Source organism: Panicum hallii, chromosome 5 (assembly GCF_002211085.1).
Source record: "Panicum hallii strain FIL2 chromosome 5, PHallii_v3.1, whole genome shotgun sequence".
Taxonomy (NCBI): Eukaryota; Viridiplantae; Streptophyta; class Magnoliopsida; order Poales; family Poaceae; genus Panicum; species Panicum hallii.
The window spans coordinates 57,531,646-57,669,943 of record NC_038046.1 but is presented as its reverse complement, the minus strand read 5'-3'; the positions used below and the strand labels follow the sequence as shown (position 1 = coordinate 57,669,943).

The 138,298-nt window shown below is 47.8% G+C and overlaps 13 protein-coding genes and 1 pseudogene across 23 annotated transcripts; 8 read left to right on the top strand and 6 right to left on the bottom strand.

The window, feature by feature from the left end:
- The first annotated feature begins 3,845 nt into the window (after nt 1–3,845).
- LOC112894432 (protein BZR1 homolog 2) lies at nt 3,846–6,552 on the top strand. Its single transcript, XM_025962147.1, has 2 exons — nt 3,846–4,299; nt 5,450–6,552. Exons 1-2 carry the CDS (start codon nt 4,036–4,038, stop codon nt 6,227–6,229), a joined length of 1,044 nt encoding a protein of 347 aa, XP_025817932.1. The 5' UTR covers nt 3,846–4,035; the 3' UTR covers nt 6,230–6,552.
- Nucleotides 6,553–7,557: 1,005 nt separating this feature from the next.
- LOC112894072 (aquaporin NIP1-2-like) lies at nt 7,558–9,941 on the top strand. 6 transcript variants are annotated; one of them, XM_025961659.1, is made up of 6 exons: nt 7,558–7,681; nt 7,896–8,062; nt 8,532–8,756; nt 8,941–9,144; nt 9,225–9,286; nt 9,392–9,941. In XM_025961659.1, exons 2-6 carry the CDS (start codon nt 7,904–7,906, stop codon nt 9,603–9,605), a joined length of 864 nt encoding a protein of 287 aa, XP_025817444.1. In that variant the 5' UTR covers nt 7,558–7,681; nt 7,896–7,903; the 3' UTR covers nt 9,606–9,941. The 6 variants fall into 6 exon arrangements, with proteins under 6 accessions (XP_025817444.1, XP_025817442.1, XP_025817447.1 ...); XM_025961660.1 differs by lacking the exon at nt 7,558–7,681 and adding an exon at nt 7,699–7,805; XM_025961661.1 differs by lacking the exon at nt 7,558–7,681 and adding an exon at nt 7,754–7,809.
- On the bottom strand, nt 9,172–13,535 carry LOC112894073 (protein FLOWERING LOCUS T-like). 2 transcript variants are annotated; one of them, XM_025961665.1, is made up of 5 exons: nt 13,189–13,535; nt 13,002–13,063; nt 12,828–12,868; nt 10,281–10,577; nt 9,172–9,309 (listed from the first exon to the last, which is right to left on the bottom strand). In XM_025961665.1, the coding sequence occupies exons 1-4, from the start codon at nt 13,387–13,389 to the stop codon at nt 10,318–10,320; spliced, it is 564 nt and encodes a 187-aa protein (XP_025817450.1). In that variant the 5' UTR covers nt 13,390–13,535; the 3' UTR covers nt 9,172–9,309; nt 10,281–10,317. The 2 variants fall into 2 exon arrangements, with proteins under 2 accessions (XP_025817450.1, XP_025817449.1); XM_025961664.1 differs by lacking the exon at nt 9,172–9,309 and having other exon boundaries at nt 10,104–10,577; nt 13,189–13,533.
- A 10,548-nt stretch (nt 13,536–24,083) lies between these two features.
- Nucleotides 24,084–26,245, bottom strand: LOC112895306 (B-box zinc finger protein 22-like). The gene is made up of 3 exons (XM_025963253.1): nt 25,733–26,245; nt 25,063–25,590; nt 24,084–24,726 (listed from the first exon to the last, which is right to left on the bottom strand). The coding sequence occupies exons 1-3, from the start codon at nt 25,916–25,918 to the stop codon at nt 24,430–24,432; spliced, it is 1,011 nt and encodes a 336-aa protein (XP_025819038.1). The 5' UTR covers nt 25,919–26,245; the 3' UTR covers nt 24,084–24,429.
- Nucleotides 26,246–52,603: 26,358 nt separating this feature from the next.
- On the top strand, nt 52,604–62,701 carry LOC112894439. 2 transcript variants are annotated; one of them, XR_003228986.1, is made up of 4 exons: nt 52,604–52,759; nt 52,855–53,275; nt 58,811–60,837; nt 62,237–62,701. XR_003228986.1 is itself a non-coding variant. In XM_025962159.1 (3 exons), the coding sequence occupies exons 1-3, from the start codon at nt 52,737–52,739 to the stop codon at nt 60,779–60,781; spliced, it is 2,415 nt and encodes an 804-aa protein (XP_025817944.1). In that variant the 5' UTR covers nt 52,604–52,736; the 3' UTR covers nt 60,782–60,959. The 2 variants fall into 2 exon arrangements, 1 of the variants encoding a protein (XP_025817944.1); XM_025962159.1 differs by lacking the exon at nt 62,237–62,701 and having other exon boundaries at nt 58,811–60,959.
- Nucleotides 62,702–68,943: 6,242 nt separating this feature from the next.
- Nucleotides 68,944–77,169, top strand: LOC112893489 (MADS-box transcription factor 3). Of its 3 annotated transcripts, XM_025960855.1 has the most exons (10): nt 68,944–69,094; nt 69,501–69,748; nt 74,140–74,221; nt 75,391–75,452; nt 75,580–75,682; nt 75,963–76,004; nt 76,100–76,141; nt 76,261–76,433; nt 76,659–76,703; nt 76,847–77,169. In XM_025960855.1, the coding sequence occupies exons 1-9, from the start codon at nt 69,080–69,082 to the stop codon at nt 76,675–76,677; spliced, it is 786 nt and encodes a 261-aa protein (XP_025816640.1). In that variant the 5' UTR covers nt 68,944–69,079; the 3' UTR covers nt 76,678–76,703; nt 76,847–77,169. The 3 variants fall into 3 exon arrangements, with proteins under 3 accessions (XP_025816640.1, XP_025816639.1, XP_025816638.1); XM_025960854.1 differs by lacking the exon at nt 76,659–76,703 and having other exon boundaries at nt 75,583–75,682; XM_025960853.1 differs by lacking the exon at nt 76,659–76,703.
- A 3,221-nt stretch (nt 77,170–80,390) lies between these two features.
- LOC112895049 (protodermal factor 1-like) lies at nt 80,391–81,881 on the bottom strand. Its single transcript, XM_025962915.1, has 3 exons — nt 81,723–81,881; nt 81,062–81,602; nt 80,391–80,956 (listed from the first exon to the last, which is right to left on the bottom strand). The coding sequence occupies exons 1-3, from the start codon at nt 81,841–81,843 to the stop codon at nt 80,629–80,631; spliced, it is 990 nt and encodes a 329-aa protein (XP_025818700.1). The 5' UTR covers nt 81,844–81,881; the 3' UTR covers nt 80,391–80,628.
- A 4,210-nt stretch (nt 81,882–86,091) lies between these two features.
- On the top strand, nt 86,092–86,930 carry LOC112892863 (early nodulin-like protein 1). Its single transcript, XM_025959968.1, has 2 exons — nt 86,092–86,272; nt 86,345–86,930. The coding sequence occupies exons 1-2, from the start codon at nt 86,092–86,094 to the stop codon at nt 86,839–86,841; spliced, it is 678 nt and encodes a 225-aa protein (XP_025815753.1). The 3' UTR covers nt 86,842–86,930.
- Nucleotides 86,931–88,420: 1,490 nt separating this feature from the next.
- On the top strand, nt 88,421–88,954 carry LOC112895864 (protein RALF-like 22). The gene has a single exon (XM_025963862.1). It carries the CDS (start codon nt 88,421–88,423, stop codon nt 88,817–88,819), a length of 399 nt encoding a protein of 132 aa, XP_025819647.1. The 3' UTR covers nt 88,820–88,954.
- A 9,318-nt stretch (nt 88,955–98,272) lies between these two features.
- Nucleotides 98,273–99,359, top strand: LOC112894657 (VQ motif-containing protein 4-like). The gene has a single exon (XM_025962431.1). The coding sequence runs from the start codon at nt 98,378–98,380 to the stop codon at nt 99,035–99,037; it is 660 nt and encodes a 219-aa protein (XP_025818216.1). The 5' UTR covers nt 98,273–98,377; the 3' UTR covers nt 99,038–99,359.
- Nucleotides 99,360–105,674: 6,315 nt separating this feature from the next.
- On the top strand, nt 105,675–110,122 carry LOC112893410 (serine/threonine-protein kinase HT1-like). Of its 2 annotated transcripts, none has more exons than XM_025960718.1 (4): nt 105,675–106,173; nt 107,182–108,527; nt 108,945–109,400; nt 109,517–110,122. In XM_025960718.1, the coding sequence occupies exons 2-4, from the start codon at nt 107,505–107,507 to the stop codon at nt 109,757–109,759; spliced, it is 1,722 nt and encodes a 573-aa protein (XP_025816503.1). In that variant the 5' UTR covers nt 105,675–106,173; nt 107,182–107,504; the 3' UTR covers nt 109,760–110,122. The 2 variants fall into 2 exon arrangements, with proteins under 2 accessions (XP_025816503.1, XP_025816505.1); XM_025960720.1 differs by lacking the exon at nt 105,675–106,173 and adding an exon at nt 106,385–106,523.
- Nucleotides 110,123–111,341: 1,219 nt separating this feature from the next.
- On the bottom strand, nt 111,342–113,935 carry LOC112894121 (beta-glucuronosyltransferase GlcAT14B-like). The gene is made up of 3 exons (XM_025961734.1): nt 112,461–113,935; nt 112,207–112,282; nt 111,342–112,112 (listed from the first exon to the last, which is right to left on the bottom strand). The coding sequence occupies exons 1-3, from the start codon at nt 113,215–113,217 to the stop codon at nt 111,440–111,442; spliced, it is 1,506 nt and encodes a 501-aa protein (XP_025817519.1). The 5' UTR covers nt 113,218–113,935; the 3' UTR covers nt 111,342–111,439.
- A 3,629-nt stretch (nt 113,936–117,564) lies between these two features.
- Nucleotides 117,565–123,050, bottom strand: LOC112892169 (annotated as a pseudogene).
- A 6,030-nt stretch (nt 123,051–129,080) lies between these two features.
- Nucleotides 129,081–130,043, bottom strand: LOC112892170 (metallothionein-like protein 3A). The gene is made up of 3 exons (XM_025959282.1): nt 129,883–130,043; nt 129,664–129,705; nt 129,081–129,539 (listed from the first exon to the last, which is right to left on the bottom strand). Exons 1-3 carry the CDS (start codon nt 129,930–129,932, stop codon nt 129,434–129,436), a joined length of 198 nt encoding a protein of 65 aa, XP_025815067.1. The 5' UTR covers nt 129,933–130,043; the 3' UTR covers nt 129,081–129,433.
- Between the last annotated feature and the right edge of the window lie 8,255 nt (nt 130,044–138,298).

The following is a 138,298-nucleotide window of genomic DNA, read 5'->3' as shown; positions in this document are numbered from 1 at the left end:
CGTGCTGCTACTGATTATATTATGTATATTATCTCACTGAACTTCCGACATGGATGTGATTTTTCCTCATGTGTAACTCTTTCCTTGTCAGAAATCGAACTAACTGATTGATTGATCCGCGCAGGGCAGAAGCATATTCCCCTGAGCCTGAGGTATAGCGTTTCACCTCAGCAGTGCAGAAGTATAGTGTTTAACCGTGTGGTTTTACCTCTTTTTTTTTTCGAAGATGTGACGTGGTTTACCTACCTGCAGGCTGGACAAAAGCACGATTTCACCGTCACACTACCGAGGTCATATTTCAACCTCAATCTTCAACGATCTGTTGCCTTACCGTGTGTTTTTTTTATGTTCTTAGCCGGCACTGCGTTCGGCTCAGCATTTTATACTGGAAGCAGTGCCGTCGGCGTGCTCCGGCAGCTCCAATTGGCAACGGATCCCCCCGTGTCCGATCCCCGGGCCCCCTGGGGCGTGGTGGTAGCAACTCGTCGATAGGAAACACACCGGAAAGCTGGACGCCCTTTTCTGTAGGCTAATGCACCGTCACTTTCTCTCCTACCTTCCCTCCCCCCCCGCGGTCACGAGTGGGTGGATGCTTTTCACACCCGTATCTTGCTATGATCGTGTCGTGCAACGCTGGATCCTGCAATCTGTGACAGTGCGGCGTGATGCTTGGCTGCTCAAATCACTGATCGGATTGGAGCAGGCCCTATTTTTTAACAGCAGCGAGTCAGTGTTTGGCGCGGCAGGACGAGCAGCTCGGTTTCAGACCGGCCTGTGCTCTGGAATCTGGACCGACCGGCATGCCGGCGTCTTCAGGGTTCGACAATCAGATCCGTTTCAGACCGGTCAGTTTCTTTCCTGGATCCGTCACCGGGAGGCGTCGGAGCCCAACCTGCCTGCCTCGTCAGTCGCCGCGCGCTCCTGTTCGTTTCCGCGTGAGGGGAAACGTAGGGGAGCTTGGTTGCACGGCACGCGACGCCTTTGCATTGCTTTCTTCCCCCGATTTCCCGGGGGACCGTTCGTGCTCAGCTGCTTCCGTCTGGGACTCGCCCGTGGCGCCGAGCCCCGTGCCCGCGCCGCCGCCGGGCTTCCACGATTGCTTGCGTGCGTTGAAGCTTGCAGCCATCCCGCTGTGCTCCCGCTTCCATTCCAGGTGAGGTGACTTTTTTTTTGATAAACGGAGGTGGACCCTTTTTCTTCGGGTTCACTCATGGTCATGGAGCACCGGAGGAGAAATGGGCAGGCACGTGCCTCCCTCCCGTGTTCCATCTCGCACAGTACGCAGTAGTGGAGTGGAGGCCTGGAGGGAGATGTTGGGTGGGCATCAAGGGCCTGTTTAGTTCCACCAAAACGCAAAAACGCAAAATGCAAAATTTTACTGTAGCAAAGGAATCTTGCTAATTTGAAGTATTAAATGAAGTCTACTTGCAAAACTTTTTGCATGGATGGGTTGTAAATCACGAGACGAATCTAATGATGCTAATTAATCCATAATTAAGCAATAATTAGCGGATGGTTACTGTAGCATCACTGTTGCAAAACATGGATTAAGTAGGCTCATTAGATTCGTCTCGCGATTTACAACCCATCCATGCAAAAAGTTTTGCAAATAGATTTCATTTAGTACTTCAAATTAGCAAGATTCCTTTGCTACAGTAAAAGTTTGCATTTTGCGTTTTTGCGTTTTGGTGGAACTAAACAGGCCCCAAATCAGCAGAGCTGTTACCAAAAAAAAAAAGAACAGCGGAGCTGCGTGTTCCTGTAGGCTGTAGCGCAGATCCGTTTCCTCTGCCACGGTTCAGGCCAGGTGCCCTCCGCCATCAGAGCTCTGGCGTGCCTTGGTACCCGTGGCCCCACCCGGGCCCGCCCGTCAGTGTGCGCCGCGCTCGATCCCCACGTACTCGTACGCCGGGACGCTGGCGTCGCGCGGCTCGAGGGCATCTCGGAGCCCCCGCTCCCGCTGCGCCTGCGCAGTTGCTGGGCAGGGCGGCCCGACTCCGAGGGAAGGCAGCGACGCGACGGGCGGGCGTGACACAAATGCGGCGTCACATGATTCCACAACTACGCATGCCGCGCAGCGCAGGTGCCAGCCTCCGGGTACGGACCAGCGGTCATCCTCTGGTCAAGCAGTGCCAGACTGCTTGGCGTGCCACTCCACTCCAGTAGCCGTGGTCCGTGTCCGACCGGCCATGGCAGGCCAGTAGGCCACAGGGAGCGGGCCGCAGCGGATCAGGGAGCCCGCAGGCAGGGCCCCACCGAGAGGGAGCGCGGGGCCGCCGGGTTCCGTGATCACGTGGTGGCATGGTGGCAGCGCTGCCGCGGCCTCCGTGCGCCGCTGCGCCGGATGGGGACGGGCCCGCCGCTCACGTGCATGCTGCCGCTGCGAGCCGGCGAGCCCGCCCCGCCCGGCGGCCCCCTTCGCCGCAACGCACGCCGTCTCGGCGTCTGTCCCCACATGGCGTCACCACGCGCGGAGGCGCGGTGGGGGAGCGGGACCCGCCCACGCTGACGAGATGCCACCAGCACAGTCACCAGCAGCAGCGCCGCGCTGTTCCGCGACAGTGTACGTGCGCTCGCCCCACCGTACCAGCGCTACGCGTACCCCATGGCCTGTCCCCCCCGTCCAGTTGCACGAGCCAAGGACGCCACCTTTTTTAAGGAAAAAGAAAAAAATCATGATCCTAATTCGTGACTACCGTTTCAATTTTCTGCAGGATCTTTTTCTAAGAGCTTAATCTTCCTCAGGAGTAAACTTTAGTTCTGTCATATCAAATGTTTGAATACCGATTAGAAATATTAAATATAAGCTAACTATAGAATCCATTGTACTTATGTAATTGATTTTACAGTTAATTTGCCTCTAATTGGTATCCAAATATGATAACAATTATCCGATGTGATCCGAATTAAAAATTAATTTATGGATCCAAACACATCTAAGCTATTTGTACGTGCTGAGAACCCAGTCATCCTTTGTTTTTCTTTGTATTTGTTACGATAGAAAAATTGGAACCTTTACGACGTTGCACGGCGGGTGCGCGTAGAAAAAAAATCAGCCCACGCCTGACCGGCCCCGCGCCGCACACGACGTCCCGACCCGAGACCCTGCCCGCCCCCGTTCCCACAAGCCCCGCCTCCGCCGCGCGCGGCCCCTACTAGGCGGGGCCCGCAGCGCCCCCACGTGTCGAGCGCCGGAGGGGGCTTCGGTTTCCCGCGCGTCTGCTGTTCGCGTGCTCGGAGCGCGGGCGTGCGGCCGCTGCTGCGATCCCCCCGCACGCCGAGACGGGACTTTAAAATAAGACGCTGGAGAGGTAGAAAAACATAAAAGATAATTTATAAATTAACGGGAGAAAGGAAAGAAAATAAAGGCGTGATCCCGAAAGCAAGCGGTGGGCCCGCTCACGTGTTCCTCCCGGCTGTGGGGCCCGTCATCCGCCCCCGCGGGCCGGGTCCGCTCGCTCTCGTACTCCACCCCGGCCCCGAAAACTCCTGCCGCCAGGTGGGGCCCGGAGCCCACTGGCGCCCCACGTGCAGCGCCGCTCAACGTGGACCGAGCCGCGCCGGGCGGGGGTGGTCCCAGCGCGCGGCGGAGACACGCTTCGTGGGCTGCCGCTCTCTGGTCTACTACTGCAGCTAGTGTGGGTGGTGGTGGCGCTGCCGTTTCCCCGTTCTGCCCCCGGACTCCGCGGGCGGGGGATCGCTTCACCCGCACGCCAGCCAGCCACTCCGTCCGCGGGCAGCGCGGTGGCAGGCGCGTGGATACCCGGAAATCGAGGGGCCTTGTCGTCCGCCACCGCGCGCCGGCAGCCTTTCAAGGCTCACGCCACTGCTCCCCTCACCCCACCCACCCCTCGCTCCCAGCGTGCGCTTGCCTTTCCGTGTGATCTCTTCTCGCATCGCCTCACGCTCCCCCCCCCCCCCCAACCTCGCTCGCTCTCGCTCCTCCCACCCAAGCGAGGCGGCGACCCGGCCGGCCGGTCTCGTCCCCTTCCCCTTCCCTTCCTCATCGAGCTCCGCTCGGTCGCTCGGCTCGGCATGGCGAGTGGCGGGGGAGGAGGAGGCGGCGCAGGAGGGGCGCTGGGGGTGGCGGGGGCGGGGCGGATGCCCACGTGGAGGGAGCGGGAGAACAACAAGCGCCGGGAGCGGCGGCGCCGCGCGATCGCCGCCAAGATCTTCGCGGGCCTCCGCGCCCACGGCGGCTACAAGCTGCCCAAGCACTGCGACAACAACGAGGTGCTCAAGGCGCTCTGCAACGAGGCGGGATGGGTCGTCGAGCCCGACGGCACCACCTACCGCAAGGTACGCCCGCCGCGCCGCCAGATCTCGGACCCCCCTCCAACCGCAGCTCCGGCCGATTCGCTCCCTTCCCTCTCGATCTCCCCTCCATCCATCGATTCGCAGCGCCGCAGCTTTGCTTGCTAGGCTAGCGCTAGCTCGTCTGCGCATCGTAGGCAGGCGCGAGCCGTGGATTGCGGGGGTGCTCGCTGTACGGTGTGAACTGTGCAGCTAGCTAGCTTGCTGGTTTTTTCCTCTCTTTTTTTTTTCTGTGTCCATTTTTTTGGTGGGTGGGTGGGTGTTGCACGTGGCGAGGGGGCAAAAGGCGCGGGATGCCAGTCTGGACCGCGCACGGGTGGTGTGGTGCGTGCAGTGTTGACGCGTTCGTGGAATCCCCGTTTGTGTCGCTAGAAATTGTGCCGGAGATGGTGCTGGATTCTCCTTCTCCACGGCTCGGTAGTGGACTGGTCATGGCAAGGCTTGACTTGGATTGGGCATCGAGTTCCGCTACTGCTCCTCCAGCAGTTCGGTGATGCTATTCCAACATTTCGGTGCTGGTCCTGCAGTCTGCAGTCCTGTTCAGCGCTTCGGATCAGTACCCACCAATAGCCAATACGCTGAATCTATTTCAATACCGAATTGCCTGATTGGTTTGGTTGGTGGAGTTCCACTAGTATGTTAGAGAAAGTTGACACCGTGCCATTGCTTTAAACTAGCTCACAAGTCATCTGGCGCTAGGTTGTGTATGGACTCTACTGAGGCAAAATGTTGATCATTGCTTACTTGCTTGGCTCTTGTGTATTGTTGCTCTTTCTATAAGGAGATATGACCGTAGAATTTTAGCAAGTGATTATCTGTGTATGTGTGTTTCAATCAAAACTGAAGAATTGTTCTATCAGTGCTCCAGTATAAGGATTCGCTATTTTTTTAGATCTCCTTAGGATTTGCACTGTGAGCCTTGCACAAGCTGCTGCATGAGTGATCGTTCACTGAACTGTTCTGGCTACTACTTGCTAGATAGTATTTGATTCATAGCATTTCCAACTATGCTAGTCTGGCAGCAGATTGAGATCGGTTCTGTTAGTTTGTTCGTCATGTTCTGCACTAGAACAAAGTTGAATGGTTCTAGCGTGTTACATAAGAACTAATCATGCCTTTGTTTTTCCCCCTGCAGGGAAGCAAGCCTCAAGAACGCATGGATGCAATTGGGTGTTCCGTATCACCAAGCCCATGTTCGTCCTACCAACTAAGTCCACGGGCATCATACAATGCGAGCCCTACTTCATCTTCATTCCCCAGCGGTGCATCTTCGCCCTTCCTCCCTCCTAATGAAATGGCTAATGGTATCGATGGCAACCCTATCCTACCATGGCTCAAGACATTCTCCAACGGTACTCCATCAAAGAAACACCCACTTCTACCACCTCTGTTGATCCATGGTGGCTCCATCAGTGCTCCAGTTACTCCTCCACTAAGCTCACCATCTGCCCGAACACCTCGGATGAAGACAGACTGGGATGAATCAGCCGTCCAGCCTCCATGGCACGGTGCCAACAGCCCCTCTATAGTCAACTCCACCCCACCCAGCCCTGGGAGATCGATGGCGCCTGATCCAGCATGGCTTGCCGGTATCCAAATCTCATCGACCAGTCCGAATTCCCCTACATTTAGCCTCGTGTCCACTAATCCATTCAGCGTCTTTAAAGAATCTATCCCAGTTGGCAACTCATCAAGGATGTGCACGCCGGGGCAAAGCGGCACATGCTCCCCTGCGATCCCGGGCATGCCACGTTCCTCGGATGTTCACATGATGGATGTCGTCTCAGATGAGTTTGCTTTCGGAAGCAGCACGAACGGCCCGCAGCAGGCTGCTGGACTGGTGAGGGCGTGGGAAGGCGAGCGGATCCATGAGGACTCTGGATCGGATGACCTGGAGCTTACCCTGAAGCTCTAGGGCGGGAGCTGATGCTTAACATCGCTAACTTTGAGGAATTGTTGCTGTTGTTGTTAGTGTATTTCTTATTGTTGATTAGTTCCTAATGGAGACCAATTGTGTGGTTCCATTGAGATAGCTTCACTTGTTGTGGTGATAATTATGGCAAGGGGAGAAAGCGTAGAGGTGAAGGGCTTGCCTGGTTCGGGCAAAATCAGCTCAGATGTATTAGCCCGGAGCCATGGACAGATGTCGGCTGTTGCATAAGCTTCCTTGTGCTGTTGTTGTGACAATTGTAAATTAATGTCAGAAGTCATTCAGAAATCTGTGAAGCATTTAGCTCATCAACACATCGTGTTCTTTTTGTTTTTTTTTAATCTTAACACATCGTGCTCTTGCCGCACTATGTCAACAACAATACCTTCACCTCATGACAAAACGAGCGCTGTCAATCCGTCGCGCCTGGACGCCCGAGTCGGCACCGCGGGCGCACGAGCGCCACGCATCGTGTTGACCTCTCCCCCGGAGCCAGGACGTCGCTCGCCGCTTGCCGTTGTCAGCGGGGTGACGGTGCTCCCCCTTGCCGCGGCGACGGTGACGGGCGGCGGCCCCGCGGTGTCCCAACAGGGTCGCCGGGGGCTGTCGCCTGTCGGCCGCGGCGGTGACCGGTCACTGGCGTCTGGCGGGGGTCGGGGTCTCCTCTCTCCGTCCAGCCTTGACCATTCCACCATGTACCACCATCTGGTGCCGCACGCACGCGCCGCGCTTCGCCGTCGCTTTCTGAATTAACTGACCGGATCGTACCGAGTCAGAGCCAGCCGGTGTGCGATCCCAAAACTTCCCGCGGCGATCGTCCGCCCGGAAAACCCCGGCCCTCGTGCGGCCGGACGACGCGTTCATGGCCGGCCGCTCACGCTTGCTCATCGGGGACCAAGCGGGGTGTCTCCGAGCAGGGCGAGCTGATAGCTACGTGCTGGTAAAACTTTGACCCGATCAAATTTGGGGAGCGAGGAGAGCTAGGTGCCCCGGTCACCAAAGCCGGCCTCGGTGCGAGCAGGTTTGGAGGGGGGCACAGAGTTGTTGGCCAAACTTGCGCAGGAATTTCAGCCGGCCGTGTCCGGGTGAGCCTCGGCTGAGAGCGACGCGCGCGAGTGGTGATGCTGGTCTAGACGTGCGGTGCACTGCGAGCATCTCAGGATTCGTGAAAATCCGTTGCACGTCAGGTTTGGCCCAAGCACTGAACGTTGAGTGACGAGGTTGCTTCAGAAAGGATCTATCTTGACGATGCGGCTGTCTGTGCTTCGTTGATCAAGAGAAGCTGCAAAGTCTATCAGCCATTTCTAGGATCGATACATGCATGAGATTTTTTGTATTCCCCCCCATGGATGCTCTGTTTCAGTTACTGAAAACCTGACAGCAAAACCTGAAAAGACGGAAACTCCCCGATTTTTGACTTGAGATGAGCTCGGTTAGGTGAGAAAAAGTTGCCACAACGACCTTACCCGAATAATCGTAAAAACAATTCAGGTTTAGCTGTTGTTAGTTCGGTTCGGTTGTTGCTTGGTTTCGCTGTGGCACACGACACACATGTAGAGTAGTAGGTGGTCAATCCGAGAAGATTTTGCAAGCTATGCACCGCCATATGCTTCTAGAGTGCTGGTATTAAATGCTACGGTGTTCCTTGTAGGAAGGGAGATGGCCGGGAGAGAGGACGGCGGCGGAGGCACCGGCGCCATGGAAGAAGGGCGCGACGCGGGGCGGCAGGCAGGGGACGAGAGCTCAGAGGATGGAGGCGGTGGCAGCGACAGATGCAGCAGCGGCAGCGACATGATCTCCGTCCAGTTCATGCAGAAGGTGTGGTCACGAACTCTATTGTAAAGTGCCCTTACCAAAAGCTCTGTTCTTGATGTTGGTGATTCTCCTGGGTTACCAATGTTGCATAAACAGCACGGACTACAGTCGTGGCATCCATGCGACAGTGCGGATAAAAGATTGCTCTGTTCAGTATTCAGTACCAAAATTTTTGCTGCTTATTGTTAACTGCGAGTATAAATCTAATCGTGGAGATAGTAATTCAGGTAACAGTTGAACAGTACTGATAGCAATGCAATGTATCGATCAGCAGTCACAACACATCACAAGGTGGTCAGCCTCACGTGTCCAACTTAATTGTACTCCTGGAGAAGTTTTCTGAAAGATTTTCAGTACAACCAACACAGATCTGAAAACTCAGAGCTGTAAATGCGAATTCACAATGTGTATATATGAAGCCAAGCTCGACTGAAAATGACGTGTTTTTTGGATTGATGGATGGAAAAACCAGATTATCGCGGAGATCCTGGGGACCTACTTCATGATCTTCGCCGGCTGCGGCTCAGTGGTGGTGAACCTGAGCACGGCGGGCACGGTGACGTTCCCGGGCATCTGCGCCGTGTGGGGGCTGGTGGTGATGGTCCTCGTCTACTCCGTCGGCCACATCTCCGGCGCGCACTTCAACCCCGCCGTCACCGTCGCCTTCGCCACGTGTGGGCGCTTCCCCTGGAAGCAGGTATCCTAGGTTACGTAGCAACATCTTCTTCTTCCCCACGCACCGGTGCCATTCTTCACTATCTTATCTGTGATCTGAACATGACGTCCCAACCGCAACATCAGCTTCAGGTTTCAGCATCTCGATCTCCCACCAAAAATCAAAATAAATTCATCAGCAGGAATGCATCTTTGTGGGTGTGCAGGTGCCGTCGTATGCTGTGGCCCAGGTGCTGGGATCGACGCTGGCCAGCCTGACGCTGCGCGTGGTGTTCGGCGGCGCCACGGCGCGCGAGCACTTCTTCGGGACGGCGCCGTCGGGGTCGGACGCGCAGGCGGTGGCGCTCGAGTTCGTCATCTCCTTCTACCTCATGTTCGTCGTCTCCGGCGTCGCCACCGACAACAGAGCGGTAACCACCGACATCACCGTCGATCCGTCCGTCTCAGTTCGTTCGACGGAGCTGATGCTTTGGCGATCGTGCTCGCGCAGATCGGGGAACTAGCTGGGCTCGCCGTTGGCGCCACCGTCCTGCTCAACGTGCTCTTCGCCGGGTACAGCCACCGCCAATTTTCGCCTAAAAAATCATCATCATCAATCATTCAGAAAATTGAACTGGGCTGATGTTCTTAGTTGGGGTTTCTCGGCTTGGCCCACAGGCCCATTACGGGCGCGTCCATGAACCCGGCGCGGACCTTGGGCCCAGCAATCGTGGCAGGCCGGTACAGGAGCATCTGGGTGTACGTGGTTGGGCCGGTGTGCGGGACGGTGGCGGGCGCGTGGGCCTACAACCTGGTCCGCTTCACCGACAAGCCGCTGCGCGAGATCACCAAGAGCGGCTCATTCCTCAGGAGCGCGCGCATCACCGGCTAAACTAACAGCTAGCGCGCCTGGCTGGCAATGCTTCCAACGGATTTGCTGCTACAAGTACCCAACAAAGAAAAAAATTGTTCTACTACTAATATGTTCGACCCGATTTTTAAAATTGTTTTTGGGTGAAAAAAGTATCCAGAATTCATTTGTTTGCCAGCTTAAATTGCACCGTGAGGATTTTGCATTATAAATATATAATGCGTCATCGCAAAGAGCAAACATTTTCCTTTTCTTTTCGGTATGTAGAAATATAAGCTAGTACAAAGACTGGGTACATTACTCCTAGCACTAGCAGCAAAGGAATATATGGGATCCCACTTGGCCACTTTCAGGGAACTGTTTGAGAGCAATTGCCATCCTTTATCCTATAGCTTCATAAATTCCTAGAACCAGAATTCTTGGCAGATTGAGCATACGTAATTGAATCATTTTGTTTTTATTTTTGATCTTTGAGTTTACGAGCTCTCTGCCAGATAGGCCGGTTTAATTTAGAACGGGTTGGTGACAAATTAGGGCATTATCCTCTTTTACTTTATTTCTTAGTGATCACATGTTAATTACGCACACAAGCACACGCGCTATCTACTATACAAAATAAAGCTAGCATGCATACATACATGCGCCGTATGTGTATACGTATCATCGTGCTGATTAACTGATGAGTAGGTCGTATACCAGTCTGTCCTGAGGACCATTCTGCAGAATGGTGCATTTAGGGCGCCGGTGTCGTCCGCGGCGGCCGGACCACGAGGCGACGGCCGCCGGTGCCGCCCTCGGGCTGGCAGGTGAAGAAGGCGGCGGCGACGGGGGCGCCCAGGCCGTAGTCCTCGGCGAAGTTGCGGGTGCAGAAGTTGTGGCGGAGGAGCGGCGCCACTTCCACGGAGCCGCGCGTCATCTGCCGGAAGAGCACGAACACCACGCGGTGGATCCCCGCCGGCGGCCGAGGGCTCTCGTAGCAGATCACCTCGCGACCTGCGTGCACGCATGCAATTGGAACGAACCTTTACAATGATCTATGCATCCACCCGTGATGTATGCTATGAGCTTAATGATGTGGAAACCTTATCTATCTTCAATCACTTATATCATTTCATTGTACATTCCCTCAGTTTGTCTTATTTTTTATTACAGAAATTTAGCTTGTCTTTCTCTGGTTCTAGCTAGTATTTTGTTCATGGAATATATTCTAGTACATTTGAAAACTCAATGATTTAGATATACTATTAGTTTGTCACCGCAACTAAAAGAATGTTATCCAAACAATTCACATGTAAATGTTCAAAATGTCTTTACAATGCGTTTGTCATATTTGAGGAGTTCTGCAACAGTATTCATCAGGTTTTAAAAAATGTCCAGGGTGACTGACCAGGTTTCTTTTTTTTTTAAAAAAAAGAGAGATATTCCTATAAGAATACGTCTGATGCATGTTGGTTACACACTAGCTATTTATGGTGTGCACATGTTCATTTTCATTAACCTCTATACTAAAGGGCTGTTTGCGTGCCCGCCGACGGCGCCACACCGCGCCTAAGGTGCGTCGGTCGCCACACCTGTGGCGTGGCGGCAGCCCTCCAAACAGCCCTTAACTCAGCTATGAATTTCAGAGAATACTTTTACATTTAATGTAAACCAGGTATATGGAATGCACTAAAAAATAAAAAGGAAATTAATGTATTGCACAGATCCGATTGTAATGCAAAACGGTTGTATCTATATGCATGTAATGATCAAGATATATAAGCACGAACACATACATGCGCATTGAGTCAAAATAGTGCAGGACCACCTTATACGTGTATCTGGTATTTAAGAGCATCTCCAAGAGCCTTTCTAAAATCGACTCTCTAAATCATCATTTAGAGAGTCATTTGAGTAAAAATTATTTTCTATATCTACTTACTCTTCAACAGCTTTTCTATATCTTGTGCGTTGTCTAGAGAGCAATTCTCGCTCTCCATCTTTGTTGGCTAGCAAGAAATCCGGAATGGAAGAGATCTATATTCAGATATCCAATTGAAAAGTCTGTTGGAGGGTAATTTTTAACCAAATCTCTATTTCTAAAGATACAAAGAGTCTCTTGGAGATGCTCTAAAGATCTCATATATCTGGAACTAGGGGGCATTTCTACTTTTAGAATTATCTCATATATTTTAAGTTTCAATTGTCTAATTAACCTTCAAACGTGTGTGTTAGTAAATTATGGAAAATAACTTCGTATCAATAAAAAGTTAAGACAAAACTGTGAAGTTTACAGAGTTCAAGGATCAGGAATAATGGTCGATGAAGCATCCTATAGATCATTGAAATGATTTTGTACGTAGGATACTTATAATATTATACCAGTCTCTAACCTTTTAGAAAAACATTCATATATCAAGTGAAGTGTCAAGTTTTTTGAACTCTTGTACTCAATTCATCTATCCATAACACATGGGGCAAACATATAGCATATATATGGTTTTTTTTGGAGCAAGCAAACATAACATATCTTGGTTTTCTAGAAGAGGCCATGCTCTAATCCTGAAGAGCGCCTTTCCCAATACCAAAATAGATGTGCGGCCCAGCATGATTCGTGGCACACATTTTTTTATGTTTTCCCTTTGAATTCACACGCAGAATATTATCAAATTATAGTGTAATAAGTAGTATATTAGTAGATAGTAATTTATCTAATTTAACTCAAGTTATCTTTACTCTCTGTCGAATTGAAAATGGATAACAACTGATATGATATCGCCCTGCTAATGCAACACATTTCTACCAGAGTTTACTTCATGATTTCCTCATCTCCGCAGCAGGGTCCAGGAAACAGCTATATCGCTATTTATGTTGAAACTATCTTTGTCTGTCTATCTTTTTTGCGAGGAGTGGAAACTATATCTCTATCGTATTTTAGTATTGAAATGTAAAAAAGTACATAATATAATTCATGTTTGGAGAAATTACAAAACTATGATAGTTTACAGTACGCTAAGTACTTACAATACACTAAGTACTATATCTAAGATAATAAGTCACAGTATTCTACTCGAAAGTATTCTATCATAACAAGCATATATGAATGTTTTATAGTACATAATAAGAAAAAGGGAAATATGGTGGCATGCTATATTTCTTCATAAAAAAAATGCACCTGTTCCTTTTAATAAAGTTTGAATTTCAAAATTACCATGTTATTATGTTGGCCCATTTGCATATGTGGATAGTGGAACTATTACTCACCGTAGCCAACATCAGTTGTCCCAGGAATATCAGTGACAAACCTGCAAATGAATGGTGAGATCCGACTATAAACCATGCATAGCTTTATTTTGAAATATTCGCCGTGCATATAGTATGTGTGTATACACATGTAGTAAGTAAATAAAACGAAAGGCCTAAACGATGATCGATCACCAGTGCAAATACTCCCTCAACGTCGGATTGCTCGGGTTGGGGGCGTCAGGATCCACCATAACCTTACATCCAAATTAAAATCCATGGAATAATAATAATCAAGAAATTGTATAACAAGCAGTAAAAAAAACTAATTACAAGAGAGATCGATCAATCGAGGAGCAAATTAATGTTTTGGGCACTTTACAAGCGTGTAGCACTGCCTGAGATCGGTGCCCCCGACCTCGACGCGAGGCCTCGCCGCCACCGCCGACGGCCGGAAGTCGGCGCCGTTCAAGAGGCGGCGGCCGTTGTAGGAGACCTGGAGCGCCACCGTCGGCGAGAACTGGTCCACCACGTCGCCGATCACCCGCCCCAGCACCAGGCCGTCCCTTGACGACGTCGGCATCTCTGTATGCTCCTTGATCGATCGACACGAGCAACGAAGATCCGTGATGGTCTAGCTGCCTACGGCCCAACCTAGCAGCTTGTCGCGCTTTATATATAGCCTGCTGATGCACGCACGCTTCATCAGAATGCTAGTGTCCTCCTGCTGCTGAATGCAAAATTGACAGCGAAAAAAAATTAAAGGTTCTCTTTATTTTTTAAAAAAGAAATAAACTAAATTAGCGTTCAGAAAATGTAATGGCAGTCTGTCTCTCTCTAGCCCTAACTAACCCAGCTTCTATATATAAACAAGAATAGTAAGTGGAGAACGACAAAATAACTCAAAAAGGCTAGATGCGTGCCTCTATGTCTTCAGGATCGGTGACCCCACGCACTGCCCAAGCTGTGCATATTTCATTCTGAAATCCAATAATTAAGGTACTTTGTTAAAAAGGCTAGATGCATGCCTTCGTACTTTATCACGCCGTATGCTAAATGCAGCAAAACATTAGGCGATTAAGCAGTTATATGCCTAGGAAAGTTGATTAAGTAAGATATGCCAAGGGTATGTTCCGATTCCCCCCTGCTCCCTCTGGATCATCTGGAAAAGCCGAAACCGCATGGTGTTCGGCGGCGTCGACCAAGGGGCAGCAACCATGCGCGCGGGATGGTGAGCGAGCACGCTCGCCTCTGGATCGCCCGAGCGCCTCGACACCGAGCCACTTGAAACCTGGTGCACCTTGCTTTTGGAAGTAGCATAACTTTAGTTAATCATCTTCCTCCCCCGGCTGTTTTTCCGACGCGCTGTGCTGGCGATCTCCGCCCCCGTTGCTGCCTCAAAAAAAGATTCAGAAGGCACCATTTAAAAAAGAAGAATAGGGAGTAAAATGGAGAAAAAAACCCATAAGCGCACCATAAGAAAATTACCTAGAGGAAAGAGTTCAGAAGCCGAGCCACCATGTTCATCCTTCCATTAGAAGCTGATGACTGGTTTCATGTTGCTGTTTCGTTGCAAAATAAAGTCGATCTGCATGCAACCTTGCAGAGCCCACTATGGGAAACAAGTAAAGTCCTTCTACTTTGATTGTGCATCAAATTAAATAACTAATAGGAAAATCTGGTGTTTTGTGCTATGATGTTATTCTGGAAAAAGAATTCAGCTAGATACTTTTTCCGTACTTTGACTAATAGTGAGAGCAAATATATCTAGACCGAGTGAAGGAACACTTGTATGTTAATATAAATGCTTTGTTTTTTGTTACCAGTGCTTGGACTTAGAATAAACCCAAATAAACTTTATACATCGAGATGGAGACATGTTCATTGCATCTATCTCCATTGACATTTCGTGCTAGGGTGAGTCCAAAGTTGCTTCGATCGTCACAGGCATCTAGATGCCGAGCAAGCGAACACTTGTACGGGCGATGTCACAAAAGAATTTCAGCTCCTTGCAGAAAAGGCACACATGCTACAGCGAACACAAGTACAAAGGTGTCTGCCTTTCTGGCGTCTCCGCTACCTCCGAATCCATCAACTTTCTTCTTTGAAACTTTCTCCGAATCAACCTTTTGCGTTGTGCTCTAGGTTCCATGGTGATAATGGTGCTGGGGCGGGGACAGGATGCATCTGCCAATTGGCGCCGGCAGATAACAAAGGAATGGGCGTCGCCCTGCCCCGGGAAAGAGCACGGGATCATATTTCATCCCTTATTCCAGCCGAAATAGCCTTTAGCTGGCCACAGAACCTCGGCAAGGATTTCATCCCTTATTCCAGCCGAAATGGCCTTTTGCTGGCCACAGAACCTCGGCAAGGATGGATGCCAAGGCAAGCGACCTCAAAAGGCCACGGCTATCACTTGTCCTCCACAAAGGAATGGGCGTCGCCCTGCCCCGAGAAAGACCACGGGATCATATTTCATCCCTTATTCCAGCCGAAATGGCCTTTTGCTGGCCACAGAACCTCGGCAAGGATGGATGCCAAGGCAAGCGACCTCAAAAGGCCACGGCTATCACTTGTCCTCCACATGTACAAGCCGAACAAATGCCTTGAAGCAAAAAGTTTCGATAACTTTACATTTGACTTGAAGAGCTTGGTGCACGGGTCACTGTGGTCTTTTTTATTTTTATGAATGGAGTATTCGGCATGCAAAACCCACTCTTCTCGTCCACAAATATAAGGACTTCTCGTTGACCAGTTCTTGATTGCTGGACACTCAAAAACCTTATATTCATGAACAGTTAATTAGCAACCAAGCCAGGCTATGCAACTATCCAAGGATACAACATTATTGGACAGACATGGAATAATCATTCACGTGGCTAGGAAAATAGGAATATACGCTGGTCAAGTGACGCGCGGACTGAAAAAGGCAAATAATGGTCTATTGCCAAAAAAAACCTAGTTAGAACTGCATGCCACAAGAAAAAAAATAGAGATGGCATAATATAGTTGTTGAGTAATAAGGAAGAACTTACTTCACAACTCTGTAATCTGTATGAGATGACTGTGCGAAGATGAAATTGAGTATAACAAAATTATCAGCAGATCTGTTGTGATATCTGCCGCTACTTAGAAAAGCCCAAAGAAATTGTTTCCATATGACACTGGCTTCACATTAATTAGGGTGTGGCCGCCATTATTTTTTTTTTGAAGAAACTGGAGGGCTGGATATATATTAGATTAAAAGAAACGAAATTACAAAGAGTTCTATTGTACATGAGTTTCTAGCCAAACTTTCATGGCTTGGACATGCTTTGGTTTTGATCTATGTAAAACTGAAGAGAAATGAAATTTGAAGCTGTCTTCAGCATTTTGAACAGTTTGGTCTTCTTCCTAAAAAATAATGGCATTACGGGAACCCCATATACTCCAGCATCAGAATTATAATCTCCATGAAAAAAGGAACTTGCAATCTTGTTCTGAAATGCTCCAGTAACTGGAAAGGCTCTAAGTTTAAAACATTGAACGACAAAGGAGCACTTCAAGAAAAGATGTTCCACTGATTCTTCTATTCCTGTTCCCCATACAGCACATCCATAGTCTTCCAAGGTCATGTTTCTTCTTCTTAAAACTCCTCTAGTGCTCAGCTTGTCATGTAACAATAACCAAAAGAATATCTTATGTATTAACTGACATGAGGATTTCCAGAGCCAACTGAAGGCATGATGCAAAACCACATGACCTTTCAGGTGTTCATATATATATATATATATATATATATATCCCTTGTAGATCCATAAATTGTACAAATGCTTCCTCAGATGGTGGAATGTGGAAAATTCTATGGAGTTGAGACCCCAAAGACACAGCTTTTTGCAAAGTGATATTTTTATTCCTGGTAAATGAGTATAGCTCAGGAAATGAGTGTCTAGGAAGCATTTCAGGCTAGAAAAAGAATCGGAGAAAGATTGGTGATTTGGAAAAGAATCTGTTCTTGGTTTGAAAAAGAATATGTTGTCCATCCCTCAATTAGCGATAGAAGGAAAATATGTGCTCTTCAGGCTATAAGGTTTGGTGATTTTTAGAAGATTGAAGGTGATTAGCTCACCTATCATAGAAGGAAGGAGGAGACATGTAACATCCCGAAGTTTTCCGGAATGTTATGTTAGTGCAAAATCGTGAATTTCAAAAACTTTTGCGAATTATCTTGGTTTGAAAGTGTTGTTGGATTTTATTTGATTGGTTTTCAAATTGCTTGATTCAATTGAGTGGGATTTGAATTTGAATGGGCTATTCAAATTCAAATCCAAACATTAATCTCATAAACCCCTTGGGACCCATAGCCAGGAGCTAGCCCAACTCGTGCAGCCCAAACCAACCCATGTGCGCAGCCCAAACCAACCCAACCCGCGAGCACATGGCCCAGCCCAACTGACCTCTTTTCCCTTTCCCCCTTCTTTCCCGCAGGCCTCGGTCCAGCCTAAACCAGCCAGCACCATCTCCCTTTCTTCTACCGTGAGCACGGCCCAGCACAGCCCACGAGCAGCACCAGCCTAGTCCAACGCCCTCTCCCTCTCTCCCGTGAGCCAGCCTGCGCGACACGGCCCACAGACCACTGCTGGCCCAGCCCACCGTCACCGCGCCGCGCGCCCCTTCACCTTACCCCGGGGCGGCTAACGCGCGGGCCCCGCCCATCAGTTTTCCCCTTCCTCCTTCCCCCGACGCGACCCGAAGCTTCCGCTCCCCTCCGCCCGCCGCTTCGCCCCGCAGCGCTCCGCTCCGCCCCCGCAGCGCTCCCACTCCCAGCTCGCTCCGCCGCGTCGCCACTCGCCCCGCCTCGCGACAAGGCGCCGTAACCATCGCCCCCCCTTCCGCCCGCGCCTTTTCCCTTTTTCCCCCTCCGCTGTGGCCCCGCTCGCTTGCGTCACCCGCTAGCCCGCGCGCCGTACTGCTTCGCGACACGAGAGCGCAACCGCCTGCGCCCCCCTTTCCACCTCGCCTTGACCGCCGCGCGCGCCCGTGAAGCCCTAGCCGCCGCGATGCCGCCACGCGTCCCGGCCCGACCGTCGAGAACCCCCGGCCGCAGCCGCTCCCAAACCCTAGCATCAGGTATAAGAGCCCTAGCCGCTCCCCCAAACCCTAGCCGCCCTGCTTTTCCCTTTCCGCCGCCGCCACACCAGGAGAGGAGAAGGAGGAGGAGAAGAGCTCGAGGAGGAGGACGCCAACGCCGCCGCCGGAGCATCTTCACCGAGCCTGCACCGAACGACGACACCGACGCCGCCGCGCACCCTGCACGACTTCGACCCGCCGGCCTCACCTCTCCGCTGCCCCGAGCACCTCCTTCTTCAGCCCCGTCGGTGAGCTTCACCACCGCCGCTCCTTCTCTTCCCCCACTGCTGCCGGTGATGCCGATGAACCATCCATAGCCCAACCGTAGGACTCCCTCTCCCTTCCGGCCTCCGTGCCGCCTCTTGTGTAGGAGCCTCATCGCGCCGCCGTCTTCCCCGCAGCCGCCGTCACCTTCCGCCGCCGCGTCGTGCCGCGGGCTCGGGATGCCGGTGCCCCGCGCACGGCACGGCCACACCGCGGCCCTGGGACGCCAGGACCCGCGCGCGTGCGTGCGCACCTGTGCCGCGTGACCCGGCCACGCCCCAGCCTCGCCATGCCCGCGCCACGGCCTCACCGTGCGCGACGACCCCGCGACGTGGCCGCGACATCGCGTTCGCGTCGCGGCCGAGCCTTTGAGACTTTTTCCCGAACACCCTCCGGGCACGCCACACACACACGCCCACGGCGCCCACACGCACACCCACCTGCCGCACCGGATCCGTGCCCCGCCACACCGGATCCCGCCAAGACTGACGCGTGGGGCCGGCCTATCAGCGAGAAGGAAGGGAGCAGAAGCAGCCAACCAGCGTGGAGGAGGAGCCGAAGGGGGAGGAGGCCGCCAGCCCAACTTTGGCCCATGAAGGGATGGGGCCGAGATCACGTCAGCCCGCGAAGGACCTGAAGCCCAAGCCTGCCTACACAGCTGGACAGCCGCCTGCCCGAGCCGGCCTGCTGAGCCGCAGGCCGAGCTGACCCCACGAGCCGAGCCAAGACTTGTTGGGCCGACTGAGCCGGTCCAACTGACCTTGAGCCCATAACCAATTGGACCCTTTTCTTTTTCCCTTTTTCCGGCCTGACCCGAGGGACCCACCTGTCGGCCTCGGGCTGAGGCTGACCAGTGGGACCCGTTGACCCCTTGACCGTTGACCGTTGATCGGTCAACGCTGACGTCAGCAGGGCCTGACCCCCTAGTGACGTCATGCTGACATCAGCATGCCACGTGGCACGCTCTGGTGCTGCCACGTGTCACTACTGACTATTTACTTTTCCGAAATTCTTTTATTAATTTTATAAATAGGTTTTTCCTTAGAAAATTCATAATAAATCGACCAGACCTCCGAAAATTATGAAACCAGTTCCATAATTCCTCTAAAATCATAAACCACCCGTTAAAGTAGGTTTTGTGGTGATTTGGATCTTATTTGAAGAGTTTTGTGCATTTTTGCACTTTGGTCCCTACTCTTACTCGTATTTACGAATAGGATCTGACCACGAGGAGTTGACCGACGGCTAGGACTACCCGGAAGCCCAGGAGGACTTCAAAGAGAGGCCAGGTTCATGCCCATCTACAATCTGAATACCTATTAGGCATTGCTTGCTAGATATGCTATCGCTACTTAATGTGTTATTATGAGATGAACCTGCATAGCCTATTTTATTTGCATGTACTCCTTGCAATCCTATCTCACTTGTTTATTATATGAAATGCCTTGCTATGCGTTGCATGTGTATGTGTGGGAATGGATGAATAGTCTTGGTGTGAGTGGAGATACACTTTCTAGGAGTTGGTGAATAGGGCTTTTAGCCGGAAGCGGGCTAACCTAACTCGATCGTGGATCAAGGGCTTGGGGTGTGTATCTTGGCACACCATACGGAGTACCTGTGGCGGGTACAGTTTTTGGTTACGAGGATGTGGTGTTGGAGGCACCCATTATGGGTGCAGTTGCGGACCACCGTGGTGGGGACGCTTTTGACGAAGATGCCCGCTTCGGCAGTTAAGGACCGGGTAAGAGTAACTATGACTTGTGGGAATCTATTAAGCGTGCACACCACTTACCCATTATGAGGGTGGGCCCGATCCGGGATTAGCAAGCGCGGTACCAAGCCGGTGGGAGGATCGAGTATTAGTGCAGGGGAAGGAGGTGCTAACCTCACGTTCCCCGAGACGCATGGGAGGCTTCACAGTCCCGGGGCGACCTCCTGTGGGAGGATGCGCCCAAGATCCGGGAAAGCCGGATGGTGATGTGGCTCCTAGTTCCGTTTCTTTAGACCGGTGTTTCGTATATTAGTCGGCTGATCTCCGGCTAGTGTCGATTCGAGTGGGTCCAGGTGTACAACCCCTGCAGGGTGTAAACTATACGTATAGCCGCGTCCTCGGTTATGGACATCCCTACTCCTCTGTTGCTCTTATTAGTTAGTGTTACTTATGAATTCTACCTCCCTCTAGAGTGACTTTCTTGCTAGGGGGCAGCTGAGGTGCGAGGAGAGGGAGTTCTCGCATCGACTTGGTGATGTTGGAAGGTGTGTGTTGGACCGGGAGTCCGGGATGCCGGAAGAGCCCGAGCCGGAGCTGGATAAGCGTTTGTGTACTTATATATATGATGTTGCATGCCTAGGAAACCCCAGCCTTTCCTTGAAATTGTATTTCCATTAGACTAGTCCACTTTAAAGCTTGCATTCGGATGGTGACGTGAACCTATCCCACTCCTTGGGGATAGCCTGGTACGATGCAGGATCCGATCCGGAGTTCGATCCCAACGATGACGGTTGGTACGACTGAAGCCCGTGCTACGCTCAAGTCGCCTGTGGGGAAGGTTCCTGAAGATGAAGGACGGCCAAAGACCTAGTTACCGCTTTGCGCTTTCTGCTTGTTCATTCTAGCCGAGAGGTTTGTAATAAAACTACAGATCCTTTGGATTTATGTAATAATTAAACCTGTGTTTGACCTTATGCGAAGTATGACTATGATATTATGCCTGAAATAAGTTCTGTATGTGATAGCGCTTGATCCAGGAACTATCACAATGATACAGGGAGTCGGATTCCTCGATTTTGGAATCTGGTTCGTTTCAGTTGGTATCAGAGCCATACTTGATCGTAGCACGAGCCGTAGATATGGACGATAGACCTAGGAAAGTCTATACGCTTCTATCCATTTACTATATTACCTTGATCTATATTTCATCACTCCTTTGACTCAGTCTCTTCCCTCCACTCTTGATTTATTCTCTCACCTATTCTAACACCGCTCTTGCGTATTTTGCACATAGTGAACGCTGCTATGGAAGTTGCCATGATGGGTGTGACCCACGAGCCAGAGATGTATGCCCGCCATCGCCAGGGGCTAGTTGTCTAGTTGGAGCACGTCCTGTGGATCACCGGATTCAGCAAGAACTGTGTCAAGCTTTCCACGTGGGTGACAGGGTCTTCCCCACACTACTGTTGCAGCACGGTCAAGCTAGTTGTCACGCCTGATCCAGCAGTACCTGATTTCCCAGGAGAGATGGTCTTCAGCTCAGGCATTCTACTCACCACAGCCATCCAGTCAGCGGCCAGAAAGATGGTCAAGAGGATCATCACTAGGTACTGGGACACCGTGTTCAAGGAAACCCACTTCAGACTGATCCCTAGAGCTATATTGGCAGCCAAAGACAGAATGGCCGCTCACCTGGCAATGGCCATGGCTCCGCACCAAGGACGCGAGGGAGATCACCTACTCCACACCACCGGGGCCTACTTGCTTAGCATTGATAGCTTGCTGAGGGATAGAGAAAAGGAGTGCCACCTCATGCATACGAGCATTGCATCAAGTACACAGCGTGTGCAGATATTGGAGAATGAAGTCCAGAGGTGGACCTTGTCCTACGCCAGAGTAACCGCTATCGTGCATCGCATGAGCGAAGCCAAGGACGCGTTGGAGCTGAAACTCCAGGAGGAGACCGCCCTGAGGGTAGCCGCTGAAAACAAGCTTATCCAGGCAGAAGTAAGGATTGCCGAGCTCGAGGCACGTCAAGCCGAGGAGGGGGAAGCCCTGCCGCTCTGAGGACTAGTAGCACGCGATGGGAACCCACAAGTATAATAGGTTGTAAACTAGTAAGCCGATGACTCATCCCGGCTAAGTTATCCTGAGTCAAGCCTGGTTGCCGATGTCGCATGCCGACAGTAGTATTAGGAGTTGAGTTCTGGATGTCTGGAACGGTCACCCCTCTTTTGTAACCTTCGTGATGTATCTTAGATGCGAGAGTAGCGTGCTATCTGCAAGGTTAGTCATAACCTCGGGATAACATGGGTGTATGACTTGTGCTGTTGGATGGGTGAATGTTGAATTTTATGCTTCTTATGATTTTACTTATATATATGATGTTGCATGCCTAGGAAACCCCAGCCTTTCCTTGAAATTGTATTTCCATTAGACTAGTCCACTTTAAAGCTTGCATTCGGATGGTGGCGTGAACCTATCCCACTCCTTGGGTACGATGCAGGATCCGATCTGGAGTTCGACCCTAACGATGACGGTTGGTACGACTGAAGCCCGTGCTATGCTCAAGTCGCTTGTGGGGAAGATTCCTGAAGATGAAGGACGGCCAAAGACCTAGTTACCGCTTTGCGCTTTCTACTTGTTCATTCTAGCCGAGAGGCTTGTAATAAAACTACAGATCCTTTAGATTTATATAATAATTAAATCCGTGTTTGACCTTATGCGAAGTATGACTATGATATTATGCCTGAAATGAGTTCTGTATGTGATACGCTTGATCCAGGGACTATCACAATGATACAGGGAGTTTGCATTTGGTTTATGCCCCCACTCTGTTGTCAAGTCTGCTTATGTGGACAAAAATCGGAGGAATGGGAGTATGAGACCCATAATCTCTAGCACGTGCACCTTGCGTATGTTAACTATAGCAAAACTAAAGGAGATGATGCAGAAGCAACTGTTGAACTGGCTTCCTCATGTGGACATCCGAACAGACATGACCCATGACGGTTGTCAATATAACAAGGCTCATTAACTACCACACAAGGAGTCAAAAGAATCAGTGAAAGACGTTGATGGAGCTAACACCCTCAGATATTTTTGGCCCAGTCAAGCAAATAGCTAGAAGGGATAAGGCACATGGTGAGTTTGACTACTTCTTAAAGCACGTTTAGATTTACATTATAGAGAGAGAGAGAGAGAATATATATTGAGCCTTTCACAAAGTTGAAAGAGTTCACGGCGAAGATATAGTGAACTCAACATAAAGTTCAATGCCTCCACCGCAATGATAATGGCAGAGGTTATTGATCAAATGAGTTTACTATTTATCTTAAAGAGAACAAAATGACAAGGACATTGACTTGCCTCAACAACACTCCACGATAAAATGGAGCGGAGGAGCAGAAGAATTGTCATCTTGCTGAAAGTTGTCGAAGTGTTTTCCACGCCAAGAACATACCTGAAACGTTGTGGGCCTAGTGTATGAGGACAACAATGACCTATGTCTCACCTGGGCAGCCTCAACCCAAGATAGGATTCATGTCACCTCATGAGCTGCTGTGGAAGGTGAGGCCAATGATCAAGCATCTCAAAGTATTTAGCTATGTTTGCCATGCATTTTGCATGATCACCTAAGGAGTAAATTCGAGAAGAAGGCAATTCATTGCGTCTTTGTTGGCAACGATGATGCACGGAAAGGTTAGAGATGCTATGATCCAACCATGGGAAATTTTTCTCAATGCGGGTTGTTTGTTCCCACCTTTGGCCAAATTTTGTTTTTAACTTAAAGTTCCCATTTGAGCATTTCTCCCCTAATTCTGCTTCCCGTGGCCGATTCTATTTTTCCTGCCCCATTCATGTCTTGCGTTCTGGGCGCTTGTTTGGGCCTTTTCGCCTCCTATATAGTATGGGCTATCTAGCTAGCACATGTTTCGCAGGCCCGTGTTTGTTTCTCTGTCCTGGGCCAATTCTATTTCGAGTTCTTGTTTGGACCCTTTTTCGTCTCGTTTTACTAATAAGGCCAATTTTTCTGATGAGTACGAATGAAGTGTCTTGATCCTTAGTTTCTTACCCGCTTGTGCTGTGGAGTGGTTTGCCATGTCAATTCACGAATTAGTGCGTTGTAGACCTCACCAAACCACAATTAACGGATGACGGTGTCTGTCAGTTGGTGCTTATGCATCTCATGATTACCCCTCGTGACAGCCCAGCGGATCCACTTTATTTTTCATCTTTACCTTTTCTGACAGCTCGAGCTAACAAAACCAACATACACAGAGTTACACAGATCCCCTAGTCAATCAGGTTCAACAGCTAGGAACTAGTAGTTGCTACATCTCTGTCTGGTCTGCTTCATCTTCTCCAAGCAATCCTCACTCTCATCATGTGCTGCCTTGCTAGGTAGCAGCAGCTAGCTCTTCACTTGCCCTACGAGCTACCGACTTCTCACCATGGAAGTACAACTAACCCACAAGTTCCTGTTTCTTGCAAGCCTACACCACACAACTCCAGTACTCCTATTTTCTCACGTTAACATCATCTCCGGCGCTTCGCGGGCGCCGGCTGCGTCTGGCCGGCGCCGGCGGCGAAGCAGCGGAAGGGGTTCTCCGGGGAGGAGATGTCCGGCACGGACACCGCGGCGGTGTCGGCGGCGGCGGCGCCGTGTCGCGGGCCGCCCTGCCAGTGGAGGCCCGAGGCCGTGGGCGGGGAGGGGAGCTCCGGCACGGACCACTGGTGGAACTCCGGCACCTGCCCGAAGAAATCCTGCGCCGAGACGGACGACGACCGGCCGGCCGGCGAGCTCTCGGTGCTCCCGAGCTTCCCGCTGTCAGCCTGCCAAATTGGATGGAGCATCGTCGTCAGGTTGGACTAGCAACAGTGTGCCTCAGATGTTCAGAAATCCATTTGCCCCAGCTTTCAGATTTTCAGGGAAGCACAAAGAGCAACAAGATAAACTCTGTACTACAAGCTACAATTTTTTAAATAAACTCCCGACCTTTTGGCTAAAAAACAACTGAATTGCAACCAACGAGTGTTTTTTATTCAAAATTGGTAGCAGAAAATTTTCAAAATTGGTAGCAAAAAGTGTGTGCATGCAACGAGATAAATAAAAAAATCGCGAGCTTTTTCAGAGCTTTACTGAAAGAATATGAGTAATTGAGTACTGACCTTGGACGTGCCATTCTCGGTGAAGCCGAGGCCGGGGTTGAAATCCGAGAAGCCGAAGAACTCGTCCAGCGTCCAGTCCGGCATGCCCCCTGCAAGGCAGCCCTGGACCGGCCGCCGGGGGCTCCGCTTGGATGGGGTCCTGGTCACAAGCGGCTCCGCGGGCCTCGGCACCGGAGCGCTGAACTGCTCGTCGACGACCGACCAGTCCGGCAGGTTCCCGGCGATGCCGACGTCCGGGCCGCCGATCGCCCAGTCGATGTCGTCGTCGCTGTACAGCGGCGCCGGGCTGCTGCGCGCCTTCTTGGCGGACGGCGGTGTTGGCAGGGGAGCTGGTGCTGCTGCGGCGGAGGCGGCGTTCGGGGGATCCGGCGCCGGCTCCTGGGCGTCAGGCTGCAGGCCGACCTGGACGCCGGTGAGGAGGAACCTTCGGTGGCCGGAGACGAAGGCGTTGGCCGTGTGCACGGCGACGTCGCAGCTCCGGCAGAGCAGCGCGCGGTCCTCGACGCAGAAGAAGTAGGCGTGGGACTCCTGGCGAGAGCAGAACAGGGGACACTCGTCAGCCGTCAGGCCGGTGCTCCGTGGCGCCAATTCGCCAAACAAGAAAAAATATCTTCCTTTTTTTTCACCCGAGATTCTGATCAGGAAGGTGCTAGAACATTCCCCTGCGTACCTGGCATATGTCGCAGCCGGGCACGGAGGCGGCAGCGGGCGGCTGGAGCGGCAGGCGGTGGTGCTTGCCGGCGAGGCGGTTGGCGGCGTGCACGTCGCGGTCGCAGAGCGCGCAGAGGGCGGCCTCGTCGGCGCAGCAGAGCACGCGCGCCTCGGCCGCCTCGCACGCGGAGCAGAGCACCTTCATCTATCGACCGGCCGCCGGCGACGGCGCCGCTGCAGTTGCTACGACCACGCGCCGGCTCACCTGCTGCGCTGCAGCGGCGGAAGGGAGGAGGCGATTGGGCGAGTGGATAGCTAGCTGAAGGGGGAGAAGAGGGGAGGGGGTGCCAGCGGCGTGGCTTTGTCGGGTGGCGCTGGTCGGCCGGACCCCGACGATGGCGATGCGGTCAGCGTCGCGCCCGCGGGCGGTTGGAAGGTGAGGTGAAGCTGCCTGCGTTCCGGCAGAGGAGGCGGCGGGGAGGATATTATCCCGCGCTCTGGGACGCGGGAAAGGGAGGCGCGCGAACACGACGCGGCGGCAGCAGTAGAAGTAAGGTCGGGGATTTGACCGGCCGGTGGAGTGGAGTGGAGGCGGCGACGTCGCGCGCTCCCGTTCGCCCGGCAGCCCAGGTGGGTAGCCCGTGCTGATTCGGCTCCGGCGTGGTAGGGCCCGGCCCCCGTGGTAGGCGCTCTTCATGCTGGCTTGGACATCCACGTCGGCACTCGCCAGATTTTTACCGGCGCTGGAACCAACAATTCCAAGCCAAACCTTTTGTTTTTTTAGTATACATAATCATAATTTTATTCTTTTTTGGATATTTAGAAACTGTAAATGCCAAAATAAAGCTACTTTCATAAAATTAAAACAAATCCATTATAAATACGAAAAATACGTGAGTTTGAGACTCGGCTCCAGCGGTAAGCCAGTAAACATGTTCAACTATAAGGAGTGCAACTTATCCATTTTGGTACGCTGTATATATTTACTATGGATGTTACGTTGCTTTCTTGCCTTTTCTAGGAAAGAATAATCCACGTATATCCTCGCAAAAGAACGAAAATAATCTACGTACATACATGGCGGTGTGAAGGGTGTGATTCTCGTGTTGATGGGCGGTCCTGATCAGATAACGGCCGGTGCTTTTAAGCAAGCGCGGCGTGGCCATACCATCCGATGAAATAGTGCATTTCCTTTTTTCCCCCTCTTGCAACTGCAACCCTAGCTTTTCTCCAATTTGCTTTGCAACTGGTTATGTCTACCTCCCTCTTCAAATTCAAATTCTGGTGTATTTCCTACTTTATATATATTGTATCCAGACGTTTCATTAGCACATTTCCTGCATTTTAAATTTCCGTAGGATTGCAACTGACATCCAACTCGAATCATACATCTTTCCTATCCCAAAATTTCGGGAATCTTGCGTTTCAAAAAAGATCCTACATTGTTCAGTTGGTGTGATAGTATAATAGTTGGTGAGATAGTGATGCTCCACGCGCGGGCAGGGGCCGGGGCTGCCGGGTTACCCGGGAAACCAAAATAAAAGGGCCCTTGAAATATCTCGGCGCGGGCTCATCAGCAGCAGATATCGCTGGACACGCCAGCGGTGGGGTGCAGTGCGCTGCATCTGGGGTATCATCTGGAAGAATGTGGAGATCGATGGCAGCCATGCATGCATCGTCCGCTCCGCCGGCCGACGGCGACTCCGATCCCGGCCCGGAGCGTGTGGCGCGCGGTGGTCGCCAGCGAGCGGCGGCACAAGTGTGCCGCGCTGCCGGCCGGCCTGGGGATCGGATCGGATATCTATCTCTCCACGGCGACAGCGACGGCGACGGCGACGCTACCTATAGCTATAGCTTGGGCGATAAGCTGACCGAGGTAGCTAGGGGCCCGGGGATTCGAATCCCCCCGGCCGCTGCGCGTCACCCCTGACGCACCCCTCGCGTCGGCAACACCTGTACGTGTGACCTTTCCTGTGTTGCTGAATCCATCCATCGATCTCCGTGGCCTCACAGCTGAGCTCGCTGGGTTCTATCCAGTCAATCAAGCACTAATCCTCTAGGGACACCTTTTTTTGGTGTTTGTCCACGGCATTCATTTCACTGTGCCCTTGCGACTTTTATGAGGGCCCCATCGCTCTTGTCCCGCGTCCATCAATGCGATGCGACGACCCGGCCTAGATCAGCAGGCCACGCGGGCGAGCTCGTCCCAGACACTCCATGTGAAGGAGGAGGAGGAGAAGAGGAAGAGTCCTGGATCATTTCGATTAGTCGGTTCAGTGATGGCCCGGCCCGGCACCAGAAGCCCAACACACAAGGATCAGACTGTTTTGGGCCTTTCTGTATCCTCTTGGGTCACCACAATTCTCCATCCGTTTTGGGATATTATCTATAGTAACCTGGGTGGTTTGTAAAAGAGTCGGTCGATTTTCTAGCCGTTGGATCAAGACCGTTTTCCTCACACGCTGTGGATCCCGACCTAGTAGCCTAGGTCAAACCCTACATTTCACCACGTATATACGCCGCCGCCGCAGCGTTGATATCCTATCCTCTTCCTCCTATTCAATCCTTTTCCCCATTCCTCGTCTTGGTGCTTCTCCTCTAGGGTGTCGGTGCCGCTTCGCTATGATATAAACCATATCCTACCATGCACTAGGTGGGTAAACCCTAACCGAGATTCGATATATATATGTCATACATATAGCTCGATTTGACGGATCTCGTGTTTCCTTCATCTCTATGGCACCGACTTAGGTTTTGGGGCGGCTAAACCGAATGATGGAGAGTTTTAATTTGGGGTATTCTTGGGAAGCATTGGTGCGTGAGGAGTTCAATGAGTAGGTCGTGTGGTGAAGTCCTACCAGGAAGAAGGTGAAAACGTTGCAACGATCTTTCTCCACGCCCTGAGCCATTCGTTTCAAATGGCTCAAACATGGTCTTGTATTATTTTTGTATTTCGATGGTTGAAAGATTCTACTATTTTATTTTTTTAGGACAGCCATTCTCCATACTGCTTCAGACATTTATAACAGTGCTTTGGACAATCATTCCGTGGACGCAACGTACGTGTCCTAATAATCAGCTGGCCGCCGGATAACACTGTCTCTCCACCACGGTTCCCAACTGGGACAGTAATCTTGAAGCAAACCCAAATCCCAAAGGTGAGAAATTTAAGCGATCGATCTCTGCTCAAAGTTGTTACTCTTTACCCTTTCTCTTTCTTTGGGAGGATCGAAATTTTTACTGAACTGAACATGCCTCGTATAGTATCTACTGAAATCAAAGCCAACAAAAGGAAGACGTACTCGCTCTTTCCCCTCCAGATTACATTCAGAAATAGGCTGCAGTTCTTTTTATAATCGGTGGCATCAATTCTTTTTTATAGCCTGCAAAGTAGCAAGTCGTGTAGGTAATATAATGACGTACGTAGCTTACATGGATTTAACTACTGTAACTCCCATATATATCTGGCAATATCTGTATGTTGACATAGATTAAGCAACAGGCCACCAGCTAGGCGTTTTTGATCATTACTCGACGCGATGCATTTGTTTATTAGTCCGTGTCTGGTCACTGCATGCCTGGATGTTTGTACTAACGTGCTTATGCCAACATGAATTGATTTGTCTGTCGCGCTATTTCCGCTAGTATGTATTTAGCAAGCAGCGTTCTGCATGCATTAGATACATGGTGCAGATGCATGTTAATGCATGCACAGAGCCAAAGTAACCTTGGGCCCAGTACGCATACGTAAGTGTACAAAGCGACCACGCATATGCGCGCAGGGAGCCACTACGGAGACGAGCACTATTCCGCACGCGCTAGCTAGTCCACATGTTAAGTTGTTAGTAACATGCGTGCATGATGCCTGAATGCATCCGCAGCCATGCCGCGCGCAATGCTTACTCTCCGCAAAGGACGACGCCTACAAACATGTACCGAGCTCTCTAGAAACTTGCAAAAATTTCCAACCATGAGTTTCGATTAAGTATATATGAACTTGCGGATGTCTTGACCCTTGCATCTGATGACTGCCATTGCATGTCTACATCTGCAATTAAGAATGACCCCATGCCATCACACGAGCGAGCAATATTAATTAAGAAAGCGACTTCTCTCTTGCTGCCTTTACTCAAGCAGACGCAAATTGTCAGAGTAAATCTCGACTTAAGAGCATATAGCTAGCTCTGCGATCTGGTCTAATAAGGACAAACTTGCCATGCATGCTAAGATATTATTAAAAAAGCTGCATGCCAAATTTAGCTGCCAAACTAAACCAGTGAACCGCTAATTGCACCCCAATCCACATCATGCACAGACACAAATGCAACATGAACTTTTTCAAAAGTTCATCAGCACAAATATCTTGCAGGATCGGAGAGAGCGCGCGCCTTGGCATTATATTTGGCAACAAAATACGAGACATCTGCTACCCACAACGCCATCTCAAAAGAAGAAAAAGAATTCCTCCTTCGTTCCAGCAGTAATTCAGTAGAAGAAAAGCTAGGTAAATACAAAAGTGGTACCCAGACCTTTGATCGGTCTGTTTTCAAAAACAAAAAAAGGAGCGAGTTTCTGACATATTATGGGTTTTGTTTTCGGCAAGATTCTCCTGATTGGGGGCAAAATCATGTTAGGAAGTTGCCGCCGGCTCAAGATCACATACAAAAAATTATCTTACATATATATATATATATATATATATATATATCTCATAGAGTAGTGTGATAGATTCACCTCTGCACGATAACGTTGTTATACTCTGTGTCATCTCTGTGCACGCAGTGTCCGTGTCTCTCCGATCCTCTGCCATTGATCACACAAATTAATAAACTCCTTCCTTCTCCCTGTTGGTAGTAATAATTATTAGCAGGGACATCATCAGATCAGACACCAGCTCAAGTCATTAGCTTTCTACTATGATACTCGCTGTGCCTGTTTGGAGCCGGAGGTCAGGTCAAGCATCAATGGCAAGAAGGGGGAGCCATCAAATCCAGTAACAATCCAAAGCAACAATATGCCCGATACCAAAAGGTGAGTAGTGTAGTTCTAGTTCACAGGACAAAGCGGGGCGCTACAGCTACAGTGTCTGTGGTGAGGAGTAGCATGAGCTGCTAGCCTCCTACACCGGCCTGTGGACTGTGTGAGCTTTTGCAGCAGCCAGCAGCACCAGCAGGAAGGTGGATGGATGGATGGCCTGCTGCCTGCTGCCTGCTGCCTGCTGCCTGCTGATTGATTGATGTGATGGGAAAGTTGAGGGAGCCATGGGATTCTCCATCCCCTGCAAGTGGTAAACGCCTTTTGGTGTGGGGTGCGCAGGGGCAGAGGCCGGGGGGCCTGCAGGGACATGGGCATGGGTAGCAATGGTCCATGGGGTGCCCCGCCCGCCCCCGGTGGCTGGGCGAGATGGCATCGATCTGTTTGGTTGCTTCTATATTACTGCTGCACATGCACTGATACGCACAAGGCACCTGATTTCTCTTCTGAATCCTGCATTCCATATATTCAGTGGAACAGAACTACCGAAAAGAAATCATATACTACTCTATAGAAGAGTAGTGTTGAGTACTAAAGGGCTTCAAAAGTTTCCGTATATCTCGTGTACTCGCACGCGAGCAGTGGTTAATTACTGTCTAGTAGTAAATTTCTAGAATGACTTTTTTTTAGGACGGAGAGAGTATAAGTAGATTTATATTGGAAGTTATTTTGCAAAAGATATACTTTCTTCTAAGTGTTATAAATATATTATAACAAAATCTACAGCAGTCATTGTTATGTTTGCAGACCGTGTTAATGTCTATCGGTATTTTTCACTAAGAGTCGAACTAGTGTAAGTGCATGAGAGAGAACGGGGGGAGGTCGGGAGGATATAGCTCCCTTGCAATACCAATCACATGCGTAACATGTGATACGTTGCAAGACTAGAAGCAGGCAGAGAGATGAAAAGAAACTCAGAACCAGGCCAGTTAATTGGTATACTTGTGAGTACATTATCTACTTTTTTGGTTTTAGACATATAGTTCAGAACAAGCGTTGCAAGCTAATTTAGCTCAGAAGTCAAGTCTTAGCTCTAATCAAAACCTCATTCAGATCACTTACAGTCGGAACATATTGTTTATTATAGGGGGCTCTTTTTTGAAAGATTGTTTATAAGGGGGTCCTTAGATATAAAAATCAGTTGTTTAAAATATCTATGTGCTTGCTGTTGACAGATTGAAGAAACTGCTGACAGAGGTAGATCTTATATTGCTCGATTTGCACGCATGCGAGGTATCTGCAAGTATTTTCCGACGTATGCATGTACAGTGTGTCCACACTTAATTTAAGCATGCATGTCTGGTGTAAAATAAAACTGCTCTTGTCTTGGACAGCAACAACTGGCTGAGTACGTACTACTGTTTCACCGTGTCCTAGATTTCGAAAATGCGGCCAATAATGAGGGAAGCAGGATGCCGTTCTAGCTAGTGGCGTCCCACCACTTTTCAAATAATGTCACCATCTTCGAGTGTTGTTTTGAAGAAACAAAGATGCAGATGCTTCTTAGAGCACTTTTAAGTATGTGCGACTCTAGCAACTAGCACGATCTTTATTTTACCCTTTCCTTAGTACTACATAGATTGTAGATGGGAAATTTTCATCCGTACTAGCGCTTGCAGCGCCAAGATCGTCAATGACGCGTGGCATGGGATCTGGTCCTACACGTCAATGAAATATGCTAATTGCGTTGATGTGGTATAAGCAAAAAACACGCCTCGATCGAGTGGTGATGCCAGGATGGAAATAGTACTGTACCTCACAGGGTGGTGTACGTGTGTCTACAGATAAAAATATTTCAATTGAACATGTGCTCACTTAATACACACACTCACACCATCCCATACGCATGATTTTACTTAACTCGTTATGGCATTTTGAAAATGGACTCATAAATAGTAGTATATACGACTACATTTCATCCTAAACATAGTAAGTTGTTTTAGTATTGGTCACATGGATCAAGGATATCAATAATTTGACTCCCCCTACTACCTTTTTCAAGCTTCTTCCCTTTATTCTACAACTAAACTGATTTAGAAGTGTACAAAAAAGAATAATGCACGTAAGGAGGACTAAACAGGAAAGGAGTGGGTAAAAACCGTGAAAGGTACACCTCGAATGCATAGACAGCTTATATTTGTTATATATAAATGAGATAGTCAAAATGACTATAATATTTAGGATCCAAGAGAGTATTCAACAACGTCTCACCACACAACAAATTATGACCCTCTTTGTTTCATCTAGATATTTTGCATTATTGGGTTGAAATTCTGGGCGATCCATCTTGTCCAAATTTCAATATCCAGTTCTACTCAACCCCGGTATTTTTAAACGGATTGTACACATGTTTACCCACTATATATAACTAAGAGCTGCCTTACGTTGCCAACACACCCAAGATTACAAATAGCAACGTTTGCCTTAAGCTGCCTTAAGCGGATGCATGTCAGAGTATATCACATTAGTACGTACTACTAACAAACAATCGTTGCAGTATGCGTGGTTAAATTTAAAGTATGCCATTAATAATCATGGTCCATCCTCTAATAATTAAGCTTATACAGGTTAATCTTGTATTGAGGTCTGCAGGCTCAAACGGGCATATACATGCTATGATTTACGTGAAAATACATGTGAGCAAGAGTCTATCGGCTGTTGCATTTCTTTCTGCTGGACAATGCACTGCTATGTTTTCGCAACAGTTCATTTCTCAAAGAGAAAGAACAAACAGTTCAGCTTGATTGATGTGATTGATGCCTGGAGCCTGTGATCAAGTGCTCTTGTTGACCGCAACATCTCTGTTGGTACGTCACTCTTACCCTACGTGTCATAAATGCGTATGATTCTCTGCGGCCATGGTGCTCCCTACTGGCTACTTCCGAAAGGTTACCAAGTGAGGCCGCCAGACTAGCAGCAAAAGTAGTGGTAGTAGTAGCTAGACCAGCAGCCAGCTTTGCTACCTAGTGTCCTCTTTTACTACCCACTGTGGAGATGTTGGCAAATTTCGAACTTTGACCGTCAAATTCACAATTGCCACTTCCATTTTGACATATATTTTTTTACAAATTATTTGTGGTGCGCTAGTGGATTCAATATCATTAAATACTCCATTCTTCCTTTTTCTATGGCGTGCTTTGACCCGGTGCCATATCCAACGTCATACTTTGACTATTATATAAAAAATATACTTTGACCATTAATATCTTATATTTACAATATGCGTGATTACATAATTGACATCATATAAATGTGTTTTTAAATATATATGAATCCAATGATATCAAATTTATATGGTACAATCAATATATTTTTAGATTAAATGTTGGCCAAAGATTAAAGTGGTAGAATCTTGAGTTGCATGCGCGCCTCAAAAAAAGAGCAGGTGCGAGTGTCCAAAGATATAGTTTTTCTACAAATAACTTCTAACATAAATTATATAAAAGGCTGAGAGAACATCTGAATTTTAGATTCCAGATCCAATGGTTAATAATCCAATTGATTGTATAATAAACTATCCCACAGCTATAGATCCGCGCATTAGTACCTGGACGACAACCTCCATTTAGTACGGTTCACCGCCGGTTGCAGTCTGGGCAGTACTAAAGTGGCATGCATTTAGTAGCGGCCGGTAACACCTGCCGGTACTAAACTGCTCACCACGCAGGGCAGTTAGGGCGGCAGTTTATCACCAGCTAGTGTTACCGGCCGGTACAAGTTTATTTTTTTATTGTTTGCTTATTTTTTATTTTCTTTTTTATTTTAGTTTTAATTCGTATTCATATTCATATTTTATCCGTATCCGTCAGCATACAGCTAGCATTCATATTCGTAGCAAAGATTACATATATATTAATTATATATATACACAGTTTATATACACTTCAAATATTATACTTGGAGTCAAATATTGCAAGTAGCCATGTAAGTTGTATCATTACAGGTATCTTAAATATTACTCCTATTCATCGTCTTTCTTGTTTTCATCCAATTGACCCAGGATTATCCTATGATCGGCATAAAATTCATCGGCAGGATTTATCACCTCATCCATTAGGAATCCACGGAGTGATTCTTGAAAATCTTGATTCTTTCCGGTTCGATGAGGTTTTCTTTTATTTTCCAAAGTTGTCACATACAAACATTATTATTTTAAATTTATACATGTACGTAATTAAATGCAAGAAATTATTATTAATTTGATACGTACATCAAAATCTTTTTGCGTCATTTTCTTTGGGCCGGTAATGTCGTGGATCCACTCACATACTTAATAGCCACATAAGTTGTTTTCTTCCACCTTTCTCATGCACTGTATATAGATGGGTTATGAAATATTCATGGTGTTTAAAGAAATGATACTAGATCTGCGAATTGTATTCATACCGGAAATTCTGTCTTGATATAAAGATCACACGGCGTGTCTACGACTTCTATATGCTTTTTGACAAAGCGAGCACATACCTTTTGGGGATGTCTATGAAATTTTGATATTGTGTTATTGGCGTCCTCTTTCTGTCGAACACCACAACTCGGGCTCGATCAATCTCGATACTGAGCAAGATCCAGTGATAGCCATTGATACACATATATAGATTAAATGTTGGATATACTTATTATCAAATTGAAGGGATGAAAACAGAGTTGAAGTACTCACTTAAAATTGTACGGCAATAGAATGAATATACAAGTATGCTGCCTATCCAAGGTCCTGAATATATTATTCTCGGTCCGATTTGGCCATCTGTTTATACTATTCTCGTTTATAATATCCGGCTCCATGAAGCCGATGTGATAGTACCCCTTTCTTCGGCATTCTTTCAACTTCATCCTACACGAAAAAAAGAGGGGATGAGAAAGCACATAAGTAGTTGAGCTGTAATATTGAAATGAGAGGAAACACTTACATAAGAAATACACTAACAAGTGACTTGTCCAGGACGTCTTGATGGTATATAAACCAAAGACTTACAAACTTGATCCATACGTCAACTAGCCCCCGATATAAATCGCTATCTTTAACTCGAACTGCGAACATTACGTCTCCATCTGCAGTGGCCCTCATGTACCGTTCATGCAACTCATGCATTCTGGTTGGTAGCATGTTTTGCAACTCAGGCCATATAAGAGGTTCCCGCATTACAAATGGTTTTCTTCCTGCCCCTGGGTGAATCAGGATTGGAACCTCCCCTTCGAGTTGAGCTTCATCCTCTTTTGAAAGCACTTGGAGTGGAGGTATCGATTGTTGTGGTTGTTCTTCGAGCCGCGGAATGTTTTTGCCCCAACGATTACTCTTCTTCTGATAAGACTTTATGATTCAGTGGTCTTAATCCAAAAGTGTTTCTTTCTCCCTTGATTGGCACATGGTTAAGAAGAACTTCTGCCCGGCTAGATCCACTGGTTGCTTCAGCTCAGGCTTCCCTAGCGCGAATTGTTCTTGAACCTCGTTTCTCACATGCTCATTCAATTCTTCTTGAGTTATGCTAACTTCAGAGGTGGAGGCTTCTCTTTCTTCTTAGCTGGGTTCTTCTTCGCCTTAGGAGGTGGCGGTGGCGGGATCCAAGCCTTTGCGTTCTTCTTCGACTTAGAAGGTGGCGGCGGACTCATGCTAGGGTCCCTTCGAGTGGGTGGTGACTGCGGACCCATGCTGGATCCCTCTATGCATGTGGTGACTGCGGACCCATGCTAAGTGTTGGCCTTGACGATCTTGGACTTGGGCTCTGAGCCGATGCTGTGGGATCCGTGGTTCCTTGCGAAAATCTTATGTAGTGCTTGTTCCAACAGATCCAAGTGTGCAGCGCATGTTGTAGTTCCTCTTCTCCATCGCCTCCGATGATCTCGAGGTCAAGGTCTTCCCATCCTTTCTCGACCTGGTCAACCATGACTCTAGCATATCCTTGAGGAATCGGCACGCCTTGAATTGTCCCGCCTTGGACAGGTACTTCGGCAATACCGTGATCACTAATTTGATATTTTTCCTCTACTGATAAAGAAGCTCGCAGGGGGCCCTCACGGTGATGTCATCCATAGGGTAACGTTGTTGGTTGTCCGCAACCATTTCAGTTCGATCTCCGCTGGCCGGATGCTCCGTGCAAGCGGCGCTGCTACGGTGTTGAGAGCCGGGGCTGCTCTCCATATTAGGAGCTGAAGGAACTTCTTGTAGTTGTTGGCTAGCTGCCATTGCGCCTTCAATCGAAGCTACTCATTCTTCTAGGGCATGCATCTTCTATTCCTGTTCAGCCTTCCTTCTGCATCAGCTTCGATAAGTGTCGATAACTGCACTGAAGCCATGCTTCCATGGAACTACGCCCATGCCTCGGACACATCCTGTGTGTTCTGGTGTCCCAAGAGCTTATGTCAACTTGTTTTTCTCTCTGTCAGGCTTCAAAGTGCCTTCGGCAATGGCCTTTAGTGCTATATCGAGCCTGTCGGCCGCTTCTCTTGTTCGATCGGTAGTCACGAATGATCCATCTTCCATGTTTAGCATGCTTCCATGAGCATAGAAGAAATACTTTGCTCGCAATGGCCAATTGAAAGTCGCTGGTATGATTTCTCTTGCCATTAGGTCTTCTTCCATCATCTGCCATTTCGGAATCACCGAAGAATAACCTCCTTAGCCAAGATGATGGAAGTGCTTCTTCTTGCTCGTATTGTCTTTGTTCCATCTTGTTCGCTCCTCGCTGTCCTCGGACAACTTGTACTGGTCGAATTCATCCATAAAGGACGTTGCTTCTTGAAGTTATTCTCAAAGTCTGGCGTGAGGCTCTTTTTTACATAGTTCTTTGTTCAAGTTTTTCTTCATGACCCAATCCTTCAAGACTTCCTCTTTATCCTTCGGAAAATTGAAGTGCAGTTTCATCTCTCTCTATAACATTTCCTTCTCCGTGTTGAGGACGGTGTCTGCATCATTATTAGTGACTTTATTTTTCTTCCATAGTTTGTAGCTAATGGGGATGTTTTCCGGATAAAATATCAACATTGATTGACCAATATCCTGTCAACATCCTTGGGAGCCATTGGTTCACGGGTCCTCTTTCAATAAGGTGATGTTGGTACGCCCCTCCATCTTTTTCTTCGAGTCTCATTTCCGTTTTGGCTTCCTCGATCCAGATGTCTGAAAAAATATCTATTAATACACACATTTCATACGTAGAGAATTGATATATATATATATATATCATGTTAGTTTATATATGCATGAATTTAATAATTAAAAGGTTTGAAATCTCCATTACACAACATGAATAATAAATTAAGAGGTCCAGTATTAAAAGGTCCAAATAACCATCACACACCATGACTAATTAAAAGGTCTACGTTATCATTACACATTATCAATTACACAACATGATTAATTAAAAAAATCCAAAATTCTGAATAAGCTACATGATAATACAAACTACTCATGAAACCTATTGACCTATGCCTCGTGAACCGCCTCGCGAACTCTCGACACCGAACGGTCAATTTGTGCTATCCTCGACACTTCGCGCCTTGCATTACGTCTAGTCATCAACTCGCGATCATCATCCGTACCATGCAACTCGACATCTAATTCACGCTCAACTTTGCACCTTGCATTACATAGGGCGAGGCAATTAAATACTTTCTTAATCAAAGGACGAATACGACCGGTAACAAGTTCAAGACACTCTTTAGGGCGGAACTCAAGGGAATAGCCGGTGCGCCTGAAATGAGTACCGATGCCCGAGCAAAAACACGGTGCTCCAATGCGTCATGTTGCAAAGCCATTTCTACAAATTAAATATTAATTACTCATCAATTAATTACTCATCATAGGGTGAAGCGCTAAACTACAATATTTTTAAAAGTAAAACTAATTTCAATAAACTTATCAAATAAATGTACATAACAAAATAAATTCTTAGAATTATAATAAAAATATACTCATACTCACTGGCTATATTCAAATTACATCTTTGCATTCACATTCAACTTGACATTTCACATTCACTATTTTTAAACCCTAATTATTTTGACACTCTTCAGTTTGAGGCAAACACTCATCGTACCACGACATATGGGATGCAATCAAGGTTCAAAACATTTATGCAGGCTCTATATGCAAAAACCATCGAGAAAAAAATAAATCTTTATTTAGGAACATGTATCTATCGTTAACCTTGACCCTGCGGTGATGACACTACCATGCGGGGCCAACATTGATATCCGCAACACGGTGCAGTACAAGGACGTGATGAAGGAGTACAACCTTGGTCAGAATGGTGGAATCCTCACCTCACTCAAAGGTGAGGATTTCTTTATTGGGACCAAGACCGTACTCCATCATCACGTCCTTATACCGCACCGTGTCGCGAATATCATGTTGGCTCCGAATGACTGTGTCATCACCATATGGTAAAGGTTAACGACAGATACATATTCTGAAATAAAGATTTTTTTTACACCTCGATGGTTTCAATGGGAGCCTGAATAAATACATCATTAGAGTGTCAAAATAATTTCTTCATAATACAAAATAAATACCAAATATATACATTTTTTCACTTTGAAAAATTAGATATTTCACGTTCACTAATTATACATTTCACTAGTTTCAAAGCATAACAATAATGGACGCTTTTGGAAATACACGTGTCACTTGAAATTAATTGAAAATAAATATTAGCATAATAATATATACACACATGTCACTTGAAATTAATTAAAAAATCACTCTATATTTTCCACGTGCAAACTAACCACATTCAAATTCTAGTCATTGCTTCTAGCTTTATATCTCAAATGAATATGTAAACATCAGAAAAATCGTGCTCATTCTCACCTCTTTCTAATAATCACAAATTTCTCTAAGTATAAAGTATGAAACGAAATATAAAGACCATCAAAGAACAGAGGATGAAGTTGCTAACCTTTCGAGCACTTGGATGCGTGAAATCCCCACCAATCTTGAGAAAATGGGCAGCACCTCCTCTCTAAAATGCTATGGGAAGAAGAAGCCCGAGCTCCAAATGAATGGTTCGGGCTCGGGGAGGAAGAGAGATAATGATATATAGATGAAGGCATGTTAGTATCAGCTGGTGTCTCAAGCCGGGACTAGATCTCTCTCGATTTAGTACCGGCTCGAGCCTCCAGCCGGTACTAAATATCCTCGGCACCATTTAGTACCGGCTGGATCCCTTAGCCGGTGTTGAAGTGGCACTAGCCGTTGCCTCTTGGCGTCGGTGGCGCACTTTAGTACCGACTGGAGGCTCCAGTCTGTATTATATAGCTTTCCGGGGTACCGTTCTTTCAGCCCAGTAGTAAATGCATGCGTTAGTACCGGCTTAAAATGTAGCCGGTAGTAATGCTACGCTAGGGACGAATGCTCACTTCTCTGGCCGTGTCCGCAGATCAAAATGTAGACAGACCTATTAATGGACTCCTTTACCTCGGTAATCATGTCCTTTGGCTGCTGCATACCTCGCTGTCGAGTCGACAGATGAAACTTAAGATTGAAGGCCGGGTAGTGTCATCATTTCATATACATTCTCTTAGGGCGCGTTTAGTTCCTTGCACATGTCCTGCCCAGGCTCCACGGATGAAACTGCATGATGTTTGGTTGCTTGGTTGAAGGTACTAGCCTGTATCTCGGTATGCAAAAGGAGCCACCGAGCCTGGCTCTTGGGGAACGAAAATAAAATCCGTTTCTCCAGTGCCAGGCTGGCGGGGTGTAACATATTAGCACGCTAATAGTGGGATTAGCAAATGATTAGCATATTTAAAGGTATATTAGTATATTTTATGATAGATTAAGACTTAATATGTCAAAATAGATGTTATATTAATTTAAACAAAAATAAATATAATCTATCTCAGTACGTTTTTTATCTCAATTTGAAACGATATGTACTAGTGCAGCTAACCAAACATCTGTTGCACTCGCTCTCTAGAAATCGATCTAGTCAACTAAACATCGAATCCTTGCATGTCTCGGGCCTATCCCAGTTCAGCCTGGCTGCTAGGTGCGAGCCAGTCTCCACGCAACAACCAACCAAACAAACGTGCCCTTGCTGTATGTGACAGTGGCTTTTGCATGTGATCAAGTACTATGAAGTAGCGGCAGGCTGTGAAGATTTATTATTAAAACTATTTGCAGATGAAAAGAATGATCATTATTTCAATTGTTTAACTAAAAAATGACTTCCGCGCACAATAATAATTGCAAACCCTCAGGCGTTGTGTGATCGACAGTATATCCAGATGTTTGATCAGACTACTCAGACGACACGGCACCATATTCGAACATGTGTTCCGGTACTCGAGTAGCATTATATGCATGCAAAGAAAGTAACTTTTTAAACTTTGACAATTTATACGTTTGAGTCTAATTAAATAGACTTGTTTACTAAAAGTTGCAGCAGCATCAGACTCTCCATGGGAAACATTTTCATGAAGATTCATTCATTCGCATGTTGAAGATGTGAAAACCAAAAAACGCAAGGTAAAAGAAAATCTGGAGGTAATTCTACAGACTACTCTCCCTCTCGGTATGAAAAATTTAACGTACGTGTTGGATATATAGGTCAAAAATATATAAAGATCAGAAGCACACAAAAAACGTATATTTAGATTTGATCTTGAAATGCACTTTAATGTTATTCTTGATTTAATTGGAGCTACAGCGCACAATTCAACAAAATAAAGTAATTAATTAAGATGCATTTAGTATATGCTGCAAATTGGCAAGCGTGTGGGACAGAGCTCGCTCGTTACCTCCTTCCGTTCGCGTCATCCCCCGGGGCGACCCGGGCGGACCGCCACCACCTCTCCACACCCCCTCGCCCCCTTCCCCTCACGTCGCCGCCGCCGGAGCACTCTGCACGCGGAAGTCCGCCCGGGCTCAAGGAAGATGGTGGCGGGGCCTCCTTCCACAAGCTTCTTCCTGTGGCTCTCTTCCTCCCCCATCTCAAAAGTAAGCATGGTGGCCGGGAGAGCTCCGGTGTCGGCGGCGGCACTACAGGCCGGTGAAGAGTAGATCCACACTGTACACGGCTGCATCTAGCGCCGCCCCATTTTCTATTACACACTAAAATATTTACTTTTAGGATGTAAATGACTTTTACAATACGTTCATCTATCAATAGGGTTTTCTGAGAATTTTAAATATTTTTTTCTGGCGATTATTCAATTTATCCTAGAGCTAGATCCTTTTTTATTTTGGAAAGCCCTAAAATTCTTTTTCATGAGTTCCAAATATTTTATTGGGAATCCTCGAGTTCCAAATTAATCTCCCGAGTTTTCCTCAGAGTTTTTGATTCTTCTGGATATATTTTTCATGGTTTAAATTATTTATCTGGACTTTTCTAGATTTATTTTAAGCTTAAAAATATGTTCTACAAAATATTTTTATTTTGATAACAAATTCTTATCGTAGTCGGACTGAGCCGTATCTTTGTCGTATATCCTTTTAACCTTGTCCTCTCCGAATCCTTAAGATATCTCATCGAGCAACTCCAAACTTCACAGGCAATCGACCGGAGGTTGCGTAGGCCTAGAACTCAGCATTATCTTCAAAAGAATTCACATCACTTTCTTCTCTGAGCAGCAATTATAACAAGTGTAAGTACACTTATGGTTGGTACTCAGCAAGTGTTGGGAATTATATGACATGAAGGCCAAAATCAAGGAAAGACTGACTGGCTTACTGCGATAAGCAATTTTAATTGATCAAGTTTTATTAGCACCTGATTACTAAGATATAAGTTCATACCAAAACCCACATTAAAAGAGATAGAAGAGATATAGCATAAGATATGGTTATGGTTATATTTATGCTATATCTCTTCATGTGCACATGCACATCGCAGTAAGTCAGTGAGTCTTTCCTTAATTTTGGCTTTCATATCATATAATTCCCAACACTTGCTGAGTACCAACCATAAATGTACTCACGCTTGTTATAATTGCTGCTCAGAGGAGAAATTGATGTGAAGTCTTTTGAAGATAATGCTGAGTTTTAGGCCTGCACAACCCCCGGTCGATTGCCTGTGAAGTTTGGAGTCTTCGTTCCAGGATAAGCTGTATAACTCTGATAATCTTTATAGTCTTTTAATTCTCTTTTCGTGATACTGTTGCTGATTATTCACTGATGAAGTTACTATATATATATACGAAACTTGATCCTGCCATACATATAGTTATTATGCATTCAGTTTTATCCTTAAACCCGGATGTGACATCTTAAACCCGGATGTGACATCTTCCTTAGTTTCCCCTCTTCTACATCTTGCACCTTGTGCTCACGGGCGGCCATGGCTCCCTTGGGTGGAGCTTGGGTCGGGCGTTCCCGGGCCGGATACGGTCCTCCCACAGCCGGACCTGTGCGTCCCTTGGCCGATCTGCGCATCCAATCGCCGGACAGCGGCGAGGGCCTTTTCGAGGCCCACTTCTGTGGCGCGTGGTTGCGGCTGCAGCGGCGCGGGCTCTGGACCGCGGCTTGGCTGACCGCTGGGCGCTGCTGGGTCGCTAAGCGTGCGCTTGGTGGTCGGTGGCCTTGCTGCTGCTTCATCGTCTGATGGTGGCAGGTGCTTGCTTCTCTGATGCCATGCGGCTGAGTGTCTCGGGGAGCTCCAGGCGAAAGCCATGCCCGACATACTGTTGGTGCTTTCGACGGCGGCGTCCGCGGACGTCGTTACCTCCCCGGAGGCATCGTGATAGCTCTCTCTACCCTTCAGCCATAAGGTCCCTTCGGGTGGAAATCTTGCTCTGGTTGTACCAGACCGACGACGACGGCATCCTTGACGTCGATTCCTACCTGTAGGTGTCGTTGTGGAGGAACCTGCTTCGCATCAACACCAAGTGCTAGCGGTACAATGGCTCTTCGCTCAAATCCTTCTTGGATGGTTGCACAAGCTAATTACCGGCGAGTGTCTACTTCGAGTCTCTATACTCCATCATCATCCATGTTCATTGGTTGCATCACCTCACCAAATGCCGGGCTGCGAGACCATGATCCCCTCTCTTGGATCTCCTCGTTCTCCTTTTGTCGGTCACCCCTTTGAGGATTCCTCCCCACGAATGGCGTCGACGGCTCATCAATTGGATCCTGGATATGCTCTATAGACGATGCAAATCACGACCATCATCTGTCAATTTGACTCTGAGCTTTACGATCACTTGTGGAATGGACACTGATGGACTTAGCTATTTGGAGGTGGCATTGTTCGGCAATAAGTGACTTGCCCTCGTTTTGGAGGACAAACCGTTGGTCTTGTAGCTATGTGCGGGTGTGCGTGTTTTGGTGATGTATGCTCTTGTATGAGCACCTTAGCTTTTTTCTCAAATTGCTGAAGATCCTATTGTAACAGTTTTTGGCTTGCCCAAAGTCCTTCAATGAAATTCAGGTGGGATGCTCCCCCCTCCCCCCCCCCCCCCCCCAACACACACACTGAAACCATCAAAAAAAAAATATACTGCAGATTCTTCTTCATTTTGGCGCCGTATATACGGTACTGCTACATGCATGACCCACTGTGTTGTACTGCTAAAATTCATCTGTGTCGGATCATGCATGGTACAGATGCACGATGACTATAGCAGCTAGAGAACTCACCTTTAGTAGCGTACTAATATGTTATTTAGTAGCGGTCGGTAACACGGACCGGTACTAAATAGTTTTGCGTCTAAAGAATAACAAAAAAATTGAAGAACAACCGGGAGGCTCCGGCACACACGCATAGTCATAAGTTACACGAATTTTTCACGCATGAATGCGCGTGCACGGTTGTGAGGATTGGTAACACCGACCGGTACTAAGTTGTTTTGCGTCTAAAGAATAACGGAAAAAATTGAAGAACAACCGGGAGGCTCCGGCACACCACGCATAGCCACAAGTTACACGAATTTTTCACGCGAATGCGCGCGCGGTTGTGAGGATTCAAACCCACAACCTCTGGCCTCACGCGTTGCTTCCTTACCATCCCACCTATACATCATATGTGATTGGGTGGGAGATGCATTCCTTTTGAAGTAACATGTGGAGGACCATTTACTACTGGACTAAGACACCGGCTGGTACTAAATATCACCATTTAGTACCAGATGGCGTCATTGACCGGTACTAAATGGCCGAGACATTTTAGTACCGGGCCAAAACACCAGCCGGTACTAAAATACGACATTTAGTGCCGGCCGATGTCTTGGCCTGGTACTAAAATGGCTCCGGAAGCTTTTAAATTTGGACCCGGTACAAAAATAGCTCCACCGAGCCAATAGTTAACTGGTACTAATCGAAGGACGAAAGTCTATTTTTTTAGCTGTGTATAAGCCTTTCTATACGTACAGGAATACTACTACAGTCCTCATGTACTCCTACGTTTTAAGTGTGTGCAGAGCAGCCTTGATTTATATTCTGACATGCATGCGCTTGCTTGTACGCGCTGTCTGTACCATACACAGTATACAGTTGAGTCATACAGTAGTATATATGCTCTAGAAAAAGGCTACACATATCCAGTTATGTATGTGATTTGATTTGCTGCTGCCTCAGGCTAATACATGTATAGATATAAATATATATCTAAGTGTACACATATTGTCGTACTCATCTTTGCGATGAAAATCAATCCTTTCCGTTGCAGCTGTAGTTTCTTCTCTCTTTTTTAAGGACTCAACTGTAGCATCACTCGTTAGCAGTTGATCTCTGGTAACTGATAGTGCTGTTGGCTGTGTAGGAGCGCATCGATCTCCCAGCGGTCATCAGCAGGCTGCAGCAGTGGCGTTTGCACTGAGTGCATGGAGTGTCGCGAGCGCGCATAATTCCATTCCCACATGCAGAGGCAGCACGGCTAGGTCGCTTTCCCTGCTGCAGGCCAGGCTCGTGCGTCGGCGCAGTGATGCCGCCTGCTGCCCAGGCCATTTGGGGGCAGGTCACAATGGAAATGGCAATGGCGATGGTATTGGCGCCATGCACATACCCATCATCCACGATTCAGCTAGCTAGGTCAGGTGTCAGCCTAATCGATGGTCCCCGCCGGCCGGCGATAGCTGCTCGCTCCCTCGGTCTGCACCACCAGTACGCCATCCATCGATATCCTCTCGTTCTTTTTTCCTTTTTAATACTAGTACTAGCTAGCTCTCGTCCTGGTAATAGGTTTTATGCCATCTTTTTATGCTCAACGAAGTTATTTCTTGAGCATAGAAGGGCAACATGGCAATATGGTCAATTCACCTGCTAAATACAAGAAAAAATAGTAGAAAAGAGAGAAAATACATCTAACGGTAAGGAAATTAAGTATTACATGTTTGGAGGCCTATTTATATGAAGTTGATGTTAGAAATGGCAAAACTACGAAACGTGATGTTTGAAGTTTTAAATATGCAATTTTCTCAAAATACATGGAGGCAAACAAATATGCTAAGTGTCATTGTACAACACAGAGCAAGCAAAGCTCATAGTAACGACAAAAATAATTCATTCACCTATATAGTACATAGGCCCGCAAATTATAGTTTGGTCCTACGCCTATATATATCCAACCCACCAAGCATGGGCCTGCATATTTTATGGGCTTGGCTATAGGGTTTTCCAGCCAAACATAGGTTGTCCAACCAACTTAAGCCAAGCGGCTTTTTGCTGGTAGGCCAGAATAATTTAACTTACGAAAATTGGTTTTCTAGGATCACGTTGGTAGTCTGAATAGTTTGTAATTTGTACGTAAGTAGGCAAACTAGTATGGTAATCAACCGGCTGTACTTTTGCGGCCGTCTACTCTACCTCTTCTTATCTCTCCCATTCCTCTCTCTCAATCTTTCTTTCCCCATTGACACCTGCCCTCCCCTCCTCCTCTCCCCTGCATCCCCACCCCTTCCCTCCTCTTCCACCGCCGGTTCCTCTCCTTACAGCCGCCAACCCTCCTATTCCATCCTCTATCATGGCCTCCCCTCCTCTTCCCCACCCCGCGGCCGCCTTCCCTGCACGGCGGAGCAGCTTGGCTCGTGCGGCTCGGTGCGGGTAGGCACGGCAAATCGGCGTGGGGCGGGCTACGCGGAGTGGCTTGGCGAGGGCAGAGCGGCACGGGCGCAGCGTCGGGGCTAAGCGGCGTGGGGCGGGCTGGGCGAGCGGAGCGGCGCGGGCTGAGCGGCCCGTGCGGAGTAGCGCGGGTGGGGTGGGGCGGAGCGGACACAGACAGAGCGTAGGCGAGCTCACGGCAGCGCGTGCGGAGCGGAGCAGCCGAGCCGAGGGGCCACGGTGCTGCTGGAACCGCAGCGGTGTCGGCGTGCAGAAGGGCAGTGGAGCGTGCGAGCAGAACAGCGACGGCGGGCGCACCGCGTTGGTCATTGAGTTGAGTTTGTGCATTTTTTTATTTGTAGACAACTTACGCTAAATCAACTAGCATGTTGGTAAAAACTCATAAGCATTTTAATTGGGTTAGTTATATCTTTTTTCCAGTCTCATGTAGGCATTTTAATGTTGGTTCTCAATAAAACTATTATACAGAGCTAATAATATTGGTTCCAGTAAGCAATAATATTATTTTATTTCAGCATAACAATACAATTCATTAAGCAATTTTGTTGAATATCTTACAATCTATTTTTCATTATTTTATGCTGTTTTAAGCAGTTTCGGTGAATCAAGTAGGAGGCGGCAGAACATTTTTTAAACATCTATTCTAAATTGCTTCGGAGTTTATTATGATATGCTTTCAACTTTTAACAAGAGTGCTTTTGGAACTATATGAGAAAAATGTCCTTGAAACATATTGAAGTGAGATCTTGTTTTGATCTTTTTGTTGGGGGCAACATAATAAAGCAATCGGATTTCAATATTGATGCTCGATTGTAAAATTATAGCTTTTTAGATCTGAGATTGATTTTTGCATGCGCTGACGTCATCTTTTTTTCCTTGTCCTACTCTAGTAATAGCAGTTGCGCTCAGTGCAGCGGGTAGCAGCTTTTTATCAAAAAGAAAAAGAGCAGATCGTGTTGTGTTTTGACTTTCCTAAAATAGGCCGGCCGTAGCGGAAAACTAAATTATGGCCGGCCGTAATTTAGCTAAGTCCAACTAATATTGCAGGTGCAGTTTTATTTGACAACCACGAGCTAGCTAAATTCCTAATAATGACAAAAATAATTCATTTTCCTCTAGACAGGCTCGTAAACCCTAGCTTGGCCCTACACTTATATCCAATAATTGATCAAATATGGCCCTACATTCTATGGGCTTGGCCATAGGGCTTTGTAGCCAAACACATCCTTAGCTTGGCGAGACAAGAAAAGGAAATATGGTAAAATAGATATCTACAGTGAAAGAATGTCAGGGCTCAAACCTGAGCCGGTATAATAAGAGAGGGATCCTCTCATCCAGTTGCACCCAACCCAAGAGACTTTAAACGAAATATATGGCGTAAAAACCATATAATCAATTATTAATGCGGAGGAGAGCCTGCATCGAGTTAGGCTCGAACCTGAGCTGGTACAGTAAGAGTGCGATCCTCTCATCCGGTCGCACCGGAGAGACTTTAAATGAAATATATGGCACAAATAAAAGCCATATAATCAATTACTAATGCGGAGTAGAGCCCGTGTCGAGTCGCGCTCGAACGCGGGTTAGCGCAGACATAGCTCTCGCCTAGCGATCATTCTTGTGGTTTAGGTCAGAAGTTTGAGTTCAGGTTAGCTTCTACCTTATTGTTCCCCACCGAACTTACCTTAATTAAAAAGATATGTAATCTTTTTAGAGCGCATATCTTTTCAAAGACATATTATGGAGTGCCAAAGGAAAAGGTTATATAAGCGTAACGCAAGTCGATTCGGTGCTCACAAAATAACCCCGATGTGATGCCTTCCATCCCAACAGATACTGTAGCTCATTCGAAGATAACATGGGATAGTGGCAGTACGCGTGCAAGACGCAGGTTTCCTCAATTCCTATTGACACTGGCTGACAAATAATCCCTTCACTCGAGTAGTAGGCCATTGACATAGTGCTAGTTGTTTGCGAGTGCTTCTTCCAAGTTGCTGAATTTTCTTTTGAATAAGGAAATATCTCTGAGCTCTCTGCGCGACCGCACACGATCAAATAACCGAATTTGGAACAGAGCAAGATCCATATGTATAAACGAACAGCACGATTCATCAAATAATTAAGGAATTCGTCAATTGCACTAGCGATATATGTAAATACACATAAATATAGCTCGTGCTGATTTAATTTGAATCCCATGCATCATGTCCCCTGCATGTGTGTGCGTGGGCACGGGCATAATTCTCCGTAGCTACCAGACGCCCGTACGAATGGTTCACACTGAAGAAGAAGACAACGATCCACGGATGCCACGCCCCTACGTCATTAACACGTATAGTAGTGACCAGTAAAAACAAACCAGTGCGTTTGACCGTTGTGGTGGCATCCGGTCTTTTTGTGCCGTCATTCTCTCTAGCTAGGCGCGAAGTTAGGTAATCAATTTGACGAGCCTACTGCTTTATTTGTTCTGGAGAATTAAAATGGTTTTAGCGAGTAATTTTTTAATTTGCAGTCGCTGACGGCATCTAAGCTTGGAAATTAAACAGTTCTCTTGAATAACTCTACGGTTGTTTAATGATTCTAAGTTCAAAGCTGACGGCATCACGATTTCTTCAACGCATGCAGTAAGCATGTCGACGCCAGCACAGCGCGCGCGGCTTCCATTTCATTCCACCAACTGCATACCAACTAAACCACCGCATGAAATAACAAACGCCCGAGGTGGGGGCCGGGCATCGTGCGCACGCATACGCACTTTCTCGCTGAAACTTCCAAAAATTCCATCGGAAAACACACGCAGACGACAGACCAGCTGGGGGGTTGTTCTTTTCCAATTTGATACTGATGGGCCATCGCATCTGGTGTTAACCGGAAAAATTAATCCAACAAGTAGCTAATGCTGTTACTTTCCACGAGAAGATCGATCGGAGCTGAATGAGAGAGAGACAGAGATTAGAGAAAGCTAGCTAGCGAGTAGATGACAAAGATACATGCATGCATACACAAAAGCAAGGAATGGACAAGCAGGGCGCAAATGCAAGTTGGCCCCGCAGGCCAGCAGACAGCACGTACAATGCAAGGCCGATCTTGGCTGCAGCCCCAATCTGATGCACGAGACGAGAATCTCCAACCAGGAAACCACGCAAGCAAAGGGGAGGAGCCAAATTAAAGGATGGAAAAGGAAAACGATAAAGAGAAGGAGGCACGCTCACATGCAGAGACGGGGTGAAGGAAGGAAAGGGTGGAAGGGAGGGAGGGAGATGTGTGAGAGAGGAGAGAGAAAGAGAGGAAAAAAAGAGGAGAGAGAAAGGGCGCGCCCCCCCAAGTCGGATCCTTGTCGCCACCCGCTAGGCTCGCCGACAACAGAGTACCGGGGCCCACACACGGACAGGCCCCACTGCCCGCATACCATCATACTCCACAATAGAAAACCATGCTTATTGTTACAGGTACCCTGGCCTGCGGCCTTCACTTATACCTCTACCACCAATTTGTGTCAGCTCAGCACATGCATTCTCGTTTTCATAGCTGCTGCCAGATTCGTTCAATAAATTGAAAGAACAGAGCAATCTTAGAATTTAAAAAGACAATCATAAATATCATATTATTATGTAGTAGAACAAAGTTTACGTGCACTTTTATTCTAGTAGATACAATGACGCGACATCCAGCACAGCATGCATGCTACTAATGGATTAAATGGTTGTATCCAACCATGAGATAAAAAAAAATCCCGGAACTGCTATCAAATCGAAAATCTACAAATTTAATAAAGATACACATAAAATGACATATATCTTGTAAAATATATATTTAGTGTACACAATTATTCTATTACATAGAATGACGTGCCTTCTAATATGGCCGCTATTGGAGTAGATAGCAGTTTCCTAATCAAATAATCAAATTCCAGATCCGCTATAAACTTTTTTGACACCATTCTATTTCTATCACCATACAAAAATATAGAAAATAAGCTTCTTATTGCCCCTGTTCGACCATTGTCCTCGTGTGCAGCATATGCTCACGTTTTTCTTGTCTTCTTTGTATGATCATATTGGACTGTTTGATATCATTTTTAACCATTTTTCTTAGCTGTATAGAATCTCAACAGTCCCGAACAATATTGGACTCTTAGCTGTCATCTTATTTAGTTTTCCCTTACTGTCATTCAAACTCATAGTTGTCATCGATCTTCGGTTAAACAAAATCTCCATCCTTGTCGCCTTGCATGCACCATTTTGTGCGCGTGCTAATGGTTTCTCTTTAGTTGAGTATTTCAACATTTTTCCCAACCTCTCACTCCCCCACATAACCTTCATATCATGAAACCAATGCTCCTAATTTTCCATGAAAAAGTTATTCATGGTGATTTCTTTTTCTCATTTTACATTTTATTTTGCAGAATGAAACAGGGTTCGAACCATCAACCCCACCCCTCATCTCATTTCATACGGCCAACAACAATCTGATTCGTGCTTAATTAATATCACAGACGTATTGAGCATCCACATCCAGATTTTTTATCAATAATGTAAATGGAGCAATCTATGAATTTAATAAGACAGACATAAAATTATATACATCTGATAGAACATGTTTGGTGTGCATATTTATTCTATGCAGCCCGCCATTGGCTAAGGTGGCAATTTCCAATCATGAAATCAAATAATCAGTTCTTGGATCTGCAACCAACTCTATTTTTGTTGTTGTTCTATTCCCCTCACCATACAAAAAATTGCATATTCCTCTCTGGAACCATTGTCCTCATGGCATATGCTCACATTTTACCTGTCCCTTTATGCGATTATATTAGGCAGTTTGATACCATCCTTACTTGTCCTTTTCTCACTTGTTATAAAAACTAAGTCCTCATCCAATATTGAGCCATTTGATATTCTTCTTATTTCGTGACAACTTTGTTCCTTCATATTACACATTTTGTTTTATTTTGTGGGCACCCCTCATCTCATTTAGTCATTTTCACAAGGATCAAGATATGATACAGATGCACCAATATCTAAAAAGAAGATTGCAACTATTGCATAGAAACAAACCTAGGGCCCGTTTAGATTGCAAAATATTTGCAACAGTGCCACTGTAGCGATTTCGTTTGTATTTGACAAATTTTATCTAATCATGGACTAACTAGGTTCAAAAGGTTCGTCTCGTGATGTACAATTAAACTGTGCAATTAGTTATTTTTTTACATACATTTACTGCTCCATGCATGTGTCCCAAAATTGATGTGATGGAGAGAGTGTAAAAAGTTGGAATTTTGAGTGCATCTAAACAAGATCCTATTGCCTATTCTAGTTGCACATGCTGCGTGGTTACCACACACAAAGATTTATCTAGTACTAGTGTCCCCACGGTGCGTGGCTCCTGCCAATATTTTAGATTTGTTTGCGCCGCATTGATGCACCTTCCCGCTGCTTGTGCCAGTATTTCTCTATTTTTGCCAATATTTTGATCGGCAAATCTTCGACGAGCCAAGCTGTAGAATCGACACTGCCGTGTGTGTCAGCCATTTTCCGACCCACAGTCTCATCCGATTGCTTCTACCACCGCTTCTGTGTCGCCGTCACATGATGCCACCGTACCAGCCAACGCTCCAGATCGCGCCACGTCACCCGCCACTAGCGCCTATTAAAAATCCCATTGGCCGCTGTCCACTCACACATCGCTGTCCAGCGTAGTAAATGGGGCGGTGGGCCCAGCACGACACCAAGACCAACCAAGCCATTAAAGTAGTAAAATAAATGGCCAGCGCCGAAATAAAAAAAAATTGGTAGTAGTGTTGGCAAAAGGAGCGGGAAGGTGTAATTAATTCGCCGCGAAGAAATCGAATTTTTCCCACAAAATTATTTATTCCGCCTGCGCCCCTTTAAATACAGTTTTCTCTCCCTTCCCTTCCACCCCTCTTCTCTCTCCTCCCCTCCCCCGAAACCCCCGACCGCGGCGCAGATTCCCGGCCGCACCCGCCGCCCGCGCGGCCATGGCGGCCGGCTTCTCAATCAGGTGGGCGGGGAGCCGCTGGTGGCCGCGTCGAGTGGCGCTGAGGTTTTGTTTCCGCCGCTTTTTTGCTGATCCGGGTTTGTGTGTGTGCTGTGAAGGCGGTGTGCGGAGCGACTGCGGGGAACGGCGGCGGCGGAGCTCGGCCCGCTCGAGCTCGCCGCCAGGGACCTGCCGCCCATGGAGGTCCGGGTGTTCAGGTGGTGGGAGGAGGAGCTCGCGGCCATCAAGGCCGCGGCGGCGGCGGAGGAGGGCGAGGGGCCGGTGGCGGAGGTCGACGAGGACGAGGAGGAGGCGCCGGGGAACGGGCGGACGCCGAAGAAGCGGTCCATCACCGACCTCTTCGCGGCGGCGCCTGCCGTGAACGCCGTGGGCGGCCCCGTCGCCGCTGAGGACGACGAGGAGGTCCTCCGCGCCTTCTACCGGCGGACCAAGGAGATGCGGCGGAAGCGGCGCCTGGAGGAGGCGGCGGCGGACGAGCCGGAGTCGTCGGCGGCGGCCGAGGGGAATTTCGCCAGAAAGGTATGTGGTCCAGCCCAGCCCAGCCCGACCCGACCCGACCCACCCCGTCCGTGCCTGCATCATGATATCGTCTCGTCTTGTTCCAAAGTTTTTCCTCCTGCTTTTATACTGCGATTATTTCCTGGCGATCGATCCGCATCCGCTGAATCACCGCGGTTTGGATTTGGGCACTGTCGGTAGCATCGGAATCGTTAGATGCTTAGCATTAATTTCTAGCCATCTCTATCGCATCCGTGTATGCTATGGGCTCATAGCTTCCGGTTGTTATTACGAGTACGTATTGATGGCGGCCGATTTGGTTGGCATTTGAGGGGCCAATTAGTTGTTGCTTTTTATGGGGACGCGGCGTAGGATATTTTATGTGCAGATAATTTTGTGCACCTGGCACATTCGCGAATCGAAATCTGGGGGGGCATTATTAACGCTGGCTAGCTTGGATCGTGCACGAGACTTGCTTGCGAGTCCTCCGGCGGATGATTTGCTGGTCAAAGCTGTACTTGTCTCGTATATTGCTAAGCGTTAAAGTTTGTTGGATGATTGTGTTCTCTTTCCTGCTGTGCATGATTATTTACCTTGCTAAGCGCATGACTGTTTCATGCGTGACCAGTGTTATTTCATGCTGAATTTGTCGGCTACGGTCGACCGGCACGGGTGTCGCGGAGGTTCGGCGCATTGATGATAAGGAACTCTGCATGTTGGAAGATTTTGTTGATGCGCTATTTGGCGAAGATTAGCTAGTTGGATGTCGCGGAGGTTTCGGCGCAATAATGATAAGGATCTCTGCATGCTGGGAGATTTTGTTGATGCGCGCTTAGGCGAAGGTTAGCTAGTTGGGTGTCATGGAGGTTTCGGCACATTGATGATAAGGATCTCTGAATGTTGCGAGATTTTGTTGATGCGCGCTTAGGTGAAGATTAGCTAGTTTAGCTGTGGCGTTTATACATGGCTGGATGAACTAGCAGTAGCTAGCAGTGCTTGCTGGCGAGATGCACAGACCAGCTTATATCTGGTACTATAGTACAGCACCATCTTACAAATGGTGTGTCGTGTTACCTTTCTCACACAACATGCACGGTAAGCTAGCTCCTGCATGTGTGATAGGTACTAGTTGGTGTCCGGTCGGCCGGCACATTTCTGCTGGGCCTGGACCCATTACACACGGGATCGGACCTTTATCATAGGAAATGGACGTGATGCAGCGCATTTACTAGATCGAGATCTTCTGCATTATTATTCTCTCTCGGCTATACGGGACTTCATCATTGCTTGGCTGATGTTCACTTGTTCCGGTCCAAAAAAGATCTGTAATGCATGCATGTGTGTTTCTAATGGGAACAGTGTTTAGGTGATGATGAAGTTTTGGAATACATGTGGCTTTCAGCGTATGCACGATATGAATTTTTTTTTTCTGCTGTTCGTTTCTACACTTGTAGATAAACTAACGCACTGCACCTAGGACTTAATTGTTGACCGACTGAATACAATATGGTATAGTATACGATTTCTCTAGGCATACAATACTATAGTTTAATACTACATATTAATGGTTGTGACGCTAAGCTGGTATCTTGAAATTAAGAACTAACTGAATCATCATAAAATGTTTGCACAAGATTTAAGGAGTAATTAAAGGTGGGTGGGGGATCAGAATAAAATTAAGTATAAAAAAGGAAGATAATGTTAAGGAAAGTCCTTGATTTTTATTTTTTTGCCATTCGTTTATTTGGTATAAGAATGTAAATTGGGATATGCTCAACTCCTCTAGATTAAATGCCTGTAGGCTTGTTTGTCATTAGTTAATTTTATACCGGATGCTTGGTCAACCTAATATTGCATAATTTTCTTATCTGGTTTCTGCATAATTTGCTAAACAAAATATTACATTAAATGTGCGCAATATTTTCAAGGTGCTTTATTTTCCTTAGCTTTCTATTGAATTGATTGGTAGATGCTACCCAATTTAGCTCAGTTAATTTTTATGAAAACGTCCATTTACACCCTGGACGCGTGTAAGTACATCCTTAGTCAATCTGATCCCATTTGTCATCACTTTCCTATTCACCTTACTCCATTAACTCTATCTTTGTTACACGTTAACTTGTCACTATCCTCTCCATGCATACGCCATGCTTTTCATGGTCGTGTACGTGTTGTGTATTGCATCCTTGGCCTCCTCTAAGAATCATTTTTTTGGTTTGGTTGTTGTGTGGATTGGCGGGAGGGGTTTGTTTGGTCAGTTCAGTTTCCTTGCTCTATGAAGACTTCAGTGTCCAAAAATTGACAACCAAGTTGCTAATAAAAAAAATTCAAGAAACAGTGCATTTTGATGTCAGTCTATTCGATTTGTTTTCTGTTTCACTGAAGTTCATGGAATCATTGGTTTAGCGGTGGTTAATTGCTACGCATTGTGCACCCTGATGACTCGCTATGTGGCGCCGCCATCTACAATCGCTAGCTGTTTTCATCTTAGCACTTGCCTGGAACCGCAGTCTGCTGTCGACATAGTGCTTGCTTACCACCGCTCGTTTTGTCACTGCTGATGTATCAACTGTATCCATTGATGCTGGAGCTGGATATTGAATTTCTTGACTAGGCTAATTATCTAAGCAAGCTGAAGTCTAGCTCAGCTCGGCTCGCTACCAGCTCGAGCTAGCTCGTTTAGCTCATGAGCTTGTGTGGCTACCTGGATGGAAGATGAGTGTCACAAGTTGGTGCTGCTCTGCTGCGTATGGCGTGACAGAGTTAGGCATGAGGGCCACATAATGAGGATGTCATCTTGGACAAGTGGCCATGTTGAAGGTGGTCGGTCTTCAAGGTGTCAATGGCGAAGATGCCACCACACCAAAATTGTTAGCTTGCTAATCACTTCTTTGTTTTGGACATCGAGTGGCCCATTTAAAAAGCTTAACACCATGTCATAAAAGTTCAAGGACCGCTAGTGTTTTGAACTCAGTAATAACCATCATTGTTAGATGGGTCTATTTTTTTGTGTGGATATATCAATGAGATAGGGTGATATCTCTTGGTGTATGCTCTTTGCTGATGATGTGGTGCTAATTGACGAGAGTAGGGCAGGGGTTAATATGAAGTTAGGGCTGTGGATACACACGTTAGAGTCGAGGGGGTTCAGACTGAGTAGGACCAAGACCGAGTATATGATGTGCGACTTTAGCCCGACTAGGCACGAGGATGGGGACGTTAGCCTCGAAGGTCAAGTGGTGGCCAAGAAGGATATTTTTCGGTATCTAGGATCAATGCTTCAGAAAGATGGAGACATTGATGAAGATGTTAGGCATAGAATTTCAGCCGGTTGGTTGAAGTGGCGGCAGGCTTCTGGCGTCCTCTGTGACAAGAAGGTGTCACAGAGGCTAAAAGGTAAGTTCTATAGGACGGCGATTCGCCCGGCGATGCTATACGGTGCTGAATGTTGGCCTACAAAAAGGCGACATGTCCAGCAATTGAGTGTAGCAGAGATGCGCATGCTGCATTGGTTCTGCGGGCATACAAGAAGGGATAGAGTCCGGAACGAAGAGATTCGAGATCCTAGGTGGCACCTATCGAGGAGAAGTTGATTCAACATCGATTGAGATGGTTTGGACATGTACAACGAAGGCCTCCCGAGGCGCCGGTGCGTAGTGGAGTTTTAAAACGGGCCGATAATGTAAAGAGAGGTAGAGGTAGACCTAGACTAACTTGGGACGAGACGGTTAAGAGGGACCTTAAGGAATGGAATATCGCTAAGGAATTAGCTATGGATAGAAGCGCTTGGAGATTAGCAATTAACGTACCTGAACCGTAACCTTTGTTACTTTTTGTTTAACCCCTAACTCTTCCTTTGGCTTGTGCCCTTTTTGTGTTTCTTATTCTTGTTTCTGTGGGTTTCATCTCTAGCCTACCCCAACTTGCTTGGGACAAAAGGCTAAGTTGTTGTTGTTGTTGTTATATATCAATGAGATGAGTTTCCTCAAGAGGTCAAGTCTGATAGAATTAAGTCCTGATGATAAATTAGAATAATCTGTTAGTAGTGCCTGTGTGCACTTTGTCTCTGGGTGGTTCGTGCCTACGCGCACCTTATCACCATTTATGTTATTTAGATGCTTTGCTTAGCTTCTAAGCCACCTACCATGGTTTGCTGCCTTACCCAAGACATCTATTTGGGCTTGAGAGAGAAATTGAACCTGTCATTTGGGCCAACAAAGTCAACACATCCATATTGAAGACACTGCAATGCACATATTTGCGGCGAAACAATGATGTAAAGTATCCTTTTGAAAGTTTGCATCGTAGCATTTATGTGCTAGACTCTGCGTGTAGTTCTCTTACCACTAGATGGCACTAGAGCTGCTGGCCATGTCTTCTACCTATAAAATGAAGATTCTCAAGGTGAAGCAAGAAGCAACAACAAGCTGGTACACTAGTTATTGAGGAAGAAGATTTTGCAACCATCCTATCCATGTTTCCAGTCAGAGTAATGCTATGTCCAGTACAGAGCACAGCAAGTGCCACGTGGAGGATACTAGGATGGCGGATTTGCACATGCGTACAACCAGAGTTGCGCTGATATCTCCACTACCCTATCCAATGTCCTACACTGCATAGTTTTTCGTGACATTGTACCCATTACTGTAGCCAACCACTGATGTTGTTGTGTGGGTCAATACCCTGGTTCCAGTAACTAATGTGTCCATATAGAGTATTGGCAAATACACAGGGCAGTACATGATTGTAATCATTGTGGTTCTAGTAACTGATATGTCCATATCGAGTATTGGCAAATACACGGGATGGTACATGAGTGACAGTGCTTCTGCCCTTGTTTAAAGAAAATGTATTGCCAAATATTCCACAGCATGGAGAGTTCTGAAAAATTCTTGAACATGTATTAGAGAACTCTTATAGCAAGTGTTAGACTCTTGTTACACATCCATCATACTTCCAATATCTGTATTTATAGGGTAGTGTTGGTCGAACATGATTCTAGGGCTGTATTCTTCAATGACAAAAAATTATTCATTGTATTATTGAAATTTCAACAGATAACTAGCAGAATATTAAGTTAGTGAGTCTTGCAAGTATGTTTTTGTATGGTGCCTATATGCTTAGTTCCAAAACCATAAATACATCAATATTCAAGAAGTAAATTAGTTTCTTTTACAACCTTTGGTTTGTAGAATATTACTCCTCTGTTTCAATGTCTGTCCAGTATGCATACCTAGATGGATTGATATTAAAGTAATATCTGAAAGAGTTTTGTCAAATGTGTTCTCATCAGATAGATGAATATACCTAGATGAATGCAATTCTATATGAAAAAGCTTAAATTTCGTGCCTCCTATGTATGCGGACCAGATGAACATTTTGACGTGGTAATGTTCAGTTAATTTTAACAATTGTGATCTTGAATTGATTCGTCCTTCTACAAATGAACCAACTTTCCCGGTTCATCAGGAAATCTATATGCATTTTTCAGTTGTTCTGTGTTCTCTCCAGTCATATGTACATCTTGTCATTATTTAATATTGCTCAATTATGCAGAAATCACTTGACAAGACAAATTTGGGAGATGGGATGGATACTCCTGATGCATCAGAGGAACATGATGATGAACATAATCTCAGTACAGAGAGGGAAAATATCCCAGATCTTAAGAAAAGGAAGCATGGAAGACTGAATAATAGCTTACAGAAGAAGAAGGCTAACAGGCTGAAGTATATTGGTAGTACAAAGGCTATTAAGGTGGGGAAACGAGACATTAAAAAGCTCCCTTTGCACAGCATTCTGAAGAAGTACACAAAGCATACATCCGTCAAAATGGTTAAGGAAAAACATGGCAATTCAAAAGGTCCTGGAGTCATAGAACTCTGCCGCAAATCGGTTAAGCGTGTCAAATTCTCGGAAGCGAGTGATGCACTTGGCAGTAAGAAACAATGTTCCAAAAGACCTGAACTGGCAAATATCTGCAAGCTAATCTCTGATGCTATGACTTCTTCTTCATCATCATCCTTAGAAATTTCCAGTGAAGAAGAACACATTATTGCAGAAACTAGCAGTTCTCGCATGCCTGAGAAAGCCTTCGCTATGGCTAAGGATGCAAATGATAACACAAATCGTGATAATCAATCTGAGCTCAGCAGTACTGGATTGTCCACTGGTTTATTTGATCTGAATAAAGGTTTTGAAGATCTTACTGACTTGAACAGCCCTTATATTCCAAATTCAGAGGAGTCATGTCTTCAGCATACGCAAGTTGGAACTCAGTATATGGATCAACAAGTCATTGATAATGGAAGAACAAACCATAAACACTCATCTTTCAATCCACATGGACAAGAACAAGAGCATCATGCTACTGACTTGGACAACAGAATGAAGTCCCCTTGTACACTGCGAAACCAAACTATTCAGGATTCAGTCCAGCTGCAGAATTGGTGCTCCATGACTATGCATCATGGTGTCTCTCAGCTCTCAACTGGAGGTGAATCTTCTTCCTTCCAATTTCGAGGATGTAATCTATCACACAGTGAGAAACAAATTTTTCATTCAGAAATGAACATGCAGCAAGAGTCTAGGCCTTCTGCAGGACAAACCTTGCGCTTGATGGGTCATGATCTTACAATATCCAATACTAGAGTTGACTATTTGTCTGAGGCAGCACAGAAACAAACAAATCCTGCTGAAGATCATCTTACCACCAAGTTGGTGTTGGAACTGCCACGACAAGGTCAGCCTTTCCTATCATTACAAACTCAGAGTACTCCCAACATCTCAGCGAGTTCTGCAAGCACAGTAGCTCATATTTCTGCGAGTTCTGGAAGCACAGCTGAGGCACATTTTAGATACAGAACCCCACATAATGTCAGGCATCCTTTGCCTGATGCCAATGTGTTCTCTGGTGATCCATCAAGATGTGAAGAGAGGTGGACAGACTTTACAAACTTGCAATCTCATCGAAATGTTCTATTGGGATATCCGCCTGTTTCCAATCATGGTAGTGCTGCATCCATTCAGAACCCGCCACCTCCTCGGCGCTATTACACTGATCATTCCACTAAGAAAGATTCGCCCTCAGCACCATTTTCACCAATAAATATGCAGCATGTGACACCGTCTTCAGATTATGGTGCCAATTTGCCTGTGTCATATGGTTTGTACTCTGCAAGCTCATCAGTTCACCCCCATAACTCAGTGAGTTTTACGTGGAGCCACCCAGACCAGATAGTCCGAGGAGTTCCTGATAGCAGAACCTCTGCAGCCCTTCCATCCAGAAATGCAGGAATTGGAACGGCAAGAGCTGATCCTGACAATTCTACTTCATCTAGCAGCCGTTTTGTGCTGAGATCAGGCCCAGTGAAGCTCAGCCCTGGGGCGAAGCATATCCTGATTCCGAGTGAGAATACAGAGGATGACAATTCTGCTCCAATTTACTCCTGTGTGTCCTTTGGTACCTATAATGGAAATGTTTCGGCGCCTCCCCAGAATAAAGGCGCAGGTTCCCGTAGGTTCTAGTCGAAAAGCATCTGTTTTTTGAGCAGCTGCTGAGCAAGAGGTTACAGGTTTTGAAGGTATGGCTATTCGCTGTTTATTTCTGTTTTTTTGTTGCTGCGTTGTCTTTTTTGCAACATTGCAGTTGCTTCACTGCAGTTGGATTCATTTAGGTGTATGTAAATATTTTTTTTTTGCCTCACCTTACTGTGAGGTGGCGTACTCTTTACTCAATTAGATTATTTTATATTGGATAGCTTTGCATTCCTTCTAAGAAAAAGATGAAGAAAGAAAGTGGGTGCCAAAGTATTTCAATATGTAACTTCTTTCTGTTAACTTCCATTCATGTTAAAATTAGTAGAACTTTACTACCGAGTGCCAAGCATGTTTTTGACGTTTTCAACTACTATTAACCTCCATTCAGCCGGAGAAGCTTTAAATATCTGAAGACCCCCAAAGTGGGAAACCTGGTGAAATGGACACTGAAAACGACAATTTTTTTTAAGAAAGTGTAAAGGATGCTACTCCCATCTGTTCTAAAATGTAGGTCATTTTAATTTTATTCTAAATCAAACTAAAGTTAATTTGATCATATTTATAGAAAACTGTATTAACATCTATAATGTCAAATAAATGCACTTTCAGTACATGGTAGATTTAACTAAAATAATTTGATGTTGTAGATCTTGGTGTATTCTTCTATATATTTGGTCAAAGGTAGAGAGTTTGATTGGGGACAAAACTAAAATAGCCTACGTTTTTAGAATGGGATGAGTACATCGTATAATGCATGGCCATATGCTAAAATAGCCTACATTCAAACTTATGGCTGCAAGCTACCCATTTGTGGTAGTCGAGGCCGGTTTCCCCTTATTAAAAAAATGGCCATATGCTAAATGTATGTACCCGGTACGCCCATATGTTACCAAAGTGCGATTTGTTTTTCTGATATACACAAACATCCTTGTCTGCCTCGTCTGCCATCTGTAGCAATTTGCAAGGCCCAATCTCCCCGGCCCAGTATCCATCTCTGACTGTGACCACAACTGGTACTGTTTGGTAGACAGAGGATCCGGCCATCTGAAGGTCACGGCCAGGACCAAACGTTGGAATCTGTCGGTTCCTGCAGCTGCAGGAATTCGCCTTAGCCTTCTGCTGTTGGCTGCACGTTTCAGCCATGCCTCTGCATCTGCTCGCACAATTGAGAGCATTTGCTTTCACACTGTCACTACAGATTGGCCAGGGTGCTAAAATCCACTACCCAGCAACCCTGAGATGGGATTTTGGTGACGTTGTTCAGTGCTGTACAGATACTAAAGAACTGTAAAATTTTGAGAACCAGTCAAAAAAACGATTTTGAGAGTGAAAATCAAAACGAGCCAGTCTATCAAATATCTTGTTACTCCTTGGCTTTCCTGTCATAACCAGTGTGCTGCATGCAAATTTATTAACTTTTTTTCCTGATCACTGTATTTGAAGGAGCTGAAGCTGATGGCATAATAGGCAATCGACGACGATGATGGTGATGTGAGAGGATACAATGTACTGCGTGGAGGATACCTGATCGCATCTGAAGGAGGCGGAGGGTACATGGTTTTGTTGTGGCCTGGAAGACTTCTGCAGTCGTTGTTTATTCATTTTTTTTAGAAAAAATAAAAAAATTGAAAATGACAAGTGCGCTCAGGTGTCTGAAGCATGTGAGCTTGTGGGGCATACCTGGAGTGTTTATCTAGTTACCGGTAACAAAGTAGAACCTTAATGCGACCCAGAAGTTTGTTGGTTGTACAATTGGTTGCACCATCTGGAGTTCATATATATGGTTTGAAGGGAAGACTTAAACTAGACAAGGTGGTTCCCTTTTATGTCGCACTGCTCTATGTTAGTAGGAAATATCAGGTGCACAAGGCCAAATTGATGAACATATGCGAAAATTTGATGACATCTCTGGGATTAAATCTCAGCAGCATACGTTGGAGGCTGAGTTAACCCACTCTCCAAGGCCAGCTTAGGCTCGACCTAACTTGGTCAAGTGAAAAAAAATATTGGGGAACTCCCACCTTTTCCATGGCCGTTGTGGTTTAATCCAATGGATGAAATTAAGTGCATGCCTATGTTCATTACTATGGTCTTTACACCTCATTAAGTAGATGGATTGAAATGCCGTTTATCTCGTGTTTTCATTTCTACCTTGTGAAGCACGTGTGGGTGGGTACAAATTTTTCTTTCTAGCCAAGGAGGGTAACTTTTTTGTAAAAAAATGTCACTTTCAAATAAAGAAGCTTGAGTCACCCAAAAACATTTTATTTGTCAACCCGGAACATTTTATTTCACTACTGGAACATTTTTCTCAGACCGGAACATTGCAATTCTGAGAATTCTTTGCTAGAAAATCTGTCACCCTGATTTTTTAAGACCTGGAAAATTTTATTTTATTGTTGAGAATTTTTTTTCCTTACCCAGACACATCACAAATTAAATCTGGTAGAATTTTGCTAAGAAATCTATTGACAGCTTCGACAGCACGACACAAACATAGCTTGAAGCGTGTGTGCATAGATACCTGTTCAGGGCTAGTCCTCGATTCTAGCTATTCCGTGTCAGAATTCAGATCACTACTAGCTCAATTTTCACTCTAATCTCAGTTTACCAACCACAACTCTCAGTGTTTAAATTTGTTGTTCCCGGATGTCACGGCCCACATATTCCAAATCGATGGACGCGAGGCGTGCACGGCAGCCGGTACGACGGCGACGACAGTGCGTCGGGGGAGAAAGCCACCTTGTCCTCCGGCGCATCGACAGGCCGTGGACACGGGCACCTCTCGCACAGTCACGCCTGCCCACAGAACGGGCACCAGCTCACGCCGCCGCCGTGGCCATTTCCTGCGCCTGCTCTCCTTCCGGTACGCGCCCATGTCACCGCCGGATCCGCCCAGATTTCCTTCCCCGATCGCCGGTCCCCGGCAACAAGATCAAGGATCCAACCGCCGTCCAGGATTCCGTCCCTGCTGCTGATCGATCGAGAGGGTTTCACACAGCTCTGACGACACTGTACATTTTACTGTGAAGTGTGATCGAGCTGGTGATCTGAACTCTGAAGTCACAAGATGTCATCATCGATCTTGATGCAGGAGCAAAGGTCAAACAGCAAAACTGGGTGGATGCCTGAACTGCATACTGCTGCAAAACTGTTAAAACTGCGCCCTATAGGATCCTGTCGATCGAGCATACGATGCAAAGGAGGAGGAATTGTATTCTGCCTGCCGGCCCTGCACTTTGGCGCTTTTGTTGCGAGGGGTGGTGGTCTAAAGGGCATGGCAATTGGGGATGCCAGTGGAGGCCGTGCAGGCTTTTGGGTCACCCTGGCCGGGGCATGCATCGCCATGAGCCTCCTCCGGCCTGAAGCTGATGAAAGGGAAAGGAAACGGACATGGCCATGGACCACACATGAGTCTCGTTCGCGCACACCTCTCTCCGGCCGGGGTCCCTATCAGATCACGCACCGCGCGTCGTGGCCATTGCGCCCGCGCCTTTGCCCATCTCGGCGTGTCCGGCCGCCTCCTCCGACCCGTCGACCACCGGCGCGGTGGTGCGGCCTCAACCGAAAGGGCGCGGCGTGGTTCGCCGTCGTCCACCCGTCTTTTGGCCGGTCTTTGCAGACGAGGCCTAACTGATCCCTTGTTGAATTAGGCTAATCGGGCAGGCCCTTTTCTGAAACTTTTTCGGAGTTGTCTGTTTCTGTACTGTGCCTTCTTGGACCTTTCCTCCAGAGTCTGAAACTCTGAACAAATATTCCTTTTTTTTCTCAAGCTGTTGTTTTGAACATGAGAAATTTAGGCTGGTGTTCTCGTTATTAATTCCTGTGTCGAGAAAAAAAAATCCATGGATACGTCAAAGATGAACAGCACAAGCATTCGCCTCTGAAGAACCGCAGGAGCAACGATTGGTTCCCAATGAGGCAGTTCGGATGCTTTTGAACGCGTACGTCATGGTTAATTGGATGAAGCCCGGACATTAGTTTATCCAGCTTTCTGGACAAGCTGCAGGTCCTCTTGCGTGCCGTGCCTTTCATCAGCAAGTTAGGGAGATCGCATCCCCGAGAGCTTCCAACAACCTGAACATTTTCTAGTTGGGTACAAATCTTGTCTCAAATACCAAGGACTTGCTTGTTGGAACTGGGTATACAGTTAAAATACAGTGACGTGTTGTCGCATCTTAAGTGTATACATATTTCGGTGAAAATTCAGACATTTATTCAGGAGGTGAATCCAGTGATCCTGAAAGGCTGCAACACGGCTTCTACATACTACACATGTGAGGGCATTTATGTGTTTAGGAAAGTGTCACATGTCAGTTAGAGTTAGCACTATGATGGCAGTCCCTTTCGACCAGCATGCATCCCTGTTGCTTAAGGGATGAGGCCTCCGGCAAGCAGATCAGGGTAGAGATCTTTTCCTTCATGTGGGAGCATGCTCACTTGTGGAAAACAATCAGTGTGGCTGCCATGGCATCTCCTCCATAGCCTGCCCATTTGAGCCAAGGCTGTTATAAATCCCCCTTCATTTGCTGTGCCTGTGATCGATGCATAGCATGTACTCACCTCTCTTTTTCCAACCCATAAAGCTTTGGTTAATGTGGATGCCGAGAAGTTGAAGTCTGATGGTTGAGTTCTCTGAACCTCTTGAGTTTATGAGCACGCAGCAACTGCACCGCATGTCCTCGGCATGTTGATGGCAGTAGTATATATGTACTCTGTCCATCTCTGGCTCCTCCATCAGAAACATTCATATGAATGCACATGATATTGTACTGTATGCTAGTACATATACTTTCACTCTAGAAAGTAGAAACAAAACTGATGCTTAATAATTAAGATCCTGATGCAAAGATTTTTGGCACAACTGACATCTGTGATTTTGCAGTTAGTATCTATCCAACAATAGCTGGCTTACTTTAGAACAATTGTCATGTATGAACTTGTATGAAATGAGATCTGGTGAATAGTGTCTTCACCAGCCAAAATAAGGTTCAGTGCTGCAGTCAGGCATGAGTACCTACCGATGCCTGGGCCGCAATGATTCCTGATGCTTGCAGTAAACCCCATGCCTTTCCAGATGGGAACTGCTCCTGCATTCCCATCCGAACAACACTAGAATGTGCCTGGATCACTGGAGGCTGCCACAGTGCTCTAATAATTGGCCGAAAGCTAGCTGCAGCAGTACGTGGTGAGCCCCAAACAAGTCCTGCTAGCTGCTAGTGCAGTGGGACTCGATCAAAACCCTGCAACTGTTGGCTTTTCTCAGACTTGAATGATGATGCATCGCACACGAGTACATGAGTACATCGTCGCCCATGAATACGTGTCTCAGTACACGTACGCTAGCTACAAAGACGTCCTGACCATTGGTTGATGTCATTCCTGTAATTCTTTGTCAGTGTACTGAGCAAACTGAAAATACATATAGATGCTGTTCAGCATGATCGTGTGAAGGCTCCGATCTATAGTAATATTCCTTCCCTTTTCCTTTATTTTTCTCTTTTTTAAAAATAAATTTACAGTGCATTCTTCCTTAATTAGATTGGTGCGGCGCCTCAACGAAAAAGTGGGTTAACCGGAAGAAAGATGTATAGATACAGTATGGTAATATGATGAACAGAGGCGCAAATTCCACTTTGTATGCGATATATGGCGGTCCGATGAGTTTTGCCTGGGAAGTAGCAACTCAACTGTATATTTCATTCCCAAGAACCTTAATCCAGCACGCGCTTTTGCTTGAGTGTGATGCGCAATCCTTAACCCCGCACGCTACAGGTTGGATCACCTCACCAAACAGTGCTGGTCAATTAGTCATGCTTGTAAGAAGGCTTCAAAAAGGAAGCTATTGGTTCTGATTGGTCCAACATGCAGTTAGGAAAGCCAAAAATGTTCAGTAGTTTGTGTGGTCCAAAAATTGGCAGATTTCCATATCTTTGGAGCCACTAGTCCACAATGCAAACATATATCCATCGTTGATACTAATAGACTCTTGCTCATGCTTAGAGCACGGTTTGCCCACCTAATTAAGCCTGAGATTATCAAATGAGCCATCGTTTTCTGAGGCTATTTAGTCGGTGATTTGTTCACTCTTAGTCAAGTTAAATTTTCATTAGGGATAATTAAGTAGATTCCGAAACCTACCAATCCAAGATCTTTTGATTGGTTGAGGTAGAATACATGGACATGTCGCCAAGAATTCATTGTGTCAAGGCATGCACCTGCTATATTAATAAATAGCATGTGTGCAAAGGTCAAACACCCCTCGATCTGCAGTATCTGATTGGACGTTTTGGTTTCATATCACCAGGGTTCAATCAGCTGTACTTTTCAGTCCTTCTGGCAATTGCCCAATATAGAACGACAAACTTTTCTGATTTGATCACAGCTTGCAAGCTTGTTGATTTGACGCCACATAAATTTATTTTCTCTCCTTGTTTTTCTGGTTCTTCTCTCTGTCCTAATCTGAGGAATTTTGTTTAATTCTTGCGATTTCCAATTGATTCCAAGTGGTTTTCAAATGCACTAGGTACAATTATTACTGCCCAGCTATTTGAAATGCTGTACCATTTTTTTCCCTTGTTTCGGGTACAGAGTTTTGGTGGCATGCATGCATGGCTAGTTGAAATAGGCAGCAACAAGTATCCAGTGGCTTGAGACTGTGGCAACAATTTTTGCAGAAACAAAACAACAACCTGCATCTTGCTGAATAACTATGGCCACTTCTGAAACTCCTCATGTCTTTTCTCCTTCGGCATACACAGGAAAGGCAAGCCCATAAAAGTCATGCAGCTGGTAATGTTACAGGAAGTTAATAATTTTAAAAATCCAGAGGAACAGATCTTTCAAACCAATTTTAAACTTTATAGCTCTATTCTGAGAGGAAAAAGTTCTGCAAGTGCCTTAGCAGTTAGACTTTTGCACCAAACTGCCCAACCCAGGCTACAAGTTTGCACCCTGCTGCTAGCCCACGGGAATCAAGTATGTGCTAGTGGCAGTAGTAAATATCACCCAAATGGGATCATGTTCCCAACTCTGATGTATACATGCCACCAACCTATCTTCAGAGTGACTGTTGATGCATGGATTAGCTAGGCCGGAGCAGCCCACGCATTGAGTGGTAACTTCACAATGGCATGTTGAGGGTGCGCTTCCACCGGACCGAAAGAGGCACGAACGTATGCACAAATTGCCCTGGAATTTCAACATGTAGCAAGGGTTGATGAATGATCTGACGGTCATCGAAGCACTGGCCCAGGTCAGTGATGGAGATGGCCGGGTGAGTGGGAGAAGGGCGGTGGACAAGGAAGAGGGTGATTCATCCACCACATTATATGTGAGGAAGGAGGGCCAGGGTTGGGCTAGTGCAAGGGTCCCATGCATCCTATCAGAGCAACAGAAATGGGAGCTGAAATAAATTGGATGTTGCCGCTGGAGAGTCGTACAGAAATTTATTGATCATGGTTAAAAAAAGGTAACAGTCATGTGTTAATCACTCGCCAAAAAATTAGTAAAACATTTATATGTTTAATTTGGATTAGAAGCTCAAATCTATTCATTTCTCATGAAAAACTGTAGCCCTGTTAGTTCATAAAATGCCTTGATATGTCCTGCTAATTAATCGATTAGTCAGCAAAAGAATTGAACAGATAACAGTCATGTGTTCTGGAAAAAAGAATAGTTCAGCAGCAATTGGAATTCATTCTACCAGGTCAATGTATTGTAGTACAGGGTTACCTTAAGTCCCTAACATGTACTGGCATTGTTACAAGTGGAACCTGCCTAGAAGTAGTACTAGCATGCTCTTTCACTCTGCTTGGTGAAAGTGCAACCCGGAAAGAGCAATGCAAGAGATAGCCTTGCTGCGCCCCATAACGGTTTTTTGTGGTAACGTACGTGTACCAATACAAACAAAGTAATTCCCCAAAGTTACACTGATCCACAGTTACAGGCTTACATGCTGACTGCTGAGGTAGATGGATGGATATATGTGGAGAACTGACAGCAGCCACCACGAGAGATCAAAGAATTGGTAAATCGAAAAGGGGATCTGCAAGACAGAAGGGGGGAACAATGCAGCAAGGGCCATACAGGCAATTGGCCACCACATACAGCTGCTGCTAACTGCATCACCTCACATACCTTCCCCTTCCTCTTCCCTCACAGCACCTCCTCTTTAATACCTCATCCCTCCTCCTCCTCTCCCTGCTCCTCTTCTCATATCCTCTTGCTTCCCTCTCTGGATCTCTTCCTCAAGAGAGAGCCCAAAGAGGCACTGCCATACCATCCATGCTCAACATGATGGTAATTGCCTCTTGTCTTGCTTCTGGAAGTTAGCAGATCAGATAGCTTCCTTTCTCTCTTTGCATCATCTGCATAGAAGTATAGGTGTAGTAGAATCTTGGTTGCTATGTTGTAAGGATCTAGCTAGAGAGGCAACAATAGGAACATACACGGCTGCTGCCTATGGTCTCTAAATTTTTTGGGGGGAAAAAGGCACACCACAAAAGGCAAAGTGCAAGATAGGAAACGGATCATGTATGCAGCTACTTCCTTCTGAATTTTGATATACACACAGATCACAGCTACCTGCATGCATGCCTGCTCTCTCTTAGGAATTTTTTTATTTGATTTCTTAGAGCAGGTCATCAATTTCTTGTGTATGTTATATTTCTTGCACTGCTTGTTTGTTGATCCGGTTCCTGTTCAGGCTGATCTGAGCTGCGGGTCGTCCAAGGTGAAAGAGCAGCCGGCGCCGACCGGCTCCGGCGACAAGCCAGGGAGGGGCAAGATCGAGATCAAGCGCATCGAGAACACGACCAACCGGCAGGTCACCTTCTGCAAGCGCCGCAACGGCCTCCTCAAGAAGGCGTACGAGCTCTCCGTGCTCTGCGACGCCGAGGTCGCGCTCATCGTCTTCTCCAGCCGCGGCCGGCTCTACGAGTACGCCAACAACAGGTGATGCAAATGTCATCGACCTCAACATCTCAGTGCATGCTGTTTTCAGTTTCTTGCACTGTCCGAATTGGAGCAAGTTTGCTCCTAGCTTTCTCCAGGCAAAGAGTGGAGAGGGTCAAATGGGAGCTGCATCTTTTGTTGCTACTTCATTCTGTTATATCAACCGCTGTCTTGTTTATTTTGGTGTTCCTGAGGAGAGCAACAAGGGGAAAGGAAATTGCAACAGTTTCTTTCTGTGTATTTCCATTCCCCTCTGCTCCTGTGAGGCGAGGTGAGGTGAGCTAGATGTTTAGATAGATCTAGTACAGAGCTTGCTGTATGTGTAGTATGTCCTCAGCCTTTGGACCTCGTGAGAGAGAGCTGAGCCTCTTTGGCCATGGTGGTCCTGCTCTTTTTTTTGCTGTAGTTATGCCCTTTCCTTTCTCACTCTGCTAGCTCCCTGGCTTCCTCATGTGTGTGACAGAGCTGTAGAGAGAGAAGGGAGAAGCATGCAAGAGCTTTAGATCTCACACACCTCATGGTCTGAAATACCAAGCATATTTGCACACAAAATATAGGGCATCTATGTCTCTACCCTTGGGTTCCCTTTCTCCCTCTTTCCCTTTTGTATCTTTGCTTGTGTAGAAGCAGATCTAGCTGCTGCAAGGTGGTGGTGGCCTTTGGGTTGCTCCTCCTTGTTGTACCAGTTGGTATGGTACCAGTTTGTGCCCATGAAAGTCTATGTGTGAGGTAACAAGGAAGAGAGATCGATAAAGGATGGCTACTACTATCTTCAGTTTCTCTTGCATCATCCCCTTCTGTTCCCAGCCAGCCAAGGCTTCATCCCATGTGCTCTCTCTCTCTCTCTCTCTCTCTCTCTCTCTCTCTCTCTCTCTCTCTCTCTCTCTCTCTCCACATCACGTCACCAATTCACCATGTGTGTGACTGTGCGGTGCAAGAAAAAAAAATCACCGGCCGCCTTCACGGGAGTTGTTCATGCACCTGACACCAAGACTGTACTTTTCGAGAGGAGACAAACACAAACATTTTGTGGTAAAAGTGGTTGGGTATGTGTGTGGATTTTGACATTTAACTCGGTCTACACAAGGAAAAGTATTTTTAGCCTTTTGTGTGTATGCATGCCTGTTTCAAAACACAATTCTCTGTTACACTAAGAACTAAAGTTCATCACAAATGAGCTGTTGTCTTTTTAGCAAACACACGCAATTACTCAATCAGTATGATAAGCAAATAAATAAACTAGAGCTAGCTGATCATTTACTAAAGCTTCTCCTATAATTGTATGTTCGGAAATCAAGCAGTAGTTTCTTTAAATAAATTAAGAGTGAATAACTATGTTTTGGAATAATAAACAACTATAAAACATGGCATGCGCACACAAGGACATCTGAGCATAATCGGCTCTTATGCCTTTACTAGTTGTTTGCACAAAAATTAACTGATGTTAAGCATATGAACCTTTTAGTAAAATAATGTATTTACTTTATGTAACCGGTGGAGGCAACCATAATATGCATGTCAAAAGGAGAAGGGGAATGAAAACCAATTTGCATATTCTTCAAAAAAATCCAAAAATAATATATCTTTTTATAAATGAAGCTGTATTAGTAAAAAATAATTGACTAATACTAATACGCATGTATTTGTAGTACTCCTCCTAGTTTCTTTCTTCCATCCCATATTCTTTTGGGGATCGGTGTCCCCCTGTATTGCTTCCCCAAGCAAAACAAAAGAAATGTTGAGAGCACGCCAGGAGCACTAATTTGCGTTGAGTGACACGTGGCCATGCATTCACTGTACCAACACTGAATCATATCTGTAGCAGGAGCATGCAAGCAAAACTCTTTTGCTTTTGTTCATGCATGGCTCGCTGTGTGGCTGGTGCCTGTGCCTGTGCCGCTGAGCGGACAGGCTGCTGGGAAGCCGGCCGGCCAATGGCATGGGCGCATGGGGCATGGGCAGCAGGAGCACAGGCCTGCTTCTGCCTGCCACTGGGCCTGCACCGTCGTGCATTGGGGAACTGCACGAGGAGTAAAGAAAGCTGGTGGCTTGGTCAGAGTGGTTAAGGCCTGGGTAAAAGCCAAGGGCCGAGGAGTGATCTGCTGTGTTGTGTGCTGCTGGCTTGGCTTGCTGCACTCCGTTGCCCATCGGGTAAAACATGCCCACTGTTCCCACCCAATCATGAAATCCTGTGCCACCTGCATGAACAACACTGGCCACCCAACAGGGTACTCGAGGATGCTAAGGTTTCATTTCATTTCTTTGGTCATTTGGTGAGAGGGATGTGAGCGTCTGCATTGCAGTAGCTGATGGTCCTTTCATTGTAGCAGGACAGCGGGGACTCCTTGTGATGCGACATGCTTCCCAACTCTTGATTTGCCAACTAATGCAGCTCCATGTTATGGTCATTCAGGAATCAGGAGGAGGGGGTCTCTGATCCACAGCAATTTGGTTTCATCGTTTATTTGTTGTGAACTTTATGCGGCATTGTTGCCTATTATTTTGTGTGGATAAGAGCTTGATCGCTTGATGTGGTGAAGAGACATGAGAGGAGTAGCTAGTCAATTTCCAGTAGTAGCAAGAACAATTTCCAGTACCGTACCCGATCACTACTAGTTCACCAGTACCTACCTAGCTAATACGTGCTGTGCATCCGTCTATTCCGTTTCTATTTTAGGGAGGTGCTTTCTTCTCCCTGATATTCTTAAGCCTGTTAGGTGGCCCCATGTTCATTTTTCTCACCTCATCTTAATTTTGATTCTGTATTGGTCTGAATTCCCACGCACCCAGCATAACAAACGTAAAAAATAACAGTGAAGTGTTAGTCTCTGAAGCGAATAACAGTGGAGTGAATCTTGCTCGAAAACTTTAGCAGGGGAATTAACTAGTCTGCTTCATAAGAACTTGCCTGATAAATGTTTTGGAGTTAAACTCTCCAGAGGAACTAATCCTTGTTTAGTTGATAGAGATTGCGAGTCTATACACTCCTACCACTGCACTTAGAAGTTCAAGTGCTGTTAATAAATTTGATTTGGGGGGCATTATATATACTTCTTCAATTAAAAAGAAATCTGTTTTCTCCTACGAGTTTTGATTTAAGTTGTATTCTCTCTATAAAAAAAAGTGTTCTGCTAGCTCCTTAATGAAAGCTAATGGTTGTCTTTTGTCGCAGCAAAATTTCAGCCCTTGCTTTGCTCAAGAAGATTTCATATTTTACATCCAATTCCTTTTTCTTTTGTCAAACTTATGTTTTCAACTCTCAAGAATCCAATTCCATTTTTCTCTCTACCTCTCTCGTCCTTGGACCTTGGGATATTAAGCTCTGAAAGGATGCCTGAAGCACACTAATAAAAGGAAACTTATAATATATATCAACCTTTGCTGAATTTTCCATGCATCTAGAGAAAATTCTAATATGCTACTCACTGTTTTCGAATGTGATGAAAGTCTATTATTGTGATATATGAGATGGGGGAGTGAATGGATCAGTCTCAAAGCAGCGCGTATGTGGATCTATTATTCTTACCAAATAATAGCTTTAATATAATTTTTCGTTTTTGTTACATTTAATTAGCACATAGCATATCTTTTTTTTTGAAACGTAGCACATAGTAGCATTTCTGTATCCAGTGTTTTCACACACTGTGTTACCTTTTTCAGTTCGTAGGCCTTCCAGCTTCCTGTTGTCTTTTCCCTATTGGCGAAACCTTGGGCCTGGGTTGTTGGCTGGGGTGCAATTTCACTTAAATATTGGTTATATGGATGTGCCTTTCTTTCTACTTCTTTACAAGATGAAAGGAGAACATATTAGCAATCGGTAGCCTGAACACTCTAGTTAGGTTATACATCTGGACTCTGGACATCATATACACGACGAATTACACGTGGCCCATGCATTGAGTGGCCTGAATACTGTAGCCTGTAGTGTGGCACTGTACCATAGAGAAGCTCTGAAGTCTAGAGGCAAAAGATTCTCGGTAAAGAGAAACCACTGTTGCAGACAGGCTTGCCTCAGGGCTCGTGAGCTGTGCTAGCACAGGCTTCGGACCAATGTGTTCCACGATGTTGTATTCTACTGTTCGGTCTCTTGCTTGCATCGTATGGGTTGCTTCATTCACCTTTTAACTCTTGAAGTCACAAAGAACCTGCAGAATGCATCCAGCCTACTGTTCTTGGTCTATCCAGTATAGTACTGATGTGAAGGCATACTGCACCCCTTTGAACAACTAATTAGATCAGCTATATTAAAAATGTGTATGATTTTGAGTAATCTCATGATTATATTGCTCTTAAACAGTTAGCTGCTTGTGTACATGTGATATACCTAGTGATTATATAATTTTCTTCGACAAGAGAGTGTGTACTAACTCCAACAGTTGACACCTTTGCAGTGTGAAGGCCACCATTGAGAGGTACAAGAAGGCCAACAGTGACACTTCCAACTCTGGCACAGTTGCAGAAGTCAACGCCCAGGTAAAATCATGTCAATCTTTTCAGTCAAATAATTTTCTGAATTGACTCCCTGGATGCGAGTGGAGTAGTCAGTTCAGAACCCATTAGTATAGGAGATCCTCGAGCGCATGCATGGCAGCATGGTCAACATTCCTCCGTGCTCTTCGAGAGAAAACCTGATGTCCCTGAGCAAGATCTTTCCACAAGAATTTCTGAGCAGAGAAGTACGGCCGTTACACAATGGGTATTACACTGAAAGCAGTGTACTAGCCACTCTCATGATCCGCTCGCTGTTCGGTCCAGTGGATCATACAAGGGTTGTCTTTTGGACCGATGCCCCACAATTTTATGCTTGCAACGCATGGAGATAGAGAATCTTAGCCCAAAAGAAAACTAAACTGTGCTCGCTAGCAGAGAGAAAGCTCTACAAAAATCCGTGTCAGTGTCATAATTTTTCTGATCACTCGTGCATGCTGATTTAAGCACACCGTCGTCCATTCCGCATTCACCGAGTTGTACCACCTATCGATTCAAAACACCAGATTTGGCCTGGTATATATTAGATACACTACCACCATCAATTTTATCTTTTCCAACTCTCTGAAGGCTAATTTCCCTGACTCCACATGAAGTATTAATATGCAATTAAAGCTGCTTAATAAAACAAAACTGAGACTGATGCGTGGCCATCTGATGATAAAGGTAACAAAGGAATTTATGGACTTGTAGAAAATCTCATAGAATCATATGGTTTACCTGAAAGTTTTCTTTTGCCTGTATGGAGCTCAGAGCCTCAGACTGCACTGCTCCCTCTATATATACTTGCTAACTGCAGTGACATAATTATGTAGTCGATTTGAAAATCATGTCAGGACTCAGGAGTCATATGAGTGAATCCAAAGAAATGGTAGCAAACTGCAAAGATATTTAGTTTGGATACATAGTTTACATTAAAACAAAATTCAGAAACCATTAGGAGCTTACCTATGGAGCCAAGATGTTCTGATGATTTCACTTCTGGTCAGCTTATAGCACATCATGAAAAATTCGTCTCATTTCGAATAGGCTGAAACATTCTGTAGTGATTCTGATTTTATACTACTTTATTCTTTGTAAGCTTGTAAGGTCAGTTATCTATGGCAATTAGCATAAGCTTTGTTTACTGAATGCATTCAAACTATATGATGCAGCATTACCAGCAGGAGTCCGCCAAGCTGCGCCAGACTATCAGTAGCTTACAAAACTCAAACAGGTAACAGCTTTCAAGTTATACCATAATCTGTAAATGCGACAGAGTAGTATGCAATATATGCATGAATTTATTTTTTACTTAATTAAAAAAAGAGTAGTATATGCTGTCTAACTTTTTTATGTTCTAGTAGGACCTTGGTGGGAGATGCAATCCACACTATGAGCGTCAGGGATCTTAAGCAGCTGGAGATCAGGCTGGAGAAAGGAATAGCCAAGATTAGAGCTAGAAAGGTACGTACAAGTGGTATCGATCTGTGATAGTATATCTGTGGTACAGATATATAAAACATTCCCTGTTTCAAACAATGAATAATGCATATCCGGGGGATTTCTAAGAACCTAAACTAAATCCCAAATATTTTCCAATAATCTCGCCTCCTGAAAACAGGCGCTGTGAATTTTGTAGTAGAAATGCCTGAGGTGTCCAATGCATATGGGGAACAGATAGCTTTATGTAATTAGCTTTGACGAACTTGTTGTGCTGCTGTAATTAGCAATGCCTTTCTTGCAGAATGAGCTGTTATACGCTGAAGTTGAGTACATGCAGAAAAGGGTTAGTGAATCCAGCATTCCTCTGCTGTCAGCAGCAGTACTTTTATTTTATTTTTGGTAGCTCCAGATTACATGTGGCGTTCATTTTGTTTTCAGGAGATGGATCTACAGAGTGACAACATGTACTTGAGGAGCAAGGTAAATACAGCAGTAGCTGCTTGTTTCATCAGAGCACAAGGTCTAAGGCCCTGATCTTTTAAGCTGCCTAATTAATTAACCACTGAAACTTAAGCGATTCCTGCCGCATGATGCTGCAGGTCGCCGAGAACAATGAAAGGGGACAGCCGCCAATGAACATGATGGGAGCGCCGTCCACAAGCGAATATGATCACATGGTCCCCTACGACTCGAGAAACTTCCTTCAAGTGAACATTATGCAGCAGCCTCAGCATTACTCCCATCAGCTCCAACCAACAACCCTTCAGCTCGGGTACAAATTAACATAAGCACGCAGCTCTCATTTTTTTAATTTGCACGTAACGTTACTGCATGATGTTTATACCATACCTGTAGAACTTGCTTATTTTTAATCATACAGTTGGAGGTTATAGAAGAGTTCGTCATATATACCTGTATGTATGTGTTGCTGAATTGACCAGCCACCAATGCTAACTAGTCTTGCTGCCCCTTCTCTTCTGTCCCTACATTGCTGCAGGCAACAACCCTTCAGTTAACCTTGTCTCACACTGCAATGCACCCAGTATGTAATTCAATTCCCACCCATTATACATCTCTGCTGGCATAATTTTATTAGCAACGAAACGTCAAAGTTTTTAGCTTAGTCAGCACTCGTCATTATATATATATGCATCTATATATATCTTAACTAATTCAGTGCTGCAGACGAAGAGGTTGCCCGAAGGTGGTGTCGACGCACGCACGCGGCTATTATCATGTGTCCAATCGAGATTACATAACCCTAAACGTTTGTGGAACTAATAATCATATTGTAACCAGTACGAGTGTGTGATGACCGTATGTAATTTGTATCCGTACGGCGAGGCTACGCCATCAGCGTCTGCAGCAGCAGCACTTGGTACGCAGCTCCTCGTCGATCGTTCGCAAGAGACTACGCATCTGTGCGAGTTAATTAATTAAAACGCTGTGTATCCATACATGATACCTTCATCCGTGCGCGTGCGCCGCAATATAATCTATGTATGTGTTGTGCTAAATTTGCTGCTTCCAATTTTCTATTGATCTCATGCGTACATTACTCAGTTTTTCTGCGTGCTCTTTTGGATCAAGTTTTTCCTATGTGTTTGTGTTATGCAGATTTGATGAGAGCGCCACGTGCATTGCATGTGTTACGCGCGTTTATAAAACGAACAAAACGAAGGAAAAAAAAAACAGAGAGAGAAGAGAGCAAGAACTAGGTAAACTACAGCTGATCTGCAGGACAGGCAAGGAGACAGGATATATGCATGGTGGGTTACCTTTTTCTGCTCTTGCAGACGGTCTGAGGTCCAACAAGCCAGCCAAAGAAATCGCATCGCATGGCTCTGTAATTTCGTTGCTTCTGAAGTAAGGTAGCCCACGATGGGGGGAAAAAAAGAAATTGCATTATATTTCTTAGGAGAATGAGAACACGTTGTATGGTTGGTTGCAGGAATTTAGCCTCGGGTTTATGCCGCTACTGTAGGTGAGGCCGTGAGGGGGAGCAGATGTGAGATGATGCATCCTATCATCAGTATCTGCAGTGCTAGGTGAAGAATAGTGGAGCAGTCTAGTGGTTGTTACCTGTCGCATTACCTGCCGTCTAGTCATCTGGTCATCCGAGTTCCGACACACCCATTGGACCACTGCAACGAAGCCGCCACGCCGGAGTTGAGGAGGGCAACGCCGGCGGTGGCATCGGCGAAGTGGCCTCGATCGGCGGCGGTGGCGGCGCCGGCGTGGCTCGGGCGGGGTTAGGATTGCGGCTCAGGCCCGGGGGCTGGGCGGCAGGGAGCGAGAAAGCCCGGCAGCGGATATCTCCTCGGAGATCTCGTGGGCCATTGGCAGCGGCCCACGAAGCCCAGCGCTCTGGCGGGCCGTTTTATAGCGTTTTCAATATTTTGTGGACCAGGCCTACCTCGCTGTGCATACATTGCGACGAGCCCAAATTCAGCTACTAGATTCTTTACATCTCCCTCCAGTTCCGGCCTCGAGCTCCACTTTTGTCCGGCAGGTCAAGGTTAGGCATTTGAGAGGTTTCAACAAATAAGAAAAAGTAAAATAAGATGGTTTGGATCTTAAATTTGACTAAGGTGTCATCCAGATTTTCGACGACCAGTGGTATATTTTACTTAAAAAATGAGAAAATTTCTTGTATGACCCTCAAACAAATGGCAATCCCTTTTATGGTCCTGAAAAGTTCAAACTCTCTTCTTTGGCTCTATTTTTATCTTGTATCATTTTCTTGGTCCTACCGTTACATCCGTTAGACCACTCCGTCAGTGTTCCCGATGGCAACTGAGAAATAGAGTTTTTGGATCAAAATACCCCTGGAAGTGGCACCCAATCCCGTGGCAGTTCCACCCGTGCCCCCATCCCGATTAACAGCGATCCCATCCCGCGCCTCCCTAAGTAGGCGGCAGCGAAGCACAGCACAATGGGTGGGGCGGCAGCCTCGGGACGCGTGCGGGCGGCGGCCCAGCAGCTGGACCTGGCACCGTGGGCTTAGGGATGCGGCACCGGCCCTCACTGCCGCGGGCTCAGGGCGTGAGTGGGCTTCACGGCTGCCGGCTGAGTGAGGGAGCAACACCGGCCATCATTGCTAAGGGTTAGTCCCCTGCATGAACAGCAGATTTATATGTGTTTTTTAATTTTCCAGAATGCTAGGAGATGGAATAGTATTGCTCATACATGTAGGATGATTTAATTCACAGGATGGATCCAAACTCAAATTATTTGTTGGATAAATATGATTTGTACATGGGTCAAATATCTTTTCTGTGTGAGATCTCAATATCTGTTGTTTGTGCCAGGGGTATTTTTTATCTTTTCACAGCCACCTCACAGCCATTTAACTGGAGATATAATATTAGGGTCAAGGAAGGAATATAAGATTAAAATAGGATCAAAGAAGAGAATTTCGAATTTTTCGGGACCAGAGACTGCTATTTGTTTAAGTGCCATATAAAGAATTTTCTCAAAGAAAAGGTAGACATTTGTGTTTGGATTTTATAACAAAGAAGTAGGGGAAAGGACTGGACGGTGTTATTAGAGGAGATGGTGGAAAAGAACCGGTGGGAACTGGGAAGGGTTGTAAATGCGGCCTAAGGTCCTCTCCAACAGTTAAGTCAGCTGGTAGCTATAAGCCGGTCCACGTCACCCAGAAGATTTTTTAGCCTTCATGTGTGGGATACACAGTAACAATTATTTTATCTACCGCTCTCGCCTCCCGAAGCAGACCTATCTCTCTCAACTATCTTTATCTGCTCGTAACCGTTCAAGCTTTGCGCCGGCGCCTACGGTGGGGCACCGCTCCCGCATCTGTGGGCTGGCGACCTGCATCCGCCTGCGCGACGCCGGCGACGAGCTGCATCTGCTGGCCACCGCGGCGCTGCAGTCTCGCCGCCATTGAGCAGGTGAGCTGCGATGGGCTAGGGACGGGGAGCTGCGACCGTCGTGCCGCCGCCGGCGCCGACCAGCCGTGAGCCGATGAACCACGGCCGCCTGCGCGCCGCCGGGGTCAAGCTGCAACCGTCGGTCTCTCGCAGCGCCGCGGGCCCACCACCACCGAGAAGCCGTGGGCGAGCTGCTCCCGCCAGCCGCGCCGCCGGCCGCCTGGCACCCTGTACTACACGGCCTCGCCTCCTCCGCTTGCTGGTCATTTGTTGTAGTTGAGAGAGAGGAGGTAATGGCCCACAAGCATGAAAAGGCGTGTCATACGCGAGTGTCGGAATAGTCGCTGGCTCTCTTCTCTCTCTTCCTTCTCTTACTTCCACGTCAGCGATAATCCGACGTCGGCAGCGAAGTCGCCAGCCGTTGGAGGAGGCCTAACCAACAATCTCTTGTGCATTTTACAGTCAGCAGAGACATGTATAGTATAGTACAATGTTGTGCGTGTCCTTTATAATAGTAGTAGTATAGTACTCAGTCCATTACTGGCCACCAAGGACGGATCTACACGGTAGATGCGTCACGCACAGTTGCACTGACGTACAGAGATGGTGAAAATCTCGTGAACCCATTCATACTCCACTGCATGCCAGTCCGTACTCCGTAGTCTGCACCCATGCATGTTCGTCAACGATGCCATGTCCTTATCTTTTACACGATCTTGGACGATGCAGCATCATGACACATCAACAGGCTAGTGCATGTAAAGATTCATGGCGCAAAAAAAAAACTCCAAAAAACTGGCTTGTTGCCTTCATCATCAGGAATGCAAGGTCAGAAATTTGGAATCCAACTAGGACAGTAGTTTGCATTGCTTGGTTCATCCACCGAGATCCACACGAAAAAACAACAAAATAACACGAGCGATTGCACACCACAAGCCGGTGCTCACCCCGGACGCAACCAACGTCACCACCGTCAAATCAACAACACCCATCAACAAATACTCCATCCACGAGCTACTTCACCACGGCTGAACACACAATGACACAACCATCATCTGACACTGCACGTCGCCTCTACGCCTTGCCCTCGTTGGCCTTCTTGAACGCCGCCGCCTGCGCCGCGGCGGCGCCGTCGGACCCGCCGGCCGCCGCTGCCGCGAACGCGTCGCGGACCTGCTCCGTGGTGTAGGGGAACCCCGCGCGGGTCATGGAGTTGAGCAGCGCGGCGGCGCCCTCGCGCAGCAGCGCGCCCGCGCCGTCGGACCGGGTGTTGGCCAGCGCGTCCTGGATGCTCACGTCGGCGCCGCCCACGCTGCCCGCCGAGCCGAAGAAGTGGCCCATCGAGCTCGGGAACCGCCCGCCGATCGCCGACCAGATCTCCATCGGGTGGGACCTCCAGTAGCTGCAAGAACGAGAGCCCCGCGTGTCAGTGACTGCATGGGGTCAAAGAAAGAGAGAGCATGCGTGCATGCATGGTGGTGACGTGGCGGGTCGGAAAGGGGCTTACTCGCATGAGCCGGGGAGGAAGCCGAGGCTGTGGGGGTCGACGGGGACGAACGGCGTCGGGGACGAGGTCCCGATGCCGCCGTGCGACGGGGAGCCGCCGTACGCCGGGGTGGGAGAGCTGCCGCCGTAGGCGCCTCCTCCTTCGGACGGCGACGGGGCTCCGCTGCCGTAGGCGCCTCCGGGGGACGACGGGGAACTACCGTACGCTCCGCCAGTGGACGGCGACGACCCGGAGCCGCCGTGGGACGGGGAACCACCGTACCCTTCGCCGGTGGATGGCGAAGACCCTGAGCCGCCGTGGGACGGGTCGCTGGAACCCCCGTGGGACGGCGACATGCCGCTGGAGCCGCCGTGTGACGGTACTGGCGTGATGCCACCGCCGTGTGACGGCACGGGCGTGATGCCACCGCCGTGTGACGGCACGGGAGTGATGCCACCGCCGTGTGACGGCACGGGCGTGATGCCACCGCCGTGCCCGCCGATCCCGGGAAACGTGTGCGGGTCCACTCCCGGCACGCAGTCCGGCTTCTTCACGTCGTCACCTGCAGCAACCACGTACACGTCCATGCATCAAGCTCGCCGTCCGGCCGGCACACTGCCACCTCTGCATGCGTACCTAGCTACCTTCGCCGCAGAAGAACTCAGCTCAAGAAGACGCGTACCTTGGCTCGCTTTCTCCATGGGGCTGGTCCTGGACTCGACCACGCCGACGAAGGCCTGCGAAGCCAACGCGGCGAGCACGATGCTCGCAAGGAGAGCCCTCGCCGTCCTCCGCGCCTCCATGGCTGCTGCTGCTGAGTGAAGTGGACTGTGGAGTGGTGGTGCTTGGTGGAGATGAGCTGAGCCGAGAAGCGTGGGTATAAATAGCGGGAGCAGAAGCTACCAGACTGGCAGCCATGGAGAGTTGAAGGCGAGCGCCGTGAATTGATGAGATCGCAGGTGACGCAGCGGGTGGTTGGCGAGGGGATTCAATGCGCGCATCAAGGTCTCGACCAATCCATGTATCGATTCAACCGAGTAGGCGAGGCGTGCGATTGCCTCCACAGCCGGAGTAGCCTGCTGCGCTGTTCAAGCCCATCTCGTCTCTCTTCTTCCTCTTCCTCGCCTTGCTCTTGCAGATGTACTCCTGTTGCGAGCCATATGTTATAAACAGAGGTACTTGCATGCATGATCTGTCGAGTTCCAATTGGTGATCGACAATATGACATTGTGTATGTCCATTTTTTTCTTAGCGCGCAGGAAAACTTTGCGTCCTTGCATTAATAGATAGAAAGAACGGCTCGAAATACAATGCCGAGTCCATGGCTTGGGTTAGTTTTTTGTTGTATGTCCATTTAGAATCACTGTCAAAGTTGTGATCTCAAGAGCTTGTGCGAAGTTCTTGTGAACAAATCGAGATCATGAAGCAATCAAATGTTGAGCTAGTTCTTAGTCATGCTTAATACCTACTTGCTGACCCAGGCTTATGCAGAGTTGAATTTTGATTCGGTAAATGCTTTCAGAAGAGATGTAACCATGGCCTGTCTGAAATGGAGGATTTGCAAAGAAACCCCAAAGGGATTGTACTAGTTCCCGTAAAACTCATGTGAAATGCTTGCGTTCACACTCTTTAGAATCACTGCAAAAATGGCGATGTGGAGATTCCATGCGCGCGTAAACTTGCTTTAGCTGCTAATAACGCAATGTTCAGGTACTGTGACAGCGAGACTGCAAGCAGCAATAAGCTGGAACTGGCTGTGCCTAGCAAGGCTTTCTTTTTTTCAAAAAAAAAAAGCAATGATCCTGAGCAAATCTGCTGAAGCCTTTAAGCTGGTCATGACTCATGATCTACTCTTGACTCGGGGTCGCCACGCATTGATCTGCACTCAACATTATACAGATGGCGCAATGAATAAAAGGCTGCTGGGTTCTTGCCCTCTGCAACAGTCCTGGTGAATGGGTCCAGGGCAGCGTTGTCTCGGGGCATTTGCTCTCGCTCGCGAGCTGGTCGGCCCAGCTGTTTTGAACAGTTATTGTGGGTGCTACAAGTACAGTATCAGTGTAGTGTAGCCATGGAGGGATCTGGCTCATACTTCATACTACTAGGCAAAAGCTTCTTCCTTGGACTTATGGGTTCTTAACTCCTGCCTGATGGATCATTGCAGTGTGGATCCATGAGGAAACACATTGAAAAGATTTATCTTTTTACATGTGCAATTTTACTGAAGAATGGCTTGGTTTATATGTGCCATTGGTTTAGTTATCAACTGCAATCCAGTGATTAGAACTTACTTGAAACACTAAGAAGTGTCATGAACATGGCCATATCAGAAACCACAAAACTGAAGTTTCTTACAGCTCTCTCTCTCTCTATCTCTCTCTCTCTCTCTCTGGAAATGTAGTTGCATTGGACTGAGAGTTTAGGTAGGGCGTACTCCAACCGGTTATCAGCAGAGTGCAGTGTGATCACTTGCCTCATCGTAGACTACAGAGCACATCTTAATTTTCTGCAGCCTGCACCCTTCCATCCATGAGAAGGTTGGAAAGGAGATTTTGCAGGCGATATTAAATCATGCGCCTCCTACGATTGGTGAGGCAGATGAGCCTCCTAGTTAGTACTGCTTGCCTGCTCATCAATCTGGCTAAATCCTTGTGGTAACTGCATTTCACCTAATTTAAATTATAGGCAGACCAGATCGCCTCAGCGATCTGGAGTACAAGTCATCCTCATCCAGTGTCCTTACGGTCGAGAAGCGAAGCGAATTGAATTGGGCGCGTAGGGGCATATTTACAGTGGCACGCGGCATGCCACGAGCACGAACATGTCCATGTGACCTTCACATGCTTCAGCGCACTGCGCTTGCAGAGGGACAGAGCAGTAGAGCACAGTCCTCAGTCCTTGCTCTGCAATTACCCCAATTCACTACCTGCATACCCTATGCATGAACACAAATGCATATCCACCGATCAGTCTTCATGGATCACTCTGCTTGAAAAATAAATGGACAAAGCTCAAATAAAGATTGCAGGATTGAAGGGATTTCAGAATTCAGACAGGAGGTAGCTGGCGACGGAGGCGTTGTCGCCCTTGCTTGATGGGCTTGTTGACATGCCATGGCGAAGAATGGAGGTCGCACAAGTGGCTCGGCAAAGGCACTGGTGGATGAATTCGCTGTCCGGCCATAGAATCCACGAGCCGTGCTCGTGCACACTGCACAGATCGTTCGTTGCATACGGCACGCTCGGTTGACGGACCTGCACCTCTAGGAAAGCCATGCGTTGGCCCAGCTCCGTCGTCCCTCCATGGATGACCTATGCATCCAACACTTGCGCCGCATGCACATGATGCATGCGCTCGGCGCGGAGCCTCGGACACGGCAGCTGAACAGGGCAGTCAATGCTCGCAGGGAAGACGAGGCCGCCGAGGAGAGAAAGGGCCGAGAGAGAGAGAGAGAGAGAGAGAGAGAAGCGCCAAATCTCGGTGATCTCTGGGTCACCAACTGGCCGGCGTCAGGACAGCTACCCCCACCACCGTCCACCGGCACGAGTCACACCATGGAGTAACTACTGGTAGCTCCTCCTCCTCCATTTACCACCCCCCCTCCCACCCACCCATCCATCCCCAATTCATCGTCCTCCCTCACTGATGATCTTGCGTACAACTGTGCAAACTGCATATTTGCTGCTCCTGCACGTCTGCCTCCTTGCTTCTTCTGCACATCGCCCACACAGCTGCAAGCCTGCAATGCAATGGTAAGCTGAACTGAAGATGCCTAGCTAGATCCTTGGTTTGGCTGCAAGCAGGCTTGCAGGTTGCTTGCTTTCTTGGTGCTACAATTTACCACAGCACTCGATCACCACCAAGCCCTAGTGGTGGTGGTGGTAGATCCAGAGGCAAGGCCATGAATGCGCATTGAGTTGGCCCTTTTGAGCGCCAACAGTGAAAAGCCTTGATGAGCGAGGACTGTCCGTCCGAGCGTCGCCGCCGCAGCACAGTGTTAATGGCGCACCCGCAGCAACAGCAGGGAATTTCCTCTGCTGCCCGGGCGTACTGCTCCTGAATCCCCTTTTCCGTTCCATCTTTTTTTCGTTTCCAGAATCTGAGGCGAGCACATCAGAATCATCAGATGATGGATGCTGGGAGTGAGCAATGGCATTTGATGAGCATGGGAGCGGAGGGAATGGCGCTTCATGCCTCTACATTCCAGCGCCGTCCGTCAGGCACAGGCACAGGCACAGGCACAGGCACAGGGCGTCGACATGGCCGCATGAGGGACAAATCTTCAGAAGGAAGAAACGGTTTTGGTTGCCTTTGTACGCTGCAAGTACTGGCCACACACTTGCACTGTTACACGCGGCAGAAAAGTGCAGTGCAAGCAGAAGGAAATGGAAAAAAGAGAAAACTGAATAGAAATGGATGAGCCACTGTGAAAACAAGAGGTTTATCCGCCGGCGAGCCCATAAGCCCATTCCATAGGTTTTGTTGGATCGTTGCCTTGCATTCTAGCTTGGATCGGCCCAACTAGAAAAATAGCGGCCTTTTTCAGTACTGGGCTTTCAGGCCATGACGGCCCACTCAATCTCTATTAGCCCAGTCCAGCCCATCCTGAACCTGGCCCATAAAGGCCTATGGTCAGTCAAACTGGTGACGGTTGTGTATGGCCTGTCATCCTGCGCCGTTACAAGTTACAGCATGCCAGCCGGTTCGCCGAGGAGGTAAAGGAATGGCGTAACTCCTCGGCGCTGGATAAAGCTCAGCATCAGTAACGCCGCCCACAGCTAATTGCTGCCTGCCTCACTAACGCAATGCGCCCAACGGTAACATCACACCACGGCCTCGTGTATAAATCCATGGTCGCCATGGCCATCACGGAGTCACAGAGGCCAGACCAGGTCCAGATTCAGACGCCGCCCGGGCTAATCAGCCCTAGCAACACGCTAGGCGATAGGTTATTGATACTGAAGTAGTGGTCGCTAGTGCTAGAGGAATCGATCGGAGTTTCGGCAGCCATCGAGGAGGAGGGACTTGGCACGATCGAGCAGCTCGAGGCGATGGCGGCACGGATGGTCGTCGGAGTGCCCGTGGCCCTGCTCGCCGTGCTCCTGGCGGCGGCCACCGGCGCTGACGGGCGCGACTTCCACGTCGGCGGCCGCGCCGGGTGGGCGCCCAACCCCACCGAGCCCTTCAACACCTGGGCCGAGCGCAACCGCTTCCAGGTCAACGACACCCTCGGTGAGTAGATCGATGCGGCACTGTTCCGTGTTCGTGCGCGCGAGTGATGACGAGCTTGCCGTGCGCGCGCAGTGTTCAGGTACAACAAGGACGCGGACGCCGTGCTGGTGGTGACCCCGAGCCACTACGACGCCTGCAACACCACGGAGCCCGTCCTCCGCCTCGACGGCGGCGACACCCGCTTCGTGTTCAACGGCTCCGGGCCCTACTTCTTCATCAGCGCCGACGAGGGGCGCTGCAGGGCCGGCGAGCGCCTCATCGTCGTCGTCCTCGCCGTCCGCAACAACAGCGGCGGCAACACGCCATCGCCGCCCAAATCGTCATCGTCGCCGCCGACATCGCCTCCTCCCGTCGCAACACCTGCTCCGCGCGCGTTGCCCCCGCCGCCCTTGCCACCGAAGTCGTCATCACCGCCGCCGGCGGGGAAGAATGCTTCGTCGCCGGCACCCGCACCCACACCTGCTGCCACGAATGGGACGTCGTCGCCACCGCCGCCGTCATCCGCGGTAGCCTTGAGGGGTGGCGTCCTTGCGTGCCTTATCATCGGTGGAGCAGCGATTCTAGTCTGATATGGTCGATCGGTCTCGTGCCCCGGACCTGCAATCCATGTTGGTGATTGAACCTGATTGTGTTTCCTTTAGTTGGCGAGCGATTTAGATTTGCTAGCTTCTGAGTCTTAGGGCTCGCGTCAGAATAACATTTTTTTTTGTTCGTTTGGGTGGATTATCGAGATTTTTCAGTCCTTGGAAGTGGGATATGTAAATCTTTAGAACGAATGAAACCCATTGATTAAGACAAAGAGATCCAAGAGATATATATATGTATGTTCTCGTGTTTCTAGTTTCGTTTTTGCCATGATTCATGCCGAAGATCTAATAATCGTATTTTCTCTCAATATTTGTACAAACAGCTAGAAATTTATGAGATGTGTAAAGTACTTTTGATAACAAATCTAATATCTCCTTCACTTAATTAAAATTTAAACACATATTGTTATTCAAATGCTATGTAGTAAAAGTTAAAATTATCAATTATTATCAATTACCACTTTCCATCTGCGTTGTTTTTTCATATGAGATAAGCACCGGCTGTTCTTGTGATGGTTAAAATTAAACATCTCGTTTTGTTGTGAAAGTAACTACTAGCATTTGCCTACAATTCTTCTGCATATGTGGACCAGTAACCTGGTGAGCGAGGTTGAAGACGACTAGAGAGAATAGGATGATAGAAGCGATACCAGTGGATCCTACTGTGGTGAAGAGCCGTCACGAAATGAAGCTGTGCATTGGCCAAGTGCAAGGAAGAAGCAATGCTGAATGCTACAAAGTGAACTTTACTCGATTTTGTTGGCTATAAATGTTGGATAATGATCTCAGGCTAACAACAAGCCCGAGTCCTAAGGGGCTGTCCGCGCCCTGATCGGGGTGCTCAACCGACGATTGGTTCAGCCCAACGTTCAACAGAGGAAATCCACTCTAGTCCTACATTCATCAAGATCCGATCTACTGTGCGCTGACGGCGACGGGAAGAGCTGCGCCATTGCTACAGCGCCATCGTTGTCATTACCGAGCCTCAGCATCCACTACACAGCTGCCATCATGTCGACCTCAAGCTCGGCGAACTATGTACCCGGTGAAACATCTGCCCAATTCGTTCATGTTATTCCTACATCTAGGTGTTCATAGTGCAAGGCTACTCGATAATTATGTTATATGTTCATGTACACCCAACAATAAATAGTTGTTAATATCCAAAATTCATATTTTTAAATTTCTTCCCGCCATATGCACTTGTGACTTGTCTCCCAACACCACATGTTGAAGCCTAGGATTGCCCCAAATCAGGCCAGCTTGGGCACACCAAATAACCAGCGCATGCAAAGCCTGCATGGCTGCATCCTATGCCAGCGCCGAGGCGGGGCGAGGCCGAGACGCGCGGGCGCACCGTCCGTGGCAGCGTGCGGCCACCCTGGTTTGCCTCCCGTCCAGCGCCTTCCCCTGCAAATGGCCTCCGCCGTGCTCCTCTTCATCTCCCCCTCCTCCTCCTCCCCTTCACAGAGCGAGAGAAGAAGGCAGGGAGGGACACATCGTTACCCTAGCGAGCTAATTAAGCTGCGGAGACCCGGCTCGGAGGAGGAAGAACAAACAGATGGCGGCTCGCCTGGTGCTTGTCGCGCTCCTGGTGGCGGCCGTGGCGGCGGCGGCGTGCCTCGCCGTCCCGGCTTCCGCGGGCGTGCCCGACATGGGCGGCCTGGACGCCCTGGCGGCGGGGAAAAAGCAGTGCTCGGGCGCCGTGGGAGAGTGCGGCGTGGATGAGGCCGAGGAGCTCGGGCTGAGCGGCGGCGGCGCGGGCGAGGCGCTCCGGCGGACGCTGGCGCAGCGGCAGCCGACCAACCGGTACATCAGCTACGCGGCGCTGCGGGCGGACCAGGTGCCGTGCAACCAGCGCGGGCGGTCGTACTACAGCAACTGCGGCTCGCAGAAGGCCGCGAACCCCTACCGCCGCGGATGCTCCGTCATCACGCGCTGCGCCCGCAACACCAACTGAGGTCCAACCATCCATGGGGATCCGCCGGCCTGCCTGCCTTAGCTTGCTCTCACATAAACATCGCAGCTTGGCGTCGACCGGTCGACGGTCTGGCGGCGGCGGCGGTGGAGGAGGCGGCGCTACGACGATACGAACCCAATGCAAATATTACTGTTCTTGATTGATTGATTGATTGACTGACATGTTTGTGCATTTATAATTTGACAAGAGACTCTTTATTAAAAAGAAAGTTGTACTTTAAGCTGAGTTGATTTTGTTCTGGGTGATTTCCAGTCAAGTGTCTGCTTGGATCAGAGTACACGATGCTAGTTTGTGCACCGGAATTGCCTCAACTTCAGAATAACAGGGGCAGACAGAGACCAAGCTCATCTCTGGTCATTGCCGAAGCTTCTGGGGACGGCTAGCCGGCGGCCGGAGGTGGTATTGCAGGTTGTTGAATGGTCCTCCTTGAGCTTAGATACCAGCGCGGTCAGGGGGCCACCATTGCCACACAGGCCTGGTTCGAGGTGGAGATGCGCGCTTCCGCTGCCTCGCCATCATCGACTTTCTTCTCTGCTTGCGCTTCAGCCAATGCAACGACGAGGCCGCGGTGGGCAGCCACCAATCCGGGGGTGTCCCTCGCAAGTGCACGGGAGATAATCCGGTTGTTCTAGGCTGCTGCTGCTGCTTCTGCTTCTTCTTCTTCTAGTAGCTTGTTGTCTCAGCCGGGGATGGCTGGCCATAGCTGCCGAGCTTCAGATCCGTTCGGTTCAGGAAATGATACGTGAGCCGGCAGCGTGCTCACCTTCGCGGTGCACAGGATCCACGGCGAGCTTGGGTGAGGAGATCTCCGGGCAGCGGAAGCAAGAAGCGGTCGGAGCGGGGTCGCTCCGGCCAGCTGCGCGCGCGCTGCGGCGTGGAGCGGAGCGGGGGCGACGCTTCCTGCCAGCTGAACACCGACCGGCCGCGCGTTGGAGCTCTGATCGCCCGCGGACCACGCGACGGATGCAGGACCGGCGGGAGGCGGAGGACGAGGATTGATTACCCAGCGGACGTCCGGCGTCGAGCGGCGCTCCGGCGAGCCGCGGGGGCGAGGATTGGATCGCGATCAGGAAGTTTTTTTAAAAAACACCCTGAATATTTGCATACAGACCCCTAATTTGAATCGCGATTAATAATTGCGATTCAAATATTTGCAAAATATCCCCAAACATTATCAAATAGACCCCTAGATCGGATCGCGATTAGTAATTGTGATCAGAATTTTTTAAAATACCCCCTAATATTTGCAAAAAGCCCCCTGATCGGGGTCGGGTCCTCCCCCTGCGCGTCCGGCGACGCCCGCCGCCGCCATCGCTTCCCTCCTGCTGCGCCGGAAGCGCAGAGCGCCAGAGCTCTATACATCCGAGTATCCAACTTACCGATGCATCCATCCACTCGCTGAAAGCTCCATGAAAAGGTCCCCACGGATGCGCGTCCGCAACCCATCTGATCGGACGCCAGACGGCCAGGTACCCGCAGCGCGGTGAGCTCGCTCCGGCTGGCCATGGCGAGCTCCAGCGTCGGCGAGCTCGAGAGATGTTCATTTTTGGAGATTCCAGGCTAGCTAGTTCGATAGGCCTCTGATGGGGGCTTGCCAGCGTGCCGCGGAAGCTGCTCGCTGAAATGCTGCAGGGTGGTCAGAGGTCAGAGTTGACGACACACATTGGTAGCTAGCCTAAACCCAACGACTTGAAATTTTTTGCGATGAGATGTTATTGCGCGCTGAAGACTGAAGATGAACCGGCAGGTATGCCAGGTTCAATCCTGAATTTGGCAAAAACCTGAAAGCTCTGTTCAGTTTCTGATACAGAACAGCGAGAGATGCCATGTATGGACAAGCTAATCTTCAGGCAAGCTACTCGATTGTATGCACGTACGCGAACCAACTTATGATTATCTGAATATACACCAAACTGAATCACGGCTTTCTCCCGGCTTTCTCCAGGATGCAGGTACTGATCTATTCTCCCTCTGTTCCTTTTTGCTTGTCCTCTTAGATTTTGTTCAGGGGTGTCAAGAGAAGGCAAAACGAGTGTCTTGTTGTCGTGTCAAATTACCCATAATGATCAATGATGTGAACAATCAAATATGAAAATACAACAAACACTTACTGAGACCGGGGTTGAGGGGATCATACTGTTGGCTTGCATGCTGTATCCTACAGATCTTTTCTTAAACCAAAAACAACTAAAAATAACATTTTCAGCTCCTAAAACAACAAACAATCTGTATTCATGTGTTTGCTGATCCAATTGCTGTATGGTCAAAGATCAGAGAGGAAGAGAGCACACAGTGGTGGTTAACTGGTTCCAACTTTGAATTGTGATCGTGAAGACCGTGCGTGTGAAGCAGCTTGACTGCTTGAGATCAATTTGATGGGACGTGGTTGTGCAGTGAAGACCGAAGATGAACCGGCTGATACGTACTCCGTATGCCGGTTCCAATTCTGAATGTGTTGAAAGCGTGAGATGGCAGGTATGGACAAGCAGCCTGTCTACGGCAGTTTCTTCATTTGATCAACAATACAAATAACTTTCTATTTTGCATTCTACAGCAGAGTATGATTCAAATACAGTTAATGACTTTCTATGTCCTTTCATATACATCCTGCAGCCAGTCAATCTATCTGAGGAAAAAGAATCCACAGTATGCCTAGATATTGGTGAGGCACAATTGCTGCATAATAAAGAGCATCAATTGCTTAATTTCTGGTGCATTTCAAATGTTGTCAACCAAAGCATTAACCTTTCAACTGATTCTCCCTTACGTATGTCACTGCTGGATGCCTAAGCAATGTGTATATCATGCTTGCATAATTTTTTATCCTACTCTATTTTATGCGTGTACAACTAGGGGTGATAACGGATCATGACCCTAGTACGTTCTCTTCACACTCCAACTAGTCCATCTAGATCCTTATATACTTTTAGCTCAAAATTATAAGATTTGAGTCTGATCCTTCGATTATCTAGGCTAGACTAAAGTTAATTCAATATTGGCCAAACGAAATTACACTGCTTTTTTTCTAGCAGCAGATGCTTTATTCTCCCTCTGTCCCTCTTTATTAGCCGTTTCAGACATGTTCAAGGGTCTGAAGAAAAGGCCAAACATGTCTTTATGCCTTCACCTGCATCGCTTGCTGTCGTGTCAGATTAGGTTGTCTGCCAAATTACTATTGCAGCCAGTGAGCCGCAATTGGTAAGCTAATTAGCTAGAGAGGATGACTGAAAAATCAGCGGCAATCGCAAAACGGAAAAGGAAACCGAGCATTCAGTCAGGCGTCAAGCATCAAGGCCTGTGGAGATCTTCAGAGCTGGGTGATTCAGAAAACGACGAACTGACTTGGCGACGCATAGAGCCTCACGGCGATTTGGAGTTCCAGCGAGGACTCCAGGGGTAAGGACTAAGGAGCGCCTTGGGGCTGGAAGCAAGGAGCGGCCGGAGCGCGGCGGTGCCGCTCCGGCGAGCCGCTCGCGCGACGCGGCATGGAGCAGAGATGGCCTTTCTTGCCAGCCTGAACACGACCACTCCTTGGGGCTCCGGCCACCCTCGGTCCACGCGAGCTGGCGCGGCCACCTGTGCGGCGCCTGCGGGAGGAGGAAGAGGTTTACCCGACCGACGTCCAGCGTCAGGCGGTGCTCCAGCGAGCCGGGCTTGAAGATCGGATCGCGACCTGTAAGTTTCCAAAAATACCCCTGAGTATTTTTATATAACCCTTAATTTGGATCGCGACTACGGATCGCGATCCGAATATTTATAAACTACCCCCTGTAAATTTTACATAGACCCCTTATTTGGATCGCGATTATTGATCTCGATCCGACTATTTACAAAATAGCCCCTACTATTTGCGTATCGGGTCCTCCGACCCCCGTCCGTCCAGCCCCGCACGCCGCCGTCGCCATTTTCCGTCCGCGCCGGAAATGCCGAGCGCTAGAGCCTCATCCATCCAACCCACCAAGGCACCAATCATCACGCGCTCAAAACTGAGATCGCGCTCCCGCTGCTCCATCTGACCGGACGCGACTGAGCGCGCGCCGGCCGGTAATGGCGAGTTCCAGCGGCGGCGAACCAGAGACATGATTGTGGAGACGCCAGGCCTGCTACGCCTCCGATGCGGTCTGTCACTGTCAGCAACCCGCACAAGCTGCTCGCTGGAACGCTGCAGCCGGGGCGTTTACAATTGCAGCTTGGAATTGTGATGGCGGTGAGCCGATTCCAGCCGGTCACGGCGGCAGCTCCGCTGTGGAAACCTGGCCTGCTACGCCTCCGTTGGGGGCTCCCACCCCAGCATGCCGCAGAAGCCGCTCCGCTGGAACGCTGCAGCCGGAGCACCTGCATGGTCGAGCACCTGCACGTACGGTGGCCGGAGCTCAGAGAAGAAGACCACACGGTGGTTAGCTGATTCGACCTTGGAATTGTGAATCCTGTGCATTCGGCGTACCAACTCGAGATCAATTCGATGAGGCGTGATTGGGCAGTGAGTACTGAAGATGAACCGGCCAATGTGCCGGGTCCAGTTCTGAATGTGTCAAAATAATGGCTAAATTTCTGTTCGGTTTTTGATTCCCAGGAGCAGGAGATGGAAGTATGGACAGGCTGTATCTTCAGATCCCGTCTTGAACAAAATGCATCATTCTCCAGCTCCTGAAAAAAATGACAAACGGAGGAAATTAGAAAAGATAGAAATCAAACAGAGTTCAAAACGGAAAAAGAAAGGGAACCCTCAGGCCTCAGATAGTACATCGCATCCAGAGCTATAACTGCATGCAAGAAGAAATGAAGCTGTCAGTGAACTTGAAGCCAGCGCTTGCTATATTCCTAGCTTATGCTTGTCTTGCAACGATCATCCTAGCTGCAAGCTCCGTTCTTTTCTTTCTTTCGCAGAACCTGAGAGCCGACCGGCCGGAAGGCCTTCGGCAGATGAGGCACGCAGGCGTACACACGCACACGTGGCGATACAGTTCAGATTCAGGGCTTCAGGCAGGCCATCAATTCTTTGCATGAGTCCTCTGACCATCACGCTGACAGAGAAGAGGAAGCCGGCCGGGGACCTGACCTGAACCTTCAGTCTGCGGCAGGGATTCTCTTGTCTCTCATTTAACTCCTCGCGTCAGCTCGGCCGCTCCTCGGGCGCTGCGACCCTGCAAAGTGTCCGCATTTTCCAGGCGTCAACTCTTTCCAGCTTCAGCAGAGACACGCGCCGCCACCATGCGCTGCCCATGCAGGGACCCGATTCGAGCGAGGGCGAGCCTTCAGGGCTCAGGCGAGGCTAGCACACCACGACGCATGGAGGAGGCCATCTCCATCGATCTCTGTCTCGGTGTGACCCTGATTTCTGAAACGGATACAATAATCCGTGCCCAGTTCTGAACTGACGGGAAGAGGACGCCAATGCAAAGGCACGGGATGGATCAGGCTTTGGCTTCAGCCTTCAGAGCGGCCAGGAGTCCAGGACGACGGAGATGGAATAAAGAAAGAAAGAAAAGAGTAAAGAAAGCGAAAGCTGCTCCACCTGCGGCGGCGGCGGCGTGCACGCGGGCGCAGGGCGGGATGGAAGCCGGCAGGCCGGCCGGCAGCGACAGGAGCCCACGAGGTGGACGAAGCTCGAGGCGAGGGAGGGATGGCTCCCAAAGTCAAATCACACACTGGCACACGTTGAAAAGTGCGGGCCTGCTTTGATTGTGCTCTCTCCCGCCCCCGCGCCTCCAACACTGTCTTCCGCTACGGCTACCGTCTTGGCGTACCACGGGTTCCCAAACTGAGTCCGTGACTGATACTGCAAGGAGCAAGGGTGCAAACAAGAGAACCCTTCTCTTCTTCCGGATATGGGGTTGCTTTCTCGTGTACTTGTTGCAATATCATGCCGCGAGGGAGCATCCCCGGCGCTCCCCCCTACCAGGCTACCATAATGGTGGTACCTTGGGATCTGGTTGGGGTACACGCAGACATGCAGGCGACTCGAGGTCTCCTCCAAGTCAACGCGCCTAGCTAGCTACTCCTAGCTAGCTTCCAGCTTGTGTTGTGTGTTTGGACTCCATGCCTCGGCCCATGCAAGTCGTCCATGCCCGCTGCCGGCCGGCTGCCCGCACCACGCCCCTCCATGGCTGTCGTCGTCGTCGTCGTCGTCTTGCTTGCTCCAGTCCAGGCCACGCAGGCAACGAAGCCATTAAACCAAGCAGAGGTCGCCGGGCCATTCCGGGAGAGCTTGCTAGCCAGCCATGCGCATTGGTCAGGTCCCAGAAACGCGGGCAGCGAACAACGGGCACTGAATGTGAAACGACACGGCCGTGTCGATCAAATTGTAGCAGCAGCAGGCGCCGGTCCGGCTGACAGGCTGAAGCTTCTTCCCAAATTGTACTTCATCCGTGATTGGATCGGATCTTGCTTGCTTAACGGTCCGATTTGTACGCACATCCGGTCATACATTATTGAGTACTTGCTGTACCGGCGTCTACTACTACCAAAAGAAGCATTGTTGTACCATGTACCGTGTGATGCAACACTAATGGCGTTTTGGTGTTCTCGTCTCGAGTCTAGATTCAGATCCTGTTTGGATCCAAGTGCTAATTAGTGAAAGTACTCATTCAAACGGGAATGCTAATAGATGGGCTAAACTTTAGCCAAAACTCAAAAACTTTAGCATGTGCATAAGTGCTACTATGTACTAAAGTTTAGCATTCAACTTTAGCTCTTCCAAACAGGCCTACAGTCTCCAAAACGTTTCAAATTGGGCATCAATGTTGCCTAACTGTGTATATCTCGGTAAGTTGAAGATGCTATGTATGTTAGCGAGATTAAAATCCACTCTCCTAAAAATGCTACTACTACTTTTGTGGAAAGGGGAAAACATTTTTTTTTTCAAATGACCAATTTCTATGTGAGAAATATATGTGCATGACCTAAGCTATGCACGACATTTGTTTTTCTCAGCCAGTTTATTGGCTAGCTTACATCCATGAAGTATATTATATATTCCTTTAGAGTAGTGACATTATAGCAACGTGTCCAAAAAGAATATGGCCGTGGCAGATTAGTAGCATGCTCATGAAGCAAGGTAGATTATTGTGTAGATCAATTATACTGACAGGGCTTGCCTTTTCAAAAAAATGTCGTTATAATTAGTAGGAGAGATGGTGCAATTAGCGTCCTTTTATGCAGCAAACTGCTCAAGTCCAACCTTTGAAACTAAGAGACAAAAGTGGTGGCACCAGATCATCAGATCGATAGCCATGATGGATCGGGGCTGTGTTGATTTGGCAACCCTTCCGTCAATGCGCCCGATTGCTCCAGCTTTATTTGCTCAGTTCAATCTCCTTTGGAATGGTCCTCATAAATGTCCGGTCGACTTGCTGGGCTGGTCCGACAATGACACTTGCTATGTATGGAACTATATGTTCTATGAGTGTTGTGGCTAAAAGAGTAGGAAAAGTAACAAGTTATTACAAGCTTAATATTTTTTTACGCTGTGATTGAGTGTCCACGGAAAAATCGAACGTGCAAAATAGTAGAAGGCTACGTAGGATAATATCTAGTCATCTCTTATCGAGAAGTTTCAAGAAACCATCTATCCAAGCGAAGTCTAGAATTTATGGGTGACTCGTATTACAAAATAGTAGACGGCTACATAGGACAATATCTAGTCATCTCTTATAGAGAAGTTTCAAAATATGCTAAAATGCTAATGGACTTTCAGGGAAAACTTCTATCCTAAGCCAATCATAAGTTTGCAAACCGCTTATACAAACAGTAGGCGCCAATTAGGCTTAATGACGCTGCAATTGCATTTTGCTCTTTCTCTTGTGCCTTTTCTCGGGTACTTTAAAAAGCTGTTTATACGTTATGTCTTTTCTTCTAAGAAAACACCAAGAAAGATGAAGTCTCTTGTAGAGAAATTTTAAAGTATGTTAAAAACCAACGGACTTTCCATGAAAAGTTCTATGTGAAGCCATGTAACGTTCCTTTGGAGTTTGCAAATGGCTCATACAAAACAATTTGGGCATAATGACGGTGCAATTGTATTGTGCGCTTTCGTTGGTGTCTCTTCTCAAGTAGTTTAAAAGTTGCTCATACGTTTCATCCTGGACGACTAAGAAAACAGTATTTTTTTAGAAAACCTTTCAAGACAACCTAAACTTGTGTTTCTTTGAAGTCTGTATACAGCTCACATGCAAAATGCTTATTTTTTTCCCCTGAAATAGCACACTACATGTTTTCAAAACACAGACCTTGAAAACAACTCGAGAAAAAATACACCTCTAAAGATGTAACTCATATATGAATACTCAGAAGAAAGCCTATGTATGTGCAGCGGTTCATAATTTTGTACGGCTTCTCCTCAACGTGTACCAAGTGGAGTACCCACAATACAGCCTTCCTCGCTTTACAAGTACTAGTACATCTACCTGCATTCAGCCGAACAGTGCTGTCGTTCATCCTATTCAAAACAAGGACGGAATCAGCATCAAATATATATTGTTGGAGGAGGAGGACAGAATCTACATGAAATTCAAAAAAACGCATCCATCCAGCTCACCTGCAGAGCCAGCCATCCTGACGAAATTGACCTACTGGAACAGAGCGATGCTCCATATGGGTTATGATTGACCAAAGAAAGCATCAGGTAGACGTACAAAAAAGGAGAGTGCTATCACCCCACTAAAACAGACCATGTTAAATCAAATCTAAAAAAGGGTGAGAGCAATCACTATTATGCATTCCAAACGAAGCATGGAAAGAAAAAACGCCAACTCAAACCTGAAAAACTGAACTGCTACAGAATTGATAAAAATGTCATGTCATGCAGGATAGCGTGAATAAGTATTCAGAGTAGCTACGTGGTCAGTTCAAATAACATGGACACAAAAATCCAAGTGTGTGTGTGTGTGTGTGTGAGAGAGAGAGAGAGAGAGAGAGAGAGAGAGAGAGAGAGAGAGAGAGAGATCCTAAACATGTGTAATCAATGAAATGGAGGTAAACTAACCTAGCATACCAGCATACCAATTAGCATATTGTGTAATCAACTAAAACTCTGTACGGGAGCATGCTAACCTAATGGCAGTGGGAGCAAAACTGCAACAGAAATGCCCCGTAAAAACTACTAGCAAAGGACACATAATAAATTACCTAGCCATAAAGCTTGAAATACTAATGTAATAAAATAGCAATAAGAGCATGTTAAGCTCTGAAAACAGAGACAAATCAGAGCAGACACATTACAAATGGCCCTCAATAAGCTAGGCAGTAACAGATAAATCGAGCATAAAAAATTGAATCAACCAAACCCTATGCACCAGAACCGGCAAAATCCTTGAAGCTGACAGTTCGGCCCCAGATCCTTGATAAAAATTGAAAAAAAAACAAAACCTCCCGCAGGGATCAGACGGTGTCAGATTCAAAGCCGAGCGTGATCGAGCGGCACAAAAGCATTTCTCTCTCCCCTGCTGTCTCCGTTAGCTTTCTCCTCTCTCCCCCGCTGTCTTTCTCCCTCCCAAGAGAAGCCAGCCAAGCCTGCTGCCAAAGGCAAACATTTTTCTCATGGACGCCGGCGCAGCCACCACCGCCCGGGAGCGCCCCGCACCGCCCTCGCCGGTGGCCGCGCTGCCGATGCCGATGCCGATGCCTCAGGCGTCGGCGGACCCATCCAACCCCTTCCCCACCACCTTCGTCCAGGCGGACACCACCTCCTTCAAGCAGGTGGTCCAGATCCTCACTGGCACGCCGGAGACCGCGGCGGCAGCGGCGGCGGGCGGGGCGCAGGCGTCGCCTCCGGCCCCGCAGAAGCCGGCTCCCGCGCCCACGGGGCCCAAGAAGCCGGCTTTCAAGCTCTACGAGCGGCGGAGCAGCATGAAGAGCCTCAAGATGCTCTGCCCGCTGCTCCCGGCCGCCGCCGCCTTCGCCGCCGGCGGCTCCGCGGGCAACGGGTTCTCCCCGAGGGGATTCTCGCCGCGCGGGCTCGAGGTTCTGTCGCCGAGCATGCTGGACTTCCCGTCGCTGGCGCTGGGGAGCCCCGTCACGCCGCTGCCGCCGCTGCCGGGGTCCGAGGAGGCCGCGGCCGCCGAGGACCGTGCCATCGCCGAGAAGGGGTTCTACCTCCACCCGTCCCCGCGCGGCAATGCGGGCCCCGGCGGCGACCTGCAGGCGCCGCCCAGGCTGCTCCCGCTCTTCCCCGTGCAGTCGCCGACCAGCCGGTCCTGACCGCTTCGTGGCTTCCCCTCCCTTCCTCTAGTCTGCCGCGCTCCTTGCCCGGTATGCTCTGCTCGCTGCTAATCGCCGTGCTCCTGAAGCGGGAGGCCGACCTGATCTGTGGATGTTTGCTCCTCTCTCTCCCTCCCTCTCGTGAGCTTTGGGGTGATTCCTGTATGTCCAGTCCTCAATGTTGTAATCTTGGTGTTTGTAACAGTAATTCGGCGCATAAGAGGGATTAAATTGATCACCGAGTTTGAGTGCTCTTGCACCCCATTTCTTTTGTTGCCCTCCTCTGAATTGTAGATTTTTAGCTTGAAAATTTTCACCTTTCCTTGCTTCATGTTCTTGCATTGACATGGTTTGGTGGGGCAAGCTTGTACATTAAGCTGTCAAAACTTGGTCCAGCGTGAAGCAAGTGGCTGCTCAAGTTGATATTAGTCCAGCCAGGTAAAATATTCAAAAACTGAACATGGATCAGTTGTTAGAACTGGTTCGTCTGATTATACATGTCTAAGAAACTAGAAAGATATGTTTCTGCTACTAGTTCAAACTCTTAGTCTTAGAGAAAGGTGGCATTTTTTTTTATCAGAGGTAAATAGTGTGCCACTGAAACGCACACAGTAACCTGGTCATGGAGGGGTTAGTCTAGTCACTGATCTGAACAGAGGGCCCCGACGAGCTTGAGCCATGTTTCGAGCTTCTCCTTATCCATGGAAGAAGGCGAGGCAGACATGCTCGAAGCAGGGCACCCAATAATTGCCCCCTCCTTCTACCAAAATCTGCTTGGAACCAGGAGTGGTAACATTTTCGATCTGCATTGGACCCTGGCATAGTAGAGCAACAAAAGGGCCCCCTAAAAGCGGCATCTTTTTTCGTAGGAGAGGGAAACCAAAGCGAAATGCCCTGCATATTTTTCTCTCATCATGTTGGCTACTGCTACCGGTGGTGGTGGTGGTGGTGGTGGTGGTGGAGGAAGTGGGAGTGGAATATGGGAGCGATCAAAAGGGGTAGAAAAAAAGACAAACAATGCTCTCCCGGTGGTGGAGTGGTGAGCTCCACCATTTTGCATCGGGGCATTATTTTAGGAGAACGTAGATGTGAATTGGAGCAAAAGCTAGCAGCTTTTGAGGAAAAGCTGGGTCTTTTTTATTTTTCCGGGGGAGGAAATTGTGAGGATGTTGACGGTAGTGAGGGAGTGAGAGTGACCCACCTCAGTGTCAGCGGCTGAGTTCACTTGCCCACTCCACTCCATCATGCAGTGCCTCCTCCTTGCCTTGCCTACATGGATGCGGATCCTGTAGCTGCAGCGGGGAGCTGAGCTCCTCTGGCTTGTCAGGCAAATCAAATGAGCGCGCCTGTCAGATCTGCCGCGCATCCCACTGCAGATGGGGACAGGCCGGCCGCCACTCATTCAGTGCTCGCATTTTTGCTTGAGAGGATTCAGTGCTCGCGTTTTTGCTTGAGAAGATTGGCTGATAGTCAGATACGACGCAAAGAAGCGGTTAAGATGTTGCTATGTTTCAATCAAAAAGTAAAGGAAAGTGAAACCGGGCACATTTTGTCAAACGGCGAGAAAGGAAAGAAAGTTACTGCAGGCTGACTCGGCTCCAGGGCTGACGGTGACGGCGGCACGCTTTGCCGCAGCCGGCAGCCCGCAGGCCAGCAGCACTGCAGCAGCAGCGCGCGTGCACAGCGAAAGCCGACGCCGTCACGTCGCCGGACGGACGCGACGCGACGCGCCGTCAGCTTTGCACGGCGTCCGTTCACGGTAACTTCCAGTTCCAGTACAGAGTACCGCTGCCGTTGCATCTCAAATTTGAAGTTTCGAACTCCTCCGCAGTGTGGTACGTAGAGTACAAGTACAGCTACAGCATCGACCGGTAAATGGTAAATTCAATCCAGCAATTCAGCTCAGGTACCGTACTCTCATGGTCAGTCTCGGATACTAAATTTTGGACAAATAAAGGAGTACGCCCAGATTTGAGTTGCGAATACGTACGTGCTGCTGTACGATGCTGTACCGGTCAGTCGTCACAGGGAAAGCTACGCCATGCTATCAATGGTGTACTGGTGTAGTTACTTCGTGCGTTAATCACGTATGACTCTCGCTAGATAGAGCGCCCATTAAATTGGTCGGAGTCGCAACAGCGAGCCGTTGCATGTCATCATGCCGGTACAGACCCCGTTACGGGAATCCGATGCCACGGTAAAACTTACACCAGTAAAAAGCTAAAAAAACACAAGTAGGGGGGGTATTCTGACTGAATTTCTGATACTGTCCGAAGATGGAAAAATCCACGGCTGCAATCATCTCGATCGATTCAGATTACTAAATCACGGACTGCTCCACTCGAACTGAATCAAAATCAAATCAAATCAAACCAAGCACAAATGGATTGTACACATCATGGATGTCGATTTTTTTTTAAAAAAAATCACGTTGCTCTACAAGGAAGGAATTTTACTGCCGAAAGCGGGTCGTAATCATCGAGACAAAAGTTACAAACCACTGTCAATGTGAGAGATCCAAATCATTGGGAGCGACGTCTGCTGCTCGATTAAACTAGCAGTTTGGCATCCGATCCGGCGTTCAAAAGAAGGGGAGCAGGAACGCCAGAGCTTCCACGCAGCACTCGACGATTCTTCAGGCGGTGCTGATGCACGCATTGCTCGAACCTGCATGCTGCTGCGGATGGTATCGGAATGGAATCTCGCCCCCATGTCAGCACGCACCCGCACAGGCACAGCGTCGAAGAACACGGCAGGGCGAGATTTATATATGTGCGTTGTGTGTGCGCTCATGCTACACTGTTGTTCTACTGACATGTAAAGAAGCTCGAGGGCAAAGCAAAGAAAAGTGTTAGGTACAGATGCCACCGGGATAAGCTGTGTGTTTCGTTGCGAGTGCGAGGATCTCACTGTGCTCCCGTGCCTAATAGGCAGCCAGTGTGTTGACCTGCACGACGTCGATGGCAGAAAGGGACGGGGTCAATGCACGGAGGACAGCCTCCGCAATTTTGATTCGAGGCCCCCACGTGTGGATTGGGGCCAAGATGCCTCTTTGGAATGATATAGGACTTTCGCAAGGATTTATTTGGGTTAGTTCACGGTTTGTTGCGACGTCTCCACAGCAGTGCATTAAGAAGAAGATCTTCTCACGCAGATTAAGAAAATCTTCGAATTCCTACCTCACCTTTACACAGTGGCCCAACACCCAACTGGTTTAGCGTTCCCTGGCTACTATGCAATTTGGACGCGCAGGGCAGAGTCACATGCGTGGGAAGAGGGAGGAGCCTTTTCTTTCCATTTCATTTCACTTCATTTGTTTTCTTCTTTTTTTTTCAGATGAGATGAGAGAGGGGGGCAGGGGCTCGTCTTTTTCTGAAAGAGCGGAAAGGGGAAAAGAAGAGAGAAGTTTTCTTTTTTGAAATCAACATGCAGGCCGGAGTGCAGATGGGGCGGGTGGTCCAGGTCGGACGGGGCGCGCGAGGGCAAGTACCACGCCATGGCCATGTGACCCTCGCATCGATCTCGCACGCTGGCTGCGACCTCCAGCAGGAGGCCACCACCAGCGCGGGCGGCCGGCCGGGCGGCGGCCACCGGCCAGCTCGCCCCCACACGCACTTGCATTTGGTGCTGCCTGCTCAGGCTCGGCCAACCACGGCCAGATGAGCGAGATCCTGCAGCAGGGCACGGGACCAGCAGCAGGCTGCAGGCTGATGGATGAGTCATGACCCATGAGGGGTTTGGGAGTCGCTGCGACAGTGATGCGTCGGCACCTACAGTTTTTTCTTTTTTTTTGATCGGGCACCTACAGTTTGCGTGCCTGAATAATTGTCGTTCCAGTCGCTGATTGGGATTTGGAGTTTTGAACACTGCTGAGACTGAACAAAGGTGTGTTGGGTTTTTTTCCTCCAGAGGGACCAGCCCAGCAATAGCCCTGATACGGAAAGATGGATGCCCCAGAAATGGTCCTGAATATCCAAGTGAAGGACCATATTAGCAGGCCATGGCCTATTTCTCAACAGAAGAGGGCAGTGGCCCAGGCCCACGTACTGGCCCGTGGATCCAACAAAATATGAGGTCGCACGGCGGCCTCCTGCTGCTGCTGCTGCTGCTTGGGCGGATGGATTGTTCCCTCTCATGAAAACAACTCAGAAAAAACTACTACTACTCGAAAACAACTCAGAAAAACCAAAATACTGCAAAATTTTATTCCGTTTCGAAGAACAAAAATTGAAAGGGATGCAGCGGTAAATTTGACCTCCCAGCCCGCCCCAAGTCATCCGGTCTTTCGTCAACCAATGCAAGGTGATGAGTGAAAATCAGGATCCCACGCCGCTGCATATTCGTTCGTTGATTCAGTCCGCGATGACGGCGACAGTCGGTGCCCCCATTTTCTTCTCTTCTCCCCATGATACCATAATCTAATCTAGTCTAGTCTAACCTTATCGAAATGTGCGTTTCATGTCGAATCCCAAGATCCCGAGTTCCGGTATATAATAACAACCGGCTTTTTTCACAAATGATTAACTAATCTTTGGTTGATGGAGATCTTTCTGCTTTTAATTAAAGATATGCAGAAGCAGAACTACATGTTTGAATGATCTCGTAGAATGGTTTTGTGATCTGATCTTCAGTTGGGCCAGTGAATGAAATCATATGATAGGGTAAAAAAACAGAGTGAAACACAAATTCGATAGAATTTTCTGTGGTCAGTTCGAGCTTCCCAAATAAGCCCAACAACTTGATTCTTCCAAGAAAAAGAAACCACCGGATCTTTGCAAAGGTATAGACTATATAGACGCACAACCTGGGAAAAGAAACGACTCGAAAATTATGGCTGCCCACGAAAAAAGAACATTTTTGTGGAGACTGACCACTGTCGAATTCCATTCAAGCCCATTGTTCAGACGCCAGGACTTGTCGCCGTGCAACTGCTGCACTGGACACAAGAATACTAGTTGATTCCCATGGCGAAGAATCGGCGGGTGAATGCCTCTGTGCGTCCACGCAAGGCAAGCTCTCCTCCTCTCAAGTCTGAACACACCTTATCCTTCGACGCTTCTGAACCTCAAACGGCGCGGCAGCATTCCCCTTCGTCACTTGACACAACCATCTCTGTCTCTGAATTCACCACCTGTCCGTTTCTGAAACTGTCAGTTTCTCCGGGACCTATCAGCCTTTTTGGCACTGCCTGCCCCGTAGTGGCCACTGACGAAATAGACAAACTGCGGCAGCATCAGCAGTGCTCGCCTCCTGGTTCTCCTCTTCAGATGATGCCAATTGCCAAGCCACATTAGAGGCGAGACAAGGTCAGGATTCAGGCAGGCCGTAGAAAAATGAAAATGCCCGGGCGGATAAAGAAAGCTCAAGTCAAATGGAATGAGCTGGGATCTTCCGTGGAATGGACATTGAGGTGTGAACCGTGCAGCAGGAATCTCTGGGCTGAGTGATCCACAGGTGCAGCAGTCTTGGCATCCCCAAAATTCAGCATGTGATTGAGCGATTAATTAGAGTCTGAGATGCCATTGGGATGGGGTCAAAGTAGCACAACATATTCTCCATAGTTATGTTATGTTAGTTCATATAATATTGCAAGCTACGAGAGGTATTCAATATCCTCTCTTGTATGCTACTACACGTAGTCATCTGCGTTTTATCATGTGCTGTACTTGTTTGTGTTTTCATTAGTTAGAAAAGTCTGCGTGTGTGACCAAAGGTTTGGCACAAGCTCCCAATGCGATTCTCCTATATTCCAAGCACCTTTTGTTTAACCCAGATTGACCATATAGCTTCCATAATCTATTATGGTAGCTAGATTGTTCTAAATTTCAATTGAGCTGTTGTCTCTACCCTCTCTTATGCTGTCTTTCCTTCATTACTAAGGGCACGACTTGCTTCATCACTGTACCCTCCTTTCTTTCATGCCATCTTTTGAGCTGTGTAGTTTTCTCTATTATTAAAAATATAAGTGATGTGATATAGACTACGTTTATTATTGTACTCGTCATCACTTCTCATTTCCATGGCTACCAACAACCTCCTCGGTATACATCCTCGTATCCAAGTTATCATCGTCATTGCTGATGTCTTCTTTGGCTCGCATTTTGGGTGCATATATTTTTTCCATGGCTATTCATAATTCTTAGAGAATATCTAAACTAAATTTCAGAATTACAATAAATTGTACCACCTTCCAGAAGTTGATCGCTAGTTTAGAGTGTATGAACAATTCTATCGTGTACGAACACACAAATGTTGGCGCTCTTATGCTAAAGCTGATAACTTCAATTAAAAACCCAAACAAAACAAGATAGAGATTACAAAACGGTAGAAGAGACAACAACAAAGCGTGATGCACTTAATCCTTATGCCATGGAGGATCCCTACCTAGCACCAATAATAGACGCAAAGAATGTCGAAAAGGAGAGGTCACGAGGACTAAAAAACCCTAACCACTTTTTATGCGAAAAAAAAGCTTGACATTCCCCAATCCTGCAGTCCCTCTCTCGCCACCCCTGCCCCACACTCCACCACAAATCCCCCTTCGCTTGGCTGCCTCTGCAGTTTGCAGTGGGCCATTGACTCCTCCTCAATCTCTCTTCACATTGCACCCACAAGAAATCTCTCATTTACATCAATACCCTCACCTCCAGTCTTTCCATATTCTACAAACAGACCCAAAACTATCCATATTTGCATAGACGGCCCCAAGAAGAAGATCCGCGACTCCCTGAATTTTGCAGTCTGCGCCGCCCTTTCGTCTCCTCCTCCCCTTCAGATACGGGCCCCTGCGCCTCCCGATATTGTCAACGAAGCCCTCCAGGGACGGCGCTACAGATCGGCAGAACAGAGAGAGCTTGGCCCAGGAGGAGGAGCAGGGGAGTTGGGAGGGAGACCGTACGGCGGTGCGGGGGGAGGGAGCGTACGTATCCCACTGGCACGAGGCCGCGTTACAGGGTGTGCAGTACGCACGGGCCCAATTTCTGGTGCGCGCCCTCAATGCGCTCTTGATAACCCCCGGCTCCTCCTCGATCCGCTTCTGCTTCGGTTGCTGGCCGCCTACCTGGAGCGGCAGGAGCGGTGGGAGCTGGCATTTGATCCGGTTTTCCGAGTGCTTTATCCGCCGCAATCCCTGGAAGGTTAGTTTGTTGCTGCTCCGATCTTTGTGGCCGCAAAGACTTCTATTTGTTTGTAGGGGGTCTTCTTCCAGAACTAATTTTTTTGATAGTCTGGAGGTTTCTCCAGGTGTTCAGACTTCAGTGTTCTACATGCCGGCTTTATTGGGGTTTCAATCGATTTTTGTCTGAGAAGGCAAGTTCTTTAGAGGCTGATTTGCTGTTCGTGTGCGACGTTTTTTTTTGTTGGTTATTGTTGAAGTTTCCACTTTTATGCCCCGGATTGGTTTCCTTGGGGCAATCGCGTTTACACGCCTCAGGTTTCGATGCCATTGACGCGCAACTCCGTTCGACGTTTGCATTTGCTCCCGAAGGTTCGTGCTTCCGATTGGTACAAGTATTTTCTTTCCTGGATTGAAATATTTTCGAGTTGCCTGTTGATTTTACATATGAGACGTGTTTGCCTCATGTTTATGGTTTTAGAAAAGTGACAATCCTTTTCACTGTCTCTTTTTTTTTTTGGAAAGAAGAGAAGTCGCGATCTCATAATTGAGTCTTTTTTGGATATAAGAGGTTGTTCTTCGTTTGTGCATTTGTGTTTTACTTAAGGATTCCCGCAAGAATTGCTCACTGTTTGATGTGTCGTCCCATGAAAAGTAACTAACCTGACAATGATAGATCTGTAGGCCGTCTGGCGATTGGTCAACCACAGACTAAACGAACTGTTGTTCAGATGTCCTGCTTGATCCGGTCATCCTATGCTGTCGCAGTTTCTCATGGTTCAACGCATGTATTTGTCAAAAACCGTGCGTTTGCACCCCGTTTCATACCTGTTTTCCCCCAGTGCCATTGACAGAGTCAAGTCCTTCGTTTTGAATTATATGTGTGTATTTTTTGAATCTAATATTGGATTCTTGCTTTGCCTCTGTTCATTGAACTGGACATTTTCTATTGCAATAATTGCCAATATAATAGTTGCTGTTGCTCAACCGATTCAGTTTACAATTGTGCCTCCCTCTTGCTGTATTTTAGGATTCCTGAGAAGCCCTGTGCGTGACTGCCTGATTCTCCAACAAGCTCTGCAAGTTCTAGGATCCATTTCTCTGTACTTGGCAAGCTCTGAGCCCTTTTAGATTACCCGTCTGATACACAACTTGCTGCAAGAATTCGACTGCAAATGGGCCAAGGAATCGCGGCGGCGATTCCTGGTTTAGGGACTTCTGTTGGTGTTTCGAGCGACAGTTTCCTTTTCTCCTCAAAGTTTCACTTCAACATGTGGTTTCTATGTTTCCAGACTTCCAAAGTTGGAATCTGATCTCTTGTGGCAGTGCTTCTTGGCTTCCTTATTTTCCATTATGGAGGAGCAGAACTCATGGCTTAGGAGGACCAAGTTCTCACACACTGTCTACACAAGAGTGGATCCTCGAAGGGTACCTATTGCTCCGGTTGGCAAGGATGTGGTGGTACCTTTCGCTCCGCTTGGCAAGGATGTTGAGCGGAAATTGCAGAAATTTGTGAGTATGGGGAAGTCCATGTCGATGCCTGTTAATCGTGATGATGAAGATACAGGGACTGCACTCAAGCACTGTGCTAGCTTGCCTCTAGTCCGATCCTCGCTTCAGCTAGATAGGGACAAGGCCAATAAGCCAAAGAAGGTGAGTTTGGAGATTCCTTCAAGCCCTCCAATGAACTCAGAGAATTGCAGGGGTCCAAGAGCAAGGAGCCTGGTCAAGAGCCCAAGTTCGATGATGCTCCTCAGCTACTTGAACAAAGCTCCCTCAAACCAAGGCTCTAGTCCGCAAAAGGCTTATGGACCTCAGCACAAACAGAGATCGAAGTCCCCCCTTCCTTGTATTGCACCTTCTGAAGTGTTCAGGGAAGCAAAGTCTAGCAGCCAGAGGTTTGCGAGCCCTCCTCCACAGCGAAGAGGATCTGAAAAGAGCATATATGGAAAATCATTTGCTAGGCAGGTGTCTGATGTGGGTCAGAGTCCTGATTTGTGCTCAACTCGAATGGTATCTGGTAAGCACAAGTCTCAAAAGGATAATTCTTGGGCAAGGAAATACAGTGGTGGAAGGAGGGTTAGTGCAGTTAACCCTGCTATTGATCGGAGGGCCCAGATGGTTAGAATGAATCAGGCGGTGCAAACGACAGTCGATTGGACACTCGATCCCTCCAAGCTGCTCGTTGGGCACAGGTTTGCTAGCGGAGCATATAGCCGGCTGTACAGGGGGTTCTATGATGATAAACCAGTTGCAATTAAATTTATCCGACAACCTGATGATGACGACAATGGGAAGATGGCCGCAAAACTTGAGAAGCAGTATAACAGTGAGATAAATTCACTATCTCACCTTTACCACAAGAATGTGATCAAGGTAACAATTAACATGATTATGTACAATCAGCGTTTTGTCTTAAGCCTTGACTTAAATCTCCTAATACGTATAGTGCAAGTGCATGTGTGTGTGTGTGTGTGTGTGTGTGTGTTGGTCTTATTATGACCATTCTTATTAGAGCTGCTGATAATGACTTGTCAGGTTGTTCCCACTATTTCAGAAACAACTTAAGCTGATTTTACTACTCTTAGGAACATTAGAACTGATCATATTTGGTGTATACTGTCATACTGTGCTAGTATACTCTAGTGCTCAGAATATTTATTAGTAGGTTATCTTGTATGGTTGATTGTTTGTAATGAGTTGAGCTTACGAATTACGCCTTTCACATGCATGTAGTGTTGATTTGCTTTGTTGTGCAACCTCCCTTCTCTGATCAATTTTCTGCTAATGCAGCTTGTGGCAGCCTATAAATGCCCACCAGTTTTTTATATTATTACCGAGTTCCTTCCGGGAGGCTCCTTAAGGTCATACCTGAATAGCACGGAGAACCACCCCATCCCTGTGGAGAAGATCATATCCATTGCTCTTGATGTTGCCTGTGGTTTGGAGTACATACACTCTCAAGGGATTGTTCACCGCGACATTAAGCCTGAGAACATTCTCTTTGATGAGAACTTCTGTGTGAAGATTGCTGATTTTGGTATCGCCTGTGAGGAGACTTTATGTGATGTGCTAGTGGAGGATGAGGGCACTTACAGGTGGATGGCTCCTGAGATGATCAAGCAAAAGGCATACAACCGAAAGGTTGATGTCTACAGCTTTGGGTTGCTCCTGTGGGAAATGGTGTCTGGAAGAATTCCTTATGAGAACCTGACCCCTTTCCAGGTGGCTTATGCCGTCGCCAATAGGGTAATTATTTCTTTCCTGCTTTGAGTACAACAACTAAAGATAATTTCTTTGCACAATGACTGTTGAAGTGTATACAATTCTCACATAATTGTTCCCCCCCCCCCCCCCCCCCACAGAACTTGAAGCCAACAATTCCTCCAGAATGTCCATCGGCTCTCAGAACCCTGATTGAGCAGTGCTGCGCATTGCAGCCTGACAAGAGGCCTGATTTCTGGCAGATTGTGAAAGTCCTGGAACAGTTCCGTTCCATTCTCTCGCAGGGCGGCTGCCTTGACATACCGAAGAGCAGCACCTGCCAGGATCCCAAGAAGCGTCTCCTGCACTGGATTCAGAAACTGAAACCAGCGCAGAGCACCTGAGTACTCAAGCTCTTGTAGCATCTTTGCAGCCGTAGTTTTATCTGGTTGGGTATGCTCAGTAGCTTAGCATAAAGCTTTAGTACCTTTTTGCGCTTTGGAAAGAAGGATCCTTGATTCAAGGAACCTGTGTTCTAGGATGCTTGCAGGTGTTTATCCAGTGGTCTGCGAGTATAGATTCTACAGTAGCTGTATATGGTTGCGCCTTGTGCACTCTGTCTCGCCCCTTGTTAAATTTACCTGCAGGTTATGGTGATGATACTATAGCATCTTGTCGAAAAAGAGTGTCATTTTTAGTCTTTGCGATCTGATGCTCATTAATTGTGGTGAAGATAGCAAAAGGAAAGCATATGCAGAGTTGACTCAGAGGCTGTCTTTTCGGAAAGGGCATTGTTAATACAATTATTGTGCCCTTCTATTATTAGCAGCTGCCGTTCGTCTCGTCATGATGCTGATACCTGACACAGCAACATCTGGTCGCTGCTTTATAATAGAGTTCCATACTTCCATTATCCTTGAGGCTGCAAATTATAGTATTGACCATGCTCACGGTGGTGTTGAAGTCGGTGAAACTTTGGGTTATTTCTGGGAGAGGTTTCAAATCAAATATTTTCGTGGTGCTGTACGTTTATGCATTCTTCCCTGGGGAGATTTAGCTCTGCATACTTGTTCCCCTGTTATAATGGCTTTAGCCCTCGACTAGGAGCTAAAGCTTTTAGCTGATCAAATCATACAAGACATCTTATCAAAAACAAAAGCAAATAGGCAATACTCGTCAGTATGAGCCAGTAGCAGGGCTGCAGGAACATTCAGCATCACCATGAATGCTTTTAACCTGTTGAGAAACGGAGCAAAAACAGAATTAAAAGACAGAAGAACCGTTTCCTCATCTGCTGTGAAAACCTTCAGGTGGTTTCAGTGAGCAGTGTGCTCTTTTGGCCTCACCTCGTTTCAGAGTTCAGGTGAAAACGGGATCAGGCAAATCAAAACAAATAGAATAGCTGACGTAGGTCAAGAAGACGATTTACACACCAGTCTCGTGGATCACACATGCATGCGCGTATGCTTCCCTGACTCTGAAGCTTTGGGTTAATCCTGGGAGAGGTTTCAAATCCAATACTTTTGTGGTGTTGTTTGCACCTACCTTTATGCATTCTTCACTGGGGAGATAAGTTCTGTAGTCTTGCCCCCTGTTGTACTGAAGCTTTTAGCTGATCAAATCAAATAGGCTTTACTCATCAGTATGGGCCTGTAGCAGGAACATTCAGTATCACCATGAATGCTTTTAGCCTGCTTGAGAAACAGAGCACAACCTGAATCCAAAACCAGGGTTTCTTCATCTGCTGTCAAAACCTTCAGGCTGTTTCAGCGAGCAGTGCGCTCTTTCGGCATCACCGCTTTTCAGAGTTCAGTTGAAGACGGTATAAGGGGAATCAAATAGGATAGCTGCAGCAGGTCAAGAAGAGGATTCACACTCCAGTCTCATGGATCACACAAACATTCGCCAATGCTTCCTAGTTCTGAAACCGACCAGCTAGATCGACTAGGGTTTATGTGTGTATATTACTGTATCGAAGCTGAGCTATGATCACCATCTCAATTACATGTTCCAATCTGTTGGTGTTTGTTTGTACACTGACGAGGATCCACAAGGTAAAGAAACGCACACAGTATGACCTAGCACTACTTGCACTGCCTGTTGGGGAAGGCCTCAGACCTGACGATCCTTTCGATGAGCCTCTGGAACCTCTCGGCGCCGGGCCCGGGCCTGAGCACCCAGTCGTTGTCCACGCTCCCGCAGCTCGCGTCGCCGCCGCACCACCCGCCGGGCACGAACGTCGCCGCCGCCGCCGCCGCGGGGGCGGTGCCGTTGCCGTTGCCGCCGCCGGCGGCGGGGCGCGGCGGGCGGCCGAGGAGCTCGGCGTCGATGGCGTCGAGCACGGGGTCGTCCCTGGGGAACTTCCTGGCGAACGGCGCGCCGCTGCGCACCATGGCCGGCAGGTCGGCGAGCGCGAGCGCGTGCGGGTGCTGGCGCGGCGGCACGTCCCACTGGATGTGGTGGAGGTCGTGGTTGGCGACGGTTTGCACGAACCGGGGCGCGTTGCAGATGAGCGTCTGGAAGTAGCCCTCCGGGGAGGAGACGAAGTTGGCGTAGTACATGAGCAGCGTCCGGGGCAGGTTGTCCCACCCCCACACCGTGTACTCCACGAAGTCCCGCGACAGCGCCACCCACGCCGACCCCGTGAAGAGCTTGAACGCCGTGGGGAGCTCCCGCTTCGGCGACGCCCAGAAGATGTCCTGCTTCTTCGACCCGTACAGCCCCGGGTCCACGATCAGAGGACGCGCCCTCTGCCCCCTGCACGCACGACACGACCTCGATCATCTGGTTGAAGCCATGGAAGCCATGGAGAAGAAAGCAAGCAAGAGATGATCGAGCAGCAGCTACTCACTCCTTCCAGCCTAAGTAACCGGTGTGCTCGATGAAGTTGACGTTCTTGGGCACCGTCGAGAAGACTTGCAGGATATCTGCCAGGAGTCAATTTGGTCAGGTAAAGAATTCAGTAATCGATCCATCGGTTGAATTTGTCAGCTAAAGAAAATCGTCTAGTATGGTGTAGGTGAATCCGTTTGACTGTGCGTGTAGGTGTGTATGCATGTGTGTACTCGAGCGCGTGCGACGATGGCGACGGCGGCGGCGACGTACCGTCCTGGGTCATGAGCGGGTAGTCGGAGGCGGAGAGGTTGATGAACCAGTCCCAGGCCCCGCCGCGGCGGAGGAGGATGGCGCAGGCGTGCAGCGTGTTGGCCACCATGGTGGGGCCGCGGTAGGTCACCATGTTGGCGCGGCGGATGACGTGGACGTTGCCGGCGCGCCGGAACACGGTGCTGTTGGACACGCGGGCCGCCAGCGCCAGCCGCTCCGACACGGGGGCCTCGCGGTCCAGGTGCACCACGTACTGGTTCCGCGGGTGGTACAGCGCGTGCAGCGCGCGCCACAGCCGGTCCAGATCGCCCTTGGACCCGGAGATCAGGTACGCCAGCCGCGGCAGGTCGGCGCCGGGCGGCGGCGACGGCGGCGGCGGGGAGGCGGCGGTGGTCGCGTTCGCCGCGGCGGCGAGGGACTCTGGCTGCTCCTGCTGCTGGCTCACGTGGATGTGGGCCTGGTCGGAGGAGGAGAAGAAGGCCGACGCGGAGACGTACGGCGGCGACGACGACGAGAAGCACGTCACGGCGAGCGCGACGGCCAGGAACAGCAGCAGGCTGAGCGCGGCCGAGAGCGCCCACCGGCTGTCCACCAGCCACGCCGCGCTGGCCGGCAGCTTCGGGGACGCCGCGCCGCCGCGCGGTGTCTTGGACGGCGACGGGGAGTAATGCTCGCCCCCGCCGCCGCGGGGGGACGGCCAGCCGGCCGCCGCCGACCTCGGCGAGTGCTGCTCGCCGCGGCCGTTCGCCTGCTGCATGGCGCCCGATCTACCGCCGGCTACCAACCGCCACGCTCTGGGGCGACCGATCTGCGGACCGATCGGTAGCAGATGCTATAGCTCCTGATGCATGGCTCGCGCGCGCAACCTTTTTGATGGAGCCGCGCGCAACGACCGGTCCGTTCCGGCGATCGGTGAGCAAGGAAGTTTCAAGGAACGAGCACGTAGGGACGAGGGAGCCGACGACCAATGTCAAAAGGCAGATTGAATTATGGGCAGCAGGAGATTAGGATCAAAGAGGGTTACGTACAGGGAAGCGAGAGCCGATCGAGAGGAAATAAAGCCAGGCGATGACGCTGCTGATGCAACCGAAAAGACCTCGCGATGGAGACGAAGATGATGGCCCCCCACAGATTAACTATTTGCCTATTATTGACCAGTAGTAGCCGGGAGGGAGAGAGCAGAAGAACCCGTTCGAAAGATGGAGCAAATTTAAGACCACTTCAAACGGCGATCAAAAGCCCAACAACCTGGAGATTGACAGAGAGACGATCGATCGACGAACAGATCAGCTCGCGTCAGTAGTTACTCTCGATCAACTTGCATTATCCGTGGCTTGTTTGGACTTGTTGAATCTAGACAGAGAAGTAATTCAAGTAAAGCTAGGATCGATTCGATCCAGTCTTGGAGGAGGAGGAGGAGAGGAGAGGATCGGCAGGAGGTGGTGGCGAGGAGAGCGGTTGTTTCGGAGAAACGGTTGTTGGTTGCAGGGATAGATGTCGCGATGGGAGGGATATATACATATATATAGGTAGGCTGGTGGTGTGCGGGAGGGAATAAAACAAACACATGGGAGTGGCGGCAACGCCCCCGGCGACACGGCCGTAACCTCCCCGGCGATCCGCCTCCCCGCTCAGGTCAGGTCGATCTCCCCCGTACGCAACCCGCCATGCCGATGCCATGCGCGCACCACGCCTTTCCCTTTCAGCTCGGGCACACACGGTGTTCCTGCTGCTGCGTCTGTCAGCGTCGCTCCTATTCTATTGCTTGGGCCTGCAGGTTCGTCAGTCCTTTGCTTGTGAGAACAATGATAGTAAATGAAGTAAAACAGGCGGATGGAGTGCCTGTTGAGGCAATGCAAACTGGAGATTTGCTTTTGCCTATGTGGCCTTCGAGAGACCCAAAGAAGAAACCGTGCTTTCCCTCTTGTTTGATCGTCATCTGATCGAGTAACTTTTTCTCTCTTGTTTCCATGTGTCACTACTTGAAAACAAAATATCCTGTCGGTTCAAAGCCGACACGGAAATTCAGAATACTAAATGGAAAATATGAAAAATATTTCCCTAGCGCGATAGGAAAATACCGATAAAAATATCTTGATAGGGAATTCAAAAATTGCCTGTCGGTAACTGCATTTTTCTATCGGTTTACCAATTTTCTGACGGTTTTTCATCCACAAAGAAAATGTTCTCCATCATGTCTGAATTTTTTTCCTTGTCAAGAAAACCCGACAGGAAATACCACATTTCTCTGTCAGGTTTCAGCCGCCAGAATAATTTAATGCCGGTTTTGCTTACCTACTAACAGGAAATACTACATCAACCCTCGTTCTGGCAGGATAATTCATTTTCAAGCAACATTAGTTCAAATCAAATCTGAGCGATTTACAGAATAGTATAGTCATGACACAACTTGATCATACATATATAGATGATGTCCAAATGTTTGGTAACAATACAATTCACAAGCATTTCCAAATGCAGCCGGTATACTTTCAGCTTGAACCACTACCTGAAACAATTACAGCTACCGACTACGCGAAAACAATTGTACTAGCTATAACCAAAAGCACAATTCAACAATCTACCACAAAAGCCATAAACTAACATGATTGCTAGAATCATGGTTTGCTCGCTGCCGTGGCCACCGTCAATTCAAGTGTTAGATTGTGAGGCAGCATGAGAAGAACCAGTAACCTGCAAGTATATAATTCAGATTGGTCATGTTGTGAAGTGTGGAACAGTTAATTGGTGCAATAGTCTTTAGAAAAATGGAAATAAGGCAAGACAATGGAGAGACATATAAATACGAACTTGTATGTCCATAAAATGCTCATTACATGTGGAAAGCATACGCACCACTAGAAATTAAGCTAGCAGCATGTAGTTGACAGATAAATAGAGTAGTAGGCGAAATCATTTGGTTCCGTGAGTTCTTTACAGCCGACAAGAAAATACGAATTTCATTACGTGTTTCTGGAATCATCAATCATCGGACCCTTGATTTGAGAAGCTGCTCCTTGCTACAAGAGTTATAGTTCCATGGTAACGTGAAGCCATAGCAGGCAGAAACAATGCCAAACAAGCTCTCGGTGACTGACATGGACGCGACTGCCCCCGTCTACATCAGATGATCAGATATGCAGGTTGTCATGCCATCCCAAGCCAGTGCGTAACTGTACCATCAGCTAGGTTGACTAGAGGGTTCTTTGGATTCAGGGAGTAATTTTTTATCCGGATCACATCGAATGTTTGGATGCCAATTAAAAGAATTAGACAAGAATTAACTATAAAACTAATTGCATAAATAGCGACTAATTCACAAGACAAATCTATTGAGTCTGCTTAATCCATTGGTCAATCTCAATAGCAGTGTTATAAGAGTGTCATGAGCATTAAATGTCACGCCACATCAGCAAATTTGCTAACATGGCAGTCATTTTCGGCACAATTACTGAGTTCCCAGTCTTGGTAACTGTGCGATGACACTCCCCACTGAAACTGGCCTTAGCACATATTTACTGTAGCACAATATTATCAAATCATGAACTAATTAGGTTTAGGTTGATTCGTGATTCGTCTTGTGAATTAGATTCTATTTATGCAATTAATTTTATAATTAACATATATTTAATACTTCTAATTGGTGCCAAACATCCGATACGATAAGAACTAAAATTAGCGATCCAAACGCCCTAATTTCGACGTTGAGGCATGCCCAACTCTTTCCAAAATCTACCTGCTACATGTAGCTTGTAATCTGTTGCGACAGTGTACGTAGGTTTGGAAACGATTTCGCGGGACGGTTTAATTTAGGCGCACATGACTGATTTCAGACTGCAAGGTTCAGTTCCTTGCTTGTGAGAACAAATTATAAGATTATTAAAACACTCCCATAACGGGCAGAGTCCATGAGGCCAAGATTTGCTTTGCCTTGAGAACTTTTTTAACGAGCATATACTAATCGTTGCAAAAAAAAGAATAACTGTCCAGGGTTTTCTTCCTCCCTTCTGTTTACCTCGGGAAAGACACTGCCTTTTTTGTTTTGTGCCTGTCAAGGAACGGTGTCCGTCCCTGTCGCCCGGCCCTTAAGAATCGCAGACCGCCATGCCATCCAAACCACCTCACTGTTACCGCTAACAAGTACGTACTCCTATCCTGTTACAGTGTTACTCTTAGCGACAAGTCTATCGTCTTACTTGTCAACACTGATCAAGCTTGATCAAGCTGGGCGTGGATCAGTGTTACTCTTAGCGACAACTACTCCTATCCTGTTACTCACTGTTACTGTTACGCCCTTGAGAAAGCTAGGTAGGTTTCGACGCTGATTGTACTGGCGCCAGTGGAAAAGTCACACGGCTGACCTCGGCACGAGTTCCTTCTTGTCCCACGCGTGTCTTCGTCTCCTCTGACCCTTGCGCGCTAAGCTTCTGCGAACGCGCGGCGCATGGCGTCCTCGGACACGTACGCCCGTGCCCGATCGCGTCGCGCCCGGGGCGCCGGTGGTCGCCGTGCGTCGCCGTCGCACGAGAAGGGGCGGCGGCCGGGCCCCGCCTCTGCGCCGCGACGACACGGCGTTCCGTGCACGGCCGCCGCTCGTTGACGCGGCTCGCGGCAAGTGGAGGCTCCGGCCCGGCGCTGAGGTGCTGCTGACCTGGGGCTCAGCAGCTACCTCCTGGAGTGTGCAGACAATACAAGAGAACCGGCTCGTGTACGGCAGGACGTGTCCTTGTCGGTCTCGGACGCCCGTGCTGATTGTTGATACCGACAGACACACGGACAGGCTGCGTTCACAGTCGACTCTAGAGGCCCAGTGATGCAGCGGCAACAATTTCATTCTTCTGTGTAAGCAGAAGACGAAGAACCAATGACCCAGAGAGAGAAAGCAAAACTCGCAACGCTACCCGTAGGTCATGAGCTCCTCCGGTCCGGATCACTGGCCATCTCTTGGGAAAGTTCAGCTTACCAACCACAAAATCGCCAGGACTGAAGGCAATAAACAATTCCTTTTCCTTTCCAGTTTCTTCCACCCCCAAAAGAGGAACCAGCTCGTGCTTCCCGCGCGTCACGTACTCTTGCTGCTTCAACCGTGGCACGGCACCGGTCATGGAAACTCAGCATGCCTCTTCAGATTTGGTGACATCACGGTGAGAAACCTCTGGTGCCAAATTTCGTCTCTCATACATTTGGTTTGAGATCTGGTGAGCTGAAACACACCTACCAATGGCAATCTACCATTCCAGCAACATTTCAAAAAGGAGACACCCCCACAACCTGATGATACACGACTTTCGTCATCGACACACTCTGAATTGCCGCCAATCAACAAATCACCTCCCCCGTTCTCTCCTTCAAAGTTTCTCCAATAGGCAGGCACTACACAGCTAATCCTTCCTCCCTGTACATAGCATAGCGCTTGCTATTCATCACCCCCTGAAACAGAAGGGGAATGGAGCTGATCCAACATCTCCCACGACTCCAGCTCGACTGGATCTTCATCTTTACCTGCTCAAGCGGCGTCTTACTGCTGCACAGCCTGGTAGCTGGAGCGGCTGGAAGGGAACACCGGGATGGCACCGAAATCGGCAGGTCTTAAGCCACCCTGGTGATGTCCGTGGTCCCTTCTCGCTCTAGACTTCTCCACCCGGGTTCGCCGAAAGACTTCTTGTATTTGCCGGTCGTTCTCCTTCAGCATCTCATCGACATTGCCTGAAGGGCAGATCAGGGGCCCAGAATGGTGGATCTTGTTGCCCTTCGATCCGTATCCCTGTTGTCAAACCATAAAATGGTCAGTTTTCCTCAAGTTAGTAACAAACTAGAGCGGAACAATATGGTTGACTGACATTTATCCTATTCATGTTTCATTGACCTAAAACCTGGGTTTGTTCCGCAACATTTTGAGTTGACGATGCATGCTAAAATACAGTTTAAATGAACAATGCAGTAACCATGGGTGAAACAGGATAGATTCCTTTTCCATTTCAGGTAGGGTGTTTTACTTACAATAGCTCCATCAACCCTGCTGCTCCGGTCATCCTTCCTTGGGAACACTTGATCGTACTTCCCACTATTACTGAAATGCTCGTTAATGGACTCAGACAGCCTCCGCCCATGAGCAAATGCTTCAGCTTGAGCAACCATTGTCTGGCTGCTACCGTCCGTTCGGAGACTTGATCTTGTTGACACAACCACAGGTTGGTTCGCAGCACCAGGTACCTGAAGTTCGCCATTTTTGACACCTCCACCCTTTGATGGGTGATTCTGATTAACTAAAGGCCCTGAATGGAAGATTCTGGTCGGGTAGGCACGTTGTGAGTCTTCAGAAGACTCAATAACTGGAGTTGGCCTGGGTGGTTCAATTCGAAATCCAGACGCGGAGTCTTCTTTGCCAGGATTAAACATCTCACTCCTGCTCCTGGTATTAGCTTGGGCTTGCCTTTTCTGAAATTGAACACATTAATGCCGCAAGGTCAGCAATACAGGTTACATGTGGTTTGGAATGAAAGGACAAATACATATTCATCTCCAAGCTAAAGATGAAACAGACAATTCATGGAAGTTTCAACTAGTGGCAGTATTACCTGCAATGATGACACTAATTCTGCATTTGCATCAGGGGCAGGAACTGCTCTTGATTCTCTAGTTCGCCTTTCAGGCTCATGTTTATGTTGCTTTCCTCCAGCAGCACCTTGCCTGGAAAATGCAAGACTATGGTTAGTAAAGGAAAAAAATAGAGGCAGCGCAGTATGATGACAAGGCACTTGAGTATTAAAATTGTAAATAACATAAATGATCAGGCAAAGGAAATAGAAAATATGAAACAAGCCACGCAGGTCTGGAAAACAGTACATGCTAATACATGAGAAAAAAGGGAATAACATGCTAATACATGAGAGAAAAAGGGAAATGAATTTTAATCTCGTCATGTGCAGGGGTAAGGGAAGAAGATTCATGTATGGAATGTTGGGTAGTGAATAAAAGAATGAGAGAATTGGGCAGGTTCATCTATTCACTCTGCTTCATATCTGTCTAAATACCTTAGGCACGGAGAGAACATTAACAAAAAAAAAGGAACAATTGCTGTCCCTGTTACATGACTCACTCTAGTAACTCAACTTTGCAAAAACTATCACAACATTGGTCATGGGTACACATGGCAAGAGGTGCAGATACATATTGTGGACAGAATTCCTAACGAAGTGGATGGATCATGTGAATCGGAGGTAGTATATCATCATATTGCTTGTGAAAAAAAAATAATGTCCACCTACATTTGATGGACCACGACAAGGTATGTTTCGTGAAAAAAAAATATTATGTGACAAAGGTATGACCTAGTGAAACGCTTTAGGCAATTTGCCCACATGAACAATATAGAACATTGCCTCATTAAGAATGGTTTTGGCTGATAGATAGAATGGAACATCAAGTTGGCTGTGCTTACCTTCGAGCTTCCTCCTCCCGACGTTTTGCATCAAACTCTTTGCTTGGGGGATACCTTGGCAAGCTTGAAGGATTGCAAGCATATGGTTTTGTTGTAAAAAACTACAGACACAACAGTAAACCCATGGTTAAATATTTAAGGCAGGAAGAATGAAATAGAAGAACAAAACAATCAGTGCCACTTTTGGGCATATTACTCAATAACAGAAGGATAAGACTGGCTAGAGAAATCTTCAATTAAGCGGGCCTCTACACATCATATTCTAATAAAATTAAACCAGAACAAAGAAATGCATGACAATTGAGCATTCATGCTTCCTGATTACCATAGACTGGGTAGGCACAAGTTCATTTTGCAATGTTCAGATTTCGTATTCTAGAATATTTCAAGTGAGGCAAATAAAATGAGAATTGAAACAGCGTGTCTGATAAAAAAAAAGAATAACACGTTCTAAAAAATAAGGCAAAATGTCTTGTACAGCTGGAGAAAAGTTTAAGAGGGAAATTGAATACCTCACTTTGCAATGCAGAAGATGCAGTTCCACGATCTGCTGGGTCTACAGAAAGAAGAACATCTACTAATGCCAGAGCAGGAGTAGGAAACTCTTTAAATGTTTCTGATACACGCCTGGCATACGGGTGTTGCGGTTTGAAAATGGTGGCATGAGGAAGTTTAGATTTCCTCCAATAGTCCTCTGACGGCGAACCACAGAGTTTGAATATTTTATGCAACTGCTCAACCTAGAAACAGTGGAAACGTTTTAATAACGTAGTTTGTAAACAAGCATAACTACTGAAGATATAATCTTTCAGCATATAACTTGAGACTGAGTGGAAGCTTCTTGCCATACCTCTGTTCTACCAGGCATGATAGGCTTGCCAGCATATAGCTCAGCAAGAATGCAGCCAGCACTCCAGAGATCTACAGCAACACCATAATTAGTAGCACCAAGCAAAAGTTCTGGTGGCCTATACCATAACGTGACAACACGACTAGTCAAAGGGTGCCGTTGTTCTGGATCAAAGAAACTTGCTAATCCAAAATCTGCTATCTTCAGTATGCCTCGGTTGTCAATCAAGAGATTGGAACCCTTGATGTCACGGTGCAGAATGTGACGACTGTGGCAATGTTCAAGACCACGGAGGAGCTGTTGCATGTAACACTTCACCTGCACAATAACGATGCTTATTGTCTGGATTTATAAAAATAGTTTAAACAAATAGCTAGTTTTCACTTCATTTCGAAAATGCTACTGACTACCATGCAATGTTGTAGACTCTTATTTCTGAGACAAAGATATTCATGAACGTATAGTATGACAGAAAAGTAGCAGGAATATATACCAGTGGATACACTAAGCACCACAACGATATAGTACATACCTGGGACTCAGTAAACTTAACTCCAGGGAAAGAAGCCAGTCCAGCTAGGTCATGCTCCATGTACTCAAAAACAAGATATAAGCTGCAGGACATCCTTGATGTTACTAGACCCTCTAGCTTGATAACATTTGGATGATCAAGCCGACGCAAAATGAGGATTTCCCTCGCCATAAATTTCACGCTCTCAGGTTCCAAATTATCAAATCGTACTTTCTTCAAAGCAACAATCTTCTCTTTTTCAAGATCACGAGCTCTGTAAACATTACTGTATGTACCCTGACCAATCTAAATAAACAAAAGAACAATTATTAAAAACAATTCCTAACAGTAAAATAAAGGTAATAGAATTTACAGATGCCAGTCTTCACAGCGAGTTAAATCCATTAGAACTGCACATGGCAACATTCATGAAACACATCTAAGTACATGATCTCAACAATTCACATGGACTCTTAAACACAGTATTTCAATCAAATGTCAGTTCCTACCATCCGACTCCAAAGTGAAAACCTAAAGTATAAAGCCAGAACAGATACAACAGAATACCACACTTTGTTATGCTGCAGAATATTTCATAATTTGCTAGTTGAACTACCCTTGCCGGCGGAGAAAGGTACAGAAGAAAAACGAAGAGCACAGGTCCCACATCTAAAATTTCTGTTCCTGGAAATAAAGCAAAGTTTACCACATTTTACCAAAAGTTTGCAGGCAATGGCTACTATTTCCAGGTTCCAAGGTCCACCGAAACTTTAAAAAAAATCCAAAAGAAAGAAAATGCCACTGCATTCTCCCATCCAACATAAAAGGCATCCCCCCACTAATAACGGAATGTTACTATTTCCTGTCGTCCCCAGCTGCCATTGCCAAGCATTGACAAAAAACAAATCCAAAGAATGAAAGTATCCCACGGTATTAAATTGTTTCCTCGTCGCTAGAAATACCATGTAAAACGTAACATTTCCCCATTTACCGCACAATTTTACCCCCATCTGTTCAAAGAGAGCAACGCCTCACCTTATCTTCTCATCTAGTAATAGAAATCCCCCAAAACTAAAAACTTTACAGCATAATCTTACAAATCATTACTGTTCTGAGATTCCAACACAGGCGAGTGGCGAGAGCAAAATGGGAGGAGAACAAACTAACAGGGGCGAAGCAACGAACAAGGTCCTACCTTGTCGAGCTTCTCGAACGATTCGGCGCGGCGCGGCACCCATCCGCGCACGGCCTCCGGGGCGACGGCGACGAGCCACGGCGGCCACCCCGCGGCCACATGCTCCCCCTCCACCACCCTGGGCACTGGGCTCCTGACCTGGCACGCCGCCGCCATCGCCATCATCGCCCGCCTCCTCTCCAGCGCCTCCTCCCTCCCACTCCCCGCCCTGGCATGCTGTTGCTGCTGCTTCCGCACCTCCTCCTCCCTCCTCACCGCCGCCGAGAGCTTCGCGGCCGGCGGAGGGGTTGTACGGCACTGGCCGTCGTCGAAGGCGGAGGAGGGGCGGCCGCAGACGCAGCCCATGGCGGCGGCTGCAACTGCAACGGCGGCCGCGGCGTTGAGTGGGGACCGGCTGTCTGGCTTAGCTCGGCCGGTGCAGCCACCGGAGGAGCCGCGGCATGCGGAGGAAGTGGGTGGATCTCAGAGCTAGGGTTTGTTGAGCGTGGATTAGGGTTAGGATTGGTGGCGGGGGAGGAGGATGAAGGAGTGGAAACCGCGGCGCGGTGGAAGTGGAAGGGGAGCAGCAACGGCACTCGCAGGAGAAGACAGCGGGAGGGTATGGGCTCGTTTGTAAATTTGATCTCTGCAAAGGGTGTCCCTGTTGTTTGGGGCTTATTTGCAGATGAGGACTTACAAAACTTAAAATTCCTGGAGTCGGCACTCAAAATGAGGTTTGGGATTTGTTATGAAATCCAAAATGAATATTACTACCTCCTTTTCTTTCAAAAAAAATATTACTACCTCCGATTGAGATTATAAGATTTATTACTTTTTAGAAAAAAATAAATAATCATATAACTTTTTGGCACAAAGGTAATATCTTCTATTTAAAAATATTTTCCTTATGCATACTTTTTTATCACTTAAATGAAATATTAGTAGAGTAATTATTGATCAAAACCTTATCGTAAAGAACGATCAAAATGAACACTGCTCATTAGAGGCAGTATTCTATAGGCTATTGGTGTATCCAACGGGTATCGAAATTGCTCGTCTACGTCAGCATTTATTTGACGTGGAGGGTATAAAGAGTAGAAAAGTACTATCACGCTAGCCAGTGCAGACTCGCTAGGTGGGGATGTCTATTCCTCGCTGCGTGCAATTGGAATTGATCCAATCACAGCAGCCGAGCGTTCCCACCTCCCCCGCCTCCCTGGCTCCGGCGTGCCTCCGATGCCTCCACCCGCTCTCCACCATCATCACCGCTAACCACTCTCGCTACCGCTTAGCCCCCGCCACTAGCCACCGCCCACCGAGGGTCCTGACTTGGCCGTCCCGCGCCACCTCGCCCTTTGCATGCCGAACCGCCACCACCGCCGGGCCACCGACCTCCTCCTCTAGAGCCGGTGGCCATGGAGCCGCCCCCACCCGAGAACCTGAAACCCTAAAGATCCGCTGCCTCAACCACCACCTTGGCTGCTGGCGACCTCACCGACGGCCGCTCCGCCCACCTCCCACCCTTCGCCGGCGGCCGCTCCACTCCCTTCTCCTTCCCTAGCTCATTGGCGGCCACTCCAGCCACTTCCCTCCCCCTCCCCTAGCTCGCCGGCGGCCATGCCCCCTTCTACGATGGAATCGCACGTAGTAGCACTGTGCGATGAATCGATTTCCCCCTAAGCTCGCACGCTTCACAAGAAAGAAATATAGCTGCCGTTTAAATCTCTAGGATTAAAACTTTAGTCCCGTCATATCAGATGTTTGAACACTAACTAGGAGTATTAAATGTATGCTAATTACAAAACTAATTGCATAAATGAAGAACTTTCGCGAGACGAATTCATTAAGCCTAATTAGATCATGATTTTGTAATATTGTGCTACAGCAAATATGTGCTAATCATTGGCTGATTAGCATCAATGAGTTCGTCTGGACAATTAACCGCGACTTATGCAATTAGCCCTTATTTAGTCCATCTAATTGATATTAAAAGAGAGGACTAAAATTTAGTCCCTAGGATCCAAAGGCACCCATAGTATCTCTACCCTCGCACGCCTAGTTGCATTGATAAACGAGTCCCGCTTCCTTTTCCTTTCTTATTTCCTCCCGCATCCAAAACAGCTGGGGATTTGCCACGTATGTTGGAGGCGCTCTTAGGATATGTTTGGTTGCTAGCTATAGTGTGGCAGAATTTGAAAGCTACACTTTTTCTTGGCTAAGGAAATCTTGTCACATTTTTAGTTTCACATATGAAGCCTAAATTTTTTTTTCCTAAGTTTAGTTACCAACTAAACACCTACCAACTTGATCAAACTTGCTTAAGATTAGATTTTGCAAAGTGTAGTTAGGAACCAAACATGTTTACTAGTTGTGTTTTCCAAAAGCACACACAAAAAATATCATATTAGTAGCATATACTTCTAAAATTATTTCCCCTTCCTCAACCGATGGCAATGTTTGACAAAGAGAGGGGCTCATGCCTAAATCAAAATGTAAAATTTATTGGCTCTTTTATTTTTTTCAATGTAATTACTAGAGACAGCCACCCAATGAGAGTTGGGTTTTTATTGTTCGAATAAAAAAAGGAATCATGCTAATTTAAGGCATGCACAATGTGGCCCCATCTTCATGACAGATAAAGCCTCTAAGAGGAGCTTGGGCAGCAGCGACAAGCTACGGAATCAAAGAGAGGTGGTGTTATTTTACTGCACACTGTAATCCTCTGTGGACTTTGCCACCAAAAGAACATAATTTTTCATATTATTTACTCTCCTAGTATCATCCCTAGTGGAGTAAAAAATATGTGACAAAATCGGACTGGATAATTAGGAACCCTTCAAATATACATTCATATTCCTCACAAAAGTTGAGCAATTTAATTAAGACTAGATTTGGTTACTACAGGGTTTATTATAAACCCTATCACATCGAATGTTTGATGCTAATTAGGTGTATTAAATATAGATTAATGACAAAACAAATTCCATAACCCCTAGACTTTTTTGCGAGACGAATCTATTAAGCCTAATTAGTCTATAATTAGCCCATGTGATGCTATAGTAAATATATGCTAATTATGGACTAAGTAGGCTTAATAGATTCGTCTCGCGAATAAGCTCTAGGCTTATGCGGTTAGTTTTATAATTAGCTTATGTTTAGTCTTTCTAATTAGTATCAAAATATTCGATGTGGCGGTACTTATTATAGCACCTGGAATCCAAACAGCGCCTTAAAACAAGATATCGGTTCATATAGTGTTATTTGGTATTACCAGAAAACGTGAAGTAACGTGAAAAATAGTGTGTCTGTCTGATCCAAGCGTAGACATACAAAATGGGAGTGCACCATTTTTTGCTGACATTTTTTCCATCAACACGGCTAACACTTGAGGTGCTCAACTCTAACCGTTTAAGCTGGACAAAAAAAGACTAATACTAGTAAGTTCAATCTGGAGGAAGTACAAAACCCTAATAAACCAACTTGCGGAGGGCTTATACGCAGACCTGTCAGAATTAAAGACGGGAGCTGTGCTTCGCTGCGATGTCTCTGCACCCGCAGCAATTCCTCCAGCTACCGGCTTCCCCGCGTACCCTCCTCTCAGCACGCCCCGGCAAGCGCGTCCTCCCGCTGGGACCCCGCATGTCAGCGAGCAGCACGCCTGCGCGGCGGGTAGCCTCCCGGGTGCGGCTCTTCGAGACCGGCGCCGGCCGTTAAGACTGTGGCTGCCAATTGGATTGCGCAGGAGGCGTGCCCCGCGCCGCAGCTGCTACGCCTCCACCGGCCGCGTACACAGGATCGCGGCGCGCCGCAGGCTGACACCGTGGGCCCGCCGGCCTCCGCCAGGGTAAATTTTGGCGGGTAACACCAGGCTCCTTCCCGCCACCCACCCGCCATCTCACTCCTCACCTCGAACTCGAAGACAGTTTCCTTTGTGGTTGTTTTTTTTTGGTTCAGAACTGCTGATGGCTAACTGCTACTGGAGCGTTTGAAGCTTGGAGCGTTGAGCTGACAGTTTTTTTTTTGGAAAGATCAGCATCAGCTGACAGAAAATCTGGGTGAGCTTTCAGTTCGTTGGTCTGCAGTGGGTAAACGGTGATATCAGTATCATTTGGGTTTCAGTCTGTCACCTTCGGTGCATTTAGCCAGGTGATGCATCTAAGCAGCCGTTATATATTTATATCTTTATATATATATATATATAAGCGTCGTCGTTAACGGAGGGAGACACGCTCGTATAAGCAATCATTCTGCGACCACAGACCATGCAGCTGGCCTGGCTGCAGGATCCCTGCTTCCAGCAAATCAAAGCTTATATATTTGTGGTCATTGGTCGAGTGCGTTCTCAAGCGTGTGTTTTGTGACGTGTGCTAGCTTTGAACCATTGACCAAGCTAGGCAGCAGGCTAGCAGCCCATTACGACCAAGTAGTTAACCACATAGACAGAGATGGAGACAGGTACACGGACGAACAGACAGGGGGAGGGGGAGGGGATCGGAGAGAGAGAGAGAGAGAGAACCAGCGTGGACGAGCAAGCAAACAAGAACAAGAGGTTGGGATCGGGAGACAGGTCATATGAAACAAGAGCTGACATTATTAGGGCCCGGCCGATCATGGCTTGACATGCGTCCGAAGAATCGTCTGTGGTCTGCATAAGATGACCCCGATTGGAGAAACCTGTAGCCCACGTACGTACAAGCTGCCACGTACAGCTAGCCGGATCGATCAAGTGTTTGATGCCCCTCCAGGTAGCTCGTCGTTGTCATCAGTGATCAACTCGTGCAAGCAGGCTGAGCTGATTTGGCTCTTGACACCGTGTCAACGCGTGTCCATGTCCAGGACAAACCTGACACTGGTCATGCGTAATTGTGTCATTGTGTGAATGGGAGAGATGGATCGGCAGTAGGCCAACAGCAAGAGCTAGTGTTTTCCTTGGGATTTATACGAGTCCTTTGGGTGGGGGGGGGGGGGGGGTTGCATTGGGTCGATACGATCGTGTATGTACGGACAAGCAGGGCACGGCCGGTTACCTAGCAGATGGCCGGAGCACATGGAGATCTCGATCAGCCGGAGACCGGACGACGGACGGGATCTGGAACCGGCCGCGTGTGCAGGTGACATCCAATTCCAACCACCAGCCGGCCGGTGGTGGCCAGCCTCTTGATCCTCTCCTCACCTCTCCTCCCGTCTCGCCCAGGCCCAACCACGCAGCACGTGTGAGTAATGGCGCCTAGCTACCCAATTCTTCACACGGATTAAGCTAGCTAGCTAGTACATGATGGCCGGCGGCCTCGTCAGTTGTTTAATTAACCTCGTGCTCGTGCAGTCGTGCCCCTGCTACCAGCTAATCATCTCCTGTTTGTTCAATTCACCCTCAGCTCCCTCCCGGCGGCCAGCTTCTCTGCCTGACGGGGAACTCTGATCGAGCTCTTCCTCTTTGGCACAACAGCCAACGTGCTTCTGCGGCTCCTGGCCGGCCTGGATCACATGCGCGGCTTCACCCGGGTAGCCATGTCCTTGACATGTAGTCCAGCTGGAATGCAATACTATATTGTAAGTTCCTAGTAACTTATTATTGCTAAGAAATCTGAAGGAGAAGAAGACAAGGAAGAAGAGCAGACAAAAGCTCAGCCATGAGTCGAGAAACCACTCCATACAGTACTCTAAAGTCGTAGGAGAGAGAACTACCTGCTAGCTCGTTGCTAGGCGGACGGTGCACGCGTTGGGGCGCGAGAGGGCGCTGCAACTAGCCTTGGCCTGCATCTGCAATTCTGCAATCTGCATGGCATAGCTCTCCTCTTGCGTTGCTTTGTCACGGTGCAGGAGGTCACATGCATGCTGTGCTGTGCTGCTGACTGTGCCGGAGCAGCGTCCCGGCCCTTCATCAGTGGAACTGTGTGCCCGGCAGGCCTGCTAAAGCTGCTGCTGCTGCTCCCCCCCCCCCCCCCCCCCAATTACCGGAAGAAATACGTACGTGCTCGTGTACTCTACTACAGGTGCGGAGTAACTCCCTCTCCAATCATACATGCACATGCGTACGGGTACACCTGGCTTTCAATGGAGGCAGGTCAATGGAATCGAGGGTAGTTAGTTGGCGTAGATCGCGGCCACAGAGAAAACATCGTGGCAGCACAAGTTCTTTCTTCCTTTTTTTCCTTTTCTATTCTTTATGGAGCGTGGCAGTTCAATTTTTTAAGAGTGTAAGTGTGGCTGTTCAGTTCATCAGGCAGGCAGGAACTTGTCGCATTTGGGCCGTATACGTCGTATATAGGTTCGACTGGGCTGACGCCAAGCAACGCGAAAAATCAAATCTCTCGGGACCATCGACCCGATTGTTTGGGCTGGGCCAATGGTTTATCGTGAGCGTTTCGGCCCAAAACTAATAGCCCTGTCTTGTACTGGTGAAAATTTTCGATTGCTAAAAAGAAGATTATTCCCCTCCGGCACGCACTATTGATACTCAGCGGTCATCAATCTTTTTTTTTTGCGAGACGTCATCAACCTTGCACAAATAAAGCTCACACGTATCAGTATAACATCTGGTGTACCGGAGTTAGCTACTGCCTGTTACATCAGTGAATTTTATTAGCTTCAGAGTTTTAGTTGTACATGAAAAGTAACCGTTAGACTGATTAGCCGACGCTCAATTTACTTTTTAGTAGTCAAACCACACAGTAGATTTCATTGCACATAACAGAGCCCTGGAGCTAAGCTAGCTAGCTAGCTAGCTATAGGTCACACAGCCAGCCAGCAGGTAGGTAGCTACAGGTTGCTGGTCACATGACAGCAGCAGAGGCGCAGGCAGGTTCTTATTAGGCACAACGTACACGAGGTATCCCGAGACGAGCACGATATATACGATACCGCGCGTCGTGCTCGCACACCAGGTCCTTGTGTACATAGGACACGACGTATGTATTCAACACGGGCATGGCGGTTTAATTATTTTATACGCTGTGACGACAGGCACGGTGGAGCCAGGCCATGGCGGCGGCGGCCTTCAGTGGCCGCAGTTGCAGCTGGAGCCGCAGGAGCAGCTGGTGCCGCAGTTGCACTTGCCGTCGTTCTCGCCGGCGGCGACCACCTCCTCGCGGCGCTCGACGCGGCTGCGTGCATGCGTGACGCGTCAGATCGACGAGAACAATCTCACCAGCGAGTTAAAAAGTAAGGATATAGGTTCGTGCATCATGCGAACGAAAACAATCCAAAAGACGTGTGTAGCACACGAACCTCTCGGTGTCGACTACGACGACGCCATAGCTGCTGCCCTTCCTGGAGAAGATGAGGAGGAAGATCGATCGATCAGAGATATTCAAATCAGAATAGTTATCTTAAGCAGATCAATGCATGCATGGCATCCAATAAATTGGATATACGATAGGCTTGGATTAGTGGAGGAAGGTCGTAGCAGCAGAGCAGCAGAGAGATGATAGATCGAGCATCACTTACGTGCACTGGCTCCTGTCAGCGCAGTCGCAGTTGCCGCACTTGTCCGACATGTTGCTGGTGGGGCTTGGAGAGAGATCGACGACGAGCTTGCGTTGATCGAGTAGGGATCAGGAAGAAGGCTTGCTTGTTGCTTGTTGTGCTGTGGTGAGGAGCCATGGCCGGCTCGGGTATATGTAGCCGGAGCCTTAGCGGCGGGAATCCGCTGCCAGCTAGTTGCGGCGCGGACGGAGCTGAGGGCGACCGGGGGGGGAGGGGGGAAGATGCCAACGCGACGCCACCGCTTGGGTCATGGAATCAGCGGAGCGCGACCCGGGGCGCGGCGTGCACGGCTCCGCGCCGCCGGCGCGCGCTCCAAGGACAAGGAGGCTGGAGGCCGGCCGCCAGCCACCCGCCGCACGGAAAGAATCTCCCGCGGCCACCACACGGCCGGCCCTTCGCCGTGTCGAGCGGTCTAGGCCCGTCGTTTTTTTTTCATTTTGGCCTTTTTGGAAAAAATTTACGTTTTTGAAAAAAAATCACGTTTGGACCTCTATATGAACAAATTGTATGTTTGGACCCATTTGGTCGGCGCGTGAGCCACGGCACCGAGACTGCTACCCAGTTGTTGAGTCACAACCGGCATGGTAGCTGGCTCAGCGCCACAGATGCTGATATGCTTATGCGGTGATCCTTGCAAGGTAGCCAAATTCAATGAATGGAAAAACTATAACTAGAGATATTGGATGTGTTATGCATTCGACCCTACGCCTTGTCAGATCCGCATTAGTTTGATGGTAAGAATTTTATTTTTTATCATATAAAATCATGTGTGTGTTATGTATAATATTAGGAAAGTAACAATTATATTTTTTGCAGACCTCTCCCTCGCTATGTGATTTGAGCAGTGGATCGATACTGAGATCAAGGAGAAGGATAAGGTGTATCTGCGCAGCATGAAGGAGTGGAATATGAAGCGGAAGGAGTTACCGGAGAAGAGACGCTAAAAGAAGGAGGTAGCAGAAAAGGAGCGCAAAGAAGAGGTTGACAGGGAGCATGCTGCCAAGCGCACGGAGGAGAGGGAGGATCGGAATCTTAAGCGAGTTTACCGTGTGAAAGCAGCAATGGAGGATTCTCCCGATGCATTGAGGAATGGAAGGTGGACTCGTTGCAGCTAGTAGTATGCAATATTTGTAGTTCTATGGTTTAGTCATGCCTAAAGTCGGTAAGTATTGTAGTATTCCCCATATTGTCATGTAATAGATTTGATGTTGTTTCATTATATTCTCATGTACTCAGATTTATTCCATTTGTTGTCATATAATGAATTTGATGTTATTTTAGTGTGTTCTCATGTACCCGATTACTCATTATGTTATCATTTATTGCATCTTTTAGTCGACTGGTGTGCTGTTGTTTCATTTGTTTTGGTCATAAATTTTTTTAATATTGCAGAGCTAATAAAACACGCTGATGTAATGGCGTTAGAGACGACTAAAGTAGTTGGTTATATAATTGAACACGCACAACATATGAACTGGCATGTGAGGACCTGTACCAGACAAGATTAAAGAGATCTTGAACTAAACCTAACCTGCCTTGGTAATTAAATGAAACAACAAACGTATGGACGTAGCATGTGAATAAAATAGGTTAATCCTAGTAGTATTCCCACATAGCAAATTGTATTGCCCTTCTTTAAATACCCTCCTATTGTAGGCAGTGGTGGTGGGGACGGCGGAGGTCTATTCTTCTTGTGACAAGAGCAGTTGTAATATGGATCATTGCATAATGCCTCATGTGAACCGGCACCATTGCTATTGTCATTCTCTTCCTCATTCTTGTCACCGCTGCTCACTTCCCTTTCTAGATCGAATATACGATCCTACTATAATCTTGATACGGATAAATAGGAGGAGGATCAACCCACCTAGCGAACCCGTAATTTTCTAGAGCATTGGAAGACTACAACAAATATCTCTTGTAAGTAGAAAAGAAGAGAAACATACGTCGGAAACGAATATTACCTATGCTCGCGAGCATTTGAAGAACGACGACCTCTGTCTACCCTGATGCACATCTGAACTAAGCAGTCCTCACAATGCATGCATTTTGGTCGAGGTTCTTTGCGGTCATCGTATCCTCCGAGAGGTGCATCTTTGGTGAAAATCACTCTTGCTCTCAACTGGAAACTCAAACACCTCTTCCGCAAAGAAATCAGCCCCAAGAGATCCCTCCCACACAATAGGAGGTTCTTTTCTCCCCCTTTCCTCTCCCAAGTCCTTGAATAGAAGGCTCTTTTAAATTTCCATGCTATCCCCGGACTTAGAAGCCTCTAGCAGCTCGCCATCTCTTCCTTCTGCATAAGCATTACGAGAATGACTGAGATCGCTGAATTCATGAACTAGTGGATCACGATCAAGATAAAAAAAAATCTGATGAGCTCCATATCCTCTTCGATCAATGATGAAACAGTGCGGCCATCATCTGAATTAACAGCTCTTGCAGTCCTGTAAAGTTCCTCATCATCATCAATCTCAACATCCATACTATTAGAAGCCTGTTTTGTATTGGATGACAGAAACACAGGAGGAACACCAATATTATCTGAACCACAATTAAGGATGGTACTGTGATAAAGGAATGAAATCAAGGACGAATAGAAAATAAAAGGTGTTACTACAACACTTACTTGGATGGTTCTGTGTCAAAGGAATCTTCTGAGGGGCCATGACAAATCCTAACATCATCGGGGCGGATTGAGCATCAGGGACTGTAACTGGATCTTCCACATCCAGCTCAAGGTTGGCTAACGGAGGATCAAAAGGCGGCGGATTCTTGTTCTTGCGAAAACCTACGAGGGGGAGATTGTCCATTAGGGGGTGAATTCACATGAATGAAGGGTGGGATCAATTGACAACTTCTGCACAATCAAATTCAAACATTGAAACTTATTCTTCATGACGATCTTGACATACTCCTCCCATTCACCCTCACATTCTTCATGACGATCTTGACTAGCCATCTAAAAATTTGGCCTGATTTACCGTAATGAAGGACCTCTTCAACTGAGATAGCATCCTCATTTGAATTGTACTGAAGCTCATCATGAGCCCTACCAAACACCTCACTAAACAACGGTTGATCATCGAATAGCAGAGGGACCCTGTGCATTCCATCAAAACTGACATTCCCAAACTCATCTTGTTTTGACATTCGCAAACTCATCTTCCTCGGCACTTCCTCCATAATACATCGTGACTATATTTTCCATCTAGTTAGTATGCACGAGAAGGTTATGACGGGTATAATACACATTTGTATACTAACTAAATTTAGTTTAGTAAATTTTAGTAATGGAGCAGTTTACATTTGCATACTAACTAAATCACCTAACTAAATCCCTAAATTTACCTAACTAAATTAACTAACTAAATACCTAAATTACCTAACTAAATTACCTTACAAAAGTGTCTAATTAAATACCTAAATTTACCTAACTAAATACCTAAATTTAACTAACTAAATACCTACATTTACTAAAACTAAATAACTAATTTATCTAAACTAAATAAACTAAAAAAATACCTTGGCCGCCAGGAGGTGAGCGTCGGGGAGTGGGGCGCTGAGGCCCGCCGGCCCGTGGCCACGCCGGGGCCGCGCCCTCGGTTGCCGCCCTCGCGGCGGTTCTCGTGTGGGGGGCGCGCGGAAGAAGGTGCGCGGCCTGCGAGCAGCCTTGTCGGCGTAGGCGGTGTGGAGCCGGAGGTGTGGCAGGGGAGGGGCGGCCAAGGGCGGGTGGCGAGGGCCCTCCGGCGCTTAGGATGACAAGGGCCGGCGGCAGCTGGAGGGGCGGGCGCGGGCGGCGAGCCGAGGCGGAGGGAGAGGGCAAGCAAGAGAGAGAGAGAGCTAGCGCAGAGAGAGAGGGGGGCCGCATGCATAGGATAATAGCTCGGCGCCACTCTTCTTGGCGTCGAGCTCGGCACCGAGACCTGTGGCGCCGACCTCAGTGCCATGGCCTGTGGCGTTAAGCCCCAGCCATATCAGCGCCATGTCAGCTTGGGGGGCTAACACCTCGACGCCATGAGCCCGCCGAGACGTGTTACCTTGGCGCCATGACTCATGGCGCCGACCCCAGGTCCAAGACTAGAAATTCCTTCTCTAGGGATCTAAACATGAAATTTCTTTTTAAAAAAGTCAAAATGCAAAAAAATTCGGGGTCTTGATGACCGCCGGCTCCAAACCTGCTGTGATCGATCATCAGCTGAACAAACAGATCCATTTAATCATTTAATCTGCTGTGGATGTGGAATTGATTAAGCTCGGATCAAACCTAGCTACGTACTTGAGATTTTCTCTCTCTCTCTCTCTCTCGCTTAGCTTGGATTCCCCGAACTCCTCTTGCTTTTCGCTTGTGCTCGCCGGTATCTCGAGCTGCTGCCACGATAATTCCTTGCAATCTCTCTCACTGGGTGGTGGAATAATTATTGAACTGTGGACGTATATGTCCCTCCTGCCCTTATCACCTTCCCCTCCGGTCGCTTCTGAAGATTTCACGTCCTGGGTGCTCTAGCTCCCCTGCTGCTCCGATCCTGATGTCCATGGCCTCGGGTCGCCGTCTGCCTCCCGTCCCTCGCCAGCCACTACGCTAGGAATAAGTTTAAAAGCGAGAGCACCACCAGCGAAGGCTCGCCAAATCGCAGCGAATTTCTCCGGTGCCCCGCCGCCAAATCGAGCCACACATACGAGATGCCCTCGCCCGCGTCGCCTACTTTTTAAAATTCCGACGCCGGATCGATGAAGCATATTTCATTTTAGCTTGAAGCACTAGCGGTGTAGTTTCTTTTCTGTTCCTCTTTCTTCCATTTCCATGGCGTGACGGAAGACATTCTTACAGGTTATCCAGGCGACGTGCATACATCAGAAAGTGCCGGCATTGTGGGCTGGGCTGGGTGTCGTTCATTTGTAGTGTCAGGCCCAAAATAGGAAGCCCACACCATCCATCTCTCAGCGGACGACAGGGCGCGGCCCGCGGACTGCGTTAGATGGTGGGCTTAAGTCCAGCGAACCTTCCTTGGCGCCCGTGTTGCGCGCTATTGTGCCGCCCCTGCAGCTGCAGCCCATCTGCCCATGGCGAGTCCTTGTCGCACGCGGCGCCGCCCGCCGCTCCAGCCTCCAGCTGGTGGCTCCACGTCCGTACACCGCAGCGGCTGCGTTCGCCGGCCGGTCTCGTTCTGTTGACCGGATAAACCACAGCTGGTTGGTCCTGCGCTAGCTCCATCTCAATCGGCCGGCCACCGAAGCAGGGACCGGCCGGTCTGTCAGATGCGCTTGCATTGCCTGCGGCGGCGACAGCGCTGATGGGCGGCGCGCTGTCCGCCATGCCGCACCCGCCTTCAAGCTCGCTCGTCAGTCGTCAGTGCTTGTGCCTGCTGCTACCAATTAATGGCACGGCATGGAGTGTACTCGTTTCATAGCTACAGCACTGCTGCTTCCATTCATCAGTGCAATGGTGCATGAATGTGAAGAGAAACATAAACTAAACTACAGGCACTGCTCTGATCTAGGTGCCCATGCGTTACAACTGCGCTGGATCGAGATGCTCTCTGGTCGGTCGGACAGTTACAACCTGCAGGCTGCTAGGTTTCTCGATCGATCATGAACCATGTGACGAGATCGAGGGAGCCGAACCAAACCAGCCAATGTGCAGTAGTTGCAGTTGATGCTGAGGGAGATCAAGTTCAGTCCGTATCGCCGTCGCGCGCGCGCACTGCACAGACGAGCGAATCCGTTGGCCGGTAGCTGTGCCCGTGAGCTGCAAGTACAACGAGAAGCCGCATCGCCATTGGCCTGCCCCCTTTTCATGACCTAATTAACGACTAGCAGATGTATATATGTATACACACACATGCAGACCGGCTACTGTCTAAAAGCCGTGTCATGCCGATCGAGTGCCCAAGTAGTTTCGGTTTGGTGTGCAAACAGAAAAAGCTCAACCGTTCACGGCTAGGAAAGTGTCACGCGTGCTTTTTTGCAGCTGGGCAAGCAAACCACGCACCACACACAACACAGCATACAGATACAGGTTCCAGAGATGTCCGCCGTATCTTTGCCCCAACCGCAGCTCCCCGTCCTTTTCATCAGCTTCCTACCCAACTTGGCAACTTGCTGCTAACTACCCGACGACTGTGTCCGTATGAGATCCATGCATGCTCCAAGGCGATCCTTCTCGGTTCCTCTCTGTGTGTTCATATTTCCTTTCCCGGCCTCTTGGATCGAAGAACTGCCATAATGATGAGCGATCCTGCTTGGCCTGACAGCTGAATTTGAGATGCAGTGCTGTAAGCAGCAATGCAGCGTGACAGTTACAGTTACTGCTGGAGATTGATGCGTTGACCGTGGCTGCGACCCAGCCAGCTGATCGAGATCGACGACGCTTCCAGTTCAGCTACGACTACGAAGCCCGCCCTGGCCGTGGATGGGAAGAAGGGTGTCGCGCGCGATAGCTGCACCTACTGAACCGAATCAATGCGCCTAATCATGTGGCGCCGCCGCCGTGGCAAGTGCTACACGGCCGTGCCAATGATCGCAAAAGCAACTGGTTTCTTTCAGGCTCGGTTTTGCTTGGCATGCATGACCGATCGACGCAGGCAATTGTTGGCTCGTCCCATTCCATATCATTGCGATCTGGCGAGTTTTTGCCTCGTCCCGGACGAAATCGATCGGCGACCTCTGCCTCCATGAACCGACCTTCTGAAATCTGAATCAGTCTGCAGCTAGCTAGTCACTGCTCTGTAGTCCAAGTCCTTTCCTTCGGTAAAACCATTTCTGCCTTAGTCCATTTCACTCCCTTTAACAATTCACTTTATCTGTTTAATCCCTGAGCAAAATTTAGGCTAATTTACTCTCTCAACTATTCCAATTAGTTCAATCTACCCTCTAATGATATTTCTCTTTTTTTTTCTCCGCGTACAAATTGAATTTTAAGTTCAAATTTTATGAGTGGATAGAGAACATTATGTCATATGTTAAAAAATACATTAAGAATTTTTCATGTTTATTTTCATAATTTGAAAACATTTAACACAAAATTTATCAAAAAATACATTCTGCATGAAAAATATTCATAAAAATTATAATGCATCATATTATAAGTTACATTGCAAAATTTAAAGTTCAAATTCCACTTGTAAGTGGAGAAATAAAAAAAATCTTATTAGGGGGTAGATTGGACCAATTGAAATAGTTTGGGGTAGTAGCTTGTGCTTAAATTTTGTTTAGGTTGTTAAGTGGACAAAGTGAATTGTCGAGAGGAGTAAAGTAAAATTTTTTTGAATGAAAAAGTAAAAACCAGAAGCAAATTGAACAGGGGTGTCCTTTGCTCTGAACCCTGAGCACGAGCCCCTGCTCAGCCACATCGATCACCCAGCCCCGCCAGCGATTGCCCTTACCCCGGCTCGCCAGCGCGCGTGCAACACCTCTGCAGAGGCGGCAGTTACCGGCGAAACCTAAGATCACAGCCACGCGCAGAGCCCGGAGAGGAAAGTACAGCGGGGCCGTCCTGTTTCTTCGGACATCGGAGGTGAAGGGGGGGATCGGAGACGACAACGAGACACGCAAGTCTGCCAGATGAAACCGGCAGGTGTCCTTCGTATCATCTCCGGCAGACTATCGCAGAGGGCTCCGATCCTGATCCGATCCGTCTCATCATCAGCGAGCGGCCGGGTCCCAGAGATTAAGCCGGTGTCCGAGCCCCCGCTCCGATCGATCGAGCGATCCCCCCTGGCTTTGCCTTTGCGTTATGACAAGTGGAAATTTTTCTCGCTGCCCCACCACCGTGCTTGGATCGACCTTGCTAGGGTTTGGTTGGTAGGCCATGAATGATTGCTCATCGAGGTTGCGTTGCTGTAAGCTAGTCGAGCCAGGCAGGTCATGTTGCTCTCTCTCATAGGGAAGCCAGAAGCCATGCATGCCACTGCTCATCGTCTGCTCGCAAACAGTTCATCTGGTATGGCTCGGGGAGCCGATTTCTGGAACATTTTTTGATCTTTTCTAAAAATTTAATATCCTTCAGCTAAGCAACTGTGCATAAACAGTTGGACAAGTACACTTGTTGCATCATCTGATTAGGGCAGCCCCACAATAATCTGCGGTTCTTGGCTACCACTGCTTTCAGCAGGGAAATGTTCTCGAGGGCTTTCAGCAGGGGAATCAAAAGCTAGGGCTCTGTGTGTGTATCTGACGAGACGATCGACAGGTACCTCCTGCTCGCATGATTATGGGGCTATTTTTTTTGGCGATTGTGGAGGCAACCTATTTATCACTGGCATGATTTAATTCCAGAAATTATTTATTGCAGCCGCCCGGCAGGCAACAGCCAGGATTCACCCATCTCTCCTGGTTCTCACGGCAGAGAAATGGGAAACATGACAATAGAAAATCA

Coding starts and splice junctions, on each gene's coding strand:
- LOC112894073 (XM_025961665.1), bottom strand. CDS start 13,389: ATGCCGACGTCGTCAAGGGACGGCCTGGTGCTGGGGCGGGTGATCGGC. Junction 13,064..13,188: donor TCAGGCAGTGCTACACGCTT/GTAAAGTGCCCA, acceptor TTTGGATGTAAG/GTTATGGTGGATCCTGACGC. Junction 12,869..13,001: donor TTGAGGGAGTATTTGCACTG/GTGATCGATCAT, acceptor ATTCATTTGCAG/GTTTGTCACTGATATTCCTG.
- LOC112892863 (XM_025959968.1), top strand. CDS start 86,092: ATGGCGGCACGGATGGTCGTCGGAGTGCCCGTGGCCCTGCTCGCCGTG. Junction 86,273..86,344: donor CCAGGTCAACGACACCCTCG/GTGAGTAGATCG, acceptor GTGCGCGCGCAG/TGTTCAGGTACAACAAGGAC.
- LOC112894657 (XM_025962431.1), top strand. CDS start 98,378: ATGGACGCCGGCGCAGCCACCACCGCCCGGGAGCGCCCCGCACCGCCC.
- LOC112893489 (XM_025960853.1), top strand. Junction 69,749..74,139: donor TACGAGTACGCCAACAACAG/GTGATGCAAATG, acceptor ACACCTTTGCAG/TGTGAAGGCCACCATTGAGA. Junction 75,683..75,962: donor CCAAGATTAGAGCTAGAAAG/GTACGTACAAGT, acceptor CCTTTCTTGCAG/AATGAGCTGTTATACGCTGA.
- LOC112894432 (XM_025962147.1), top strand. CDS start 4,036: ATGGCGAGTGGCGGGGGAGGAGGAGGCGGCGCAGGAGGGGCGCTGGGG. Junction 4,300..5,449: donor ACGGCACCACCTACCGCAAG/GTACGCCCGCCG, acceptor TTCCCCCTGCAG/GGAAGCAAGCCTCAAGAACG.
- LOC112894439 (XM_025962159.1), top strand. CDS start 52,737: ATGGCGGCCGGCTTCTCAATCAG. Junction 52,760..52,854: donor GCGGCCGGCTTCTCAATCAG/GTGGGCGGGGAG, acceptor TGTGCTGTGAAG/GCGGTGTGCGGAGCGACTGC. Junction 53,276..58,810: donor AGGGGAATTTCGCCAGAAAG/GTATGTGGTCCA, acceptor TCAATTATGCAG/AAATCACTTGACAAGACAAA.
- LOC112894072 (XM_025961657.1), top strand. Junction 8,063..8,531: donor CCGTCCAGTTCATGCAGAAG/GTGTGGTCACGA, acceptor TGGAAAAACCAG/ATTATCGCGGAGATCCTGGG. Junction 8,757..8,940: donor GGCGCTTCCCCTGGAAGCAG/GTATCCTAGGTT, acceptor GTGGGTGTGCAG/GTGCCGTCGTATGCTGTGGC.
- LOC112895864 (XM_025963862.1), top strand. CDS start 88,421: ATGGCGGCTCGCCTGGTGCTTGTCGCGCTCCTGGTGGCGGCCGTGGCG.
- LOC112893410 (XM_025960718.1), top strand. CDS start 107,505: ATGGAGGAGCAGAACTCATGGCTTAGGAGGACCAAGTTCTCACACACT. Junction 108,528..108,944: donor ACCACAAGAATGTGATCAAG/GTAACAATTAAC, acceptor CTGCTAATGCAG/CTTGTGGCAGCCTATAAATG. Junction 109,401..109,516: donor CTTATGCCGTCGCCAATAGG/GTAATTATTTCT, acceptor CCCCCCCCACAG/AACTTGAAGCCAACAATTCC.
- LOC112892170 (XM_025959282.1), bottom strand. CDS start 129,932: ATGTCGGACAAGTGCGGCAACTGCGACTGCGCTGACAGGAGCCAGTGC. Junction 129,706..129,882: donor GCTGACAGGAGCCAGTGCAC/GTAAGTGATGCT, acceptor CATCTTCTCCAG/GAAGGGCAGCAGCTATGGCG. Junction 129,540..129,663: donor GTCGTAGTCGACACCGAGAG/GTTCGTGTGCTA, acceptor GCATGCACGCAG/CCGCGTCGAGCGCCGCGAGG.
- LOC112895306 (XM_025963253.1), bottom strand. CDS start 25,918: ATGAAGGTGCTCTGCTCCGCGTGCGAGGCGGCCGAGGCGCGCGTGCTC. Junction 25,591..25,732: donor CCGGCTGCGACATATGCCAG/GTACGCAGGGGA, acceptor TGCTCTCGCCAG/GAGTCCCACGCCTACTTCTT. Junction 24,727..25,062: donor CCGAGAATGGCACGTCCAAG/GTCAGTACTCAA, acceptor CCAATTTGGCAG/GCTGACAGCGGGAAGCTCGG.
- LOC112894121 (XM_025961734.1), bottom strand. CDS start 113,217: ATGCAGCAGGCGAACGGCCGCGGCGAGCAGCACTCGCCGAGGTCGGCG. Junction 112,283..112,460: donor CCCGCTCATGACCCAGGACG/GTACGTCGCCGC, acceptor GACTCCTGGCAG/ATATCCTGCAAGTCTTCTCG. Junction 112,113..112,206: donor GGTTACTTAGGCTGGAAGGA/GTGAGTAGCTGC, acceptor TCGTGCGTGCAG/GGGGCAGAGGGCGCGTCCTC.
- LOC112895049 (XM_025962915.1), bottom strand. CDS start 81,843: ATGGAGGCGCGGAGGACGGCGAGGGCTCTCCTTGCGAGCATCGTGCTC. Junction 81,603..81,722: donor CATGGAGAAAGCGAGCCAAG/GTACGCGTCTTC, acceptor TGGTTGCTGCAG/GTGACGACGTGAAGAAGCCG. Junction 80,957..81,061: donor TTCCTCCCCGGCTCATGCGA/GTAAGCCCCTTT, acceptor TCGTTCTTGCAG/CTACTGGAGGTCCCACCCGA.